The following is a 143,001-nucleotide window of genomic DNA, read 5'->3' as shown; positions in this document are numbered from 1 at the left end:
GAAGAGCCCCTAAACCCTAACCCCCTAACCCTAACACACAAAAGAAAATCAGATCAGACAGGCTTGAAACTTTCTTATAGAGGCCAAGACTTACCCAGGACCTCCTGTTGTACCCAGACGAAGTTCAAGGGGAATTGTGATGCTCATTGCCCAGCTCCTTGCTGGCGGGCACTGAGGCAACCGCGCTCCTCTCAGCCTGGACGCAGCCCCGTTATCCAGGTGCCCAAGCCCTGAGGGCCGTGAGGAGACAAAGCTCCTGCCAGCTGCTCGAGTCTGAAGGCAAAGCGTCCTGCGCCCGCGGGTCAGAGGTCGGGTTGGCGGCCCGCAGGGGACCAGAGAAGAGCAGGCAGCCCGGCGCTCACAGACCCCAGAGGGCTCACGCAGAAGCAGCTCTGCGGTGAGCGCTCAGACTGGAAGCCCAAACTGAAACCGAGCCAAAAACCTCCATGACACTGCTCAACACACGGCCAGGGAACAACTGATTAAAAACCATATGGAATGAAAAGAACATAAACACAAACTTTGCAACTGACACCACATTTCAATTAAAAACTATAAACATTTTAGAAAACAACTAAAGATCTACATGGCCTTGAGTGTGGTGATGAGTTCTAAAACACAACAAAAAAGCCAATATACAAAATTTTTTAAATTAAATTAAAACACGGACTTTTAAAAATGTATACATTCACTCCCTTGCTCAAGAAAACCAAAGGACAAAGTGTTAGGGGAACTACTAACCAAAATCACCCACCCATCCTTGCCAGGCACCAGAGAAACCACTTGCAGGAGTCATCTTACAACAGGAGGTCCTGGGTAAGGAACAAGGAACTAACAAGCTACCACCAACCAGAAGAATTCAGGAAAAGTCAAAGGAGATAGGAGACTCCAATCCGTAGGTCTTACCAAGCTCCCAGGATCCTCCTTGCTAGAATCCACCTTGAATGAGTGATGCATATGCCACCAGGAAGGACCCCAATTCAGAAAGACTGGCCAGAGACCAACCAGAAACTAATCCAATGCCCATAAAACCTGAGACTGTGAGCCATGTGGCAGAGCAGTTCTCTCTGCTTCCCTCACCTTTCTGCCCTCCACCCAGGCAGCCCTTCCCAATAAAATCTCTTGCTCTGACAGCACACGTCTCCTCGGACAATTCATTTCCAAGTGTCAGACAAGAGCCTGCTCTCAGGCCATGGAAGGGGTCCCCCGTTCCTGCATCAAAACCACAAACCAGGAGAAAATATCTTCCAAATGTGTAATCTGTGCAGAAGGAAATGGCACCCACTCCAGTATTCTTGTCTGGGCAATCACATGGACAGAGGAGCCTGGCGGGCTACAGTCCAACAGCAGGGCATTTTTGAAGAGAGGAAACAGTCCCAGGAAAGTTGAGGTGCTCACCAAAGGCCCCAAAGCTTTCGACTGCACAGCCAGAACTGTGGCTGAGCACCCCCAGCTCCCAGGCCTCTTGATACTGGCCTCTCTCACCAGAGAGGGGTATGGCAAACTAGAATCTAAAACATGGCTGAGGGCTTCCCTGGTGGCTGAGTATTAAAGAATCTTCATGTCAATGCAGGAGACGCAGGTTGGATCCCTGTCCATGCTGTGGGGCAGCTAAGCCCACACACTGCAACTACTGAGCCTGTGTTCTAGATCCCGGAAGTTGCAACTACTGAGCCCATGAGCCCCAGAGCCTGTGACCCACAACAGCAGCCACCCGTGAGAAGCCCACACCACAACTAGCGCAGCCCCTGCTCGGCACAACTAGACAAAAGCCACACAACAAGGACCCACAACAACAGGCGCCACCACAGTGAGAAGCCCAAGCACCACAACTAGCATAGTCCCTGCTCACCACAACTAGACAAAAGCCACACAACAAGGACCCACAACAACAGGCGCCACCAGTGAGAAGCCCACACCACAACTAGCGTGGCCCCTGCTCAACACAATTAGACAAAAGCCACACAACAAAGACCCACAACAACAGGCGCCACCAGTGAGAAGCCCAAGCACCACAACTAGCGCAGCCCCTGCTCACAACTAGACAAAAGCCACACAATGAAGACCCAGCACAGCCAAACATTAATAATTTTTATAATAACGCATATCTGATAAAGAATTTGTATTCAAATTATACCAAGGACTCTAGAGCAAACAAACCTGTTAATAGTTAGTAAAGACTGAAACAGACACCTGGCCACAGAGGGTACACTGAGAGTAAACAACCATGAGAAATATACTCAAGATCCTGGTGGGATACGTGCACGGCCACCTTTGGAAGACAGTCTAACAGTTTTTTCCAAAGCTAAACAGACTCATCTAGGATGCAATACTACACTTCTTGTATTTAGACAACAGCTTTGAAAAACTGTGTTCAAACAAAAACTAGCATAAAATAATGCACAGTAGCTTTATTCTGGGTTAAAAATTGGTTAAAAACTGAAAGACATCAGAATGTTCTTCTGTAAATGAATTAATAAGCAAATTATGGCACATATACATCAAGGGGAGCAGAATATGCCACCCCAAGTTGTGTCTTTTTGACATCAGCATAATTCTGGACTGACATTTTTAAAAAAGCAGATCCCGAAGAATGTTTGAAAGTGCCCTTTTAGGAATTAAATTTACATTTACTAGGGAAATCTCCACTTGTAAGGCTGTCTCCACCTGTGTACCAGGAATGGAAGGATAACTAAGTCTTCAGAGGAGCTAGTCCATGGAGATGGCCTGGATGTAATTCCGCATAATATCCAGACCCTTGTTTACTGTGCTTTGCCTCCAAACCTCCCAAATCATTCCACCACCACCCCGCCCCCCCCCACCATATCTTTCTTTTGTTCTTAGCTAAAGATAGCACATAAGTTACAGGCTTGGGCCATTTCAGGTTTTCCTAGGTACCTTACAAGCATATAGGAGGTATGAATGGTAATAAGCTTCTGTTTTCCTCCAGTTCATCTGCCTTTCATTGCAGGGGAAAGTCTCAATGAGGAAAACAGAAATATAAAGGGAACATTGTTTTTCCTCCAATACACATGCAATGGAATAGTATTCAGAAATATAACGGAATGAACCATCAAGCCAAGCAAAAACCATGGATGAATCTTACATGTATATTGCTAAGTGAAAGAATCCAGTCTACACACTAGTGACCCCATTTATACAACATTCTGAAAAAGGCAAAACAGACTTAGAAAAAGATTATGAGGTAGGAGGTTCAATATTCCATCTGATACACTACAGATGAAATGGTTGGATGGCATCACCAACTCGATGGCCGTGAGTTTGAGTAAGCTCCGGCAGTTGGTGATGGACAGGGAAGCTTGGCGGGCTGCAGTCCATGGGGTCACACAGAGTCAGACACAACTGAGCGATTGAACTGACATTACAGATGAATATCTACCACTGTGCATTTGTATAAACCCATAGATCTTTAGACCTCACTTAGTAAATCATAATCTATTCAAATGTAGTTATTTAGGACATGAGAGTGTTACAGAATGAAACACAGAATGCAGCAGAGTCTAAATGACTTAGAAATGCATGGAAAAAAACTCACTCTTTGTTGGTGGCAGGGACGGCATAGGCTGACGAGAGCTGAAGCGCCAGCAGGTCCTGAGGATCTTAGCGCAAAGAAAGCCAGAACTGGGAAGATAAAGGGCGCAGCAGGGTCCCCACCCCGTCCCAGCCCTTTTGCTTCTCAGCCCGCTCTCTGGGCCTGGAGGAGGGTCCTCTCCGACTGGTCTGGTGTGGACACATGGGCAGCATCACTGCACGGTGACAGCCGGGCACACGGGGCCCCTGAGCCACATGCAGCCGCCCGGGACTTCCAGGAGCCTATGTACAAACACCAAGACAAACATCTGACAAACAGACTCACCACCTAAAATGGAAACACCTGGTTTCTGGGAATCTGGAACTTAGCTTTTTAAAGGCCCTTTCCTTGGCCCTCGCCCTTCTGGGCTGCTGTGTCTCCTGACTCCTCCCCCTGAGACGTGTGGCTCACAGGAGCCTCCCCAGGACCTGAGCTGCTCAGCAGCTCCCACTGTGGTCCAGCCTCTCAGAGGGGCTGCTCCACCGCCCGTTGTAAACAGGGGAACTCGCCGTGGAAAGGTCCCCTGCGCGACGGTCAGGAGATAGCTGCGCGGGGACGGCCACGGACTCTGGTCTCCTAGTAAGGGCCTCGGAGATCCCCTCGGTCCTTCTGGAAGTGTTCTGGAACGCGAGTGCAGGAAGCTAGCACACACTTTCCGTATTCCGGTCCTGCAGTGCGGCTCAAGCCTTTACCCTTCACGACCGCACTGTCAATGTCGGGAGTCACTTAGATCGTTTTTCCGTTTAGTTGCTCTGAATAACTCCAAGGACCACATGCCTACACGCATATCTAACTGGAGCCTGCATGGCCCCAGTTCCAGGCATGGGGGACGCAAAACAGAGTGTCTGTGATACAGCTTCCTGGGGCATCATGTTTATTCCGGGTGCTTTAGAAGGACACCCATTCAGCCTGAACTAACCCCACAATGTCCCAAAGCCGAAACACCAATGGGTCCTGAGGAGGTCCATCTCCTGTCAGCCTGAAGTGAACCCCACAACGTCCCAAGGCCAAAACCTGAGCAGGTCCTGAGGAGACCAGACTCCCTGTCTTCCTGAACTGAGTCCCACAACGTCCCAAAGCTGAAGCCCCAACGGGTCCTGAGGAGACCAGACTCCTGTCAGCCTGAACTGAACCTCACAGCGTCCGAGAGCTGAAAACCCAATGGGCCCTGAGGAGACCAGGCTCCCGGCAGCAGCCGCAGGCAGCCAGGCGCTCGGGCGGAGCCGGAATTCCGCTTGGGGTGAGGGGTGGGTCGGGGAGGCGGGCTCTCGCTCCCTGCCAGCCAATGGGAACTGCAGCTCAAGCGTCCCTCACTGGCGCAGGCACAGCTCGGTGGAGACTCCGCCCCTCAGGGCAGTTCTGCTAGGTCCATTAAACTACGGAAATTCAAACTGAAATATCGCCAAAATCCAAAACTTCTTCAAAATAGTTAAGGAATAATTAACTTGAAACTGTATAGAATGAAATGTAGTCACCCAATACACTCAAATTTATTAACAGACATTTAAATTTTGAAACTACCAAAATTGTGGACATAAACATAGGAAATCTACATGACCCTGGGTTTGGCCTGTATATCATGAGCTTTGAGTGTCAGTCCACAAAAGAAAAATGCTGTGGACTTTATATAAAGATGTCTATTCTGAAAGACCTCATTCAGAAAATAAAAATACAAGCCACAAACTGGGAGAAAATATTTGCAAAATTCATATTTGATACAGGATTTGGACACAAAAGTGACAAAGACCACTTGAACAACCCTATAAACAATAAGTAAAGATCTGAACAAACACCCAGCCAAAAAAAGTTACACAGATAATACAAAACAGAAACACGGTCAACATCATATACCATTAGAGAATTACACATTAAAGTCACAAGCTACCACACTACACATGTTAGGGCTGCTAAGCCCTAAATATACGACAATAGCAACTGCTGGAGGCTGAGGAATAGCAGGGACGCTCCCTCACTGCTGGTGGGACACACGCACAGCCACCTTGTAACACAGCTGGGCAGTTTTCTCCAAAGCTAAACACACCTCACCTTGGAATCCAACAATCATACTTCCAGTATTTAGGAAACTGCTTTGAAAAATCCATGCCCAAAGGCAAACAAAGATGAAAGTAGGCACAGCAGCACTATCCACAATAGTTAAAAGCTCGAAGTAATCAGGGTATCCTTCAATGGTAAGTCGCTTCAGTCGTGTCCGACTCTGTGCGACCCCATAGACGGCAGCCCAACAGGCTCCCCCGTCCCTGGATTCTCCAGGCAAGAACACTGGAGTGGGTTGCCATTCCCCTCAATAGATGAATGCATAATCAAATTGGGGTATATCCATGTCAAAGCAAGTAGAACATGCCCCCCCAAAATATGCCTCTCTGCTGTGAGGGTTGCTTAAGTCCACTTCCATGAAAAAAAAAAAAAGGACTCTCAGTAAACTAAGTAGCAATGGCCATTTTGTGATGGACATTTACAACAGAGAGATCTCTGCATTTAAGGGTTGTCCCTGTTTGCACCAGAAATAAAAGGATAATTAAAACTCAAGTAACTTATCAATGGAGAGGTCCCGACTTAAATCTATAAACAATCATACCCTTCTTTACCCTGTTTTGTGTAATTACCTTCCATAATGGGCTTCTCCCATTCTTCAGGGTCTTGCTTTTAGCTGAAGACAGCATTTAAGGTGATGACTTTGGGCATTTCAGGGAGTGACTCAGGTTTCTTTGGTAGCTCCCCTGTATACAGAAGCTGTTTGTTGTTTTAGTCACTAAGTCATGTTCGCCTCTTTGCGATCCCATGGACTGTAGCCAGCCAGGTTCCTCATTCGATGGGATTCCTCAGGCAAGAATACTGGAGTGGGTTGCCATTTCCTTCTCCAGGGGATCTTCCCAACCCAGGGATCCAACCCAAGTCTCCTGTATTACAGGCAGATTCTTTACCACAAAGCCACTAGGGAAGCATAAAGAATTTATGCTTCTGTATTTTCTCCTGGTAATTTGTCTCTTATTATGGAAGAGCAGAGTGAAAATTGTTTTTCCTCCCATACACATGCAATGGAGTTATTACTCATCAGTAGTAAGGAATGAACCACCAAACCTCGAAAAGCATGGTTGAGTCTCACGTGCATATCACTCAGTGAAAGAATACAGTCTGGAGTATGACCTCATCTATGACATTCTAGGAAAAGCAAAGCTACATAGATGATAAGCAGGTCATCTGCTGAAGGGGGCTGAAGCATTCCCTGTGATGCCTCAGGACGGACACCTGTCACTATATTGATGATAAGCAGGTCATCTGCTGAAGGGGGCTGAAGCGTTCCCTGTGATGCCTCAGGATGGACACCTGTCACTATATTGATGATAAGCAGGTCATCTGCTGAAGGGGGTTGAAGTATTCCCTGTGATGCCTCAGGATGGACACCTGTCACTAGGCATTTGTCTACACTCATCGATTTGTACAGCCCAAGGGATCAAACAATCTATTCAAGTATAGTTATCTAGAGTGTAGGAGAGCCGCAGGACGGAATACACAATGCAACAAAACCTAACCACGTCAGAAATGCACTGAAAGGATACCTCACCATAGGAGATGGGGCGAAATGTGTTGACTTTGGAAATGAATGAATAGATACACAAAAGGCAAATGGCCTGCACATAAACACTGGGCTTCATTTTACAGAGATCTTTCCAGAGCACAGTAGCTAGCAATTCTGAGACCGCTGTACACGTAATCTGAAGAGTAGAACAGAGCTGACAGATGCAAACGGTGTGGGCCTGGCTCCTCAATGCAGGAGTGGGAAGTTACAGACAAGCAGAGAACAAGAGGACGGAGCTGGGCCCCTGACCACCACTCCTTACAGCTCTGAGTTGTGTCCAACAGGACCACCATCACCTACATGTAGGTGCTATAACCCACCTGCCCACTTCTGGTCTTTCCCCTTCCTCCCTGCGATGATTCCAGTGACATTTCCAGCCTGCAGCCCTCTCCCAGGCCAGGTGCATCTGTCCATCCATGGCCTCCCCATCTCATCCTGGGGACTAACAGGCCCCTCGAGGACTGCGGTCCTGCTGCTCCCCACGCCCAGGAGGCAGCCCCGACTTCTCCAGCTGCTGAGCCCAGACACCTGGCGTAACCGAGCAGGAGCCTAGGGGGCCCTCCCAGGACAGACCCCACCCCGTATCCCCTGCCGTAGCCCCTCTCTGAAGTATGGAGATGACAGTAGCCGAGGCACACTCAGGGAGGTGTTTTGCTGCTGAAAGCCCCACTGAGTGGAAGAAGTTAACTACTTGATGAGCATGAACACGTCACCCTCAGAGTGCCCAGTGCCTGAGGATTTGTGAGGTTAGCCACCTGTTACCTCACCAACCAGAGAACCGTGCACCAGCGAATCACATACTCTGTGACCGACCCCCTCCCTCATGTGGCCCGTAAAACTGCTTTCCTGAAGCCCTTCAGGGATCTCAGGGTGTAGAGCACAAGCTCCCTGTCTCCACGTACTGGTGCCTTTACAATTAATGCTGCCCTTTCCTTTACTGCACCCGGTGTCAGGCGACTGGCTTTACTGCACTCAGGTGTGTGGACTTGGTTCAGTAACACAGAAGCCTCCCAGGTCCCCAGCTCCTTGTGCCCCAGGGACTGTCCGCTCCTTCTCCAGGGCATATGGCCAACCCCCACACTCACTCCTTCTACACCCTCAGCCCTGGCCCAAGCCTACTCCCTCCATCAGGCCCTGACAAAGCTCCCCGCCCTCACAGTGTGTCTCACATCCCACACAACATGGTCTTTTTGACCATGTCCGGCTCCTCCCTGTGATTCCCCTCACCTGATGAAGCCAGGCCTGATCCGTTCCAGGTGACTCCAGGATCCTCATTCTCCAGACCCCACGTGTGTGGCCGCTGTCTGTGACCGTCCATATAGGCCTGTGGTGATCTCCTAAAATAAAAGTTATTTTATATACAGATAATGGGGTGAATGGTGGCCCCCAAAGATGTGTCTGCCCAGAACACAGGAACAGGGCCGCCCCTGGGAAAAGGGTCTTTGCAGATGGAGTTAGGGTCTCAAGGTCAGAGCATCCGGGGTGGGGGTGACCTTCAGTCCAACTGACAGAGCCTTATAGGAGATGGAAGAGGACGTGGATGAGAAGCCCCGTGGAGATGGAGGCAGAGGTGGGAGGGAGGGGCCCCAAGCCCTGGGACCCTGGAGCCCCAAGGCTGGAGAAGGCAGGAAGGACCCCATCCTGGATGGAGGCAGAGGTGGGAGGGAGGGAGCCCCAAGCCCCAGGACCCCTGGAGCCCAAAAGCTGGAGTCCTTATAAGAGATGGAAGAGGACACGGATGAGAAGCCTCGTGAAGATGGAGGCAGAGGTGGGAGGGAGGGGCCCCAAGCCCCGGGACCCTGGAGCCCCAAGGCTGGAGAAGGCAGGAAGGACCCCATCCTGGAACCTCTGGAGGGACTTCAGCCCTGTGCCACCTTGGTCTTAGGTGTCTGGTCTCCAGGACTGGGGGAGGATGAACTCCTGTTGTTTTAAATCACCCAACATGTGGTAGTTTGTTAGAGAAGCCACAGAGAACTCACACAGGCCCTGCTCTGTAGGGTCCTAGAAGTGTGGGTCTCACTAAAGGAGGATGGAGGCTGGATTACAGAACCCTTAGAGTTAGCACTGGGCCCTCAGAAATGCTAAAGCAGTGGCTGGACCCTTAAATGTTGAGGGGTCAAGTCTGAACCCTGTCCCTAGGGGTACTGGCTACACATGCCTCCCCAGGTTCTTACACCTGTTCACTTGGTGTAGTAAGTATCTAGTCCTGACTGAGGACATTTAATGTCACTGTTCACATTGCTCATTAATAACCCACCAGTTACACAGGTGAAAACCCAATTAGGATGCTTGCTACACCAATGAGCAATTTTGAAGATGGTCGGGGGTGGGGACTTAAGTGCAGACAGCAGTCCTTCCACTTTCCCACGCCTCCTCCACACTTCCAACCCCCTCCTCTACCCTCCTAACCCCCACCCCCACTCCCACAAGGAGGGTCCTCAGTGGGAAGCTGGGGGACCACGCAGAGGCATCTTGAAGTAAATGTTGCCTGATCCCTAGGCTAGCTGCTCCTGAACATTCTCCACCTATCCCAGTTAAAATACTCGAATATGTGTAAAGAATTAGAGATGCCAAGGGAACATTTCACGCAAAGATGGGCTCAATAAAGGAAAGAAATGGTATGGACCTAACGGAAGCACAAGATATTAAGAAGAGGTGGCAAGAATACACAGAACTATACAAAAAAGATCTTAATGACCCAGATAACCATGATGATTTGATCACTCGCCTAGAGCCAGACAGCCTAGAGTGTGAAGTCAACTGGGCCTTAGGAAGCATCTCTATGAACAAAGCTAGTGAAGGTGATGGAATTCCAGTTGAGCTATTGGAAATCCTGAAAGATGATGCTGTTAAAGTGCTGCACTCAATATTCCAGGAAATTTGGAAAACTCAGCAGTGGCCACAGGACTGGAAAAGGTCAGTTTTCATTCCAATCCCAAAAAAGGGCAATGCCAAAGGATGTTCAAACTACCACATAGCTGCACTGATTTCACATGCTAGCAAAGTAATGCTCGAAATTCTCCAAGCGAGGCTTCAACAGTCCATGAACCAAGAACTTCCAGATATTCAAGCTGGATTTAGAAAAGGCAGAGGTACCAGAGATCAAATTGCCAACATCCACTGGATTATAAAAAAGCAAAAGAATTCCAGAAAAACGTCTACTTCTGCTTCATTGACTATGCTAAAGCCTTTGACTGTGTGAATCACAACAAACTGTGGAAAATTCTTAAGCAGATGGGAATATGAGACCATCTTATCTGCCTCCTGCAAAACTTTATCCCGCTCAAGAAGCAACAGTTAGAACCGGACATGCATCACTGGACTGATTCCAAATTTGGAAAGAAGTATATCACGACTGTTTAGTGCCACCCTGCTTATCTACCTTACATTCAGAGTACATTGCAAGAAATGCTGGGCTGGATGAAGCACAAGCTGGAGTCAAGATTGCCAGGAGAAATATCAATAAACAGAGAGGCAGATGACACCACCCTTATAGCAGAAAGTGAAGAGGAACTGAAGAGCCTCTTGATGAAAGTGAAAAAGGAGAGTGAAAAAGTAGGCTTAAAAGTCAACATTCAAAAAACTAAGATCATGGCATCCAGTCCCATCACTTCATGGCAAATAGATGGGGAAACAATGGAAACAGTGAGAGACTTTATTTTCTTGGGCTCCAAAATCACTGCAGATGGTGACTGCAGCCATGAAATTCAAAGACGTTTGTTCCTTGGGAGAAAAGCTATGACCAACATAGACAGTATATTAAAAAGCAGAGACATTACTTTGCCAACAAAGCTCCATGTAGTCAAAGCTATAGTTTTTCCAGTAGTCATATATGGATATGAGAGCTGGGCCTTAAAGAAAGCTGACTGCCAAAGAATTGATGCTTTTGAACTGTGGTGTTGGAGATGACTCTTGAGAGTCCCTTGGACTGCGAGGAGATCCAACCAGTCATTCCTAAAGGAAATCAGTCCTAAATAGTCATTGGAAGGGTTGATGCTGAAGCTGAAGCTCCAAATCTTTGGCATCCTGAAGTGAAGAGCTGACTCATTTGAAAAGACCCTGATGTTGGGAAAGATTGAAGGTGGGAGGATAAGGGGATGACAGAGGATGAGATGGTTGGATGGCATCAGTGATTCGATGGACATGAGTTGAGCATGCTCTGGGAGTTGGTGATGGAAAGGGAAGCCTGGCCTGCTGCAGTGCATGGGGTCACAAAGAGTCAGACATGACTGAGCAACTGAACTGAACTGAACTGAACTAGAGAACATTGAGTGAAAATCATGAAGTATCACACCACACTTCTTAGGACTACTAAACTCTATATACATGACAATATCCACTGCTGGGGGATGAGGAACAAGAAATCTCCCTCACTGCTGGTGGGGTGTATGGACGGCCACTTTATAACACAGCTGGGCAGCGTTTTCCAAAGCCAAAACACCGGACCCAACAATCATGTGTTCAATGTTGTCAACTGCTTTGAAAATTTATCCCAAATTCAAACAAGGATGCAATTATGCACAGCAGCACTATTCATAATAGCTAAAAAATTGAAAAGAAAATCAGGATATCCTTCAATACATGGAAGCATAAGCAAAGTGGGATACACCCATGATAAGATGAGTAGAATATGCCACCCCAAAATATGCCTCTCTGGCATAAGGATTATTTCAGTCTAACTTTTTAAAAAGAAAAAACAGAAATCTCATAAAACTAAGTAGCAATTGCCTTTTTGTGAAGGACATTTACAACAGAGAACTCTGCATATTTAAGGGCTATCCCTCTCTGCACTAGAAGTAGATGATGAGTAACTCTCAAGTAATTCTCATCAGTGGAGAGGTCCTGACTTAAATCTGCAACAATCATACATTTCTTTACTATGTTTGCATGATAACCTGTCACAACAGGCTTCCCCCTTTCCCCAAGGTCTTTCTTTTATTTTTCTCTAAAGATCGTACTTGAGGTGATGGCTTTGGACATTTCAGGGAGTGACTCAGGTTTCCTGGACAGTACCCCTATATACAGGAGGTATGCTGCTGCTGCTGCTGCTGCTGCTGCTGCTGCTGCTGCTGCTGCTGCTGCTGCTAAGGTGCTTCAGTCGTGTCCAACTCTGTGCGACCCCATAGACGGCAGCCCATTAGGCTCCCCCGTCCTTGGGATTCTCCAGGCAAGAACACTGGAGTGGGTTGCCATTTCCTTCTCCAATGCATGAAAGTGAAAAGGGAAAGTGAATTCGCTCAGTCGTGTCCGACTCTGTGCGACCCCGTGGACTGCAGCCTACCAGGCTCCTCCACTCATGGGATTTTCCAGGCAAGAGTGCTGGAGTGGGGTGCCATCGCCTTCTCCATAGAGGAGGTATACAAGTTATTAAATGTCTGCTTTTCTCCTGGTGATGTCTCAAACTCACTGCTTTTATACAGGAACTGGAGAATGAGGCTGGGCTCCTGAAGGCCACCCCTTCTCATCTAAGTTGCTTCTATCAGTGTTGCAGTGAAAAAGAAAAGAGAGAAATGGTTTTCTTTTCTTTCCTGAAAACAAAGAAGATAAAGAGAACAGCGAGCAGGCCGGCTCCCTCCTAGGTTTTCCTTCACTGCCCCTAATCTGTACCCAGTAACTAAGTCTGCTTTTCTGCCCCTAACTCTGTGTGAGCTACATCCTGCACCTATTCTCCGCTAACCCCATGCTACTCACACCCTGGTGTTTGCCTTTCCCACAGACCACCCCTTGCAGTTTTCCTTCTTTTTGCATTTCAGAAAGAAAGCAGCAGTGCAATGAACCAGAGATGAGCAGCCCTAATTACCCGCTACCTGATACCAGCTCTGATTTTTGTGGGGTGTATTGCTGTTGTTATTTTATAATTTTATTTATTTATTTGTTGTCTATTTTTGGCTGCACTGGGTCTTTGCTGCTGCGTGGACTTTCCTTTAGCTGAGGAGAGTGTGGGCTTCTCCTGGTTGCAGTGTGAGGGCTTGTCGGTCAACTATTGAGCCTGTGCTTGAGAGCCTGGGAGCCACCACTGCTGAGCCCATGTGCTGCAACCACAGAAGCCCGTGCACCCTGAGGCCTGTGCTCCACAACAAGAGAAGACACTGCAAGGAGAAGCCCCCCCAGCACAAGGAAGAGTAGCCCCACTCACTGCAACCAGAGGAAACCCACGCACAGCAAGACAGTTCAGCCAAAACCAGATACATAAAATAAACAAGGAAAATCAACATTTTTAAAAATTAGGGTACAGTAGATAATCAACAAGGACCCACTGTATAGCACAGGCAACTACACTCAGCATTCTGTGATGACTTATAAGGGGAAAGATGGCTGAGTAAAAGGACATGCGGTCATCTTCTCCTGCAAGAACTCCAAAATTGCAACTCTCTGTGAAACAACCATCTACAGGAGAATGTGGGATCCCACCAAAAAAAGATACCCCACGTCCAAGGGCAAAGGAGATGCACCAATAAGATGGTAGGAGGGGCAAAATTGCATTTAGAATCAAACCCCATGCCCGCCAGAGACCCTTGGAGGGCTCAAATAAACCTTGTGTGCACCAGGACACAGAGGCCCCACAGAGACTGACCAGACCTGCCTTTAAGTGTTTGAGTGTCTCCTGCGGAGGCAAGGGTCTGCAGTGGGCTGCCACATGGACAAGAGCTCTGGCTGCAGCAGACCTGGGTCACACAGCATGTGGCATAAGCCCTCTTGGAGGAAGTTGCCATTAGACCCATCACAGAGACACCGAGCAGATGATCCACAAACTGCAGAACAATTATACCAAAGAAATTCTCGCACTGCTAAGAAAGTTCTAGCACCCATAATAGATTCCCCAACCTAGGGATCTGACAAAGGGACTGAGAACCTCCAGGAAATTAGATGTTGGAGGCCAGTGGTATTTCATTACAAAACTTCCACAGGACTTGAGAAACAGGCTCTTGGCTGTTGGCTCTTGGCTTTTGTGCACACACAAAACCTGTGTGCACCAGGAGCCAGGAAAAAGGAGCAGTCTCCCTGCAAGTGGCTGAGTTAGACTTCCTGTGAGAGTCCAGGAGTCTCTGGTGAGAGTGTAGGTCAACACTTTGGCCTCAGGCAAAACAACAGGGAGGGAACACAGCCTCCCTCATCAGTAGAAAATTAAAGATTACTGAGCATGGCCCCACCCATCAGAACAAGACCCAGTTTTCCCCACAGTCATTGTCTCCCATCAAGAAGCTTCCATAACTCTCTTATCCTTATTCATAAGAGGGCAGACAGAATGAAAACCACAATCACAGAAAACTAACCAAACTGATCACATGGACCACAGCCTTGTTGAACTCAGTGAAACAATGAGCCATGCTGTGTAGGGCCTCCTAAGATGAATGGCTCATGGTGGAGAATTCTGACAACACATGATCCACTGGAGAAGGGACCACTTCAGTACTGGAAAACCACTTCAGTATTCTTGCCTTGAGAACCCCATGAACAGTATGAAAAGCCAAAAAGATATGACACTGAGAGATGAACTCCCCAGGTCAGTCAGTGACCAATTATGCTACTGGAGAAGAGTGGAGAAATAACTCCAGAAAGAATGAAGAGACGGAGCAAAAGTGAAAATAGTACCCAGTTGTGGATGTGACTGGTGATGGAAGTAAAGTCTGTTGCAATAAAGAATAATATTGCATAGGAACCTGGAATGTTAGGGATATTGGATGTGGTCCAATAGGACATGGCAAGAGTGAACATTGACATTTTAGGAATCAGTGAACTAAAATGGACTGGAGTGGGAGAATTTAATTCAGATGGTCATTACATCTACTGCTATGGGCAAGAATCCCTTAGAAAAAATGGAGTAGCCTTCATAGTCAACAACAGTCCAAAATGCAATGTTTGGGTGCAGTGTCAAAAATGACAGAATGATCTCTCTTTGTCTCCAAAGCAAACCATTCAATATCACAGTAATCCAAGTCTATGCCCCAACCACTAATCCCAAAGAAGCTGAAGTTGAATGGTTCTATGAGGACATACAAGACCTTCTAGAACTAATACCAAAAAAAAAAGATGTGCTTTTCATCATCGGGAACTGAAATGCAAAAGCAGGAAGTCAATCAGACTATACTACAAAGCTACAGGCATCAGGACAGTATGGTACTGGCACAAAGACAAATATAGATCAACAGAACAAAGTAAAAAGCCCAGAAATGAATCCACGCACCTATGGACACCTTATCTTTGGCAAAGGAGGCAAAAATATACAATAGAGAAAAGACAATCTCTTTAACAAGTGGTGCTGGGAAAACTGGTTGACTACCTGTAAAAGAATGAAACTAGAACACTTTCTAAGACCATACAAAAAGTAAACTCAAAATGGATTAAAGATCTAAATTTAAGACCAGAAATTATAAAACTCCTAGAGGAAAACAGGCAGAACACTCTCTGATATAAATCACAGCAAGGTCCTCTATGACCCACCTCCCAGAGTAATGGAAATAAAAGCAAAAATAAACAAACAGGACCTAATTAAACTTAAAAGCTTTTGCACAACAAAGGAAACTATAAGCAAGGTGAAAAGACAGAATGGGAGAAAATAATAGCAAATGAAACAACTGACAAAGAATCAATCTCTAAAATATACAAGCAGCTCATGCAGCTCAATACCAGAAAAATAAATGATCCAGTCAAAAAATGGGCCAAAGAACTAAACAGACATTTTCCCAAAGAAAACATACAGATAGCTAACAAACACATGAAAAGATGCTCAACATGACTCATTATCAGAGAAATGCAAATCAAAACCACCATGACGTACTATCTCATGCCAGTCAGAATGGCTGCCTTCTAAAAGTCTGCAAACAATAAATGCTGGAGATGGTGTGGAGTAAAGGGAACTCTCTTATACTGTTGGTGGGAATGTAAACTAGTACAGCCACTATGGAGAACAGCGTGGAAATTCCTTAAAAAACTGGAAATAGAACTGCCATATGACCCAGCAATCTCACTGCTGGGCATACACACCAAGGAAACCAGAATTGAAAGAGACACCCATACCCCAATGTTCATTACAACACTGTTTACAATACATAGGACATGGAAGCAACCTAGATGTCCATAGGCAGACGAATGGATAAGAAAGTTGTAATACATATACACAATGGAATATTATTCAGCTATGAAAAAGAACACATTTGAGTCAGTTCCAATGAGGTGGATGAAACTGGAGCCTGTCATTCAGAGTGAAGTAAGTCAGAAAGAAAAACACCAATACACATTAACACATATATATGGAATTTAGAAACATAGTAATGACAACCCTATAGACAAGAGCGAAAGAGACACAGATGTAAAGAACAGACTTTTGGACTCTGTGGGAGAAGACGAGGGTGGGATGACATGACAGAATAGCATTGAAACATGTATATTACCATATGTGAAACAGATGAGCAGTCCAAGTTAGACACATGAAACAGGGCACTCAAAGCTGATGTACTGGGACAACCCAGAGGGATGGGATGGGGAGGGAAGTGGGAGGGGGCTTTGGGACAGGGGGACACATGTACACCCATGGCTGACTCATGTCAAAGTATGGCAAAAACCACCACAATATTGTAAAGTAATCCACCTCCATTAAAATAAATTAATTTTTTTTTAAGTAGGAAGTCAAGAGATACCTGGAGTAACTGGCAAGTTTGGCCTTGGAGTACAAAATGAAGCAAGGCAAAGGTTAACAGCATTTTGCAAAGAAAATGCACTAGTCATAGCAAACACACTCTCCCAAAAACCCAAAAGAAAACTCTACACATGGATATCACAAGAAGGTCAATACCAAAATCAGATGATTATGTTCTTTGTAGCCAAAGATGGAGAAGCTGTATACAGTCAGCAGAAACAAGACCAGGAGCTGACTGTGGCTCATATCATGACGTCCTTATTGCAAAATTCAGACTTCAATTGAAGAAAGTATGTCATACCTGCCATTCAGGTATAACATAAATCAAATCCCTTATGATTATACAGTGGAAATGACAAATAGATTCAAGGGATTAGATCTGATAAACAAAGTGCCTGAAGAACTATGGATGGAGGTTCCTAACATTGTACAGGAGGCCGTGATCAAAACCATCCACCAAAATGAAATACAGAAAGGCAAAAGGGTTGTCTGAGGAGGCCTTACAAACAGCTGAGAAAAGAAGAGAAGCTAAATGCAAATGAGAAAAGGAAAAAGATATACCCATCTGAATGCAAGGTTCCAAAAAATAGCAAGGAGATATAAGAAAAACCTCTTAAGTGAACAATGAGAAAAAAAATAGAGGGAAAAAAAGAATGAGAAAGAATAGAGATCTCTTTAAGAAAATTAGAGATACCAATGGAACATTTCATGCAAAGATGGGCAGAGTAAAGGACAGAAAAGGTATGGACCATTTCAGAAGCAATAGATATTAAGAGGTGGCAAGAATACACAGAACTATACAAAAGAGATCTTAATGACCCAGATAACCACGATGGTGTTTTCACTCACCTAGAGCCAGACATCCTGGAATGTGATGTCAAATGGGCCTTAGGAAGCATTACTACGAACAAAGCAAGTGGAGGTGATGGAATTCCAACTGAGCTATTTCAAGTCCTAAAAGATGATGCTCTTAAAATGCTGCACTCAATATGCCAGCAAATTTGGAAAACTCAGCAGTGGCTACAGGACTGGAAAAGGTCAGTTTTCATTCCAATCCCAAAGAAAAGCACTGCCAAAGAATGTTCAAACTATTGCACAATTGTGCTCATCTCACATGCTAGCAAAGTAATGCTCAAAATTCTCCAAGTGAGGTTTCAACATACGTGAACCAAGAACTTCCAGATGTTCAAGCTGGATTTAGAAAAGGCAGAGGAACCAGAGATCAAATTGCCAACATCGACTGGGTCATAGAATAAGCAAGAGAGCACAGAAAAACATCTACTTCTGCTTTATTGACCACGCCAAAGCCTTTGACTGTGTGAATCACAACGAACTGTTGGAAAATTCCCAAAAGATGGGAATAACAGACGACCTAACCTGCCTCCTGAGAAATCTGTATGAAGGTCAAGAAGCAACAGTTATAACTAGACATGGAACAACAGACTGGTTCTAAATTGAGAAAGGAATACATCAAGGCTGTATATTGTCACCGTGTTTACATAACTTATGTGCAGAGTACATCATGGGAAATGCCAGGCTGAATGAAGCACAAGCTGGAATCAAGATTGCCAGGAGAAATATCAATAACCTCAGATATGGAGATGACACCACCCTTATGGCAGAAAGTGAAGCAGATCTAAGAGACTCTCGATGAAAATGAAAGAGGAGAGTTAACAAGCTGACTTAAAGCTCAACATTCAGAAAACAAAGATCATGGCATTCGGTTCCATCACTTCATGGATGGGGAAACAATTGAAACAGTAACAGACTTTATTTTCTTGGGCTCCAAAATCACTGCAGATGGTGACTGCAGCCATGAAATTCAAAGACGCTTGCTCCTTGGGAGGAAAGTTATGACCAACCTAGACAGCATATTTAAAAAGCAGAGACGTTACTTTGCCAACAAAGGTCCATCTAGTCAAAGCTGTGGTTTTTCCAGTAGTCATGTATGGTTGTGAGAGTTGGGCCATGAAAGAAGCTGAGCACTGAAGAACTGATGCATTTGGACTGTGGTGTTGGAGAAGACTCTTGAGAGTCCCTTGGACTGCAAGGAGATCCAACCAGTCAGTCCTAGAGGAAATCAGTCCTGAATATTCATTGGAAGGACTGATTCTGAAGCTGAAGTTCCAATATTTTGGCCACCTGATGTGAAGAACTGACTCATTTGAAAAGACCCTGATGCTGGGAAAGACTGAAGGCGGGAGACGAAGGGGATGACAGAGGATGAGATGGTTGATGGCATCACTGATTCAATGGACATGAGTTGAGCAAGCTCTGGGAGTTAGTGATGGACAGAGAAGGCTGGCATATTGCAGTCCATGGGATCACCGAGTCAGACATGACTGAGCGACTGAACTGAACTGATGAGCGGAAAGAATGTGACCAGCTGGAATGTAAGGGATGCTGATGGTGACTGGTTCTGACTCTAAACACTTCAATCAATGGAAGCTTGGAGTCTGCCACAGCCCAAGACCCTTAATGAACATGCCTGTAAAGTTAATCTGTTAGTCACTCACTCATGTCTGATGTCTGACTCTTTGCAACCCCATGGACCACCAGGCTCCTCTGTCCATGGGATTCTCCAGGCAAGAAAACTGGAGTGGGCTTCCATGCCCTCCTCTGAGGATCTTCCTCACTTAGGGATTGAACCCATGTCTTCTGCTATGGGCAGATTGTTTACCATCTGAGCCTCCATGAGAGCCTGAACATGTCTGCACCCAGAGATTAAAGCTTCCCCAACTTTGTGGTTTAGAGAGCTACTGCTCTGGAAAGCTCCATGGTGTTCTCCATAGTTCTGCAAGTAATACGCTTTTTCTTCCCATGAGCTTTGGCTGGGTTGTATCTTCTGGCTCAACATCCACCAAGAGGTAAACTCGCTTTCCTGGTACCATTTCTCCACCCAGACTCCCAACCACCACTTGATACTAATTCTGCAGTCAGTTGTCTTGCTTCCAGTACATGGAAATCACGTTATTTTTCTGTGAACACATCTAGCTAAGGGCCAGGAACAGTGTCCCTGTTTTATCTTGTGAAGCCAGTAGGTGTCAAGTAAACTCAGCTCTGTGGCTCCTTTGTCCTCCAGTTCGATGCCTCATTTTACAGAAAATAGTTGCAAGGCTTTGAGGTTTCATTCATGCCTCATTTCTGAAGGCTTTTAATCCCTACATTAAATATACAGATGACTCATCAGTGCCATTGCTACTTTGAGGTTTAAAGTCCTCCAAGTTTTTTTTAACATACTTAGTCCATGCCTTGCGTTTAAATCTTTGACCATATGTTGTTTATCCTGTGTCTCATCAGAATTTAATGACACCGTTTTCCCCTGAATAATGCAGTACTCATCATATAGAGTTCTTGCCAAAACTGGATTTGACAAGGTAGGGCACAGGTGGGCCTAGGAGAAAGTTCAGGAGCACGACTAGTCTGGTGGAGCCGAGATTCCAGTTGAGGGCACTGGAAGGAAACATCGAGCCTGAGGACAACCTGCCCACTTGAGGATCCAGGCCTAAGAGGCCATGCCTGAAAACAAGCAAAGAAAACGGCCAAGATGCACCTGCGCGCTGGAGGCTTCCTGACAGACACGCCCCCAGAGCAGCCAATCCCTGAGCAGTGGGGCGGGGCCTCCATCGAGCTCCGCACCCTCCCGGCGCCTATTGGCCAGACTGCCTCGGTCACAACACCGATTGGTCGCTCGTGCCTGACAGGGTACAGGCCGGCTGCTCGCCCTTCACTTCACCTCAGCGCAAGAGGACTGGACGTCGCTGTGGTGCTAGCGGGCCCCAGGCCGGGTTGGGCAGCGCCGCAGGACAGCGGGGAGACTGATGGGAACGCACCCTGCGCAACCCTCATAAACCCTTAGCCTGACGGCTTCAAATTCCAGGGTGGGAGGCCCGAAATCCCGTCAGCCTTGAGGAACCCGAGTCCTAATCTGAAGGAAGCTTGCGTCTCGTCAGCTTCAGGGACTACAAGTCCCTTCAACCGCAGAAACACCGAATCCCCTAGTGCTGCGATCTTCAAATACCTAGAGTAACCCCAGTTCCCCTCAGCCTGAGGCACCCTAAAAATAGCACCCGCAGGGAGACCAAGTTTCCTTAACCTCAGAGACCCTGAATACCTCAGCCTGGGAACTCTTAAAACTCTTCATCCTCAAGACCCCAACTGTCCTGCCTGTCTCAGACCTAAAGCGCCTTAATAAGAAACCCCTAATTTCCTCAGCCTCAAAGATCCCAAGTTCTCTCACCCTGCGCATTCTACATCAGCCAAAAGATCCCCAGTCCCCTTTGTCTGAAGACCCCAGTTCCTTCAGCCCGTGTGACCCAGATCTCCTCAAGCCAAGTGGCCTATCCTTTAGACATAGAACCACGTTATGCCCAGATTTTTCTGAGTCCCCAGGCAGAGATCTTCAAAATCCTTCCTGGAGAAATATTCCCTCTCCTGTGCTGGAACAGAGTCCTGATTTCAGCCTGACCCCAGTCCAGCAGTTAGGGGCTTCCAGGTCTCCTCAGGAATCCCTCCGTCACCCACAGACATGTCCCTCCCAGTGCCTTTCCTCACAGGGGCTGAATTGTAGGGGAACCAAAGAAACCAAATCTAGTTCACATTAGGCTTGTCTGTCATAGCTAGTTTGGATCTGTCCATCCCACCAATACCCTCACCCCGACTTTCCCCTCACCTTCCTGCCCTGGACACTCCACCCAAGGAAGACAGACCAGGCTCTGGACAGTGGTCTGGGCCATCTCAGTACCTTCTTCTTCCACAGGGACCTTGGCCTTGAGCGCTCCAATGGCCATGAGGCCGAACAGGTCTCCAGAGGAGAGCACTGAGGGAGATGCTGGGAGAACAGAGTGGAAGCCCCCGGTGAGAGGCAGAGGCAGCAAAGCTGGGCTCTAAACCAGCTCTATAGGAAGGACATGGCGCTGGTCCCCGAAGGACCACAGATTACTTGCCTGGTTAGCTGAGTGAACTTCTCTGTGACCATACACAGGATGGGAATGCCTGGTCCTGTCTGAGATGGTGGGGTGGAGTGGGACAAAACGGGACACTAGCATTGTCAACTGCTTTGTGTCCAGGGAGAGTTAGGAAAATGCTCAGTGTTTGTTTAGTTAAGCAGGACACAGTCGGGAAGGAAAGTCTTCATCCCTGTCTCACAGAGACCATCCAGTAGCTTCAGGCTACTCCCTGCACAAAAGGTGGAGGAGAAGACCCAGCTCTAAGGTCTGACTTATATTAGTAAATCGCTGATGAAATCTATTATTTTCCTTAGGCGAAAGATGCTTTCAAAGACATCTCTGTATACTTCTCCAAGGAAGAATGGGAAGAGATGGGAGAATGGGAAAAAATTCGATATAGGAATGTGAAAAGGAACTACGAAGCGCTGATTGCTATAGGTAACAGGAAGTGCTGGGTGCCTGTGAGCCTGGGAAACATGAAACAGGTCTTCACCCTCAGTGTTCGCTTAGCCCTCTCATAGGTGGCTTCATTTGCTTACAGTTCCCTTTTGTGTGGAGACTAACCTGGAGGAAATGTTTATTGTTTTGTACCAAAGGGAGGCTGACCCTGCAGTGCAGAGCTCACCTCTTGCCTTGTTTAGATTCTCCCAGCCCATCCTACTGATTTCCCTGACTTTGTGACACTTTCCATTGCTTCTGTGCTTTGTTCCTCCTTCTTAGAACAAATATTTAGCTTCTTTCCAGGTTTCAGAGCCACTCGACCAGCTTTCATGCATCACCGCAGGCAGGTCATCAAACTCCAGGTAGATGACACTGAGGATTCTGATGAAGAATGGACACCAAGGCAGCAAGGTGAGGGGCCAGCAGGATTTAGAGGTGTCTTCCCGAAACCAGTCTGGGCTTAGGTCTCAACTATATCTCAGCCATTAGCAAATAAAACATAATTTTCAGCATTCTAAAGTGGTTGTGGCTGAATATTGACATAAGCCTGAATGAAGATGAATGTATAGGTTTTCCAGTGTAATTCTCAAAAGTTTTATGTTTAAAATTTATCATTCTTTTTAAAAAGAATTATTTTTGCTAAACATTCTTAATGAAAGGCAGTTAAAGAAACCTTAGAAATAAATTCACCAAAGAGATTTAATACTAATCTCATAATTGGTTGTTGGATTAAATCTCTTAGAAGAGGAAATGATTAACATATTATGTCAAGATACATTATTTATGTAGGTATATAAAACAACTATACATGATCTTCTTACCCTAAGGTGAAATTAATTCTTTGTTTTAATTCTGGGAAAGGGTTTGAGAGAACTATTTATTCTCCCTGATCTTTCCCACATTTCACTGACCAGAGACAGCATCAGGTAAATAAAATGAAGTACACTCATTATAAAATAGAAGTGAGCAGCTCACTTCCTCTTCTGCTGCTCAGATAGTTTAGAAGAGTTAATCTTCCTAGACTGGAGCAAACAATTTAGATCGTTCTATGATTCTCCATCTATGGATTTCTGTTCTCTGAGATTTTTTAAAATTATTTATTTAGTTTTGGCTGCACTGGGTCTTCGTGGCTGCGCATGGGTGTTCTCTGGTTGCAGTGAGTGGCTTCTCATTGCAGAGCACATGCGGGCTCAGTAGTTTGTGACACACAGGCTTAGTGGCCCCACAGAAAGTGGGATCTTCCTGGAACAGCGATTGAACCTGTGTCCTCTGCATCAGCAGGCAGATTCTCATCCACTGTGCCACCAGGGAAGTCCCTCTGTTCCCTTAGGTTATTAAAACTAGTGAAAGGGACATGAAAATCAAACATTTGGTTGTCTGGAAAGGTTTTGACAAGAAGAGAGCTTCTTCATAGGGAATACATCCGCCACGGTCCACCATGCCTCTGCGCATCTTTACTTACCTTAAGAATTTCTGAGTGTGTGGAACTCTCTTGCTAACTATGTACACATTAGTGTTAGTGGCCATAGTGTTAATTGCTCCATCGTGTCTGACTCTTGGCCACCCCATGGACTGTAGCCCACCAGGCTCCTCTGTCCAGGGGATTCTCCAGGCAAGAATACTGGAGTGGGTTGCCATTTCCTGCTTCAGGTGATCTTCCCAACCCAGGGATCAAACCTGTGTCTGTTGCATCTCCTGCATTGCAGGCGGAATCTTTACTGCTGAGCCACCAGGGATATATATACACATTGCTGTACAACAAATCTGTAGAGCTTTTCCATCTTGCGTGATTGAAGCCCTAACCCACTGAGGAACGATTCTCCAATCCTTCCTCCTCATAGCCCTTGGCAACCACGATTATATTTTCTGTTTCCATGGGTTTGATTAATTTAGATAACTCATAGAAGTGGAATCAGGCAATCTTCATCTTTTTTGGATTGGTCCATTTCGCTCGGCGTACCATCAAGGCCCATCCCTGGTGTAGCATATGACAGAATTCTCTTTTAAGGCATAGAACATTCCAGTGTGTGCCTGTGTACATAACAGATAGAAGATATTTCTTATATATAATCTTTATCTGTTTATCCACCAATGAACATTTAGATTGCTTCCACATCTCGCCAACTGGGAATAATGCTGCAATGGCCATAGATGTGCACACTATTTATTCAAGATCTTCCTTTCAGTTTTTTATGGAAATAGACTCTTGGGTTGGATTGCTAGATCATACAGCAGTTCTAATTTTCTGAAGAAACCCCATACTGTTTTCTATGAAGGTTGCAACATTTTACATTTCCAACAATCGTGTATAAGGGTTCCAATTTCTCTGTATCCTTACCAAACCTGCCGTTGTCTTCTTATTCATATTGCCCATCACAGAAGGTTTCAGTTTGTATTTCCTTATTGATTAGTAATGTTGAGCATCTTTTCATATATTTGTTGGCCATTTGTGTGTCTTTGGAGAAATGTCTATTGAATTCCTTCTCCCGCTGTGTTAGTCAGCTCAGACTGCCGTAACAAAACAGAGCGCATGCCTTAAACCACAGAAATATGTTTTCTTACAATGCTGAAGCATGGAAGTTTGATAGCAGGGTGCCATCATGGTCAATCAGGTTCTCTTCCTGGCTTATACATAGGCTTCATATTGGTGCATGCTTATTAACCCCTTATCAGATACATATTTTACAAATGTTTTCTACAGTCCCATAGGTGGCCTTTTCACTCCATTCACTGTGTCCTTTGCTGCACAGAGACTTTAAGATTAATGTAATCTCATTTGTGTATTTTCACTTTGTTACTAATACTTGTGCACTTGGTACCAGATCTAAGAAATCATTGCTGATTCAGTGTCATGAAGCTTCACCCTTGTTTTCCTCTAAGAGTCTTGTTAACTCTTGCATTTAGGTCTTGAATCCATTCTGAGTTGGTTTTTCTTCACGATGTAAGATCTTCGTTATTTTGCATATGGATATCTTGTTTCCCCAGCATCATTCGTTATAGGGATTAAACTTTCCCCATTGTCTTGACACCCTTGATGGAGATCATTAGACCGTGTATCCAAGAATGTATTTCTGTTAATTTCTGGTTGTCTGTTCTGTTCCATTGATTGACATGTCTGTCTTTATGCCAATGGGCTTCCTCGGTGGCTCAGCAAGTGAAGAATCTGCCTTCAGTGCAGGAGACACAGGAGATGCAGGTTCAATCCACGGGTTAAGAAGAGCCCCTGGAGAAGAAAATGGCAACCCCATCCAGTATTCTTGCCTGAGAAATCCCCTGGACAGAGGAGCCTAGTGGGCTACAGTCCAAACGGTCACAAAGAGTCGGTACAACTGAGCAACTAAGCGTACACTTTATGCCAAAACTATACTCTTTTGGTTCCTGTACCTTTGTAATATGTTCTGAAATCAGAGGCCTCCAGCTTTGCTGTTCTTTCTAAGATTGTTTTGCCTATTTGGGGTCCTCTGAGATTCAATATTAACTGTAGGATGGATTTTCTATATCAGAAAAAAATTCCATTGGGATTTTAATAGGAATTGCATTGAATCTTTAAATTGCTTTGGGTAGTATGAACAGCTTAATAATATTAAGTCTCCAAATCCATAGACATGAGACACCTTTCTATTTACTTTTATCAGAGTCCTTTCAGCAATACTTTGTAGTTTTCAATGTATAAGTCTTTCATCTCTTTAAGTTTACTCCCAATTATTTCATTCTTTTTGATGCTATTACAAATAACATTATTGGGACTTCTCTGGTGGTCCAGAGGCTAAGCCTCCACACTCCCAATGCAGACAACTTGGGTTCAGTCCCTGGTCAGGGAACTAGATCCCACATGCTGCAACAAAGACCTGGCACAAATAAATAAATAAAAATAAATATTTTTTTAACTTAAATTTAGATCTTGACTATAGTTTTTAAAAAATGAAAAATAAATAGGATTGTTTTCTTATTTTTTTTTTGGAATGGTCATCGTTCATGCATGGAAAGATATGTGAATGTTGATTTTGTACCATGCAACTTTCTGTGTAGGTTTGTGTGTGTGTGTGTGTAATTTTAAAGAGTTTTCTGTACATAAAATAATGTCCTCTGTGAACAGACATAATTTTACTTCTTTCTTTCCAAATAGAAGCCTTATGTTTCCTTTTCTAACCTAATGCCCTGGCTAGGACTTCTAACATGGTGAATAGAAATGTTGAAAATGGGTATCCTTGCCTTTTTTTCTAGATCTTAGAGAAGTTTTCAGCTTTTCACTGATGACTATGATGTTAGAGGTAGACTTTTCATATATGACCTTTATTATATTGCAGTCACTTCCTTCTATTTCTACTTTTTTGAGTATTTTTTCCATGAAAGGCTAGTAAATTTATTAGATACTTTATGGACATCAGATGAGGCACAGATGAAGTTTCATTTTTTTTTTTAATTTTAAGAAAATTATGTAATGCTCCCAGTGGAAGCATAGGAGTTGATGATACAGAAATCATTTTCCATTCCTCCTTTGGTAATCCTTGTCCTTGTCACTCTCTGGCTCAGAATTATGTGTCCTTAATTGGAATGCCCAGAGTTTGGAAACACTTACCAACCAAAACACTGATTCCCATCATTTTTTAGGTAAACCTTCTTTGATGGCCTTCAGAGTGGAGCACAATAAACACCAAAAGGTGAGTATTTCCCAAATCCTGTTGCCAAAATATCCTCCTCGTGGCTCCAGTCACAGGTGAGAATAGGAGAAGACACAGAGGTCCTGGAGACTGCTGCCTGCCTGTCCTGAGTCTGTAGCACAATGTCTGATATCATCACCGTCTTTATACTCAGGAAGAACAGCAACAACAGTAGGCTGTTCTGTTGTTACATTATTTTCACAATATCTCAGACTTTAAGCATTTTGTGTGAATAAACTTACTTAAACCTTAAAACAATCCTACCGTACCTATCAGTAGGTATATAGCTATCACCATTATAGATCACAAAACTGAGGTAAAAAAATGATTAATTATATGCCTGAGATCACAGTATCACTGATAGTGCAATCTAACCCAAAGCACTTTTTCTAAACTCCTTACAAAATGACTAAAATTCCCATAGTTCTATGAAGTTTATTCATACATCTTTATATCATTCATCTGAGAGATGTTTTCAACCTCAGTTCTTTTGTGCTGTGCTAGGGAGGGATATGCTAAGTTATCTGACTAAGGGAAGCTTAAGGACATGCTGGGCAGTTTGTAGAGTGGACAGTCCAGGATGAAGAAGCTTAAGGACATGTTGGACACTTTGTAGAGTGGACGGTCCAGGATGATGAAGGTGACAGGATCCCTGCTTCAGAGCCTCCCAGTCCAATAAGAGGAAGCAACTCGCAACCCTGACAAGCCTCGGGTTTATGACTGAAAAGCAACAAATGAGAAAATAACTGAAGGGCTTCACATAGGTTACCCGCTTTTGAGTAGAAACTCATCTGGGCGTCATTTCAAATGCTCATTCTTGCAGGAGGAAGTGACAAGTCCTTCCCCTGAGCTCTGATTAGGCAACTCTCATGTTTGGAATCATTTGTTTAGCCTGCCCTGTGTTGTGAGCTTTGAGAGCCTAGCCCATACCCATTAATTCTCAGAAGCCCAGGCCCAGCTTAAAGCCCCTGAGGGCCCCCTGAATGTTTTGTGAATGAGTGACTCCACATTTAAACATTCATCTAGGAGTAAGAAGGTCAAAGAATGCTGAAGACAGTATCTGTGAGCTAGACTTCAAATATAGAGACAGTTGAAGAGATGAATTGATGGCAGGGATATATACTCACGTTCATACTGTATTAAATAGCTCACACCACGATTTGTTGAAATGTTATTAAATTTCATGTCCACTGTAACATTAAGAATGAGCATGTATACCAATTTATGGATCAGGAAACTGAGGAGAACCAGCTAGTCATACAGCCTTGTTCAAGCAGAATTGATGAGGCCAGCTACTTTAATTCCAAACATTGTCTCTAAGAGGACATGGCAACCTGCAACTTTCAGCTCATTTTCTTTATCGTCTAAATGTGTTTCTCTGATCATCTTTTCTCTTCTCGATCTCACTGCTTTGTCACCTTATCTTCCAGATGTGTTTTGTCCCCTCTGTAATTTTCCATACTTCCTCATCCATCAAAGGGCCACTAATTAATAGAAAACCTCCCGGATTTTTCTATGAGCCCTTACCCTCTTCTTTCCCTGACCTCCAGCTATTCTTCTTGCCTTGCTCTCCCTTTTATGCAGAAAGTTGAAGGAAAAGAACCTTAAGATATGAATTCTAGTTTTGATTCACTACCCACTTAGGTCCTTATTTTACACTCCAGTGTTCAGACGCCTCCTCCACCAGATGTTTCCGATTGTCAAAGTATTAGCTAAAGTCGTGTATGTGAAAACACTTCATAAAGTCCTAAAGAACTAAAGAAATGCATGTTGTCTTTTACTCGTGTGGAAGGCAATGTCCAGGGCACCATTAAGTAAGGAATCTAGTTTGAAGGAATTGCCAGGAGCAGCAAAATTGCTGAAGACAAGTGGCTCCAAGCAGGCTCAGAAACCGGTGCCCCCTCCCAGAAAAGCAAGGATCCCTGGACAGCACCCCAGACAAAAAGTCGGTAAGAGAAAATTTGGGGAGTTCCTCTAATTAGTTCCTCTAATCCTTGTAGAAAAGCTAGTAAGTATGGACTAGGTGTGTGGCGTGAATTTTGGGTAGGCGTGGGTTTAAGCTGGACCGATCTGAGACATGAAGTTAGCAATGGGGCCTTGGGAAAATCTTACACATTTTCTGAGGTCTTGATTGCTCATCTGTAAAGTGAAGATAAGGATACATAACTCATGCAGTGTTTGAAAGCTTTACATTAAATGCAAAAGTGCTGACACTGTTTTGAGCTAAAAGTAGTTCAGTAAATCCAGCTGTGATGACAGGGACCATGCCTTGTTAGTGTTTATGCCCAGACCTCTGCTCAATGCCTTACATGTCATGTGCCCTCAAAGTATGTTTTCTGAGTACATGTGTCAGCGAACTATTTCCTAAGTAAGAAGGTGGGAAGTTAAACCTACTAACAGGAAGCGCAGGAAGCTAACACTGGACTGGGCATCTGTGGTCAATGAGAAGCCTCAGTCTCCTGAACTAGGAGTTAAGGGGGAAAAAACAAAGAGTAGAAAAGGGACTTCCGGCGGCTGAGTGGTTAAGGCTCCCGCTTCCACTGCGGGGGTGCAGGTTCCATATGTAACATTAAAACATAAAATTACAAAAGTAAAAGTTTAAAAAATACATGTAAACAACTTTTAACAAAGTGTATAAATGAACAGGTAGGAGATCTCACACTTTCCGATAAAACAGGGACTACTAACTCTCCAAACCCCAGCAGCCTTGTTTAGCTTCTGTTCTCCATCTTAGAATGCAAAAGAACGGAGACTGGAGTGAAGAGGTACAGTCTACGAGAAAGAAAGGGCCATGTGTACCAAGAGGTCGGCGAGCCCCAGGATGACGAGTACCTCTGTGAGTGCCCCCGCTGGCCCACTCACGGAGAAGGGGCTACGAGGCCATGGTCCAATAACCTCACCTCACCATTTGGTCCCCCAATCATCCCCTTCCTCTAGGACTTGGGGTGCAGGATCGAGGCCACATGCCGTGAGTGCCCCAGTTCTTTCTGAAGGTCTTTACGACCAGCAGCATCACTATACCTCCCCTCATCCCTGTTGCTCTCACCTCCAGATTGTGAGGAGTGTCAGAACTTCTTCATCGACAGCTGTGCTGCCCACGGGCCCCCAACCTTCGTAAAGGACTGTGCAGTGGAAAAGGGGCATGCCAACCGCTCAGCCCTCACTCTGCCCCCTGGGTTAAGTATCAGACTGTCGGGCATCCCTGAGGCTGGGCTTGGAGTGTGGAATGAGGCGTCTGATCTGCCGCTGGGCCTGCACTTTGGTCCCTATGAGGGCCAGATCACAGACGATGAAGAGGCCGCCAACAGTGGATACTCCTGGCTGGTGAGAAACACCCCTGTTTCCCTGTTCTCTGGCCTCAAATTGCTTGTGTGTGGTGGGGGGTACTTCATGTCTACATGCAAGGATGCAGGTGGTGATGACATGGTCAGCAATGACACAGGCAGCCCTGTGTACTGCGTGAACTGGGCATGAACACAGGACTTCCATCTAAAGGTCAGAGGAGAGGTGGGAGACAGTGGTCCAGGCACACAGGACCTCTCGCTAAAGCTCAGAGGAGAGGTAGGAGACACTGGCCCAGGTATGCAGGACCTCTGTCTAAAGCTCAGAGGAGAGGTGGGACCACAGTGTATACACACACAGGACCTCTGTCTAAAGGTCAGAGGAGAGGTGGGACCACAGTGTACAGACACAGAGGTGACTCCTCCTCTGTGGAGCCCTTGCCTTCAGTGAACCAGGAGACTCAGACTTGGAATGCTGATTAAGCAGCTCACCACTTGGTCCGACTGGCCGTTGACTCCATGCAGGCTGAAGAGCGCCAATGACTGCAGAGGGAAATAGTTCTTCTATTACTTCCTACCAAAAAAAATAAAAGAGAGGAAAGCTTGTATCTCTTTTCTGACACTCAGATCACCAAAGGGAGAAACTGCTACGAGTATGTGGATGGAAAGGACACGTCCTTGGCCAACTGGATGAGGTGCGCGCAGTGAGTCTGCAGTTTGTAGATGCCGCTCTTCCCTCAAGCCCCCACCCCTTTCCTTCTCAACCTGTCTCCCTCAATAGCTTTCACATCTTCTTTCCTCTTTTCCCTCCATATCATGGTCTTTCATTTCAAAAGACATTTGAAGGAAATAAAAATATAGCATATATAGTGCCCTCAAAATACAAGTCTAGATGCTGAACAAAACTGGGGGACTTGAAAACAACTTGAGGAGTCTAGATTCACCAGGGACACTCTAACTCACTTAACTGACACTTGCCAAGCATTTTACCAGTTTAGACAGTGAACTTCATTACTGAAGCAGATCACACATCCCATGTCCTTTTGGAGAACAGCTGCAGACAGACACTAGCCAATTGATTTTAGGAACAGTAACCATAATTTCTCTATCTTTGAGAAACTGCACAGCGCAAGGATAACCTAACACAGGAGACCTTGAGTCCATGTGGGCAACAACCTCCCCAGGCTCGGTTCCAGTGAGAAGTGGGCCCTGAGGCCTCAGAAGGAATAGGGGGCAGGATGGCCGTGAGCAGGGCCGTTCTCTGAGGGCTGCGCCTTTCATCAGGGCAGGAAGAAAGTGAATAAACTATCACTCTTCTGGGTCTTAAGTTATGTCAGAGCACTCTCCAAGTTTCCATGCGAGGGGAAGGGCAAGTGAATATGACCCTGGATACATGTGGGGAGATTGGAGGAAAGCCTCAGGAGAGAAGGCAGGCTGGGGTGAGTGCTGAGGGCTGCATGCTAGCAGAGGAGCACCAAGTCCTGTGGAATGAAAGAGAACTTAATTCAGAGTTTAGAGGAGCTGGAGGTCACCAGCCCCACAGACAGTCCAGGTGGAGACGAGTCTGGAACTGGGCTCTATAAAGTGGCTAATTAGGAAAGCAGAGAAAAGGATTCCAGCCAGGAAGAGGACTGGAAACAGGATCTGGAAATGGGAATTCACATGGTCTGGCCGAAGGTGTGAACAGAAGGTCCCCATGAGGGGCGGTGGAAGCCATGGCGGCCTCAGGGCCTGATGGCAAGGAGCTGGGCGTGGCCCGACAGTGGAGGGGACTCATCGCCTGAGGTTTCTTTCCCTTTCCCGGCCTCGACCCCAGGTATGTGAACTGTGCCCGGGACGACGAGGAGCAGAACCTGGTGGCCTTGCAGTATCAAGGGCAGATCTTCTACCGAACCTGCCGGGTGGTCAGGCCGGGCTGTGAGCTGCTGGTCTGGTACGGGGACGAGTATGGCCAGGACCTCGGCATCAAGCGGGACAGCAGCGGGAAGAGCGAGTTCGCGGCCGGGAGAGGTGAGCGCCACCCCTCTTCCAGCACCCCACCCCATCCTGGGGAGCCTCCCTGGTCCGACTCCGAAGCAGAATACAATCCAGTCCAAAGTCAGTCGGGTCGCAATTAAAATGCCTCAGACTTTGATTCATTTCATATGACTGTTAGGAAAAGTTTTTTATATTAAAAATGTTAGTTCTAATTTTTAATATTTCATGCAAAAAATATGTAACATCACCTTCTGCTGAGAGGCTTAGAAGCAGAAAGCAAGTTTTCTAGTGCCTACCAGCTCTCTCCCCTTACCTGTTTCTTCCTCATTTCCTCCCATTTCTAAGCAATACATGTGCAGCAATTTGCATTCAGTTACTGTTTCAGTTTGTTGTCATGTGAGTTCACACTCTGTGCCAGACAGGGCTCCATGCACCGAAACAGACAGACCCACGGCCCCGGGGCAGCATGGGCTTCACACCAGACGGGGGCTGGTGCTCTGAGGAAAACCAGTGCAGGGAAAGCACCTCCAATCAGCGTGAGCAGAGGGTGCGGTGCGGCGCAGGGTGGTGGGCAGGGTCTCTGCAGAGATAACACCTGTGGGAAAGGATTCCAGGCAGGGAAGCAGCCAGTGCCGCAGTCCCAGGCCTGGGAAGAGAGGTCATGCCCGTGGTCACAGGAGGACGCATAGAGGGAGAGGAAGGAGGCTGGACGGGACAGGGACGCCTCAGGGCCTGTGTCCATGTGCAGGCCCCAGGGCTCTTCCTGGATGACACAACAACCATGCGGCTTTCAGCTGCAAGCGGCATGTTCTCTGTGCTAAGACGATGATTTGGTTCATTTTTGGGAAGAGACAGCAGTGGGGAGTCCCCTCAGAGGTCAGTTCACTGCCAGACATGAGGGGAGAGTGGGCTGGCTGAAGATGCTCGGGAGTGAGGGTGTGAGGAGTCTGGCTGGAGATGTATTTTTAAACAGGGCTTCCTAGTGCATGTTAAATGGACTAAGACTGAGTGAAATAAGTGAGGTATGAATACTGGTGAGGCTTGAGAAAGGACATGCCTCTATTTATGATTCATGGGAAACTGAGAGAGGAGCAATCTGTGAGCCAGTGGGGGCAGCAGGAGCCAGAGGCTGGCAGTCGGTGGGCCCGGGGCCGCCCGGCCTCGTCCAGCCTGAGCCCACCTCCCGCAGAGACCGGCACGGAGCCCGCTCTGTGAGCCGGGAGCCGCAGAGTCAGCTTCACTCACACCTGCTCTAACCACCCCCTGTGCTGCCGCCCACATGCAGAGAGCTCTGGGCCAGGTGCCCCTGACTTAATAGACCCTCTCCCTCCCAGGGAGCCGCTCAGGAGGATTCCCCCTGAGTCATCAAGTCTTATCTCTCAGTAGGGTAAAATTCCTGTGGCCACTGTGACATGACTTTTCAGATGCTTACACACAGGGAAAGGCTCCTGCAGATCCACCTCTATCAGGAGAGATGCTGCCTCTGCGGCTGCTGGAAGGTCCCTAGTCTGGGTGATATGTAGAAAAGGCCCTTGACACAAGCCTCCTGGATTTCTGTAGATGCAGAGAATAAGAATGGAATGGAAAGTGGACTGTAGAGACGCACCTGATGGGAGACAAACCGTGCACTGCCCACACTAAGATGATTAGTGGGGCGGGCCTCACCATGGCAAACCAGCCACCTGACCAAAAGCTTCCTCTCTCAGCAGAACCGAAGCCCGAGATCCACCCATGTGCCTCCTGCTCTCTGGCCTTCTCCAGTCAGAAATTCCTCAGCCAACACGTCCAACGCAATCACCCCTCTCAGACCCTCCTGAGACCATCTGCAAGAGACCACCTCCAACCAGAGGATCCCTGCCCAGGCAATCAAAATCAGCAGCAGCGATATTCCGATCCACACAGCCCAAGTGACAAACCTGAGGGTCGCGAGGCCAAGGACAGGCCCCAACCTTTGCTGAAAAGCATAAGGCTGAAGAGGATTTCAAGGGCCTCCTCCTACTCACCCAGAGGACAAATGAGGGCTTCTCGGGTGCATGAGAGAATCACAGAAGAGCCCAGCACAAGCCAGAAACTGAATCCAGAGGACACGGGCAAATTACTCATGGGGGCAGGGGTCTCAGGGATTATAAAATTCAAGTACGGAGAGTGTGGGCAAGGATCCAAGGATAGGTCAAGTCTCATCACAAACCAGAGGACACACACAGGGGAGAAGCCCTATGTTTGCAGGGAGTGTGGGCAAAGCTTCAGTCAGAAGTCCCATCTCATCACACACCAGAGGACACACACAGGGGAGAAGCCCTATGTTTGCAGGGAGTGTGGGCGAAGCTTCAGTCGGAAGTCAGTCCTCATCACACACCAGAGGACACACACAGGGGAGAAGCCCTATGTTTGCAGGGAGTGTGGGCGAAGCTTCAGTCGGAAGTCAGTCCTCATCACACACCAGAGGACACACACAGGGGAGAAGCCCTATGTTTGCAGGGAGTGTGGGCAAAGCTTCAGTCAGAAGTCAGTCCTCATCACACACCAGAGGACACACACAGGGGAGAAGCCCTATGTTTGCAGGGAGTGTGGGCAAAGCTTCAGTCAGAAGTCCCATCTCATCACACACCAGAGGACACACACAGGGGAGAAGCCCTATGTTTGCAGGGAGTGTGGGCAAAGCTTCAGTCAGAAGTCAGTCCTCATCACACACCAGAGGACACACACAGGGGAGAAGCCCTATGTTTGCAGGGAGTGTGGGCGAAGCTTCAGTCAGAAGTCAGTCCTCATCACACACCAGAGGACACACACAGGGGAGAAGCCCTATGTTTGCAGGGAGTGTGGGCGAAGCTTCAGTCAGAAGTCAGTCCTCATCAGACACCAGAGGACACACACAGGGGAGAAGCCCTATGTTTGCAGGGAGTGTGGGCGAAGCTTCAGTCAGAAGTCAGTCCTCATCACACACCAGAGGACACACACAGGGGAGAAGCCCTATGTTTGCAGGGAGTGTGGGCAAAGCTTCAGTCAGAAGTCAGTCCTCATCACACACCAGAGGACACACACAGGGGAGAAGCCCTATGTTTGCAGGGAGTGTGGGCGAAGCTTCAGTGTCAAGTCACATCTCATCAGACACCAGAGGACACACACGGGAGAAGCCCTATGTGTGCAGGGAGTGTGAGTGAATCATGATCAACAAACCACATTTTAGCCACAGAAGGATTACTGCAGCCACCCCATGCCTCAGCTCTAAGGGGGCCTCAGAGGAGGCCTGTGACCCGTTACAGTCCCCAAGAGTATGAGGAGAGACTTCCCAGGTGGTCCAGGGGCCAAGACTCAAATGCAGAGTCCCATGTTCAATACCTGATTGGGGAACTAGCTCCCACATGCTGCAACTAAGACACAGTGCAGCTGAATAAATAAATACATAAATAAATATTTTAAAGAAAGAGTGTTATCAGCACAGAATTACTTGATTAGATAGACCTTCTACTTTCATGATAGGAGAGGAGGTAGGAAAACAGCAGAGGGTTTCTTAAGTGTTCTGGAGATATTCTTGCCAACTGCCCTCGTGGTTTTTTGTACTCCTAAGAAACTTTGTCTCCAAACAAATCTGAAGCCCAAACTATGTACTCATTTCCCCCTTATTACTGACAGCAGTGGGGTCCAGTGGTAGCTGAAGCCCTGGGAAGGCATAATTCTGGAGCCAACTCAGTTAGGTCACTGGACAGTCTGTTCCTGGGTCCAGGGAGAGGAATCTAGGGTTTGAGACAGACTCACCAGGGAAGAGAATCCCCCGGCCTCCTGGAAAGTGTGGCCTCTCCTCCTCATAGACCTTGACTCTCCTTTGGCCTCTCCTGGCTGCCCTCTGTCTTCCTCTGACTTCTGTAGCCTCAGAGTGAAGGCCTCGTGCACATGAGTGTGTGTGCGAGTGTGTGCCTGGCTCAGCGTGGGCCATCTGGTCTTTGCCCCTCCCTCAGGGTCATCACAGCATCTGGACTCCAGATTCGACCACAGGGGTCCAGTTCTCAGCCCTGCACTCAGCAGCTGTGTGACCTGGGGCAAGATGCTCAACCTGTCTGTGTCTCAACTCTCATCTGTGATACAGGGTGGGAGCACCAGCATCTTGGTCTGACGCGTAAGCACAGGCAGAATTCGGCAGAGGCTGGCTGAGAATGCAAGCCCCGCCTTTGCTGGTCTCTGTGTTTTTTTCTTCGATCTTTTATTTTTTAATAGAAGGATAATTGCTTTACAGAATTTTGTTTCCTGTGTGTCCTTCAGCCCCCACACCGTCCAGGTCTTCAGAGCTAGACAGGGAAGGGGCCGTTTAGGCACTCGGCTGCCCTGATGAGGGGGTGTGAGGTCAGGGGTGCTAAGGGAGGGCGACCTCCTTTCCCACCACTGCCGTTCCTGCTGAGCTGGGCAGCCCCAGAGCCCCTCCACAGACAGACAGGGTCGACAGTCGTCCACCCTGCTGAGAATAGAGCCTGGAGCCGTGTGTGCAGGAAATCCTTGTCCGGCCCCCATCCCACCCCCACACGGAGGGTCCTCGAAGCCCACGCCACAGCTTCTCTATGCACGGGCCTCATACCTGTGCCCACGTGCTCTGCTCAATGCTGCTGTGACCTTGAAATTCTTAACTAGGGAATACTTCATCCATACACTTCCCTTTTATGAGTGAAGTCTGATGGACCACGGGGTGCACTGTGAGCAGAGCAGATGCGCACAGCACGGGTCCCGGGGTGACCAGGCTGCACGTGGGGACAAGGTGGACACAAAGTCCTCCCCTGGTGAGTGAAGGTGGGGACCACACCAGGAAGCCACGCTTGCTTAGACCCAGAACTGAGCTCCGACCCAGCGGAGGCAGCGGCGTTCGTAAGAGCCGGCCACACCCTCCCCTCTGTGGATGCCCTCTGCCCTATCCTGATCCTTCCAGAAGGGGTTCAGGAGGCTGAAGTCCGCCCACTCACCAGAAGACACCAAGGGGAGAGTGGGCCATGGGATGGGGGGGGCGGAGGGTGCCAGCTCCAGGGCTGGGGGCAACGGCCCTCAGTTCCCTCCTGTGCCAGGCTTCCGAAGCATCTCTACATGAACCGTGTCAGTAATGACCACCCACTGTTATTTTCTCCTTTCTTTCACGCTTTCTTAAAGGAACACGTTTGTCTGTGGCTTGGTTTCCCTACAGGAAGGGAAGCCACATAAACTCCCCATCTTCTGTGGCTTGAGGCAGGGGCCACGGGAGGGAGAGTTAGGGGTGGTGCAGGCAGAGGGGCTTCACCTGAAAAACGGTGGGGACCCAGAAACTTGCAGGGGCTCCTCACCTGTACCTCCCACCAGAGCTGGGCCTGGAATCCCCTGGAAGGCTGAGCAGGTCAAAGCTTCTCCCTCCCCTCTCTCCCCTCAAAAAGCTGACTCATGGGCCAGCCCACAACACCCCCAAATTCCCCATCACCCGCAGCCCCACACAGGCCCTCCCTCACAGAAGTGGGATGACCTACACGGCGGCAGAGATGGTGTGTGACCCCAGAGCTGGGGGTCTCAGCTGACCTTGAGCAAGGGGGCTGGTGCTTTACACAGCCTCCCAGCCCAGGGAGCTGCCAGCAGCCACAAGCAACGATCTGAAGCAGAGCTGGGGGATGGGGAGTGGGGATGTGAGCTGTCTGAGGTCCCATCCTGTCGCCACGATGGTGGCCAGGCCTCACCTGACACCGTGACCACCCTGCACGGGCACATAGGAGTGCAGCAGTCGCAGGGATGGACAGCCAGCTGCCTCACCTCACGCTCCACCCTGACCGAAGCGGCCCCACGGCTGTACCAGCCCCACCGGCGTGCGGCTCTGCTTGGCTGCCAGGGCTCTGGACCCTGGGTGAGTCGGTGAGGGCAGAGCTCCAGAGGCCAAGCCTGTCTTCAGCCGTCAGACCCGCCAGACTCACGAGCCCAAGCAGTATCTGAAGCCAAGATGCCTTTGGGAGAATGACACCACAGACGCTGACGCAGAGCTCAGACTCCTGAAAACGTACTAAATGTTATGCTCCGAGCCCGTATCTCCAAACCGACCGAGAGAGCAAGTCCACCACAGTATTGCAAACGCAAGAAGGGAGTTTGTTTATTCCTAGCGCACTAGGGCCCAAGTCTCATCCCACACAAGGGAATCTGACAAGAGCCGAGAACAAAGGAGTATGGCGGCTTATATACAGGCGGTTCTTTGTCTCAGTTACAGGAGTAGCTGGCGTTACATGATTGGCCAGGCAGGATGAGCGCATATCCTGTCTCTTTCTGGTAAACATGACTCAGGTCCTAGAGACCGTCGTTTGGTCCCTAACATTTCCCCCTGTCCTTAGATCACATAGAGGAATCTTCCTCTCGGTCCTGAGACACAGTTTGATATTGTTGTCGAAGCACAAACAGCTGTACTGTATTTATGTGTTCCTCTACAAAGGCTACAAGTCTACTGATAATACATGGGCCAAAGGTAAGCATTAGTAAAAGTACTAGCAGGGGTCCTAGCAAGGTGGAGATTAAGGTAGTCAGCCAAGGGGATTGTTGAAACCAAGATTCAAACCATCCCTGTTGAGCCTCACGTTCTCGTTTACGTTGGGCTAGTCCTGATCCTGTTGGCGCCTTCGAAGCTTTAGCCTCAAGGGGTTGGACGGGTGCAGAGATGCTTCTCATTCTTTCTTAGCGTCTTCTTGCTCTGCTGAAGCAGCTGGGCATACGTGGTTGCAATGCACCCAAGGCCCGATACCGTCGACCTTTAGGGCAGTTGGGGTGGTAAGAAGAACAACATAAGGACCCTTCCATTTGGGTTCTAGTGCCTTGGTTTGGTGCCTTTTGACCCATACCCAATCTCCTGGGCCAATGTCATGTGAGGGAATAGTTCCCTTATTTTGACCCACATGTATTTCCCAGAGCAGTTTCCAGACACGAGAGTGCACCTTGCTTAAGGCCATCAAGGCCTCTTGGAGTTGCCCCAACGTGGGAGGCGGTAGTTTCTTCCCTTCAAATATTGGACATACAGGGGGAGGTCTCCCATACAGAATTTCAAACGGAGTCAGATTAAGTTGATAAGGGGTATTACGCGCACGGAAGAGGGCAAAGGGAAGGAGGGTCACCCAGTCCCCGCCAGTCTCTATAGCCAATTTAGTTAAAGTTTCTTTTAGAGTCCGATTCATTCTTTCTACTTGCCCTGAGCTCTGTGGACTGTATTCACAATGTAACTTCCATTTAGTCCCCAGGGCTAGGGCAAGGCTCTGGACTATTTGACTCACAAAGGCAGGTCCATTATCAGAGCCGATAGTCACCGGCAGGCCAAACCTGGGAACTATTTCTTCTAAAATCTTTTTTGCCACTATCATCGCGGTTTCTCCCTTTGTAGGAAAAGCCTCCACCCACCCTGAGAAGGTATCCACCAACACTAACAAGTACCAGTAACCATACTTGCCTGGCCTTATCTCGGTGAAATCTATTTCCCAGTGTTGCCCTGGTCCTTCTCCCCGACACCTCAGTCCTGCATGTTGTCCTTTTCCTGGCCTCATCTGTTGACACGCCTTACAAGCATGCACTATGTTCTTTACAGTTGTCTGGTGCCGGGGAAATCGCAGGCGCGCAGTTTGAAAGAGCATCCGAGTCTTCTTTTCTCCCAGATGAGTAGACAAGTGCAAATGCTCACATAGTTGCTGTCCCAACTGAGCAGGGAGTATCAAGTAGCCGTCTGAGTCTCGGTACCATCCATCTTTATCTTTTTGAAGGTTGGTGTGTTTTTGGATCCAAGTAAAGTCTGTGGATGAATACTCAGGGGTTGGGGGCAGAGTTCCCATACCTGGCGGTGGAAGTCCGATCGCCAACACAGGGGTGATGAAATCTTTATCAGCTACTTTTCGAGCTGCCAGGTCTGCGGCATGATTCCCTCGTGCCGTGGGGCTGTCACCCTTCTGATGTCCAGGTACGTGTACTATTGACACAGCCAGAGGCATCTGTACAGCCTCTAAAAGTCTACGGATTTCAGGCAAGTTTTTAATTTCTTTTCCTTCAGCTGTCAAAAACCCCCGTTCCCGATATATCGGGCCCTGGATGTGTACCGCGCCAAAAGCATAACGACTGTCAGTGAAAATAGTTATTCTTTTTCCTTTGGCTCTCTCTCATGCTTGAATCAGGGCAATCAACTCTGCCTTTTGTGCTGAGGTATCTGGGGGAAGGGCCTCTGCCCATATCGTCTGTCCAGAGTCATCTACTACTGCGGCTCCCGCCCGTCTCTGTCCATCTTTTACATAACTGCTGCCATCTGTGAACCATTTTAGCTCACTGTTATCCAGTGGAGTATCGGTTAAGTCCTTTCGTATTGCTGTTACCCTGGCCAGTATCTCATCACAATCATGGAGGGGGCTATTTTCCCACGGATTGGGCAAAAGAGTGGCCGGATTCAGAGTGCAGGGTGTTTGGAAATGAATCCGTGGGGTGTCAAGTAGCAAGGCCTGGTAGTGCGTCAAGCGGGCATTAGAAATCCATTTACCTGGGGGTTGCTTTAAAACTCTCTCTATGGCATGAGGAGTGTAGACCAAGAGTCTCTGTCCATAAGTCAGTTTATCAGCATCGTGGACTAAGAGCGCGGTGGCCGCGATGATACGGAGGCAAGGTGGCCATCTGGCTGCCACTGGGTCCAGTCTCTTGGAAAGGTAAGCTACAGGTCACTTCCATGGTCCCCATCTCTGTATTAGTACCCCTTTTCCTATCCCCCGCTTTTCATCTACAAATAATTGGAAAGGCTTAGATGGATCAGGGAGGGCAAGGGCAGGAGCTTCTAGCAAGGCTCGCCTGAGCTCTTGGAAGGCCTCTTTCATTGGCTCAGTCCATTTCCAGTCCTTGTTTTCTTTGGTCCCTTCATGTAGGGGCCTGGCCCTTTCTGCAAACCCCAAGATCCATAACCGGCAATATCCCACCATTCCCAGAAATTCTCTCACTTGTCTAGGGTTAGCCGGCTCAGGGATCTGGAGGATGGTTTCTTTCATAGCCTGTGTTAGCCACCTCTGGCCCTGTTTTATCTTATAACCGAGGTATGTAACCTCTTGCTTGGCAATCTGGGCCTTTTTGGCACTGGCCCTGTAACCTAAAGTCCCCAAGGTTTGGAGAAGGTCACCTGTTGCCTCTTGGCACTCTTTCTCTGTAGCAGCTGCCAGCATAAGGTCATCAACATATTGTAATAAAACAATGGTAGGGTGTTCAACCTGATACTCATGGAGGTCTTCGTCCAGGACCTCATTAAATAACGTGGGCGAGTTTTTGAAACCCTGTGGTAAGCGAGTCCATGTCAGCTGCACAGTGGTCTGACCACCATCTTCCTGCCATTCGAAGGCAAAGATCTCTTGGCTTGCAGGGGCAAGAGGCAAACTGAAAAAGGCATCTTTTAAATCTAAAACAGTATACCAAATGTAGTTTGGAGGCAAGTTGCTTAGCAATGTATAAGGGTTAGGAACCATAGGATGAATATCATTCACCCGTTTGTTGACTTCTCGTAGATCTTGAACTGGTCTAAAATCAGTTCCCCCAGGCTTTTTCACAGGCAACAGGGGAGTGTTCCATGGGGACCGGCACTTTCTCAAGACCCCAGCGTCTATGAGGCGTTGTATGTGAGGAGCAATTCCTTGTCGAGCCTCTTGACTCATGGGATACTGCCGTACCCTCACCGGGGAAGCACTGGCTTTCAGTTCCACAATGATAGGGGGCCTCTGTTTGGCTAGTCCCATTCCTCTGTATCAGCCCAGGCCTGAGGGTATCTTTGAACCCATGGTTGTACTTTGGGGCTTATTGTCGCTGGGGCCTCTGGCAAGTAGAGTCTGTATTCATCTTTTAATGCCAGAGACAAGACCTGAAGAGGATCCCCGGTCCCATCTAGAACCGACACTTGTCCGTGGTTGAAATGAATTTGGACATTCACTTTAGACAGTAAATCCCTTCCCAACAAGGGTGCTGGACACTCAGGTATCACCAGAAAAGAATGGGTCACCTGGTGGGCCCCCAAGTTCATATGCCGTTTTGTAGTCCATCCATATCATTTAGTCCCGGTTGCTCCCTGCACCCAGTTACTTTTCTTAGACATGGGTCCATCTTTTTGGTTTAAGACTGAGTATTGGGCTCCCATGTCCACCATGAAGCCAACCGGTTTCCCCTCCACATTTATAGTTACCCAGGATTTGGGGAGGGGCTTCGAGCCCTGACCCCCTCCCCCAGTCGCTATCCTCACCTGCGTAGAGGATATGACTGTCTGGAGAGGAGTCTCATTCTTGGGGTTCTTGGGCCCCTCTTTTAGATTTTTCTTGGGGCATTTATCTTTCCAATGTCCAAACTCTTTACAAAACGCACATTGGTTTTTCTCAAGCTTACGCCTTGTCGTTTTTTCTTCAGTTTTTGAGTCCAATTTTTTCCCTTTCTGGAACCTGTTTTTGTTTTCAACCCCAGCAAAAAATATCTGGGCCAGCTCTCTTTGGTTTTTACGGTTTTCTTCAGCTCTAAATTCTCTTTCTTCTCTTCTAATGTGGTCCTCTCTCTCTTCTGGAGTCTCTCTATGATTACAAACTCTCTCGGCTGCCCTCACTAGCTCTTGCAAGGATTGTTCATTTAACCTCTCTATCTTTTGTAACTTTTTTCTAATATCGGGGGCTGCTTAATTTACAAATGCTAACATAACTGCCGCTTGTGACTCATCTGCCTGTGGGTCCATAGGGGTATACTGTCTAAAAGCTTCCATTATCCTTTCAAGGAAGGCTGCTGGGCTCTCATTCGGTTCCTGCCTCACTGAATTTATTTTGGCCAAATTAGTTGGCTTCCTGGCGGCTGCTCTAAGGCCGGCCATAAGAGTCTGACTGTACACTTGGAGACGCTCCCTACCTTCAGCGCATTCGAATTCCCAGTTGGGTCGCACCAAGGGGAACCCCTCCTCAATGAGGTTAGGCTGTATTGTGGGCCTCCCATCCACCCCTGGCACATTCTTCCGAGCTTCTGACAGGATCCACTCGTGTTCCTCTGTAGTGAAAAGCACCTGTAACAGTTGCTGACAATCATCCCAAGTGGGATTGTGAGTAAAAAGGATAGACTCTAAAAGATCAATAAGACCCTGCGGTTTTTCAGAGAAGGAGGGAGTCTGGGTTTTCCAATTGTACAAATCACTAGTGGAGAAGGGCCAATACTGATATGTCCGCTCTCCACCCTCTCTGGCTGGCCCCGCCCAGACCGGAAACGTGTGAACGGTGGAGGAGGGGACTTCTGGGTCTTCTTCCGCTACGCTGGCCATTTCCCTTGTTCTTCCCCGAGTTCCCTGGGCAGGGCCCCCTTCTCTGGGATGAGCTGAAGGCTCGGTTCTCCTCCTGGCTTCTCCCGATGAAACCTGTGGAACCTGTGGAAGCAAGGGCGGATGTGGATCCACATACGGGGGTGGGAACAATTCGGTCTCCAGATCTATCAGATTAGGATACAGAGAAGATTCCTGGAAGACCGGCTTTGGTCGATTCTCATCCTTTTTTCCTTGTTTTTCTTCAGAAGCCTTCATGACTAGCACCTGTGGGCTTGGCGAGGTTGGAGTTGGGGAAGAGGGATGGGGAGGTTTAGGAGGAGCAAGAAAAAAGGGTTTAAGCCATTCCGGCGGGTTTCACACTAGATCCTGCCAGACCAGAATGTAGGGAGTCTGATCTGGGTGCCCGGCAGGACTAGGAGTAAGCACCCTCTCTTTAACTGCCTGGATAATTTGGGGATTGAAGGTTCCCTCTTGTGGCCATCCGACGTCAAAGGTGGGCCACTCGGTGGAACAGAAAGTCACCAGTTTGCTCTTCTTCACCAGTAACGAAAGATTCTGAGCTCTAGACTTGAAATCAGAGAAGTGGTTAATCATGAGATAAAGGAGTAGAAGTTGTTTGTCCCATGATCACAGAAAAGTACACTGGGAGCCAACAGAGCACACAAAGAGCAACGCAGACACCACGAATAGACAAACAGATAACAAACGCAAGGTGGCCACCGACAATGCACTCACTCTTACCTACAGGATGTTCACAGAGCCAGCTGCCTCCCCGGCACAATACCGGGCCCCGGCCTTACGCTGGACTTGCCTCTGCACTTTACACCCAGATGCCTCCCCAGTACGATACTGGGCCTCGGACTTAATCTGGGCTTCTGCAACGTTAGCACTGGTGCTCAGAGCTCTTATCTCCTAACGAGGTTACTCCCTTCTACCAGGAGAGTTGTCCTCCCCAGCGGGACAGAGATCCTGGACGAGCCCCCAAATGTTATGCACCAAGCCCGTATCTCCGAACCGACCGAGAGAGCAAGTCCACCACAGTAATGCAAAGGCAAGAAGGGAGTTTATTTCTAGCGCGCTAGGGCCCAAGTCTCATCCGGCACAGCGGAATCTGACAAGAGCCCCGAACAAAGGAGTATGGCAGCTTATACACAGGCAGTTCTTTGTCTCAGTTACAGGAGTAGCTGGCGTTACATGATTGGCCAGGCAGGATGAGCGCGTGTCCTGTCTCTTTCTGGTAATCATGACTCAGGTCCTAGAGCCCGTCGTTTGGTCCCTAACATAGAGATGTAACTTTAATGCTTTAAGGAGATGCAGATTAAAGAAAAACACTTCGGGGAAATGAAATTAACATTCATTGAGAGCCAAAAAAGTGTTAACAAGCCTCCTGGCCAGAAGATAATGTAAATCACCTGAGACCTTTTGTATACAAAAAATATACAGAAAGAGTCTGAGCTACATAATTTTGTATTACCCATTGATCTCTATGTATAATCAAAAGTATAAAAGACCTTAAAGGAAAATAGAAGGAGAGCCAGTCGCTGGACTGGTTTCCCCCGTGTCTCCTCTTTACTCTAATTTCAAGCTGATCCCTTGGAACGTGGAGGCTCACTATGTCTATTTACTTGTCCCGGCTTTTAAGATCTGTAAGAGAGAGAGCCCAAGGCGGGGCACTCTCCGATATTCAAATGGGCGCTGCGGCCTAACGTAGATGGTGCAAGCTCCTTGTCTGGAACTTTATTGGTTTTCTGCGTAATCCAAGCTATTCAGCCCTCTTCCTCCACTTAATTCTCCTACTACACTATTGTTTCTTAATCTAATCTTATATTAATAAATAAACAAGTCTTTCCAGGCCAACGCCGTCCACCCTTCTAATTCCCTGGATCCACTGGGGCTGGACCCCAGCAAGGAGGCAAGTCCCAAGGAGGAGTAGGACTATTTCCACTACAGTTTTGAATTCTCCTAGATAAGAAGTAAGTAAGTAAAGTCGCTCAGTCGTGTCCAACTCTTTGTGACCCCATGGACTGTAGCCTACCAGGCTCCTCCCTCCATGGGATTCTCCAGGCAAGAGTACTGGAGTGGGTTGCCATTTCCTTCTCCAGGGGATCTTCTCAACCCAGGGATCGAACCCAGGCAGATGCTTTAACCTCTGAGCCACCAGGGAAGCAAACCATCCCCCAAATAGCTCTCTGGGATTCCATCCCTTCCAAGTCTGGACTGGGACATGAGCTATGTTAGTCATCTTTCTGGTTATTTCTTCTATAACCTTGCCATTATTATCTATCTGTAGGCAATGGTTGCTAAGATTGAACTTTCCTCAGATGCCCCCTTCTACAGCCAGTAAGTAATCCAGGGCCAGGCAGTTTTGATAAATAGCATCACACATTCTGGTTTGTTGTTCTGCCAATAAATTAAGATCCCTAGCCATTTCATTAGTAATGATTTCAATCACTGCCTGGAGCTGGATAATTCTGTTGAGCATGTAAATTTGGGTTTGTTAGCCCCAAGACCTATCTTCTGCACATGTAGCTAGCCTGTCGTATTGGATTATGCATTCAGGAGACCACTCATCACCTTTCCAGCCTCCAGTCTGTAGAGACCTGCGCTTTTTGGTAGGGCCTCTGTCTTTATAAACTGGGACTCCCAATGATTCACCTTAGGCTAGGGAGAGTAGGAAAAAGGAAGGACAGATAGTCCCCAATACACATACTCCTGACCTGTTGGCTGGCAAAATTGAATATGCGTTAGTCCCACAAATCCAATATGATACTTCTGGAGCAGGCCAATGGCCTTCAGTGGACACGTCATCCCGTCGTAAATGAAGGACGCTTGCTAGAGGGTGAGGATTAGGTTCTGCATAGTTTGAGCTTCCCCACCAACCAGAAGTATGAATATTATAATATTATAATATTTTTGGCCAAGACAAGTGAGTTTTCCTACTGAAACATTGAATAATGGGCCCCACCATGCCAGACAGTTTTTGTAGATTAAAGAAGTCTCTAAATGCCAAATTCTGACCCTGGTCTTCTTGAATTCCCCTGAGCTGTTGAAGGGTCTCTAGTGATCTAATTCTTTAGCTTCTCAGGGCCAGTGGTCTCCCGTGTTAGTTCCCCCACACACATAGCAAGAAGTAGCTATGGTCTCTGCCAGGGTGAAAGACAGTTTTAGTTTTGGCTGGAACAGGAGGAGGACCACTTCAGTCTTTCCCTAAAAAGAATGGAAGAGCCTGTGTGTGGAAACCCAGAGAGGAACAGAAATGCTCTGGAATATCAATACAGTCCCCGAGTCAGGACCCCTCCCATTAATACAGATGCTGATGTGGTGACTCTTTTCCCATCTTGAGTCCCCAGGGTTGAAGACAGTGAAATTGACTGGGTTACACATCCCCAGTCTACATTTGGGATCAACAGTTCCCTTTTGGAGGAGTGTTTCTTTGTCCTTATTCTCCCAGGTCACCTCTATATTTTCCCAGGTTGCTCATCTGACACAGGCCCAGGTCAATCTGTGAAGAAAGGGGCCTTCATGACACCCGATATTATGGGGTACTGGGTCACACATGTATTTGTCATTGAACGTTTATTCCTGTTCCCATGACAAGCCTCCACAGTTCAGAGTACTGGGGTTACTGGGGTTTTCATGAGGAGCACTCTCATCAAGGTGCACCAGCACTGGGCTTTCTAAATCCATAATCTGTGTCAGGCTCACCCAGAGCCTCCGTCTGAGTGGTGAACCTCTAACCATGGGCTTTCTAAATTTGTAATTTGTGCCTGGTTCATCCGGAGCCCTCCTTCTAAGTGGTGAACCTCTAACCAGTCTTTACTGGGAGGGGAACTGGGGTCAAAACTGATGTACTGGCATTATTGTTGACAAATAGAATAGGTTGTTTTGTTATGTACACACGTTTCGACCTCTCCTTGGCAAGAGTAGTGAGTATGGTAAAGCAAGGTCCAAGCGACCCTCTGACCTGATCTAGCCATGCGAATGCATGAAATACATGTGGGGTCTGTTTTACTTTCTAATACACCTCAGCTCAGCAGGACATAAACCACTATTGCCCAAAACATCTGATTCTACTGAAAAATCCCAGTGCGTTTAGGTAGGCTGTAGCCAGGATGCTCTTGTGTCTGACCCACAGAAAGCATCAAGGCCGGTTGAGTAATCAGTCCCCATTCAGCAGGGCGTGGCCATAACTTAACTCTCTGATGTCTCTAGTCGAAAAAAGGGGAGTGTCTGACTGGGGAGTGATTACAAGAGGTCCCTAATAAGGATGATGAGATAGCAGACAGCTGATAGCAGCTGCGGAGCCAAATTCCAGTCCTGGGGAGTGGCTGAAGATAGCCCTATAGCAAAGAGCACGGCAGTAATGCTAATCAGGGAAAGGGGCCGGGGTGACAACGGAAGCCCATTTATGTCCCAGTAACTGGATTCTCAAGCTTCCACCATGTGTCGACCGACCAGCTGCCGGGATGTGGCTGGAGCAGGGCTGAAGAATCCTCCAGCTTCTCCCATGCTTTGACTGGTCAGCTCCCAGAGTGACTAGAGCAGGCCTCGGTGTCCTTCGTGGGTGAGGGCTGTCACTTTTGGATCTGGACCTTGAGTGGGTTCTTAGGGTTTCGAACTGCTTTCCAGATGTCCTTGTCGAGGGGAGCCACTGCTATCTTGACTCTGGTGTGGTGAATCCAGGGGGTGACACCTGTAACTTTAACAGCGGTAGGGGTTGCAAGGATGACCGTATGGGGGCCTGTCCAAACTGGCTGAAGTGGCTCCTTTTTCCAGTCTTTAACCCATACTTCATCTCCTGGCTGATAGGGATGAACCCAGTTGCCCGAAGGAATGAGAGTCCTTTTGAAGGTTTCTTGGGTTATACTTCTCCCAGGGCCTGGAGGCATTGGGGCATCTCCAGGTCAGCTAGTTGTTGGTGAAGCTTGGTCTCCCGTATAAGATCTCAAAGGGAGAATAGCCTGAGACCTCGGGGTGCATCAGACTTGGAGAAAGGCTAGGAGTAGCATGCCAACCCCAGGTCTCCTGACAGAGCTTAGCTAATGTAGTCTTGAGGATCCGATTCATGTGCTCAACTTGCCAAGAGCTTTGTGGCCTGTAAGCAGTGTGGAGCTTCCATTTGACTCCCAGTGTCTTGGACAAAGTCTGGATTATTTCTGATGCAATGCCTGGCCCTTGTCAGACCCTATGGAGACAGGCAGGCCATATCTCAGGATCGTGTCTCTTAGCAGGGCCTTGGCCACCTCTCGTTCAGTGCGCGTGGGGCAGGCTTCAGCCCCTCCTGAGCAGGTGCAGACTACCACAAGGAAATGCTTATGGCCCCTGTAGGGCTTGGCTTCAGTGAAGTCCACTCCCAGACCTTCACAGGCAGTGTCCCAGCTGTCTGCACCCCTCGGCTGGGTCTTCCAGATCTTCACAGGGCAGTGTCCCAGCTGTCTGCACCTCTCGGCTGGGTCTTGCTCCTTGGCTGGCGTTGTTTTGTGCACAAGTCACTCACCTAGCATTGATCTGGGCACAGGGTTGGGAGCTTAGGAACAAAATAGTAACGGCTTGGTAAGCTTTCCAGCGCAGTTTTCCCTAAGTGAGTTGTCTCATGGTGCTGTTCACCAGTTGGACTGCTGTGTTGCTGGGGACAAAGAGTCTTTGGTCTGGAAGCTTCCACCAGCCCTTTTTTCCTTTTGTTCCTCCCTCATCTAAAGCCCATTGATCTTCTTCCTTGGTACATCTCCGGGATGGAGGCAATTCTGATGCCAAGAGGACCTTAGAGATTGGCTCAGGGCCCACTGTGGGATTCAGTTGGGTTGCCACCCCCTTCGCTACCTGGTTGGCAAACTGATTGCGTCTGCTGACTGGATCGGCTTCTCTTTGATGGCCTTTGCGGTGGATGACTGCCATTTTGGAAGGCTTCCAGACTGGCACTAGCAGCTGAAGGATTTCTGCTTTGTTTTTGCTCTCCTTTCCCCCTGCTCTCAGTAGTCCCCTATCTTTATAAATGGCTCCGTGATCATGTAAAGTAGCAAAGGCGTACCTTGAGTCAGTGTAGATGTTAATTCACTTTCCTTTGGCGTCCCTTAGCGCCTGTTTGAGTGCCCACAGCTTAGCCTGTTGTGCTGACCACCTTTGTGTAACCATCTCATCTGTTGCCGTTATTGCATAGCCTGCCTTGCATTGTACATCCTGGATGAAACTGCTCCAGTTCTGGGCTCTGGAAGGGAGTGTGCATCAGGTCTGGCCTGCTTGAATAACTTTCATTTATGACCTAGAATCTGGGCATCGTTCATGGCTGGTGGCAGCAACCTTTCATCTTCGGAGCCTGTCCAGCACTTTTCAGGACAAGGTAAGGACACCTGGAGCTCTAGTTCTTTGCTCTCTTGGCAAACATGTTTCCTGCTGTGCTTCACTGACTCTGCTATGTGCCTGTGGTTGTGACTGATTCTAAGAGGTGCACGTGTGAAACGAGAGCTGTGTCCTAATCTGCAGTTCCGTGGTGACCTCATAGGGCTTATGGAAGAAACCTACAGTGAGTGGGGGCTTATACTGACCCGCTAATGTCGAGAGGCACCCAGAGTCTCCTCTGGGGGAGTGGCCAGAGGTGGACAGAGCGTGCAGTCTGAACTCTCCTTTCTCTGTCAAAACTCTCTGGTCTCTTTGACCATTTCATTACTTCCTGGAAATTAGGACTACGAACCTAATCTGTTGGATCATAGACTTTCAAGAGACTTGTGTTCTATGCTGTTACTGTGTACTGTTACTTGGATCCCAAACTTGGATTGGTACTCAGGAAGTGCCTAACCTTTCTAGGAGTCAAAAGTTACAACAGAAGCATATTCAGAAGCTAGGTGGAGCTCTAGTTTCAAGAGCATCTCTCAGGTTAAATGTTACTCAGATAGGAAGTACAGCTGGCTTCTTCCTTTGGTAATGCTAGGTCTTAATGGACCAGAGTAGGCTCCCCAGTGGCTTTTGTCCAAACTCCTTAGATATTCTTTCTGCGGAATCTGTGGGAATGAACTGGAAGAACTGGCCCTAATAACTCGAGGAAAAAAATAACTTTTTGCTCACTGGCCAGCCCTGCACCATCTCTTGCTGTCACTCGTACTGGTGTGGTGATGCTTGGAAGGACCGTCTTGGTTTATGTTTGTCCCTTCATGAGTTACCAGTCTTATTGTGGTCAGGAATATACTCAGGGTTGTGCACAGGTACCCAGGAGACAGATGTTTCCCCTAGTGGTCTTAACTTGGGAGGCACTCTGGAGGATTATTCTGATGGCACTTCAGGTGGCATCAGAGGCAGGCAGAGGTTTTCATGCTGAGGAACGGGACATCAGTTTGGGATGCCATTAGGTCTGCCCCTGATGCATCTCCACCCCACGCTGATGGTAGGATGAGGAGGGGCGGAAGTGGGATGCCTGTGTCGGTAAGAGGCAGGTTAACTCCTGCCAGGGAAGGAGGCTTAGGTAGAAGCTAGATGTCTCCACCCCTATCTGGAACAGGGAAGGATGCCTCAGTAGAAAAATGGCACTGGTTGCTGCTTTTCTCTCTTACAGATGGGAGCTAACAATTCCAGCCTCACTCCTTTGAACTGTATCCTGAAAAGCTGGGATAGATCTGATCCCCAGAGCTGAAAGCAGACACGCCTGATCTTCCTATGTGGTCCTGCATGGCCACGGTATCCCCTGGAGGACAGCAAGCAGTGCTGGTTAGAGGGTCACTTAAGTGCAATCTGTTTCACAATTAGACAGGTTCTGTAGAGAACGAGGGAAATAGGCAGAAGTAGCAAATTGCCTTTTCTTTTTCTCTGTGAGACATGACATAGGTTTCTAAGGGTGTAGATTTGGGTATGAAACCTTCCGCTGCCTCCTGTCCTCCTACTTTACCTCCATACCTGGGGCTCCAAACTAAACAAACTGAAAGTCAGGGAACCCCTCCAGAAAGGGTTGCCTTGGTCTCAGTAGAAACTCAAACCAAACTTTAAGTTGCCTTGGTCTCAATAAAAATCCAAATTGAGATTCAAGCTGCCCAAACGACCCCTGTCTCAATATGACCTCAGACTACTCTGGTTTCAATAGAAACTCAGACAATCGAAGTAAGAGACACTTAGTTAGACAGCTAAAACTAAGGGTGAAATACAGGATGAGACGGAGGACAGGAGACAAAGAGACAAAGGAAAACAGGCTTCTCCAATCTCTCCCTGGGATCATATGTGAAGGGCATCCAGAGAGGCTGAGGACCAGCCACACAAGCTGTTGCCTCTTCATGAAGGCCCACGGGGAGAAACGATCAATTTATGAGAGTTAGTGAGCCCTTTTCTTATCAAGAAATGCAAAGAATCAAGGAGGACCTGAGAGACTATTTGGAGGAACCAGAAAAATATATTAGAGCCTTTAAGGGTGTTACTCTGCTTTATGACCTTACTTGGAAGAATGTGATGTATATCCTGGGGTAGACACTAACCCCTGAATCAAAACCTTGAGTTTTGGGGGAAACTGTTGCCTATGGAGATGAATGGCTTGGTGATGAATCAGTAGGGAAGAGGGAGGAGGAGAGAGCAGCCCTCCCCACTGGGAATCAGGTGGTGCCAACTATAGAACCAGACTGGGACTATAACACAGCTAAAGGAAGATGGGATCAGAGTCATTTTGTCAGATGTGTTCTGGAAGGACCTGGGCGAGTGCCTGCTAAGACTTTAAACTATGCCAAACTGGCGAACACAGAACAGGAGGAGAAGGAAGCTCCTGGTAAATTCCTAGATAGACTGAGGGAAGCCCTTTGCAGATTCACTGAGATTGGTCCTACAACTGAAGATGGGAGAGTGATCTTAAAAGATCAATTTCTCACTCAGTTGGCTCCAGATAGCTACTAAAACAGGTGTATGGACCAAGTCAGTCTTTAGATAATCTGTTGCAGCTGTCTCAGACAGTCTATTATAGCAGGGGATATGAGAAGAAAGAAAGGGAGAGGAAGACTGAGGAACAGGCAGAAGCCCTTGTGATGGCTGCCAGAACTGTTCTTAAACAGCCAGAGGAAAATGCCCAGAGGGACCCAGGGGAAAGGGGTGGGCTTGCCGTTACTGTGGACAGGAGGGGCACCTCAAGCGAAATAGCCCTCAGGCATCTAGGCCTCCCGGCTCCATGTCCCGTCTGCATGGGACCACATGAGAGGAGAGACTGTCCCCAGAGGCGTAGGTCCCAGGGGTCTGACTCTCAAGACAATCAGGACTGAAGGTGCCCGGGGGTCCCCACACAAGCTCCCGTCCTAATTATACCTGAGGAACCTCGGGTATTAATAACTGTGGGGGGCCAACCCACCGGTTTCCTTTTGGACACTGGGGCAACTTAATTTTTGCTTCCTGAAGCCCCTGGCCCACGCTCTCCCCAGTCCTCTTCCATGATGGGACTGTGTGGACAACCCAAACCGCATTATTTCAGTCACCCTCTAAGCTGCAACTGCGACTCTGTGCTTTTTCACACGAGTTTCTGGTCCTGCCAGAGTCTCCCTCACCCCTTTTGGGGAGGGATATGCTGAGAAAGGCCCATGCCTCTGTTTTCATGAACATGGAGCCCTTCATTTCTCCCCCATTAATTTAACAAAATATAAATCCTAGCGTGTGGCCTGATGGAAAAACTGTGGGTTGAGCACAAAATACTATTCCTGTAGTTATCAAGCTCAAAGACTCGCACCTATTTCCACGTCAAAAGCAGTATCCACTGAAACTCGAGGTTGAGGAAAGGTTAAAATCCATCAATGAGAATTTAAAGGAGCAGGGGCTATTAATTCCCTGTAACAGTCCAGGCAACACTCCTATTTAGGTTGTAAAGAAGTCAAATGATAAATTAAGACTAGTTCAAGATTTATGAATAATAAATGAGGCTGTAATTCATTTACACCCAGTGTTGCCTAACTCTATTGTCTGAAATTCCTGAATAAGCCAAATATTTTTCATTAATTGATTTAAAGGAAGTGAAAGTGAAAGTCACTCAGTGGTGTCCGAATCTTTGCAACCTATACAGTCCATGGAATTCTGCAGGCCAGAATACTGGAGTGGGTAGCCTTTCCCTTCTCCAGGGGATCTTCCCAACCCAGGGATCGAACCCAGGTCTCCCGCATTGAAGGGAGATTCTTTACCAGCTGAGCTACAAGAGAAGCCCAAGAATACAAGAGTGGGTAGCCTATCCCTTCTCCAGGGGATCTTCCTGACCCAGGAACTGAACTGGGAGCTCCTGAATTGCAGGTGGATTCTTTACCAACCGAGCTATGAAGGAAGTCCAATTAATTTAAAAGATACCCTCTGGCTCAGAGGTTAAAGCATCTGCCTCCAATGTGGGAGACCTGGGTTTGATCCCTAGGTAGGAAAGATCCCCTAGAGAAGGAAATGGTAAATCACTCCAGTATTCTTGCCTGGAGAATCCTATGGACAGAGAAGCCTGGTGGGCTGTAGTCCACGGGGTCGCAAAGAGTCGGACATGACTGAGTGACTTCCCTTTCACTTTCTATTCTATACTGTTGGAGGAGGAAAGCCTATTTTTATTTGCCTTTGAAGACCCCACCCAGCCAGCTTTGCCCCAGGGATTTTGTAACAACCCCCACCTATTTGGGCAAAGTTTGTCATGGGATCTACAAAAATATCTGAGGTTGTTGAGATTTCTCCCGGCAATCTTGATTTCAGCTTGTGTTTCTTCCAGTCCAGTGTTTCTCATGATGTACTCTGCATAGAAGTTAAATAAGCAGGGTGACAATATACAGCCTTGATGTACTCCTTTTCCTATTTGGAAACAGTCTGTTGTTCCATGTCCAGTTCTAACTGTTGCTTCCTGACCTGCATATAGGTTTCTCAAGAGGCAGGTCAGGTGGTCTGGTATTCCCATCTCTTTCAGAATTTTCCACAGTTTATTGAGATCCACACAGTCAAAGGCTTTGGCATAGTCAATAAAGCAAAAATAGATTTTTTTCTGGACCTCTCTTGCTTTTTCCATGATCCAGCAGATATTGGCAATTTAATCTCTGGTTTCTCTGCCTTTTCTAAAACAAGCTTGAACATCTGAAAGTTCACGGTTCAGGTATTGCTGAAGCCTGACTTGGAGAATTTTGAGCATTACTTTACTAGAATGTGAGATGAGTGCAATTTTGCAGTAGTTTGAGCATTCTTTTGCATTGCCTTTCTTTGGGATTGGAATGAAAACTGACCTTTTCCAGTCTTGTGGCCACTGCTGAGTTTTCCAAATTTGCTGGCATATTGAGTGCAGCACTTTCACAGCATCATCTTTCAGGATTTGAAATAGTTCAACTAGAATGTCATCAGCTCCACTAGTTTTGTCTGTAGTGATGCTTTCTAAGGCCCACTTGACTTCACATTCCAGGATGTCTGGCTCTAGATGAGTGATCACACCATCATGATTATCTGGGTTGTGAAGATCTTTTTTGTACAGTTCTTCTGTGTATTCTTGCCACCTCTTCTTAATATCTTCTGCTTCCTTTAGGTCCATACCATTTCTGTACTTGATCGAGCCCATCTTTGCATGAAATGTTCCCTTGGTATCTCTAATTTTCTTGAAGAGATCTCTAGTCTTTCCCATTCTGTTGTTTCCCTCTATTTCTTTGCATTGATCGCTGAAGAAGGCTTTCTTGTCTCTTCTTGCTATTTTTTGGAACTCTGCATTCGGATGCTTATATCTTTCCTTTTTTCCTTTGCTTTTCGCCTCTCTTCTTTTCACAGCTATTTGTAAGGCCTCCCCAGATAGCCATTTTGCTTTTTTGCATTTCTTTTCCATGGGGATGGTCTTGATCCCTGTCTCCTGTACAGTGTCACGAACCTCATTCCATAGTTCATCAGGCACTCTGTCTATCAGATCTAGGCCCTTAAATCTATTTCTCACTTCCACTGTATAATCATAAGGGATTTGATTTAAGTTGTATCTGAATGGTCTAGAGGTTTTCCCTACTTTCTTCAGTTTAAGTATGAATCTGGTAATAAGGAGTTCATGATCTGAGCCACAGTCAGCTCCAGGTCTCGTTTTTGTTGACTGTATAGAGCTTTCCATCTTTGGCTGCAAAGAATATAATCAATCTGATTTCGGTGTTGACCATCTGGTGATATCCATGTGTAGAGTCTTCTCTTGTGTTGTTGGAAGAGGGTGTTTGCTATGACCAGTGTGTTCTCTTGGCAAAACTCTATTAGCCTTTCCCTTGCATCATTCCGTATTCCAAGGCCAAATTTGTCTGTTACTCCAGGTGTTTCTTGACTTCCTACTTTAGCATTCCAGTCCCCTATAATGAAAAGGCCATCTTTTTTGGGTGTTAGTTCTAAAACGTCTTGTAGGTCTTCATAAAATTGTTCAACTTCAGCTTCTACAGCATTACTGGTTGAGGTATAGACTTGATTACTGTGATATTGAATGGTTTGCCTTGGAGACGAACAGAGATCATTCTGTCATTTTTGAGATTGCTTCCAAGTACTGCATTTTGGACTCTTTTGTTGACCATGATGGCTACTCCATTTCTCCTAAGGGATTTCTGCCCGCAGTAGTAGATATAATGGTCATCTGAGTTAAATTCACCCATTCCAGTCCATTTTAATTCGCTGATTTGTAGAATGTCGGCGTTCACTCTTTCCATCTCCTGTTTGACGACTTTCAATTTGCCTTGATTCATGGACCTGACATTCCAGGTTCCTATGCAATATTGCTCTTTACAGCGTTGGACCTTGCTTCTATCACCAATCACATCCATAACTGGGTATTGTTTTTGCTCTGGCTCCATCCCTTCATTCTTTCTGGAGTTATTTCTCCATTGATCTCCAGAAGCATATTGGGCACCTACCAACCTGGGGAGTTTCTCTTTCAGTGTCCTGTCTTTTTGCCTTTTCACATTGTTCATGGGTTTCTCAAGGCAAGAATACTGAAGTGGTTTGCCATTCTCTTCTCCAGTGGACCACATTCTGTCTGACCTCTCCACCATGACCCACCCATCTTGGGTGGCCCCACAGGGCATGGCTTAGTTTCACTGAGTTAGACAAGGCGATGGTCAGTGTGATTAGATTGACTAGTTATCTGGGATTATGGTTTCAGTGTGGCTGCCCTCTGATGCCCTCGTGCAACACCTACCATCTCACTTGGATTTCTCTTACCTTGGACGTGGGGTATCTCTTCATGATTGCCCCAGCAAAGCGCAACCACTGCTCCTTACCCTGGATGAAGGGTATCTCCTCACCGCCGCCCCTCCTGACCTTGAACGTGGAGTAGCTCCTCTCAGCCTAATCATGTGTTACCCTTTGCCTGTATTAATCACACCAAAAAGCTTAAACCACTTTTAATACCAGATACCAGTTTGCCGTGAATATTTTTCAGCTAACATGAGGCTGAAATTCATTCTGGCCTAATTATTTTATATTTTTGAGTATTTATATGAGTATTTAATCTCCTTTAAGTCAAATAGAGCTCTTTTATGAATTATTTTTGGCAATATCATACATATATAACACACATATAGACACATACGAGCACACACACACACAGGCCTCAGTTCCTGTTCCTGAATTTCAGCCATGATCTTGGGAACCCAAACCATTTTCCTAAAATAATTCCTAAATCTGGAAGAGGTTCATTATCATTTTGTATATACTGAGGTAAACTGAAAGGTGGGGTTATCTTTTTAATCACATTATTTGTTACTCCTAACACCTTTCCTTTCCAAATGGGGAAAGTCTTCACCCATCCAGTGAATGTGTCTTCCTTTACCAATAAATATTTGTATCCTCTAGTCTTGGGCATCTGAGTAAAACCGATTGGCCAGTTCTCCATGTCATTTCCTCAGCACTGAATGGGTCTGAATCATGGAGGAGGGGGTGGCATTGTTCTAGGATCATTTTGTAAACATGTGGCACATGACTTAGTAATCTGGGCCACCACCACTTCCACTCCTTTACCCACAATCTTTATAGTAATTTCCAAAGAGCTTCACATCCATAGTGGGTAGTCTCATATAAACCCTTGATTACTTTCCATTGCTGAGCTTGTGGAGTCATAATCTTTGCATCTAACATATACCATCCACTTTGGTCACCACTGAAATCAGATTGATTATATTCTTTGCAGCCAAAGATGGAGAAGCTCTATACAGTCAACAAAAACAAGACCAGGAGCTGACTGTGGCTCAGATCATGAACTCCTTATTGCCAAATTCAGACTTAAATTGAAGAAAGTAGGGAAAACCTCATTCAGGTATGATCTAAATCAAATCCCTTATGATTATACAGTGGAGGTGAGAAATAGATTTAAGGGCCTAGATCTGATAGATAGAGTGCCTGATGAACTATGGAATGAGGTTCGTGACACTGTACAGGAGACAGGGATCAAGACCATCCCCATGGAAAAGAAATGCAAAAAAGCAAAATGGCTATCTGGGGAGGCCTTACAAATAGCTGTGAAAAGAAGAGAGGCGAAAAGCAAAGGAAAAAAGGAAAGATAAGCATCTGAATGCAGAGTTCCAAAGAATAGCAAGCAGAGATAAGAAAGTCTTCTTCAGCGATCAGTGCAAAGAAATAGAGGAAAACAACAGAATGGGAAAGACTAGAGATCTCTTCAAGAAAATTAGAGATACCAAGGGAACATTTCATGCAAAGATGGGCTCGATCAAGTACAGAAATGGTATGGATCTAACAGAAGCAGAAGATATTAAGAAGAGGTGGCAAGAATACACAGAAGAACTGTACAAAAAAGATCTTCACAACCCAGATAATCATGATGGTGTGATCACTCATCTAGAGCCAGACATCCTGGAATGTGAAGTCAAGTGGGCCTTGGAAAGCATCACTATGAACAAAGCTAGTGGAGGTGATGGAATTCCAGTTGAGCTGTTTCAAATCCTGAAAGATGATGCTGTGAAAGTGCTGCACTCAATATGCCAGCAAATTTGGAAAACTCAGCAGTGGTCACAGGACTGGAAAAGGTCAGTTTTCATTCCAATCCTAAAGAAAGGCAATGCAAAAGAGTGCTCAAACTACCGCACAGTTGCACTCATCTCACATTCTAGTAAAGTAATGCTCAAAATTCTCCAAGCCAGACTTCAACAGTACATGAACCATGAACTCCCTGATGTTCAATCTGGTTTTAGAAAAGGCAGAGGAACCAGAGATCCAATTGCCAATATCTGCTGGATCATGGAAAAAGCAAGAGAGTTCCAGAAAAACATCTATTTCTGCTTTATTGACTATGCCAAAGCCTTTGACTATGTGGATCACAATAAGCTATGGAAAATTCTTGAAGAGATGGGAATACCAGACCACCTGACCTGCCTCTTGAGAAATCTGTATGCAGGTCAGGAAGCAACAGTTAGAACTAGACATGGAACAACAGACTGTTTCCAAATAGGAAAAGGAGTACATCAAGGCTGTATATTGTCACCCTGCTTATTTAACTTCTATGCAGAGTACATCATGAGAAACGCTGGACTGGAAGAAGCACAAGCTGGAATCAAGATTGCCGGGAGAAATATCAATAACCTCAGATATGCAGATGACACCACCCTTATGGTAGAAAGTGAAGAGGAGCTAAAAAGCCTCTTGATGAAAGTGAAAGAGGAGAGCGAAAAAGTTGGCTCAACCTTCAGAAAACAAAGATCATGGCATCCGGTCCCATCACTTTATGGGAAATAGATGGGGAAACAGTGGAAACAGTGTCAGACTATATTTTTGGGGGGCTCCAAAATGACTGCAGATGGTGACTGCAGCCATGAAATTAAAAGACGCTTACTCCTTGGAAGAAAAGTTATGACCAACCTAGATAGCATATTCAAAAGCAGAGACATTACTTTGCCGACTAAGGTCCATCTAGTCAAGGCTATAGTTTTTCCTGTGGTCATGTATGGGTGTGAGAGTTGTACTGTGAAAAAGGCTGAGCGCCGAAGAATTGATGCTTTTGAACTGTGGTGTTGGAGAAGACTCTTGAGAGTCCCTTGGGCTGCAAGGAGATCCAACCAGTCCATTCTGAAGGAGATTCTCCCTGGAATCTTTGGAAGGAATGATGCTAAAGCTGAAACTCCAGTATTTTTGCCACCTCATGGGAAGAGTTGACTCACTGGAAAAGACTTTGATGCTGGGAGGGATTGGGGGCAGGAGGAGAAGGGGACGACCGAGGATGAGATGGCTGGATGGCATCACGGACTCGATGGACGTGAGTCTGAGTGAACTCTGGGGGATGGTGATGGACAGGGAGGCCTGGCGTGCTGTGATTCATGGGGTCACAAAGAGTCAGACACGACTGAGCGACTGAACTGAACTGAACTGAACAATGTGGGAGACCTGGGTTCGATCCCTGGGTCGGGAAGATCCCCTGGAGAAGGAAATGGCTACCCACTCCAGTACTCTTGCTTGGAAAATCCCATGGACGGAGGAACCTGGTAGGCTTCAGTCCACGGGGTCTCAAAGAGTAGGACGCGTCTGAGCAACTTCACTTCACTTCAGTAAGCTGTGGTGGTTAAGTTGTAGTTACAGGAAACGTCCACAGGCGGCAGCACTTTTTCATGCCCACCTTTGGTTCCTGGGGTCAACCAGAGCCTTAGGGTAAGTTGAGCAAACAGGGAAGGGCTTGCGTTTCACTGTGGTTTTCCATACTTTCTTCATTTTTAGTCTGTCTTGCAATAAGGAGTTCGTGAGCTGAGCCACAGTCAGCTTCCTGTCATGTTTTTGCTGACTGTATAGAGCTTCTCCAATTTTGGCTGCAAAAATTATAATCAATCTGATTTTGGTCTTGACCATCTGGTGATGTCCATGTGTACAGGAGCAACCAGATCCATACGGAAAGTCCTGTTCCTGGATTGTCAACTACAGTAGAAAGTGCCAGAAGAAACGCCCAGGGTTTGTGTCCCATTCCTTACTCCTTCCTTACCCCTATGCCCTGGACAAATCTCAGTTCTTGCAAAAGCACTCTGCAGAGGCTGGTGTCATCTGTAGGTGTGGTGACCCAAAGAAGGAGGCTGGAGGTGGGAACCCAGCCCAGAGCACATGGAGACCAGTGGACTTTTCAAATCTCTTAGCTTGTCCTTTGGGTGCAATAGGCTTGCACTTTTTTACTTCAGAAGGACCCACTTGCATCTGGAGGCTGTGGGTCCGTGCAGAGGGGAATGGGCATTTAAGGTCCCAAAGGAGGTTTTGTTGGCTGGTGCATCCTCCCCAGCTCCATCAGGCCAAGACAAGACCATCTGTGGGACCCAGGCTTGCCCAGCCTCCAGGTCACAACGGCCTGAGGGAAGTAGAGTCAGGATTTCCTTTTTAAGAAATTTTTATTTTATATTGGTGTAGAGATGACTTGGATTTCCCTGGTAGCTCAGCTGGTAAAGAATCTGCCTGCAATGCGGGAGATATGCGTTCAATCCCTGGGTTGGGAACATCCCCTGGAGGAGGGCATGGCAGCCCACTCCAGTATTTTTGCCTGGAGAACCCCATGGACAGAGGGGCCTCGGGGCCTACAGTCCCTGGGTCACAAAGAGTCGGACACGACTGAGCAACTAAGCACAGCACAGCACAGAGGTGACTTACAGCGTGGTCTGGCACGTGTGTTTGTTTTTCTGTTTAGGAGTGTACAGCAACGTGATTCACTTATGCATAAACGTATGTTGTTCAGTCACCCGGTTGTGTCTGACTCTTTGCAACCCCAGTGACTGAAGCACGCCAGGCCTCCCTGTCCCTCACCATCTCCCAAAGTTTGCTCAAGTTCATGTCCATTGCACCAGCATATGTGCTCTTTTCCAGGTTATCTTCTCATATAGTTTATTATACAGCATTGAGTAGGGGTCCTCATCCTACAGTGGGTTCTTGATTATTTCCTAAAGAGTAGTGTAGTGTGTATATGTTCATATCCACCTGCTTATTTCTCGCCGCCTATGATCTTTCCCTTTTAGTGACCATAAAGTGCTTTTCCTGTGAAGCCATTTCTGTTTGCTAAAGAGGTTTGCCTGTATCCTTTTTCAGAATCTACCTCTAAGTGATATCCTATGATATTTGTCTTTCCTTGTCTCACTTAACTTCACTCAGTATGATCACCTCTACTCCCTTCTTGTTGCTGGGCGTGACGTGTGTCGTCCTCTCGTGGCTGAGTGATATCCTCTGTGTGTATGTGCCCCGCCTTGGTTACCCGTTCATCTGTCCTCGTCCACTTAGCCTGCTTCCACGCCTCGGCTACTGTACAGCGTGTTGCCCTGAACTTTGGGGTGCAGCTGTCTTTTATTAATATTTTTTAATTTATTTTTAATTGAAGCTTCAAAAATAAATAAAATTTACTGTTAACAGCAACAACAATAATTAAATAATTAAGCTGGTGAGCATCTTTTCATGTCCTTCATGCCCATCTCTATGTCTTCTTTGGGGAAACGTTCCTTTAAACGTTTCGCCCCTATGTGATTGGGTTGTTTGTTTGTTTCAAGGTGTATGGGCTGTTTGTATGTTTCAGAAATGAATTCCTCAGGGGTGTTTCTGTTCACAAATATTAGTTTCATTCTGGGGTTTCTCTTTTTATTATTTTTATGGTTTCCTCTGCTGTGCCAATGCTTTTAAGCTGAGTTAGGTCCCATTTGTTTATTTTTATTTGTCATTATTCTAAGAGGTGGATCCAAAAGGTCTTCCTATGATTTATGTCAGAGCATGTCCTTCCTATATTTTACGCAAGCATTTCATAGTGTCCACCCTTATATGTAGATATTTACATTATTTGGGCTTTATTTTTGTGCATGATGTTAGGGAGTATTCTAGTCTCATTCTCATTTTCATTGTTTAAGGAGCCCCCACACTGTCGTCCATAGAGGCTGTTACCACTTTACATTCCCACCAACAGCGCAGGAGAGCTCCTTTCCACCACACCCTCTCCTGGATTTATTGTTTGCTGACTTTTGGACAACGACCGTACTTAATGGTGTGAGGGAATATTCCATTGTAGTTCGCTTTGTATTTCTCTAACATTTAGCAATGTTGACATATTTTCATGTTGTTTTTTTTTTAACAGAGTAAGCAAAACTTAGCTCTTGAGATTTGCTTCTTGAACGTCTGTCTGTTTTGAATTCATTTTTGATAACATACCCCAGGACATATCTTGAAAGCAGCTGCTTTTTCTTGACTGCCCTGCAGGCCTGGTAAATATTAATCGGCCATAAGCACAGGTTTTACATTTTCTTTTAGCGAATAGAGCCACAAGGCGGCAGCATTTATCATGGCACCTTTTTTATCTTTAAATACGATTTTTATTTTCTATTAAAGTCGAATTAATTTTATTTTATATTCAAGTAGAATTGATTTGCAGTGTTGTGTTTGTTTTAGATGTACAAGACATCGATTCAGCTGTTCAGAAATGAACAACTCTCCGGGTTCTTTTCTGAACAGAACATTAGGGTGTGTCGGAGTGTAGTCTGTAGTGTTCCCTGTGCTGTTCAGCAGGTCTTTCCTTTTTGATAATATATTTGACATATATTAGTTTGTATATGTTAACCCTAACCTTGTAATATATCCCTCCCGACCAAGTTTCCTTTTTAATATTCATACCTTTGTTTTCTAAATCTGTTAGACCCTTTAAAAAATAGTTCATTGGTATGAATTAATAGATTCCACCTGTAAGTAATCTCTTATGGTGCTTGTCTTTCTCTGTCTTCACTTGCTGTGATAATCTCTCCATCTGTCCATGTTACTGAATATGGCATTAGTTATTTTTTCCAGCTGAAGCATATCCCTTGGTATGTTTATACCTTATAGTCTGCATTTTTCTGCTGGTGGACATTTTGGTGGAGTCTCTGTCTTGGCTATTGTGAACAGTGCTGCCGTGAAAGTCAGAGTGGGCAAGCTTCACATTTTAATGCTCATCAGATCCAGCTCTAGGGCTGGCATTGTCTGATCACAGCGTAGCTCTCTGCTTAGATTTTAAAAAACCTCTGTGCTGCTCTCCATGGTGGCTGCACCACAGTGAGGAGGATTCCCTTTCTTCCACACACTTATTCTTTGTAGAATGATTCCAGCACTTATGCTTGGTAGGTTTTTGTTGACAATGGGCATTCTGCTCAGTGGAAGGGATACTTCATTGTAATTTTTATCAGCATTTTAAAGTAATTAGTGAAGTCATTAAGTCATGTCCAACTCTTTGCGACCTCATGGACTGTAGCCTACCAGGCTCCTCCATCCATGGAATTTCCCAGGCAAGAATATTGGCATGGGTTGCCATTTCTTTCTCCATGGAATCTTCCTGACCCAGGGATCGAACCTGGGTCTCCTGCATTGCAGCAGACACTTTACTGTCTGAGCTGCCAGGGAAGCCTTATAAAAAATAATTAGTGATGTTGAGTATTTTTCCATGTGGTTATATTTTAGTCAGTGTGAGTACAATTCACCTCTTGAATCTGGCTTCTTGAAAGTCAGTCCTGTTTAGAAACCTTGTCCGGGATTTTACCCCAGGGCACTTCTTCAGGGCTAGTATCATTTAGAGCCCTACAGACCTTGTGAATATTAAGAGCCCTTTGGCACTGGTTTTAAGGTGTATATATTAATCTGAAGCAGCTAAGTACTCCCTGCTCCCTACCTTTCTTTTGGTAATCCTAAATTTCTTTTCCAAGTCTGTGAGGCCATTTCTCTTCTGTAAAGAAGTTCATTTGTACCAACTTTCAGCTTTAGCCAGAAGTGATAGCATATGATGCTCCTCTCCCTTGGCTCCCTTCGCTTGCTGTGCTCATCTCCACTTTCCCCCTTGCGGCTGGACGTGCATTCTTTCACTCTTCTTTATGACTGAGTGATACTGCCTTGTGCATGTGTTCCCCTTCCTCTTTATCCATTCATCTGGGCTTCTACACTCAGGTTGCTACCATGTCTTAGCTATTGTACGCATGGAACTGATTGGTGTCATTTCAGGGGAGCTCTGAAGAGCTCTGGTACCATAGTCCTTTATATTAGCCTGGAGAATAATTCAGCAAGAGCAAAGTGGCAGATAGGAAGTAATTTATTAAACTAGGATGTTTGTGAGGTTTACAAGCAGGCAGGTGAGAACTACTGCCCCCTGAGAACTTAACTAGGCTACAGTTTATAATCAAAGGAAAAGTGGGCAGGGGAGGAAGACCTTCTTTGTTTTTCCTGAGAAGATGGCACATTTCCATCTCAGTTCCTTCACCAAATAGGGCGGGAAGTTTACTTGTCCCTCCGTATATGGTCAAGAAGGCTGAGCACTGAAGAGTTGAGGCTCTTGAACTGTGGTGTTGGAGAAGACTCTTGAAAGTCCCTTGGACTGCAAGGAGATCCAACCAGTCCATCTTAAAGGAAATCAGTCCTGAACATTCATTGGAAAGACTGATGCTGAAGCTGAAACTCCAATACTTTGGCCACGTGATGCCAAATACTCACTCATTGGAAAAGACCCTGATGCTGGTGAGAGGGTAACAGGCAGGAAGGCCAGGGGTCTCCAAACGGAGGAAATAGGCTGCAAGTGTCTGACATTTTTATCTCTCTTAAGTGGCAGGAGGAAACAAACTATTTTTTTTCCCTTCTCTATACGCTCAGAGGTTAAAGCCTCTGCCTCTAATACGGGAGACCTGGGCTCGATCCCTGGGTCAGGAAGATCCCCTGGAGAAGGAAATGGCAACCCACTCCAGTATTCTTGCCTGGAGAATCTCATGGACAGAGGAGCCTGGTAGGCTATAGTCCATGGGGTCGCAAAGAGTCCGACACGACTGAGTGAATTAACTTAACTTAACTTATACAAAGTTAAAAGGTTTCTCTTAAAATACCGTGTTGCCATAATGACACCTGGTTTCACCTGAAGTCAACTATTCTCAAACCTTAAGTTATAACCAATGCATTTTTCTTGTGGAAATGTTAGTCTTAAGCTATGTTTATGTTCTATGCGTTTACCCCAGACTCTGTCTTCAAGTCAGTTCTGCCTAATGGCTCAGAACCTACTTGACAAACCAGTATGTTATACTCAGATATTGTTCCCCTAATCTATGTAAATGAAACTATTTGTATGGTAATCTGCCCTTCTACAAGATTCAAGTCAATCTTTTTATGGCCCGGGATGAATCGCCTGGTGCCAAGATTATCCCAAAATGCATCTTATGGGGGAGGGGCCTGGTGCCATTCTGAGTTTTAAGACATTCCTTTCTTTCATTAACAGACTGCTGGTGGCTACATAACATCCAGCTGAAGACTAGCACTCTTTCTGCCCCCTTCTGATTCCTATATCAGAAGCTTTCTCTATCTCCTTTATCCTTTAATAAAACTTTATTACACAAAAGCTCTGAGCGATCAAGCCTCGTCTCTGGCCCTGGATTGAATTCTTCTCCTCCAGAGGCCAAGAATCCTGGCGTCTTTTTGTTCAGCAGCAACCTTTCACTGGGGAAGATTGAAGGCGGGAGAAGAAGGGGACGACCGAGGATGAGATGGTTGGATGGCATCACCAACTCATGCTGGGAAAGATTGAGGGCGGGAGAAGGGGACGACAGAGGATGAGATGAAAACATATTTTCAGGTCTCAGTATAAGGAGGGTTTTCATTTTGAAAATCCACCTTCCCATAAGTGATTTTTGTGTGTGTGAGTGCACAGCGCCTCTTTTGGGGGTCATTAATTTATTGAGCTCACTGGGAAGGATGTGGGTCTCATGCTACATTATTTTATTGTTTGGGGGGCATCTCCCATGCTTCTGTTGCAAGGTTTTGTTGCTCAGCAAGCCTGGTTTCTTGAGTAACCATTAACTTAAAGGAGTTTCCCATTTTTTTTTCACTGATAATCCTTCAGTGGGATTAACTATTTAACCGACTCTTTTGTCCATTCTGCCCCTCAGCGCTGTCATGGCTACTGGGGAGCAGCTGTCTTTTAAAATCTGCTTACCTCCCGATCTGCACCCAGGTGTGGGGTTGCAGGGTCATTTGATGCTTCTATGTTTAGTTTTTAAAAGAACCTCCCTACTGTTCCCCATAGCAAATGTACCAATTTACATTCCCACCACAGTGGGAGGGTTCACTTCTTCCAACACCCCCTGCAGCATTTATTGCTTTAAGTTTTTTGAGGTGGCCATTCTGACTGGGGTCAGGTGATACCTCGTTCAGCTTTTGATTTGCCTTTCTCTAAGAGAGGCACTTTCTTTTCCACTTCCCATGTGGCTCAGTGGTAAAGAACACACCAGCCAATGCAGGAGAGGCTGGTTCAGCACTGGGTCAGGAGATTCCCTCAAGGAAATGGCAACTCACTCCAGTATTCTTGCCTGGAAAATCCCATGGAGGGAGGAGCCTGGCGGGCTACAGTCCATGAGGTGGTAAAGAGTTGTGAAAGCTTTGGGCAGTGAGCTGTGAACAGATCCGGTATTTGTGACCTTCTGAGGAGAGGATTTCGATTTGGGGCCAGAGATGAGGTTGATCACTCAGAGCTTTTGTGTAGCAAAGTTTTATTAAAGTGTAAAAGGGATAGAGAAAGCTTCTGATATAGACATCAGAAGGGGACAGTCTCCTTGCTGATTTTTTAGCAACCCATGTCATACTTGTTAGCAAGCTGCTAATCATAGATTAAAGAAACACCTCAAGGCTGAGGGCTGCACAAGGCTCCTCTCCTAATAAGCGTTTTGATATAGCATCAGCACAAAACAATTGACACGAGTCTTGAAGAAAGGCAGATTCCCAAGCAAGTACATGGTGTCATTGATGTAGCTTAGGAAAAGTGTTTCCCTGAGTAGGATGTATTGTTTTTCTGAACCGTTAGCAGCACAAAGTTAGTTTCAGGCAGAACCAAATGTCATGGCGACACAGGATTGAAGGAGCCTCCTGTAATCTTGTAAAGAGAAAAAAAAATGCCTGCCACTTGCAGTTCATTTCCTTTTGGGGACCCTGACCTCCCTGAGGCCTACCTAACCCTTTCAGTGGGAAAAGAGTTGGTGACCAAGGAACCAACAACAAAGAATTAGTGATGCTGAGCACTTTCTCATATGCTTATGGCACCTGTATGCCTTCTTTGGAGAAATGTCCATTTAGACCTTTGGCCCATTTTAAAAACTGGGTTCTTTGTTTATTGAGCTATATGAGCTGTTTGTAAGTTTTGCAGACCAATTCCCTATGGGTATCTTCATTTGCAAAAATTTTTTCCTATTCTGAGAGTTGTCATTTTCTTTCATTTATAATTTCCTTTGCTGCGAAAATACTTTTAAAGTTTGTTAGGTTCCATTTGTTTATTTTTTATGATTGTGAGAGGTGGGTCAAAAAAGAACTTGCTACAATTTATGTCAGGCATGTTCTGCCTATATTTTCCTCCTTTCCCAGTATCTGTCCTTCCATTTTGACCTTTAATGTATCCAGGGTTTGCTTTTGCACACGGTGTTAGGAAGCATCGTAATCTCACCCTCGTATCCATAGTTTAAGGAGCCTTCACATTGTCTTCCAGAGCGGCTCTTCCTGGTTTACATTCTCAGCATCGGTGGGGGAGGGCTCCCTTCTCAGCAGCTGAGTAGTTTTCTATTCTAAACTTGTACCACTTAGTCTTCATTTTTCAATGAATGGACATTTTGATGATTCTACATCTTGTCTGTTGCAAATAGGGCTGCCCTGAAAATAGGGTTGCACGTGACATTTCCAGTTACGATTTCTCCAGAACTAATGAAGGGGTATGATTGCCGGATCATATGGTAATTCTCTGTTTAGTTTTTAAAGAACCTTCATATACTTATCAATAGTGGCTACACATTTACATCCCAACCAGTGGTGTTGGAGGGTTCCCATTAACCCATGACTGCTGCAGTGTTTCTTGTTAGTAGATTTTTTTGATGATGCCATTCTGACTGGTATGAGGTGATAACTCGCTGTAGTTTTGATTTGCATTTCTTTTATAAATAGTGATGTGGAGAATATTTTCATGTGTTTTGTATTTTACACACTGTGAGTACCATTCACCTCTTCAAATTGGCTTCTTGAAAGTTGGCTCTGGCTTGAATTTTTCCTGATGTTTTATCCCAGGAGGTTTCATGACAATAGTCATGTGACTGTCGAGAGCCCGTCAGCATCATTTTAAAGTTGCTGTTATGAGAAATGGCCACGAGACTGAAACATTTCTTCAGGCAGATCACTTTCTTTTTTTGTGTGATTTAATTTATATTTTATACTGTAGTAGAGTTGATTCCTTGGAGAAGGGAATGGCAAACCAGTCCAGTATTCTTGCCTTGAGAACCCCATGAACAGAATGAAAAGGCAAAAAGATAAGACACTAACAGAGGAACTCCCCAGATTGGTAGGTGCCCAATATGCTGCTGGAAATCAGTGGAGAAATAGCTCCAGAAAGAATGAAGGGATGGAGCCAAAGCGAAAGCAGCACCCAGCTGTGGATGTGACTGGTGATGGAAGCAAGGTCCGAAGCTGTAAAGAGCAATATCGCACGGGAACCTGGAATGTCAGGTCCATGAATCAAGGCAAATTGGAAGTGATCAAAGAGGAGACGGCAAGAGTGAACGTCAACAGTTTAGGAATCAGCGAACTAAAATGGACTTTAACTCAGATGACCATTATATCTACTACTGTGGGCAAGAATCCCTTAGAAGAAATGGAGTAGCCATCATGGTCAACAAAGAAGTCCGAAATGCAGTACTTGGATGCAGTCTTAAAAATAACAGAATGATCTCTGTTCGTCTCCAAGGCAAACCATTCAATATCATGGTAATCCAAGTCTATGCCCCAGCCAGTAATGCTGAAAAAGCTGAAGTTGAACAGTTCTATGATGACTTACAAGACCTTCTAGAATTAACACCCCCCAAAGATGTCCTTTTCGTTATAGGGGACTGGAATGCAAAAGTAGGAAGTCAAGAAACACCTGGAGTAACAGGCAAATTTGGCCTTGGAGTACAGAATGAAGCAGGGCAAAGACTAACAGAGTTTTGCCAAGAGAACTCACTAGTCATAGCAAACACCCTCTTCCAACAACACAAGAGAAGACTCTACACATGGACGTCACCAGATGGTTGACACCGAAATCAGATGGATTATACTCTGATGAACAGTGGAGACTGTGGCAGACTTTATTTTTTGGGGCTCCAAGGGCTTCCCTGGCGGCGCAGAGGGTAAAGCGTCTGCCTGGAATGCAGGAGACCCGGGTTCGATCCCTGGGTTGGGAAGATCCCCTGGAGAAGGAAATGGCAACCCCCTCCAGTACTCTTGCCTGGAGAATCCCATGGACTGAGGAGCCTGGTGGGCTGCAGTCCATAGGGTCACAAAGAGTTGGACACGACTGAGTGACTTTAGTTACTAAAATCACTACAGATGGTAACTGTAGCCATGAGATAAAAAGACTCTTATTCCTTGGAAGGAAAGTTATGACCAACCTAGACAGCATATTAAAAAGCAGAGACATTACTTTGCCAACAAAGGTCCGTCTAGTCAAAGCTATGGTTTTTCCAGTGGTCATGTACGGATGTGAGAGTTGGATGATAAAGAAAGCTGAGCACCGAAAAATTGATGCTTTTGAACTGTGATCTTGGAGAAGACTCTTGAGAGTCCCTTGGACAGAAAGGAGATCCAACCAGTCCATCCTAAAGGAAATCAGTCCTGAATGTTCATTGGAAGGACTGATATTGAAGCTGAAATTCCAATACTTTTGTCATCTGATGCAAAGAGCTAACTCATTTGAAAAGACCCTGATGCTGGGAAATACTGAGGGCAGGAGGAAAAGGGGACAACAGAGGATGAAATGGTTGGATGCCATCACCGATTCAATCGACATGAGTTTGAGTAAACTCCAGGAGTTGGTGATGGACAGGGAGACCTGGTGTGCTGCAGTCCATGGGGTCACAAAGAGTCGGACACAGCTAGCAACTGAACAGAAACATGGGGACAGGACCTTAAACAAGCACACTGCCACCATGAGGGACAATTAAATAAATCGCACTCCCACACACTGGCAGCTGTGCAGCTGAGTGCAGAGAGGGAGCCTGTTGGTGTGTGAGGTGAGCGGTGAGTACCAGTTGGTAACCAGGGGAAGCGGCAGTATAACTTTGTGGTTTGAATCTGCAGCAGCTTTCAATCCATTACAAGGGTTTGCTCACCTCATCACCAGCACAGGCTCAAGGGGTGGCTGTCAGAGTCCCAATGTCCCAGGGGCCGAAGCTGAGGTGCAGAGGGGCTGTGTGCTGGAACACCTTCTGGTGTGGGACACAGAGGAGTGATGCCAGGACCACGTCTGGGCCGAGCAGTGTCGACTGATCATTTTCACTCTGCAAGCTTCCCTTCTGCGCTTCCCTGGTCACTCAGCTGGTAAAAGAATCCACCTGCAATGCAGGAGACCCTGGTTCGATCCCTGGGTCGGGAAGATCCCCTGGAGAAGAGATAGGCTACCCACTCCAGGATTCTTGGGCTTCCCTGGTGGCTCAGACAGTAAAGACTCTGCCTGCAATGCAGGAGACCTGGGTTCAACGCCTTGGTTGGGAAGATGCCCTGGAGGAGGACATGGCAACCCACTCCAGTATTACAATCTCAAATGTCAGAAGCAAGCTACCAAAAACAAGAATCAAACCTTTTTGGTGGCTGCCTGTCACCCTCTCTGTCTAGAGCCCTGACGCCTTCTCTGCCCCAGAGGGAACCTAGTCCTGGGAGAGCACAGGGCAGGGCAGGACAGGGCATCACCACAGGTGCTTCTGTGGCCTCACCAGGGCCCCTGCCTGTCCTGTGGGCTTCACCTGGAACCTGCGAGGGCAGTGGGCTGACTAAGAGCAGGCAGGGGGTCCAGCCTAATAGTGCCAGGGCCAGCCTTGCCATGCTCACCATGTGACCCCCTAATGGTAGCTGGCATACAGCACCTTCAGGCTCTTGGGAGCAAAGTGCAGCTCTGCTGGTGGGCCTGCCCTCCTCCTCCCACTCCCTTCTGACTGTGTGATGTGATGCTGGAGGCACAGCAGCCCCTGGGTACCAGGAGGGCACGACTCACGCCAAGGAAGACACGAGGCGCTGAGCAGGAGACAAGCAGCTCCCTTCCGGGTGTTGTCCCTGGGCCTCCTGGCAGGTGGGGGGCCTTTTGTCTCTAGATTGTGTCACCTCGAGTGACCTTAAACTATTCCTGTGGGTTCTTCCAAGCGTGTAGCCGGAAGCGTTCCGCTGAGGGAGCTGAGGCCACACAGGCGAAGCATGAGGCAGCGCACAGGGAGCTCAGGGGCGTGGAGCTGACAGTCCTTCCTGGGCAGCCTCGGCCCTGAGCTGCGACGAGAGCCTTGCCCCTCGTGGGCCCAGGGAGAAGGAAGCTGGTCTGCTTGCCGTCTGGTCCGAGTCGATACTGGGAGGTGCCTGCCTACCCTGACCCCTGAGTGGCCCAGGTGGGCCCATCCTCTCGGGCTCCACTGAGCCCCTGCTCCGCCCCTGTCTGAAGAGTCTTCCAGGCCGCCGTGACGGGCGTCTGTGGTGAGAACTCGGCAGAAAGGGTGTGAGGGCAGCTGGGACCTTCCTTCACTGAGGACGCGACGTGGCCAGGCACGCGGAGGCGAGGCAGCGGGCGAGCCCGCTTCAGACGGCGGTGCGCGCTGAGGAGGACACAGGGCGCGGGGCGGGGCAGGGCGGAGGCTGGCGGCGCGAGCCCGGAGGAGCGGGAGGCGCCAGCGGAGCCGGCCGGTGGCTGAGCAGGACTCGGCCGGGGCTCGGCCGCGGGAGGGGTGCGTCTGGCCTCTGGCAGAGTTTCTGCTCCCCCAGGACTGGGGTTATTGTCTGTCTCCGCACGGCTATCCTGAGCCTGGAACACGGCCCGGCCAGAGGTGGGTGCTAAGCAAATATCTGCGAATGAGCGGGCGGTCTGAGTGCGGAGATGCGCAGGACAGGCGGCGGCAGGCTGCAGAGTCGGGGTTAAGTAGATTAGGAGGCAGAGACGGGAGAGAGGCATACAGGGTTTCTAGGTCTGGACTCCCAGCCGCACTGGGCTCAGCTCCACCCAAGCCCGTCTGTTCCCCGGACACTCTGTTTTTTAAGGTCAATTCCCGCTGGCCTCCGCTCGCCTGCGTGTCCTGTCCTGCGCGACTTAAAGCGCAGCTCAGAGTCTGCTCCCACCACCTGTGCCTGAAGCCTCTTTACGCTCGAGCCGGGGGATCCCGAGGGCGCCCCTGAGACAGGGCCCCTTCCGTGCGCGGGGACGGCTGCGCCTTGTCTGTGCTGTGGACTCTGCTCTCTGCAGGTGTCCAGGGCTGGAGTGTGTATGGGTCGGTGTGTCCCCGCTGATTCCAGCGATCCGCCAGGCTGAGTCCTGCTGGCCTGCATCGTGACACTGCCATTTACTGTTGACACCGGGGCTACCCTAGCGCACAGCTCACAACCCGTCCGCTGGTCTCTGCTGGACCTCGCAGTTGGGCCAGGAGCCAGGTGGTTGGTGCTGTTGGTGCCTGTGGGCATGGATGCCATCACAAGCCTTCACCTTGGGGCTCAGCAGCTGAGCCACCAGGATGTGTGCAGGATGCGCTGCAGACCGCACAGGGGGTCAGCGCTGGGCCTCAGCCAGAGAGTAGAGGCACCGAACGTGGAGGCCTGCCCTCCATTAGAACACTGCCCGGCCTCCTGGGCTCTGTTTTGTCTGACCTTCGAGGAATGGGCTGAGCTGCTGTGCTCGTCCTGGCCCACCGTGCTCCAGAGCTGCCCTCACAGACCTCCCTGCATTGGGATCTGACCAGTACATTCCTGGTCCCAGCACCAAGCCAGGGCGTCCCGGGGCACCTTCAGTTAAGGGGTCAGGGGAAGCAGAGCCACTTCGTCTTGAGCTGGAGGAGGAGTCGTCTGGGTCGAGTTCTCATTTCCTCCAGCGACACGCGTGGCTTACACCCCCAGGGCTCGCAGCCAGCCTGCGGGCCGCTGTGGGACCCCGTCTCCTGTTGGCCCCTCTTCTGACTGGTTGGTCCGTGTTCTGACTGCTCAGGACTCTGTGCTCCTGGGTTGAGTATCTGTTGTAATTGGGTAGGGTCTGTTCTTTTTTTTTCTAATCAGTATTTTTGTTTTTTTAAGTATAGTTGGTTTACAATGTGTTAATTTCTGCTGCATAGCTCAGGGATACACTTATATGTGTATATACATTCTTTTTTAAAAATACTCTTTTATAGTTTATCATTGGATACTGAATATTGTTCTCTGCTATGCAGCAGGACCTTATTTATCCAGTCTACTTATAAAAGCTACCTCTGCTGACCCGAGCCTCCCACTCCACCCCTCCAACACCCCCTCCTCCTCGGAGAGCCCCAGGCTGTCCTCTCCGCCCCGGGTCTGTTTCTGTTTCATGTGTGCGTGCTCAGGTGCTCAGTCGTGTCTGACTCTTTGTGACCCCATGGACTGTAGCCCATCAGGCTCTTCTGTCCATGGGATTCTCCAGGCAAGAATTCACTGCTGGGTGAGTGCAGGCTGGTGGTCACTCTGGCCTGTCACAGACCTCTCAGAGGCTGAGGCTGTGTGAGTGCAGGCTTGTGGTTGGTTTGGTGTGTCGCAGGCCTCTCAGAGGCTGTCTGCTGGGTGAATGTGGGCTTGTGGGCACTCTGCTACACAGTCTCCATGGGGCTGTCAAGAGGCACTGTGTGGCTGCACCAGCTGGGGGCCACTTACTCCACTCTTGCTGTCCCCAGGCTAGGTCTGGGGAAGGCTAACCCCAGTGCGAGGCTACTTTCAGACTTCCACTCATGTCCCAGGAACTAGTCTTCCAGCCTAAGCAGGTCACTCCTGTGTTAGTGCTCACAGCTCACACCCTACAGAGAGTGGGCCGGATCTGGGACACATGTCCTCTGCTGCTAAAGTGACATCAGACTGTGCTCCCAGGGATGGACCACAAGGGGTGATGGGAGAACGTCTGCCCTACCTGCTTGGAGGCACTGTGCCCCCAGCCCCTGCCTTCTCCCCACTCAGGGATGGAATGTGGCAGAGAGCAGGAGGGGGAATCTGGGTCCCCAGTGAGGCCCACTCAGTGATGCTGGGCCTGATTTGGGCTTGGAGGATGTGACCGAGAGTTTGCTGGACAGTGTAGGTTTCAGGGCTACATAGCGACTAAGTGCAGAGCATGGTGGCTGAGCTGATGGCTGTGGATCCTGCAGGCTGAACGCTGAACCCTGAACTGGAAGACTGAATTGGAAGACTGTCTGCAGTCACAGGACGTGCTTGCTCTCTCTGCTGAGATGATTTCAGTGAGGACCCAGGTTCCCCCTCCTACTCTCCAAAAGCCATCAGACTGAAGCCACTTCTCATGGTGAACCCTGAGGAAACTCAGGAAGGAAAAGGATACCTGCTTTCCAGCAGCCATCAGATTGCAGCCACTCCCCACTGTGAGCCCTGAGGAAACTCTACCTTCCCTCTAGAAGCCATCAGGCTGCAGCCACTTCTCCTGGTGAGCCCTGAAGAAACTTGGGAAGGAGAATACCTGCTCTTTAGCAGCCATCAGACTGCAGCCACTCCCCACGATGATCCCTGAGGAAACTTGGGAAGGAGGACAGGATACTGGCTCCAGATGGTGAGGTGTGTATCAAAGGGGATGATAACAGTGAGATGGTTGGTGCATCTTCCCACACACAGGAAAGTGCTAAATTCCTTAACTTTGGATGCTGCCTCTTGGTTTTGAAATCCTAAAAGATTCTTACTGAATAAGACATAACTCTCAACACCTAGATTGTAAATATTTTTATGTCTACACATATGAAGTAGAGACTTTCCAAAGAGCAACAAAAGATAAATCTCACATTCAGAACACTGGCACCAGTGGTGGGCTCTCCCCAAAAGAGGCAGCTGGTGGAGCAGTTAGAACAATCAGGCCCCCCTTTTCCATAAGACTGTGGAATGGACGCTGAGAGTGCAGAACTGTTACAGGGAAGAGCAGAATCGGACTCCGTGTTGAATGCTTCACTTTAACCTTTGCTTCCTGTTGGTTTCTTTGCTTCAGGGATACTGTCCATGCATAGAGGCCTGCCTCAGGAAACCCTGCCCCTCTGCCTTTGTCCAGGACCTGTCCACCTGCGGGTGGCTACAGGAAGGGAGCAAGTAACACGTCTCTTCCTGAGGCTGGCCATTCCAGGAGATATTTGCCAGATTAATGGCTTTTTCACTTTATTTCCTCATCTCCCAGCTCGGTGTTCTATAAAAGACACCGGCATCCAGACCCTGGCAAGACGGTCTCTTCGAGTTACTAGTCTGCTGTCTTCTCAGTCTGCCAGCTTTCCTAGTGAAGCCGTATCCCTCGCCTCGGCACCTCGCCTCTGAGTTATTGGCCTGTTGTGAGGCAAGCAGAGTGAGCTTGGACTTGGTAACAATCCCACGTGCCTTGCAGCCAAAAAATCACAACATGAAATGGAAGCTATATTGTGACCAATTCAATGAAGACTCTGAAAACGGACCATATCAGAAAGATCGGAAACCAAAACCAAAAGGAAGTCAGCGGTTGTCTGAAACATTTGAAAAGGAGTTAGTGCCCCTCTTGCCCGTACCCCTGAAGCCACACTGGGCAGTTAGGCCCTGTCCACTCAGGACACCCTCTCCGGACCCCAGGAGGAGGTGCTCTGCCCCCAGTGCCCACCTGGGTCTCAGGAGGTAGAAGAGACACAACCTAGGGGGTCTCTTCTCTAGTCCAGGGGAGCGTCACGCCAGCCACCCTGTCTCCCTGCCCATAATAAATAAGGAGGGTAGTTGGCACCTGGGAGAGTGATGTTTGGGCACCTGGACAGCCTCGTCCTTATGAGAGTTGATGGTAGTTGGCACCTGGGTGAGTGATGTTTGGGGACCTGGACAGCCTCGTCCTTGTGAGAGTTGATGGTAGTTGGCACCTGGGTGAGTGATGTTTGGGCACCTGGACAGCCTCGTCCCTGTGATTTGATGTGAAGACAGCACAGAAGGAGAACCAGCCAAGAAGGATCCAGTCAGAATAAAGGCCTCTTCACAGGGACCCTGTGAGACCCAAGCATGCACTCTGCCCACCCTGCTCCAACTTTTGGGAACTGGCCTTTGTCATTCTCTGGGCAAGAGGTGGAAAGGACAACCTGGGCCTCTCTTCAACCTCCTGAGACCCAGGTGGGCACTGGGGGCAGCAGCACCTCCACCTGGAGTCCAGAGAGGTTCTCCTGGATGCACAGGGCCTAACCGTTCAGTGCAGCCGGTCCTTGTCCACAGTGCACTGATCTGCTGCAGGGTCTCAGGTCCCTGGCATCCAGCTCACCCATCGCCAACCCCAGCTTGGTGTCCTGGGAGCCCCTCACTGGCAGGCACCCAGGAGGTGAAAGCTGCATGCCCAGCGAGAGGGAGGAGAAGCCGGTGGGGCAGGGGTCCAGCATGGAGGGTCCAAGGCCCCTCTGCTCCCCAAGAACACCCAGCCCCGCCTGCCATGGCCTTTCTCCTCTTCAGTATGTGTCTTTGTGGCTGATGTTGCCAAACACCTTCCTCTGGAAGAGAAAGCTCCATGGCCGTGGAAGGGGTGGAGGTGAGGAGGTGCTGTAACCCTAATCCCAGGAAGCTTCAGGACTAACTTCCCTGAGCCCTGAACATACTGCCTGTTACATCTGTACCAACGGAGGCCAAGACCTGGACAGATTCTCTGTGGAAACACTTTCCATGTCCAAGAAGAGGACCAACTGAGGCCAAGATCTGGGCAGGTTCTCTGTGGAAACACGTTTCGTTTCCAACAAGAGCACCAGCTGAGGCTGAGATCCAGGCAGATTCTCTGTGGAAACACTTTTCTGTCCAACAAGTGAGGGTTATGTTAACCTACAGTCGAGCCCCGAGATGTGGGAAATGCTGTAACTGTGGAAGCTGCAGGGAAGGCGTTTGAGAGGCTTCTTCCTGGGCGGCTCTCCTGAGGCCTCTGGAGTTACTGGACCCAGAGGGGGAGCACTCTCTCCTCACTGCAGGCCAGACGGTGCCCCCAACCTCACAGCCCCGCTCCCCCACCTCCCTAAGCTCAACAGAAACCCCAGGTCACGAGGCCAAAGCGCAGTCTTCTTGGTGAGCAGAGCAGAGGCCGGTGGGAAGGGGGGTGGAGGCTGAAAGTTTTCGTAGAAGAAAAACACACGTTTGTTCCCGTGTGTGGTGGCCAGATGCTGCAGTAATTGGTGTTCCCTACACATTTATGGGTGGGTTTTAGTTTCTGTATTTTCTAAATTCCTTTCTTTTTTTCTTAAACAGCTGCATATTACGAGAAAATTTTTGCAATCAACCACGAGAACTAGCAAAAAAAGATCTTTGGTTATTTTTTTCTTTCGCTAAAATGTTGCCGTTTTCTATGGTGACAGAATATCCATTTAATTGGCTGCGCTGGGTCTTAGCTGTGGCAGGCAGGGTCTTCAGTTGCGGCATGTGGGATCTAGTGCCCTGACCAGGGATTGAACCTGACCCCCCTGTGTTGGGAGCTCAGAGTCAGCCTCTGGACCAGCAGGGAATGCTGCAACCTCCTACTTAAAAAAGCTTATTTATTTACTTTTGGCTGTGCTGGGTCTTCCTGCTGTGCGGGCTTTTCTCTGGCTGTAGGGCGTGGGGGCTGCTCTCTCGCTTCTGTGCGGAACTTCTCACCATGCTGGCTGCTCCGGCTGGAAGCACAGGCTCCAGGCACTTTTCTCTGGTTGCAGGGCGTTTCTGTGCGGAACTTCCCGCTGTGCTGGCTGCTCCGGCTGGAAGCACAGGCTCAGGCACTTGGGCTGCAGTAGCTGTGCACGGGCTTAGTTGCTCCACGGCACGTGGGGTCTTCCCAGATCAGGGATTGAACCCGTGTCTCCTGCATTGGCAGGTGGATTCCTAACCGTAGCACCAAGGAAGTCATTCCCCTTCCCCCTTCCTGCCAACATCCCACTTTAAAAAAAGACTAAAAATAATCTGTTTAGTGTTAGGGACCAAACGACGGTCTCTAGGACCTGAGTCATGTACACCAGAAAGAGACAAGATATGTGCTCATCCTGCCTGGCCAATCATGTAACGCCAGCTACTCCTGTAACTGAGACAAAGAACTGCCTGTATATAAGCCGCCATACTCCTTTGTTCGCGGCTCTTGTCAGATTCCCTTGTGTGGGATGAGACTTGGGCCCTAGCGCGCTAGGAATAAACAAACTCCCTTCTTGCATTTGCAATACTGTGGTAGACTTGCTCTCTCGGTCGGTTCGGAGATACGGGCTCGGAGCATAACATCTGGGGGCTCATCCGGGATCTCCGTCCCGCCGGGGAGGACAACTCTCCTGGTAGAAGGGAGTAACCTCGTTAGGAGATAAGAGCTCTGAGCACCGGTGCTAACATTGCAGAAACCCAGATTAAGTCTGGGGCCTAGTATCTTACTGGGGAGGCATCTGGCTGTAAAGTGCAGAGGCAAGTCAGCGTAAGGCCAGGGCCTGGTTTCGTGCTGGGGAGGCAGCTGGCTCTGATACTGGATTAAGTCAGCGTAAGGCTGGGGCCTGGTTTCGTGCTGGGGAGGCAGCTGGCTCTGATACTGGATTAAGTCAGCGCAAGGCTGGGGCCTAGCTTTGTGCTGGGGAGGCAGCTGGCTCTGATACTGGATTAAGTCAGCGTAAGGCCGGGGCCCGGTATTGTGCCGGGGAGGCAGCTGGCTCTGTGAACATCCTGCAGGTAGGACTGAGTGCATTGCCAGTGGCCACCTTGCATTTGTTATCTGTTTGTCTATTCATGGTGTCTGCGTTGCTCTTTGTGTGCTCTGTTGGCTCCCAGTGTACTTTTCTGTGATCATGGGACAAACAACTTCTACTCCTTTATCTCTTATGATTAACCACTTCTCTGATTTCAAGTCTAGAGCTCAGAATCTTTCGTTACTGGTAAAGAAGAGCAAACTGGTGACTTTCTGTTCTGTCGAGTGGCCCACCTTTGACGTCGGATGGCCACAAGAGGGAACCTTCAATCCCAAAATTATCCAGGCAGTTAAAGAGAGGGTGCTTACTCCTAGTCCTGCTGGGCACCCAGATCAGACTCCCTACATTCTGGTCTGGCAGGATCTAGTGAGGAACCCACCGGAATGGCTTAAACCCTTTGTTCTCGCTCCTCCTAAACCTCCCCATCCCTCTTCCCCAGCTCCAACCTCACCAAGCCCACAGGTGTTAGTAATGAAGGCTTCCGAAAAAAAAGAAGAAAAAAAGGACGAGAATCGACCAAAGCCGGTATTCCAGGAATCTTCTCTGTATCCTAATCTGATAGATCTGGAGACCGAATTGTTCCCACCCCCGTATGCGGATCCACATCCGCCCTTGCTTTCACAGGTTTCACTCTTTTGCGCAATCCGGAGGAAAATAGCCCCCTCCATGATTGTGATGAGATACTGGCTGGGGTAACAGCAATGCGAAAGGACTTAACCGATACTCCACTGGATAACAGTGAGCTAAAATGGTTCACAGACGGTAGCAGTTATGTAAAAGATGGACAGAGACGGGCGGGAGCTGCAGTAGTAGATGACTCTGGACAGACGATATGGGCAGAGGCCCTTCCCCTGGATACGTCAGCACAAAAAGCAGAGTTAATTGCCCTGATTCAAGCATGAGAGAGAGCCAAAGGAAAAAGAATAACTATTTTCACTGACGGTCGCTATGCTTTTGGCACAGTACACATCCAGGGCCCGATATATTGGGAACGGGGGTTTTTGACAGCTGAAGGAAAAGAAATTAAAAATTTGCCTGAAATCCGTAGACCTTTAGAGGCTGTACAGATGCCTCGGGCTATGTCAATAGTTCACGTACCTGGACATCAGAAGGGTGACAGCCCCACGGCACGAGGGAATCGTGCCACAGACCTGGCAGCTCGAAAAGTAGCTGATGAAGATTTCATCACCCCTGTGTTGGTGATCGGACTTCCACCTCCAGGTATGGGAACTCTGCCCCCAACCCCTGAGTATTCATCCACAGACTTTACTTGGATCCAAAAACACACAAACCTTCAAAAAGGTGAAGATGGATGGTACCGAGACTCAGACGGCTACTTGATACTCCCTGCTCAGTTGGGACGGCAACTATGTGAGCATTTGCACTTGTCTACTCATCTGGGAGAAAAGAAGACTCGGATGCTCTTTCAAACTGCGCGCCTGCGATTTCCCTGGCACCAGACAACTGTAAAGAACATAGTGCATGCTTGTAAGGCGTGTCAACAGATGAGGCCAGGAAAAGGGCAACATGCAGGACTGAGGTGTCGGGGAGAAGGACCAGGGCAACACTGGGAAATAGATTTCACCGAGATAAGGCCAGGCAAGTATGGTTACTGGTACTTGTTAGTGTTGGTGGATACCTTCTCAGGGTGGGTGGAGGCTTTTCCTACAAAGGGAGAAACCGTGATGATAGTGGCAAAAAAGATTTTAGAAGAAATAGTTCCCAGGTTTGGCCTGCCGGTGACTATCGGCTCTGATAATGGACCTGCCTTTGTGAGTCAAATAGTCCAGAGCCTTGCCCTAGCCCTGGGGACTAAATGGAAGTTACATTGTGAATACAGTCCACAGAGCTCAGGGCAAGTAGAAAGAATGAATCGGACTCTAAAAGAAACTTTAACTAAATTGGCTATAGAGACTGGCGGGGACTGGGTGACCCTCCTTCCCTTCGCCCTCTTCCGTGCGCGTAATACTCCTTATCAACTTAATCTGACCCCATTTGAGATTCTGTATGGGAGACCTCCCCCTGTATGTCCAATATTTGAAGGGAAGAAACTACCACCTCCCACGTTGGGGCAACTCCAAGAGGCCTTGATGGCCTTAAGCAAGGGGCACTCTCGTGTCTGGAAACTGCTCCGGGAAATATATGTGGGTCAAAATAAGGGAACTATTCCCTCACATGACATTGGCCCAGGAGATTGGGTATGGGTCAAAAGGCACCAAACCAAGGCACTAGACCCCAATGGAAGGGTCCTTATGTTGTTCTTCTTACCACCCCAACTGCCCTAAAGGTCGACGGTATCGGGCCTTGGCTGCATTGCAACCACGTACACCCAGCTACTTCAGCAGAGCAGGAAGACGCTAGAAAAAAGGGGGAAGCGTCTCTGCACCCGTGCAACCCCCTGAGGCTGAAGCTCCAGCGTCGTCGACAGGACCAAGGCAACTCGTCTGGACCATCTTATGGATGACCATGTTACTCTGCTCTGAAGCTGCCAGCGTGAACCCGCACCAACCCGTCAGAATCACCTGGAAACTGCAAAATGGGCTAACACGTGAGATGCTTAACTCCACCACCGCAATACATCTACCAAATACTTGGTGGCCAGACTTATACTTTGACCTTAAGCCGGTGGTGAATGTACCCTGGAAGAGGGGCAAGCTCCGCAATCATGCATTCTGGGCACGTCCAGGTGCACCCAGGCATAACTGGAAGAGCTGCGGGGGGGTACAGGACTCTTATTGTAAATCTTGGGACTGCGTAACTTCCAATGATGGGTCGGAGACTCCAGGGTATAGACGGTGGGATGTAGGAAATCAGGACTTGCTTAACTTCTCATCTGTAGGACCCGTACCTCCGTACTCCAATTGGGAAAAGGATCATAACTTTGCCCAGGTAAAAATAAGGTTTAACATTGACAAAGCAAAAAAAGAAAAGGCCTGGGTCAAGGGGATATCATGGGGGCTTCAGACCAGAACTGACAGGTTCCCATACCGGGAGTATTATAATGGGATCATTGTTGTGAGTCAAGTTTTAGAACCGGTACAAATGTATAGTATCGGTCCAAACCCCGTTGAACAGGTCCATGCAACTCTCTACCTGACAACCTCCCTACCTACATCCCAGGGACCAACAAAAGACCCAGAGGTGGGCCCCCTTGCTAAACTCGGACAAACAGATCCACTATGGAAATTAGTAAAGGCAGCTTATGCTACCTTAAATCAAACCCATCCTAAGGCAACTAAATCCTGTTGGTTATGTTACAACTTAATTCCCCCTTATTATGAGGCAGTAGGCCTCAACGCCTCTTACGACCTGGCCAACGGCACCGATCCTCCCCAATGTCGATGGGGAGACCGAAAAGTAGGCCTTACAATGAGAGAGGTATGGGGAAAAGGGTTATGTATGGGCAAGGTATCATCAGGGAGGTCTCCACTGTGTGCACATGTCATTGAGCCTACGGACTTGCCCATAGCCAGGTGGCTAATACCACGGATGGGAGGATGGTGGGTCTGTTCACACACGGGGCTGATTCCATGCTTACACAGCTCAATCTTTGATCCCAAAGAAGAATTCTGTGTTATGGTAGCAGTTGTGCCAAAAATTCTGTACCGACCAGAGGAAACAATATATGATTACTGGGCCCAAAAATTGACCCTAAATCCTCAAGAAAGAACTTACAAAGTCAAGAGGGAACCTCTTACTGCCATAACCATAGCAACTATGTTCGGTCTTGGAATAGCCGGGGCCGGAACAGGAATACCAGCTTTGTCCCTGCAAAGCCAAGGATTTAACTCCCTGAGAGTGGCCATAGATGAGGACATCACCCGTATAGATCAATCTATTAGTCATTTAGAATCGTCTTTAACTTCCCTATCTGAAGTAGTTCTGCAAAACAGAAGAGGATTAGATCTGCTCTTTTTGCAACAGAGGGGACTCTGTGCTGCCCTAGGAGAAGAGTGTTGTTTTTATGCTGATCACACAGGAATAGTTAGAGAATCTATGGCCAAAGTAAGAGAGGGACTAGTCCAACGTAAACGAGAACGTGAGGCTCAACAAGGATGGTTTGAGTCTTGGTTTCAACAATCCCCTTGGTTGCCCACCCTAATCTCCACCTTGCTGGGACCCCTGCTAATACTTCTACTGATGCTTACCTTTGGCCCATGTATTATCAATAGACTTGTAGCCTTTGTAAAGGAACGCATAAATACAGTACAGCTGTTTGTGCTTTGGCAACAATATCAAACTGTGTCTCAGGACCAAGGGGAAGATTCCGCTATATGATCTAAGGACGGGGGGAATGTTAGGGACCCAACGACGGGCTCTAGGACCTGAGTCATGTTTACCAGAAAGAGACAGGACATGCGCTCATCCTGCCTGGCCAATCATGTAACGCCAGCTACTCCTGTAACTGAGACAAAGAACTGCCTGTATATAAGCCGCCATACTCCTTTGTTCGGGGCTCTTGTCGGATTCCGCTGTGCCGGATGAGACTTGGGCCCTAGCGCGCTAGAAATAAACTCCCTTCTTGCCTTTGCATTACTGTGGTGGACTTGCTGTCTAGGTAGGTTCGGAGATACGGGCTCAGCGCATAACACTCTATAGAACAAAGGTGCAGTGGGTTATAACAAAGAAGGTACTTAACTCAAAGATCTAATGTTGCTAATACCAGGTCTACTATTTGTTTTTCTACATACCAACTATATCTAAAAATAAAGGATATGAAAACTTAGCAGCAAGTATTGGCTCAACAAATGAAACCTTTAATCAGTCCTATTCTAATGATTTTGACTCTTCGGAAGCCCCTACATTCCTGGGATGTTTTAAGCTTCCTGTGCCTCCTGCGGTCAGGAGGCCTCAAACAATCACACCCGCAGCTGTACGAGTCCTGCAGGCAGGCTAGAAAGCCATCAGAGGGGTTTTTGGATTGAAACACTCTTTCAAATGCCGAAGACTAAAGCCCTGAATTGACTTTTTCCAAAGAATGTCAGAAGAGTGGAAAAGCAGGCAGATTCTTATTTTTTGAGGGAGTGGATGCTCAGGAAATTCCAGGGGGAAAACCCGAGGTCTGATTAGCCTTGCCATCAGAGCTCTTGCCGCATGACCTTGTCACAGGTGGAATTCCTCATGCTGGCTCCAGGCACCTCCTCTTACTTTGCCTCTTGCCATTATTTGTGAGGACAATTTCCAGCCTAGCTGAGGCCATCGCAGACAGAAGGGCCACCACACACCTCCTAGCCCTGAAAGGTTATCAGTCCCTGAGACAAGAAGATCAAGAGGTTGATGCCTTATAGGATTTGAGGGACATCAAGAGGGGGGATTGTAGAGGAAAATTTAAAACTTAAACCCGGGTAGAAATAACTTCATGCTGGGTCTGCTTCTGTAAGTCAGCTTGCTCCTTGCAAAGTTACATAAATTACATAGTTTGGGGGGAGGGGACAGGAAATGGAAACTTGCAACAATGCTAGGAGCTGAAACTTAGCTCACTCACCCTTGTCAATTACCCAGCCCCTGTAATCCTGCTTAACCAAATTTGTATAAAGGTCAGGCATCCCCCCTGCGGTGTCCTATGTTGGAAACCCCTAGTTTAAACTAGCCTATTCATAGTCAGCACTGCCCACTAAAGTCTGGTGTCATGCACTGCCCATAAAAACTTTGTAACCCCGTTGTTGCGGGCTCAGAGCTGGAAGTGTTAACTCCTGTGGACCCACTAGCATAATAAACCTGAGTTCTCCAGCTCTGAGTGTGGTGCTTGGTTTCTCGATGGTCCAAATTCTGCAACACTTGCAGCAGGCACCAGAGAAATGAATTCCAAACACAGTTGACTTATAGAAAGCCAACTGCCATAGGTAAATGGTCCTCACATGCTTTAAAGGAAAAAAAAAAAGAATAAACATACCCAAACCTCCACCACAAAACAATATGCTCAGAATCTCTTAATTACTGCATGAACACCAATCAAAAGGACAGTGGGAAATCAAACCACAACACTCACATTTGTCAACATCACCAGTCTAAAGCAATGAATGTGGGAGAGAATCTGGAGGGAAAAGATTCCCCCTAGGCTGTCAGTGGGAACACACATTGGAAGGACAGTCTCCAAATGCCTGAAAACAATTGTCAAATCAGGCTAAGCCTAGGGCCCGACATTCCTGCCCATTGGCCTATATCCTGAGAACACCATCAATCAAAAGGCACACGCACCCCAGCAGACCTCCAGCACTTTTCCTTCTAGGAGCCAAGACACACAGCCTGCAAAGACCCCAACAAGGGATTAAAGCTTAAACAAGGTGCGGCACATATATCGGGCAGACTATTTCTCATTCACAGAAACAGACACCGAAGTTAGGGAACTACCACACTAGGAGACCCTGGGATGTACCTTGAAGGCTGATAGGTGAAGTGAAGTCAGTCAGGCAGAGGAAAATCCTGATATATGAGGTCTCATCCATGAGGGCCTCCCTCATAGCTCAGTTGGTAAAGAATCTGCCTGCAGTGCAGGAGACCCCAGTTCGATTCCTGGGTCAGGAAGATCTGCTGGAGAAGGGATAAGCTGCCCACTCCACTATTCTTGGACTTCCCTAGTGGCTCAGCTGGTAAAGAATCTGCCTGTAATGCAGGAGACCTGGGTTCAATTCCTGGGTTGGGAAGATCCCCTGGAGAAGGGAAAGGCTACCCACTCCAGTATTCTGGCCTGGAGAATTCCATGGACTGTGTAGTCCATGGGTTGCAAAGAATTGGACATGACTGAGTGACTTTCACTTTTTTTTCACTAGGTCAAATGAGCACAGATGTAAAAATCAACAAATTCACATCCCAGAGACTCTGAGAATCCAAAGTCAAACCATTTCAGAATAAATAAATAAGGTGAAAGGCCTGGAAAAATTAAGGGGGAAGTACCTAAAGCAACAACAAATCTGTACCTGTAAAAAACCATGCACATGCATTATCTTCCTCTCTCCTTCCTTTCATCCAAACAGACTTAGAAATCTGTAGCTCTAAGAGATAATCCACAATAATTATCTCCTATCTTCCTGCTTTCTATTCACAGAAAAGTGTTTCTGAGGTAGAAAATGCACAACGACTTGATGCTCACCACTCTGCTCGACCTCCTGAGGCAAAAAGTCCCAAAAAACCTATGAAATACTCCATAGATGACTTAATACCTGAGTCAGGTGGTTGTTCTACGGTTCTATGGTTCTATGGTTATACAATAACCATAGTATAGCAAATGGGATTCTGTGCTGCAGGGAGTATTGGCAAGATATTAAAGAAAAGCAGGGTCGACTGCATTAGGTCCGACCTCCCTGACTTGGGATGCTATCCTATCCGTGGAGGGTGAACAGGCTGGGATCCCACTGTTGAACGGGGGTGGGGTTGACACAGCCTGGCAGGGTGACCTACGTTGAACACTTTGTAAAGGTCTAGTGAGTGCTACGTCTGGCTGGGACAAGAGTTTCCCATGGCATCAAGGGCCTGAGAAATTTCAAGGCAAAATTCAGCTAGCCTCAACCTCTCCTGGTGCTTGGAATCCCAGCACACGCCTCCTTCCTGAGAGCGCAGCCTCCGAGCACCTTAGCGCCCTCTGCAGTGTACTGTGGACCCTGAAGGGATTAGTCTGGACCGGCTGTTCGTGAGATGTGGCTCAGCTGGTAAAGAATCTGCCCGCAATGTGGGAGACTTGGGTTCGATCCCTGGGTTGGGAAGATCACCTGGAGAAGGGAAAGGCCACCCACTCCAGTGTTCTGGCCTGGAGAATTCCATGGACCGTATAGTCCATGGGGTCACAAAGAGTCGGACACAACTGGGCGACTTTCACTTTCGCTTATATGGTGGGTAAAACTAGCGAGATTGAGCCCTCTGCTGTCTCCTCAGGATATCCCACTCTTTTTAAGCTCAGGAAGCCAGCTGCCCCTAAGGCTCCGGTTGCCCCCAGGAACCAAAAGTGTGCATGAAGAGTGCTGCCGCCTTGAGGACATTCTCTGTAACTACAACATGATCACCCTTGCTAACAGGCAATTCACAAGGTCTGGGGTTCCCTTAATGACAGTTGCCCTCAGGAAATGTCCTGCGGCTGATTCCAGAGAAATAAATTCCAAACACAGCCGATTTTCAGGAAGCCGACTGCCAAAGGTAAATTGTCCTCCCACCATTTAAGGGAAAAAAAAGAAGGTATAATCACACCAAAGCTGCCCCACCAAACAAGATGCTCGGCGTCCCTAATTGCCGCTGGAATGCCAATGAAACGGAGAACAGGAAATCAAATCCCGACACTCACAATGCCGGCGTCACAAGTCTACAGGCAATAAATGCAGAAGGTCTAGAGGAAAGAGTCCCCTAGACTGCCAGTGGGAATATACATCAGTAGCAGGCACGAGAATGGACAGTCTGTGAATGCTTGGGAAAAGCCATCACGTCGGGCTAAGCCTAGGGTCTGACATCCCCTCACCTTGCCTATATCCTGAGAACGCTACCGACCAAAAGGCATGGGCACCCCATCATACACCTCCAGCACTGCTTCCTTCCAGTAGCCGAGACACACATCTGCAAAGTCCCCAGTGAGAGATTAAAGCTTAAACAAGATGTGGTACGTGTATCTGGCAGACTGTCTTTTTACTCATAAAAAAACAGACCCTGAAATTAGGGAATCATAACACTGCGAGACACAAGTATGGACCCTGAGGGGTCGCAGGCACAGGGAAGTCATCAGGCAGAGGAAGATCCCGGTATACAAGGTCTCACCTAGGTAAATGAGAGCAGACAGACAAGTCAACAAATCGACCACCCAAGAGAGACTCTCAGAATTCAGAACCAAACAAATGGTATCGGGAAAAAAATAAATCAAGTGAAAGCGCACAAGTACCTGAAGCAACAGCGAATCTGTGCCTTTAATAATAATCCACATGGACTATCCTCCTCCTCCTCCTCCTCCTTCCTTCCTTCCTCCACAAATGCACAGAAATCTCACATGGACTATCCTCCTCCTCCTCCTTCCTTCCTTCCTTCCATCACAAATCCCAGCCCCCCCTCCCCCCTCCCTCCCTCCTCCTCCTCCTCCTTCCTTCCTTCCATCCACAAATGCACAGAAATCTCACATGGACTATCCTCCTCCTCCTCCTTCCTTCCTTCCTTCCACAAATGCACAGAAATCTGTAGTCCTAAGAAATGATCCTTAAAAATTTTCTCCTCTCATCCTGCTTTCTAGCACAGAAAAGTGTGTCTGAGGTAGAAAAGGCATGAGGATCTGATGCTCAACACTCTGCTCCACCTTCAAAGGCAAAAAGCACCCACGCCAAAACCATAGGGCGCCCCACCGACGACTTAATGCCTGGATTCGGCAGTGGTCTGGTGACAATAGCATCAGTCTGGCAAATGGACTGTGCTGCAGGGAGTATCGGCGAGATGCTAAGCAAGAGGGAAGGAAAGCAGGGCCTACTGTTCTATGTCCAACCTCCCTGACTCAGGGTGCGGCCCCATCCCTAGAGGCTGAGCAGGCTTGGGTCCCACTGTCGAACTGGGGTGGCGTCGAGACAGCCTAGCAGGGTGTCCCTCGTTGAACGCTATTTAAAGGCCTACTGTGTGCTACTTCTGGCTGGGACAAGTGTCCCGCGTAGCACCAAGGCCCTGAGGAATTTCAAGTCAAAATTCAGCTAGCCTCAACCTCTCCTGGAGCTGGGGACCCCAGCTCAAGCCTCCTTCCTGAGAGCGCAGCCTCCGAGCACCTAAGCACCCTTAGCAGTGTGCCGTCAACCCTGAAGGGATTAGTTTGGACAGGCTGTTAGTGAGATGCTTTAGGGGGGAGCAGTGGTGAGACTCGAGCCCTTTCCTGCCTATTCAGGCACATTCCACTCTATTTCATAGCCCAGGAAGCCGACTTGTCCTAAGGCTCCGCTTGCTCCCAGGGACCTAAGGTGGGCATGAAAAACTGCTGCTGCCTGTGGACAATTTCTGCAATCACAACATGGGCACCGTTGCTAACAGGCGCCTCAGTTCACGTGGCCTGGGGTTCCATTCATGCCAGCTGCCCTCAGAAAATGACATGTGGCCAGCACGGGAGGAAATTGCTCCAAAAAATCAACAATCAGGAAGTCAACAGTCTCCAAATGTTTGAAAAAAATCTCTCAAGGGAGGCTAAGCCTAGAAACGGACATTCCCACAGCTGAGTTTATATCCCAAAAGCATTATCAATAAAAGGTACATGAACCCAGATGAGTACTGCAGCACTAGTCTCAACAGCTAAGACAGAGAACCAGCAAAAATTCTGACAGATGAATTGCAAAACAGGTTGTGGGGCATATACATGACAGAGAGTTACACAGCCACGAAAAACCGACACCAAAAGTAAGAACCTATGACGCTGGGAGCCACAGGGATGGACTTCAAACAATCAGGCACTAAGGGGGTTCAGTCAGACAGAGGGAGCAATGATATATCAGGGCCTTTCCAGGCAATATTTTAAAAAAAGAGAGAGAGAGATGCGAAAGAATGCAACTCAACAAGAGACTCAGAATTCAAAGTCAAACAAAAGGATCCATGAAAAGAAAATTAAACACAGTGACCAGCTGGGAATAAATTAGGAGTTTGGGACTAACATAGACAGAGAAACCTGTATCTGTAGTTTATCGTCAATAAGTCATGTCCGACTCTTGCGACCCCATGGACCTGCCAGGCCCCTCTGTCCACGGGATCCGTCAGGCAAGAATACTGGAGTAGGTTGCCATTTACAAGGATTACACACTTGGGCCCCTCCTCCCTCCCTGCTTGCCTGCCTTTCTCATATACACAGATACCTGTATCTCTAAGAAATTAAGCACAAGGGTTATCCCCCCCTTCTTTCCTCGCTTCCTTGTACACACAGAAAACTGTGTCTGAGATTAGATAATCCAAAAGGGCCTGATGCACAACACTCTGGCTCCACCTTCTACGGGAAACCACCCCCCTCCCCCCGAAAAACAAAAGCCTGGAGATGCCTCATGGACATGTGGCACCTGAGCTGGGTGGCCACACAGCGAGGACAAGAGCAGCGGTACTCCAACACAGCCCCGGCCTGGCGCGGAAGGGGAGGACAGGAAGGCAGCTCCGACTTGACTCCCTCTGGCCTCCCTGACTGGGGCTGCGATCCCATCCCTGGAGCCCAAACAGGCTTGGGGCCCACTGCCGGCCTGGGGTGGGGTCCAGACTGCCTGGCAGGGTGCCCTTCATTGAGCCCTTTTGAAACCTCTGCTGTCTGCTTGGTACTTCTGGGACCAGAGTCCAGAGGTGGATCACGTCCTCAAGGACATGCAGGCAGTGGTTGCCAAGCTTCCATCTTTCCTGGTGCTGGCATCCGCAGCTCAAGCCCCCTCACTCACAAGGTAACATCCTAGGCACCTTAGCCCCCTCAGCTGGGAGCCGTGGTCCCCACAGGATTAATCTGGGGGTTAAGGGTGTGAAGCTTTAGAGGGAAGAAGTGCTGGGACAGAAGCCTTTCACGTTTGCCCAGGCACATTCCACGCTATTTCACAGTCCAGGAAGCCAGCTTTTCCTCAGGCTCCTTTTGCTGCAGGAACCAAAGGCAGGTGTGGAGACATGCAGCTCTTTGTGGACACTTCCTGTGACTGCAGCGTGACCACTGGTGCTTCCTGGCACCTCTAACTCCCAAGGCCTGGGGCACAGCTGTGACCGCTGCCCTCGGCAAATGTCCTGCGGCAGGGATTGCCGAAATAAATTCCAAACATGCCTGACTGTCTAAAAGTCACTTGCCGCTGGCGTCAGGGACATTCGACTCTAAGGGATCCAGTATGTTCTTCTTTTGTGTGCTGTTTTTCAAGGACACTCGATCCCTTATCAGTTCTTGCAAAACAGGAGCCAGCAGAGCTGCACGCAGTCTCAGGACTGAGATCATGAGAAGGGGCGCCTGCTTGGATTCCTTTCAGTGACCCTTCAGTGACCCTTCGGTGACTCCCTTCACTGACCTTACTTAAATGTAATCTATTCAGTTATGCCCCTCTTACTCAAGATATTGAATGCTTTCTGGCCCTTTGAAGATTGTTATTTGCTTGGTTTTCTTTTTGCTCAATTTTTTTTTTTACTGCCTAAAGCTGTCTTGTATGAAGATATATAAACATGCATTTCTGCAAATAAACCACCCTTGTTTCACTCAAGACTTGGGTCCTCTGTGTCCCTCTTCTCATCAACTCCAGTCTCCAGGTCCCGGTCTGCAAAGACTGACACACTGGTGATTTTTCTCATACTCTTTAAGAAGAAATTTAAGTAAAATACCACACAGCCTCATGGGACATGATGGTCAACATTCCTAATTGCTGCAGGAATGCCAAACAAAATGACAACTAGAAATCAAATCCCACCATTCAGAATGGGTATCCTCACAAGTTCACAAACAATAAAGGCTGGAAAGAGCCTGGGGGAAAGGGAACACACGTACACTGTCAGTGGGAATGTACATTGGTAACAGCCTCTATCAGGGACGGAATCTGCAGGGGAGAAAAAAACTATCAAGAGAGCTAAACTAAAATCTGAACTCCTATTTTCATAAAGGAAATATAGAAAATAAGATTTCCACATACGGAAATACACACCCATATTTCACACAAAAAAATACAAAAATCTGATTTTCTTAAATGGAAATATACACCCATATTTTCATATAGGAAACATAGAAAATTTGATTTTCATATATGGAAATAGTCCAGTTAATCAGTCGTGTCCGACTCTTTGTGACCCCATGGACTGCAGCACCCCAGTCGTTCCTGGCCATCACCATCTCCCAGAGCTTGCTCAAAGTCATGTCCATTGAGTCAGTGATGCCATCCAACCATCTCATCCTCTATCATCCCCTTCTCCTCCCACCTTCAATCTTTCCCAGTATCGGGGTCTTTTCAAATGAGTCAGCTCTTCACATCAGGTGGCCAAAGTACTGGAGTTTCAGCTTCAGCATCAGTCCTTCCAATGAATATTTCATGACTGATTTCCTTTAGGATTGGTTGGATCTCTTTGCAGTCCAAGGGACTCTCAAGAGTCTTCACCAACACCACGATTCAAAAGCATCAATTCTTTGGCGCTCAGCTTTCTTTATAGTTCAACACTCATATCCATACATGACCACTGGAAAAACCATAGCCTTGATTAGACGAACCTTTGTTGGCAAAGTAACGTCTCTTCTTTTTAACATGCTGTCTAGGTTGGTCATAAACTATCTTCCAAGGAGTAAGTGTCTTTTTATTTCATGGCTGCAGTCACCATCTGCTGTGATTCTGGAACCCACAGAAATAAAGTCTGCCACTGTTTCCACTGTTTCTCCATCTATGTGCCATGAAGTATTGGGACCAGATGCCATGATCTGCGTTTTCTGAATGTTGAGCTTTAAGCCAACTTTTTCACTCTCCTCTTTCACTTTCATCAAGAGGTTCTATAGTTCTTCCTCACTTTCTGCCATAAGGGTGGTATCACCTGCATATCTGAGGTTATTGATATTTCTCCCGGCAATCTTGATTCCAGCTTGTGTTTCTTCCAGTGCAGCATTTCTCATGATGTACTCTGCATAGAAGTTAAATAAGCAGGGTGACAATATACAGCCTTGACGTACTCCTTTTCCTATTTGGCAACAGTCTGTTGTTCCATGTCCAGTTCTAACTGTTGCTTCCTGACCTGCATACAGGTTTCTCAAGAGGCAGGTCAGGTGGTCTGGTATTCCCATCTCTTTCAGAATTTTCCACAGTTGATTGTGATCCACACAGTCAAAGGCTTTGGCATATTCAATAAAGCAGAAATAGATGTTTTTCTGGAACTCTCTTGCTTTTTTGATGATCCAGTGGATGTTGGCAATTTGCTTTCTGGCTCCTCTGCCTTTTCTAAAACCAGCTTGAACATCTGGAAGTTCATGGTTCATGTATTGTTGAAGCCTGCCTTAGAGAATTTTGAGCATTACTTTGCTAGCATGTGAGATGAGTGCAATTGTGCAGTAGTTTGAGCATTCTTTGGCATTGCCTTTCTTTGGGATTGGAATGGAAACTGACCTTTTCCAGTCCTGCGGCCACTGCTGAGTTTTCCAAATTTGCTGGCATATTGAGTGCAGCATTTTCACAGCATCATCTTTCAGGATTTGAAACAGCTCAACTGGAATTCCATCACCTCCACTAGCTTTGTTCATAGTGATGCTTCCTAAGGCCCACTTGACTTCACATCCAGGATGTCTGGCTCTAGATGAGTGATCACACCGTCATGATTATCTGGGTCATGAAGCTCTTTTTTTGTACAGTTCTTCTGTATATTCTTGCCACCTTTTCTTAATATCTTCTGCTTCTGTTAGGTCCACACCATTTCTGTTCTTTATTGTGCCTACCTTTGCATGAAATGTTTCCTTGGTATCTCTAATTTTCTTGCAGAGATCTATAATCTTTCCCATTCTGTTGTTTTCCTCTATTTCTTTGCATTGATCACTGAGGAAGGCTTTCTTATCTCTCCTTGCTATTCTTTGGAACTCTGCATTTAAATGGGTATATCTTTCCTTCGCCTTTTGCTTCTCTTCTTTTCACAGCTATTTGTAAGGCCTCCTCATATAACCATTTCACCTTTTTGCATTTCTTTTTCTTGGGGATGTTCTTGATCCCTGCCTCCTGTACAAAGTCACAAACCTCCATCCACAGTTCTTCAGGCACTTACTCTATCAGATCTAATCCCTAGAATTTATTTGTCACTTCCACTGTATAATTGTAAGGGATTTGATTTAGGTCATACCTGAATGGTCTAGTGGTTTTCCCTACTTTCTTCAATTTGAGTCTGAATCTTGCAATAAGGAGCCATGATCTGAGCCGCAGGCAGCTCCCGGTCTTTCCCGTTCTATTCTGCCCAATCTCTCTCACCCAATACGAAATCCCACTGCACTGGTTCCTTTACCAGTGTTGACACAGCCCACCCCAGAATAAAATCTTCTTTACTGTGCTTTGTTGAGGAAAATTCAATTAAGAATTAAGAAGAAAAGAGGGAATTTTTATTGGAGTCATACTGAAGATTATAAATGGGGAAGCAGATTCTCAGAAAGCTCTGAGCCTGTTCTTCCTGTTAGAAATTGAGGGCATGGTCATATATATTTTTGAGACAAAGGATCATGCCTCAAAATGATACACTGATGTTTTACAGAAAGTTCACCAAAATGCATAGCCAGGTGAACTCAAACATAGCAAGCGGAAGTCACCATCGCCCCTACAGAGCCAGAAAAGAGCACTATTCTTTTAACAAGTTAAATCACCCCTAAATATTCGCTGGAAGGACTGATGCTGGACTGGAGCTGAAGCTCCAATACTTTGGCCATCTGATTCCAAGAGCCGAGTCCTTGGAGATGACCCTGATGCTGGGAAACATTGAGGGCAGAAGGAGAAGCAAGCATCACAGGACTAGATGGTCAGATGGCACCACTGACTCAATGAACATGAGTTTGAGCAAACTCAGGGAGATAGTGAAGGACAAGTGCCGGGAGCAAGCAGGGGAGATCCCACCCATGACAAGGTCATGCAGGACAAGGTCATGCAGAAAAGTCCTGATAAGCAAGGCCTCAGGACTCAACAGACCCCCTGGACCTGCTCGAGCATCTACCCCCAAACCAGAATCTGTCTGTCTTACTATTTTATGTCTTTCACCAGCTCTTCTGACATTAGCAGGGAGCTGTCCCCTGACCACCTTTCTCTGGTAAGTTAATAAATCTCCTGGGCATGAATGGAGTGTTTCAAACCCTCTGTTAGCATTCTAGCTTACTTGGCAGGTTTATCCAGACTCTTGCAACATTGTTGAGCCTATGCTTGCTGCCAAGTTCTCACATCCCTTATCCATTGTGTTCCTGGGAGTGCATATAGTTAAGATATAGAAATAACAAGCAGTAGCTTTAGCATTAGCAACATTAGACGTTGAGTTAATAAGTTCTTTCTTTGCTGTAACCCACTGAATCTTTGCCCATAAAAATATAACTCTGTACTTTAAGGGTGACACAGGCTAAGAATTTAAGAAGAAACACTTTAAGGGAAGATTATTATTCTGGCTGGCCAACATTTATCAAAAAGAGGTCATGAAATATCAACAGGCCTCTGGGACAGAAGATAATGTACAAAAAATAAGACTCTTACAAGAAGGAACCTGATATCGATAAAAGTTATTACTGATGGAATGTTGAGTTGACTCTGCATTTTTCACCTTGCTGTATGTACAACTCAGGGTATAAAAGCCCCCAGGAAAATAAAGTAAAACGGGCCTCGCCCACTGAAGCTTGGTCACCCCGTGTCATTCTTTCCTTATCTTTATCTTTCTTCATTCACCGACGTCGTCCATCCTGAGGATATCCCTGGACTCTGCTGAGGCTGGACCTCGGCAGACAAGGAAGTCTGGGGTGCTGCAGTCCATGGGGTCACAAACAGTTGGACATAACTTAGTGACTGAAAGTGAAAGTGGAGTCACTCAGTCGTGTCCGACTCTTTGCGAACCCAAGGACTGTAGCCTACCAGTTTCCTCCATCCATGGGATTTTCCAGGCAAGAATACTGGAGTGGGTTGCCATTTCCTTCTCAGGGGATCTTCCTGACCCAGGGATTGAACTTGGGTCTCCCGCATTGTAGGCAGACCCTTTACTGTCTGAGCCACCAGGAAACTCCAACTTAGTGACTTAATAACAGCAATTGCTAGCTTCAGAAGAAAAGGAAAAAAAGCAATATTGTGGTTGAGCAGGCAGTCCCATCTTTGAGGAGCTCTGGCTAATGTGCACGCGAATTCACAGGCACATTATGGAGGGAGAAGGCCCAAACAAACACAGATAATTTTATGTTTACAAATTTTATTTTATCAGCTTTAACAAATGTCACTGATGTTTCTTCTTTAACACTAACATTATTTCCTGACAACATTTTCTGACAAGATTATTTTCCAATGTTTCCAACAAAGGTCCGTCTAGCCACAGCTATGGTTTAATCCAGTAGTCATGTATGGATGTGAGAGTTGGACCATAAAGAAAGCTGAGTGCCAAAGAATTGATATTTTTGAACTGTGGTGTTGGAGAAGACTCTTGAAAGTCCCTTGGACAGCAAGGAGATCCAACAAATCCTAAAGGAAATCAGTCCTGAATATTCATTGGAAGGACTGATGTTGAAGCTGACGCTCCAATACTTTGGTCACCTGATGCAAGAACTGACTCACTGGAAAAGACCCTGATGCTGGGAAAGATTGAAGGCAGGAGGAGAAGGGGACGACAGAGGATGAGATGGTTGGATGGCATCACCGACTCAATGGACAACAGTTTGAGAAATCTCCCGGAGTTGGTGATGGACAGGGAAGCCTGGCATGCTGCAGTCCATGGGGTCACAAAGAGTCAGACACAACTGAGCGAATGAACTGAACATTATTTCAGATAGCCGTGGGAATATAGATAAGGTCAATGTGAAAATATATCTATAAATCAATGACTTGAATTAGGAGACTGTCCACACTGTCATGGACATGACATGAAGTCCCCGGCAGTGAGCTCAGGGCTCGAGCTGCCTCCCTGGTGAATGGGGACAGAAAGGGAAACCCTGTTCTTTTTGGTTTCCATCACCAGTGCAGACCATTTCCAGCACAGGGAGGGCAGGAACCGCAGGGCCCAGCTGGGCCCAGCCAGGTCCCCGCCAGAGGCTGAATTCTGACAGGAGTCTCCAGGAGCGAGAGGTGATTTCAACTTAACCTGTTTTCCACATGGTAACAGGAAAACAGAGATAAGAAAGCTTTCTTCAGCAATCAATGCAAAGAAATAGAGGAAAAGAACAGAATGGGAAAGACTAGAGATCTCTTCAAGAAAAGTAGAGATACCAAGGGAACATTTCATGCAAAGATGGGCTCGATAAAGGACAGAAATGATATGGACTTAACAGAAGCAGAAGATATTAAGAATAGCTGGCAAGAATACACAGAAGGACTGTACAAAAAAGATCTTCACGACCAAGATAATCACGATGGTGTGATCACTCATCTAGAGCCAGACATCCTGGAATGTGAAGTCAAGTGGGTCTTAAGAAGCATCACTACGAACAACGCTAGTGGAGGTGATGGCATTCCAGTGGAGCTGTTTCAAATCCTGAAAGATGATGCTGTGAAAGTGCTGCACTCAGATGCCAGCAAATTTGGAAACCTCAGCAGTGGCCACAGGACTGGAAAAGGTCAGTTTTCATTCCAATCCCAAAGAAAGGCAATGCCAAAGAATGCTCAAACTACCGCACAATTGCACTCATCTCACATGCTAGGAAAGTAATGCTCAAAATTCTCTAAGGCAGGCTTCAGCAATACATGAACCGTGAACTCCCTGATGTTCAGGCTGGTTTTAGAAAAGGCAGAAGAACCAGAGATCAAATTGCCAACATCTGCTGGATCATGGAAAAAGCAGGAGAGTTCCAGAAAAACATCTATTTCTGCTTTATTGAATATGCCAAAGCCTTTGACTGTGCGGATCACAATAAACTGTGGGAAATTCTGAAAGAGAAGGGAATATCAGACCACCTCACCTGCCTCTTGAGAAATCTGTATGCAGGCCAGGAAGCAACACTTAAACTGGACATGGAACAACAGACTGGTTACAAATAGGAAAAGGAGTGCGTCAAGGCTGGATATTGTCACCCTGCTTATTTAACGTCTATGCAGAGTACATCATGAGAAACGCTGGACTAGAAGAAACACAAGCTGGAATCAAGATTGCCAGGAGAAATATCAATCACCTCAGATATGCAGATGACACCACCCTTATGGCAGAAAGTGAAGAGGAGCTAAAAAGCCTCTTGATGGAAGTGAAAGAGGAGAGTGAAAAAGTTGGCTTAAAGCTCAACATTCAGTAAACGAAGATCATGGCATCTGGTCCCATCACTTCATGGGAAATAGATGGGGAAACAGTAGAAACAGTGTCATACTTTCTTTTTGGGGGCTCCAAAATCACTGCAGATGGTGATTGCAGCCATGAAATTAAAAGACGCTTACTCCTTGGAAGAAAAGTTATGACCAACCTAGACGGTATATTCAAAAGCAGAGACATTACTTTGCCGACTAAGGTCCGTCTAGTCAAGGCTATGGTTTTTCCTGTGGTCATATATGGATGTGAGAGTTGGACTGTGAAGAAGGCAGAGCGCTGAAGAAGTGATGCTTTTGAACTGTGGTGTTGGAGAAGACTTTTGAGAGTCCTTTGGACTGCAAGGAGATCCAACCTGTCCATTCTGAAGGAGATCAACCCTGGGATTTCTTTGGAAGGAATGATACTAAAGCTGAAGCTCCAGTACTTTGGCCACCTCATGCGAAGAGTTGACTCACTGGAAAGGACTTTGATGCTGGGAGGGATTGGGGGCAGGAGAAGGGGACGATCGAGGATGAGATGGCTGGATGGCATCACGGACTCGATGGACGCGAGTCTGAGTGAACTCTGGGAGTTGGTGATGGACAGGGAGTCCTGGCGTGCTGCGATTCATGGGGTTGCAAAGAGTCGGACACGACTGAGCGACTGAACTGAACTGAACTGAACAGGGAAACATTCCAGAATTCACTAGGAAAGGCCTCACAACTGTCAGCTCCGACCTGGAGTTGCTCGGAACTCTTATCCCGAAACTAGGAGGAAGCAGCTCCAGCGCCCACACAGCCAAAGGCTGAGACTGAGATGTGTGACCCGGCACCGGCCGAGCGGGAATCGGCGGAGGGCAGGGGGGGAGCTCCGGCCGCGCCCACAGTGTCCACCGGGAGGACACGCCCCACGCCGCTCCAGCGCTCCAGCCGCCCTCCGCGCTCAGGACACGCCCACCCTGGGCGAGGCTTTCCGAGGCTCCGCCCCACCCCGGCCCCACCTCCCCCTGCGGCCCCGCTCCCCTTACGTAAGTGCCCGCGGACCCGGAAGCGGGTGTCGGGAGCGCCCGGCCCCCGGGTGAGGGCGGTCCCGGGCATTTCTCGCGCGCCTCGGCTCCGCCCTACCCCTTCCTTCTCGCCGGGGCCCGAGTCCTTGCCGACGTCACAGACCCGCTCTCGCGCCGCTGGCCCGGGGCGCCCTGAGACTCGCGATGCCCGGAGCTCCGCTGCCGGGTTCGAGTCGCATCCGTTTCCGGATCCGAGGCCATCCCGATCCGACCTTCCGGCCTGCGGTCTCTTCACGGGGTCCCGCCCCGACCCACGCTGTGTCAGGTCCCCACTCGCAACGTGCGCTCTCGCCCTCTGTGCCTCTCGGAGCCGCCCGGGACTCCGCGCCCTCCCGCGGCTCCGGGAATCCGCAGACCCGCGTCTTCTCCAGAAGCGGCCCGGCCCCGCCGCTGGCTCCCCTCCGCGGTCACCGCCTCAGTAAGGCCCCTGAGCCCCCTGGGGGAGGGCATTGGCCCTGTCCAGTGACGCCGCGTGACCTTCTGTCCCAAGCCCTATCCTCTGCCGGCGCGGGTACCGCTCCCTCATGGGACAGTGTCCTCCTGGGCAGAGCACCTTTGCTCCGTTCCGTGGGTGTCGAGTGAGGCGGGCAGGCCGAGACTGAACCGGGAGACGGAAGGAGTAAAGGAGAGTGAGGACTTGAAAAGTGAGGTAGAGGAGGGAGGGAGGTGGGTGCGGTGGGACTGGAGAGACAAAATACCGGTAAAAAAAGGAAAGTGACTGAATAAGAAGCATTGTGTGTGAGGTGTGAAAGTCGCTCAGTCGTGTCCGACTCTTTGCGACCCCATGGACTACAATCCATGGGATTCTCCAGGCCAGAGTACTGGAGTGGGTAACCTTTCCCTTCTCCAGGGGGTCTTCCCAACCCAGGGATCGAACCCAGGTCTCCCGCATTGCAAGCAGATTCTTTACCAGCTAAGCCACCAGGGAAGCCGTAAGAGCTTCTGTACATGAAAACAGACAAAAAGGAGATTAACACGGAGATGGCCAAGGACAGAATGGAGGAGGGGACTTTCACCAGCAGTAGCAGTTGGGGAGAGAAGGATAGATTCCAAATTCATTCAGTTCAGTTCAGTTGCTAAGTCGTCTCCGACTCTTTGCGACCCCATGAATCGCAGCACGCCAGGCCTCCCTGTCCACCACCAACTCCCCGAGTTTACACAAACTCATGTCCATTGAGTCGGTGATGCCATCCGACCATCTCATCCTCTAAAATTTTCCAAATTAAGTGTATTGTGTCAGATTCAGATCATGAGACCTCGGTCCTTTTCTTGTCATTATTGTGTACTAAAAGTATTCTCTGGTGCTTAGTAAGTAATTTGTACACTATTTCGGTGTGCAGTTGGTAGGGATATTACTGATTTTTGTCTTAAAAGTCAGTACCAGGTAGTTTAAACAAGTGGCCCAGTGTTCAGCAGCATTCTTTCTTCTGTATGTGAGTTTTTAATGTATTGGTCTGTGAGCTACAGTTTTCAACTAAGTATATGCTCCCTTCAAATTTCCTTTATTTTTTTGTTTGTTTTGCAAATATTGAACAATAGGCTGGATGATTCTAGAACTTGTTCTCACAGATCTCATTTGTTCATGATGAGTACTTTACTCAGAGCTATTTCCATACCTGAATGTTTGTGTTTCCCAATGCCATTATTTAAAAGTGTTCTTAATGTTATACTTTTTATATATTCATAGAATTGTATATTTTGATATCTATTGTGGAAAATAGAAATTAAATGGTTTTAATCAAGATGATTACAACCATGAAAGACAACTTGCACTTGCTCAGGAAAATGAAGTGAGATCTGGAATCTTTAGGGGCAGGAGTGAGAATGATCCTGGACCACCCCATGCCTGTGAGGCCAGTAATGGTTCCTCTTTCCTGTTCATGTGTCTTTCCACGTGCCCCAGGACACATTCTTGCATAGTCAAAAGGCAACTGGTAGGGAAAGATCAAGATTTTTTAAATTAAGCACAGAACAGAGGTATTTCTCCAAGGAGGAGGTGGCACTTGGTTCAGGAAAGGGAACTTGGAGGAGAAAGGATGATGTACTTTGGATGCTGGAGTGAAAAAGAGCCTAGGAAGCTCAGCAACAGGAGAGGAGGAGACCTCTTCCCATCCTTACCTGGTGATGCTGTGCTCAGCAGGTGCTGGAAGACACAAGGATTGGCTTGAAAAGGAGGGTTGTACCAACTTGCCTTCCCATATCTGCTGTGTGATGTGTGGGCTTTACAGTATAGAGGGGCAGAGAAACTTAGCTGTTGATGCCCATGTAGGAGTTTATTGGCCCTGTTCCCTAATAGTTCAGCAGACGTAGAGGACCATTTTTTCCAAATGTTGAATTTCTCCCCTACATGTGTGGTTGTGGCCAGAAAGGGGAGAAGTTATTTGAAGACATGAATGGCACATTCCCAACACTAAGGAGTGACTTCTGGCCTGAGCAAGACACTCAGAGTAGGGAAAAGATGAGGAGTCAGGAGTAAATCTTTATCTGGGAAAGCTCATATTATCTGTTGATTGATCTGCCCTCTCTTTCCTGTAATGCTGTTCTTAGGACATGCTAAAATCTGAGTCTCAGATGTCCTGCCTAAGACGTTTCCTCACTCATCTATGGCCTCTCCTATCCCCAGACCAATTCCATCTCACTGTCAGCCAGTGACATGGGACTTGGGACATGGTTCCATTTGGGGGTCGTCATGAGCGATGCTGCACGCCCAGACATTGACTAGAGACAGGACCTGGACACCATGCGGTCAATAAGATCTCCAGTGGGGACTGCATAGGCACAGGAGGCGATGTAGACCGAGACGAAAGAAAATTGCGGAGAGAGGAAAAGTGTTCTGCCTGGTTGTACAATGTAGCTGAAGCTTAACAACGTAAATCTTTTTATTTGGCCTGTAATTAGAGACTTAGCCATGACAAATCCAGGTGGCATTCCATCCACGCCATGCAGTATATTTTTTTCTGTAATTGTTTAAAAACAGAGCCAGCCCAAAATGTCTGATAGTAAGAGGATTTTAATATTGTTCACAGCACACCTGTCCCGGGGAGATGTTGGTGCTCATGGATTTGTAAAGAATTTGCTTGTCTGCAGATGCCGAGTGTTTCTCCTCTTTGGGTAAGTTGGAGTTGCGTTGCTGAGCCAAGAGATGGCTGGCTCATTACATTTCATTTTGTAATAGGCTTTGTCACCATGCTCCCTACACACAGTACACAGTGGCCAAGAAACCCTCATCTGTTTGTCCCCTCATACGGTAACCAGGATTCATTTTAAATATGTGTATATGATTGTAGATTTGGATAAAATGACAACTCTTTGTTCCTAACTTCCATTTTACTAATCATTTAAGGGACTGAGTAAAGGTTATTCTTTATACACATGTATATATAGAATGAATTTCCCTACTTATTTTTCTGATTTATGGTTTAGTTACTTACACACAGACACTTTGATAATGTTGATGCAGTGAAACCAAATCATGGCCTTTGCTTTCTTCCCTTTGTAAGGTGTCACCTGTTTCATAGTATAAAATATTATGTTCATTTAGTCCTAATATATTGTTTAATATTGTTCAAGTATTTAATTGAGCTATTTTAAAGTTTCAAATAATATAGGTTCAGATGTAATTTGACTGATCTCCAGGGTTTTTTTTTTTCTTTTCACAGTTATTTTGGCTATATCCTCATCCCAAATCAAAACTGAGACAAAAATCAACTGTTTGGATATTCCTCATTTTTTATGTGAAATATTGCATATGATTTTTGGGGGGTATACTTGATTTACAGTTTTGTTTTAGATGTACAGCAAATTGGTGCAGTTGTACACACATACTCACGTCATGTTTCAGATTCTGCAAAGACTTTTAAATTTGAGTTGCACCACATTTCTGCAGTCACAGATTGTTTGTCACCATGTCCTCTAGTCTAAGAATTTGGTTTGGCAGACTTTGTTCATGTCACATTTATGTCCTTAAAAAGTTTTAAAATTTCTTTGCATGGGTTTGCAAATTTATCTGAAGTTAGAGTCATAGTATTTTGCTGTTATACATAGAGACTGGCTTTCATGTGTTTACTTAGATTTTAAACTATGTTACTAAATAGGAAACATTGATTTCAGTACATTAAGGTTGGATTTGTCTACTTTAAAAAGTATTATTAGGTATGATAGTTAAAATGGATTCTTATATATATATTTTTTTGTTCGAAATCATATCTTCCAAAAATCATTACAGTTTCAGCTCTTTGATACCATTTTTGAATTTCATCTTTTTTTCTCTCTTTTCTGGGTTCTGACCCAAGCACCTGCACTGATTTCTAGGATACTTCTTCTATTTTGGCACAGCCAAAAAAAACAAAGTCCTATTTAGAGACAGAAAGTAGAATGGTGGTTTCCAGGCATTGGGAGGAGAAGGGAATGGGAAGTGGTTGTTTAGTGGGTGCAGAGTTTCAGTTTTACAAGATGAAGAGTGTTGAAGATGGTTGCACAACACTATGAATGTATTTCACACCACTGAACTATACACTTAAAAATGGCTAAGATGATAAATGTTATGTATATGTTTTATTTTACAATTTAAAAAGTTAAACAAATTCTGTGTACAATAAAAATCAGTCCTAAAACTAATCATTTATTCTGGAAATCCTTAAATTTTGTGGATTGCAGAGTTTTTCAGTTATTAGGATAACAACTAGATCTGACTTAAAGAGATGTACACTGGATGAGCTTTTTCTTGCTTGGTAGTGAAAACAAAAGATATTCTCTTTGGCTAGATATTTACTCAGCATAAATATTTACACTTATGTAGAGTCACCACTCTTCTGTCCACAGTCTGTGAATATTGTTGTTAGATTACAGATCCTCTTACAAATAAAACTAAAGAGGAGGAAGGATTCATTGGCTGCAGATTCTCAGTGCTGCCCAGAACAACCAAAATCATAAAACACTGAAGTCTGAGAAAAGGCATGAAGTTTGCTTTTGAGACTTTTAGAGGACGCAAGAACTAAAGAATACAATTTGTTGTCCTTAATTTCATCTACAGGGTCTGCCTAATTTCCTGATTTTATCTTGATTGGGGCCCACTTAATCAGATACTGTCCTTTGGATTAAAACACTGATAAGATTATCAACAGCATTAAAAGAGAAGTCATCAAAATGATGCATTTTATGGAAAGAGAAAGATGCTCTGAACTCTGGAATGTTGTGGCAGTGTCCTCAGTGAGTATTTGGCTTTACTGGGTTTTCCGTCTATTTGGTTCTGGTGAGTACTGGAGACCATGTTCTCCAAAAGTGAAGTATTCATTTTGGTAGGAATTCAATGAAGGGATCTCTGAGGACCTGACACTCAAACAGATTGAAGGAAATAAGTATGGGGTAGCAAGTTGTGTTTATGTATTTGAGTGGAAATGAAGGATGCTAGTGAACAGTGTAGAAGTAATAGCAATGCTGAACTGTATTTGAGATGTTCTGAGAGAGCATCTAAAATGTTAACCCTTGGATGTCTGGTGGAGACATTGAAAAGGTTAGAGACTAGGTAAAGAGTAATATTTGGGGAGAGTGGGAGATGATGTACTGAGATGTGTTTCATTTCTAGTATATGTTAGTTTGGGGGGAAAAAAAGAGGCAAGCTCAGAAATGGAATTCAAACGTGAGTTTTGTCACTTTCAATTTAGAAAAAGTAATGGAAGAAATCAAAGCAACTGTGTAAATACGTGGGCATACACTGGCAACGCACATAAATAGAAAAAGGTGAAAGAGGTAGGGTAGAGTCTTGAGATCTTCCAGCAGTATCGTTTGAGAAGTCCTTGGTAAGTGATATGGCGTTAGAGTGACAAGATTACTTTGAAGACTGTAGACTAAGATGTTAGAGAAAGTTAGGGAAAGTATGTTCCCCAAAAGAGCTTGACTTCCCACGCGGCGCAGCAGTAAAGAACCGCGTGCCAAGGCAGAAGACACAACAGATTTGGGTTCAATCCCTGGGTCAGGGAGGTCCCCTGGATAAGGAAGTGGTAACCCACTCCAATATTCTTGCCTGGAGAATCCCATGGACAGAGGAGCCTGGCAGGCTTCAGATCATGGAGTCACAAAGAGCTGGACGTGACTGAGCGTGCATACACATTGCAAGTAGGTGCCATTGATTCCTCCAAATGAAATCAGTACCTAAAATAATTAACCCTGTCAAAATATATTCTTAATTCTCTTAGTTCACAACTAAGTGCAGAAGAAATCTAAAACTTAGTGTTGCTGGAAATTCCTGGAAGAGACAGAGTGATTCCAGATGAGTGTATGAGGGGCTGAGAAAAGCAGGGATGTTTCAAGGTACTAGAGGGCTGGAATGGAGCTGGAGAAACTGCTAGTGCACAGAGTAAGAATAATTAAACCTGAGAAGTTCATGGTTGTTACTCAAGGTGGAGACACACGTGGCATGAGTCATTGATCCCTGTGATTTGGAATTAGGAGGGAACTGGACACTTCACACACTTCGTGAGTGAATTAGCATACCAAACTCAGTGGTGTCCACATTCTACTCTAAACTGAAGGTGTTTATACCTTCTTTGGGCTTCCCTGATAGCTCAATTGGTAAAGAATCCACCTGGTATGCAGGAGACTCTGGTTTGATTCCTGGGTCAGGGAGATCTGCTGGAGAAGGGCTAGGGTACCCACTCCAGTATTCTAGCCTGGAGAATTCCGTGGACTGTATAGTCCATGGAGTCGCAAAGAGTCGGACACGACTGAGTGACGTTCACTTTTATGCCTTCTTTACTAAGAACAATAGCCATGCCTTCTTACTTTTGATCCTAGGAGAGCTCTACCCATATTTCTCGTGGAGGACACTGCATGTTTCTTTTGGTTGTCCTGGGAGCTACTTCCAGGTGAAGGGTTGGGGCTTCATGACAAGTGAATATGGAGATTGCAGACAGCTAAGAGTCTCATGACTTTTTTCTTCTTCCTCAGCTCTGCTTCCTGTTGCTTGGACTGTGTGTAAGTGAAAACCCAGAAGACAGTTGGCAGCTGAACTAGTTACAATGGAATCTCAGGTGGGTAGGAAATTACTCTTTCTGCTGAAATTAGCAGTAGAAATTGCTTTCTAATCTCTATTGCCAGTGCTGGTGGTGGGATATATGCTCAGTTTTGTCCAGCTCTTTGGAACCCCATGGGCTGTAGCCCACCAAGCTCCTCTGTCCATGGGATTTCCCAGGCAAGAATTCTGGAGTGGGTTGCCATTTCCTTCTCCAGGGGATCCTCCTGACTCGGGTCCAACCCGAGTCTCCCACGTTAGCAAATGGATTCTTCACCACTGAGCCTTCTGGGAAGCCCTATTGCCAGTGTATGGACACAATTCTCCTACCGGCACACATGTTCTAAGTGCACTTGAGAGGTTGTTCAAGGATCTGAGCTTCGTTAAGTTCCCCAGAATTCTGGAATGGTCATGTTGGGTCAAGGACTCATCAAATGGTCATTTCTTCCCAACATTATAGTAAGATATTCCAGTCTTTATTAATGCCATGTATTCAAGAAGAGATGAGAGGTTTTCTTTTCTTTACGCAGCCCATGGCCCAGTTCAGTTCAGTTCAGTTCAGTTCAGTTGCTCAGTCGTGTCCGATTCTTTGCGACCCCATGAAACGCAGCACGCCAGACCTCCCTGTTCCTCACCATCTCCCGGCCCACTTGGCAAAAAAAAAGATTGTTATTATAACCATTTTATTAACTGTGATGGGCTTAAGATTGAGGTGAATACAGGCAGTGGAGATGAGTAAGGAGGAAAACATTGCAACACACCCACTGGAGAGGCAGATGTTTCCACAGATGACATTGGTAAGTCCAGTGTTATAGGTACTAAGGGAGTGCTGGCTAGTGCTGAGAGAAAACAAAGGATTATGCAGGAGAAGGCAATGAGGAGTCATTAACTTACATTTTTTTCAAATTTAAACTTCTTAAAATTTTGATAAAATATATTTGTGCTTTTCAAAATCTTCTAAAAAAGAAGACTAAATTTTCATTATTACCAATGTCCCAAGTCATAAATTTTTCCCTCTTTGTAATTTCTGCTTTTTCACCTTTCATAACTGGAAACAGTATATAAGGAGCAGTGTTTTCTTAATTTGAGCTGTGATTCAGAAGAAAGAATATAGGAAGTAGAGTACTACTTTAAACCCTGAGGAAGTTTTCCATGAATGGAAGAGGCCAGAGCAATCAGGTGGCTTCGGATGTACTTGAGTAGAAAGACAAGACAAAGAAACAAAAGGGACAATAATAACTGATATTTGGAGGTCCCGGGATAATTGAGAAAGGGAGACCTCAGATATAGGAGGGGTCAGGATAAGACTGTCCTTCTGTGCAGAAGTCTCAGACCTGTGGTGTGAGCTGCTGACTCATTTACCCTTAATAGCAAACACCTCAGCTTTGTAAGATGAAAGGTTGTACCTGCTGATCCCAAGACCTGTATGAATGCTAGTCAGTTAGGCAGAATTCTGGATGTTGCTTCAGTATTCTCTGCCATTTCCTGAATAATAAACCTAAAAGTTATATTTAAGAAATGGCTGCTAGATAGTTAGCACTTCACACATTAAGTCATTAGATCTTTCAGAACTGATGACAGGTTATTAAAAACCATTTCACTGATGAAGAAACTGAGGCCATGTAGAGGAATAATCTAACCACGGTCGTGTTTTAAAAGGGGCATATCGTGGATATGTCATCCCTTGTGATGAGTCTTAGATTTACTTGAAATTGAATGGAAGACTGTTCCGTTTTCAAGTGGAAATTTTATAACCATGATTTGGAAGCTGTAACTACAAATCTATTGGGAAGTCTCCACAGTTTGTTACACCATACCTTGCATTGTCTTTTTATGAAGTTTTCTGTATTCAGAGTGTGTGGTCTTCATAGGTTTGTCTGAAAGTCAGAGGTTCATGTCAACAATGAGAATGATTTGATTGGACCCAAAATACTGTTTGAGATTCTGTACACTCAGCTGCCATTTCCTTAGTGCCTTATACCTGTACTGTCCTCCCCTGGCAGAGATGGCTGTGTCTAAAACGATGTCTGTGATGTTTTAGGAATCAGTGACCTTCGAAGATGTAGCTGTGGACTTCACCCAGGAAGAGTGGGCCCTCCTGGACACCTCCCAGAGAAAGCTGTTCAGAGATGTGATGCTGGAGAACATCAGTCATCTGGCCTCAGTTGGTTAGTCAGTTACTCTTTAATGATGTGTGTATGTGCTCATTCAACAAGGATGGAGGAAAACTTTCCCATTTCTCACTCCAGATTCTGCTTTGACTCTTCATCATAACTCTCACAACTACCTTATCAAAATTTTCTTTAGTTCTTATGTTTTGGGGGGCTTCCCCGGTGGCTCCCCTGGTAAAGAATCCACCTGCAATGCAGGAGACCTGGGTTTGATCCCTGAGTTGGGAAGATCCCTGGAGAAGGGAAAGGCTACCCACTCCAGTATTAGCCTGGAGAATTCCATGGACTGTATAGTCCATGGGGTCACAAAGAGTCAGACATGACTGAGTGCTGCTGCTGCTGCTGCTAAGTCGCTTCAGTCGTGTCTGACTGCATGCAGCCCCATAGACTGCAGCCCACCAGGCTCCCCCATCCCTGGGATTCTCCATGCAAGAACACTGGAGTGGGTTGCCATTTCCTTTTCCAATGCATGAAAGTGAAAAAGTGAAGTCGCTCAGTCGTGTCCGACTCTTAGCAAACCCATGAACTGCAGCCTACCAAGCTTCTCCATCCATGGGATTTTCCAGGCAAGAGTACTGGCGTGGGGTGCCAGTGCCTTCTCCGCATGACTGAGTGACTTTCACTCATGTCACTACTTAGATGTAGTTTGTCGATCCCACTACACTGTAACCTTCCTTACACAACTTTGGGTCTTTGTTGCTACTCAGTCTGATGCTCAGGCAGTGGTGGGAACTCACTATTTTTGTATGGGTAAACAAATGTGTTGATTTCTTAAAATTTATTTTACAGCAAGGACTGTGGTTTGATCAGATCACAGTGTTAAAAATAATAGATATATTGTTTTCCACATAGAACTTAGATTTTTCTGGTGGAAGTTGTATGTATTGGATTCTTTGGGGATATAGTATTAAAGCACTGTGAAATGAAAATATTGAAGATTCCATAATCTGTCTTTGAACTTGGGCGTGGGCATTAGCAGTGATAGGTCCTTAATGTCTTTGGGAACAAGTTGAAGAGTCATCATTTTGCTAGTCAAAGCCTGTACATGTTGTTTTCAACATACTCTTCTCCGTTCTGACCTTTAGAGGTTATTGTGTTCTTCCTCACTAGTCTGCTCTGTGATCATGCACTGTTATGAGCATGGAACTCAAAATCCGCATATCTTTCTCCTACCAACAGGTAATCAGCTTTACAAATCAGATGTGATTTCCCATTTGGAGCAAGGAGAGCAACTTTCAAAAGAAGGGTTAGGCTTCCTACAAAGTCAGAGTCCAGGTGAGCTCCAAGAACCTGTACTTCGATAGGAGGAGCAGCCTGGTCAGTGAGTGAATAGGCCCTAAGGAATCAAGTGAAAGTTGCTCAGTCATGTGTGACTCTGGGTGGCCCCATGGATTGTAGCCTGCCAAGCTCCTCTGTCCATGGAATTCTCCAGGCAAGAATACTGAAGTGGGTAGCCGATCCCTTCTCCAGGGAATCTTCCCAACCCAGGGATCGAACCCAAGTCTTCCACGTTGCAGGTGAATTCTTTACTGTCTGAGCCACCAGGGAAGCCCAAGAAAACTGTTGGGTAGCCTATCCCTTCTTCAGGGGATCTTTCTGACCCAGGGATCGAACTGGGGTCTCCTGCATTGTAGGCTGTTTTTAAAATTTAGACAGTGTCATGGGGAAACATTTTTCAGATGTTATCATATGTTGAAGGCATCAATCTTCTATTCACAAGGCTTTCTGCCATTGTCCTTGGCTTTACACAAGGTGAAATATGTGTACCCACTGGAATTAATAAACATTCACAAAACATCCCTTTTCATGGTCCTGTTCTATGAATAGGATCTTCTCTTTTCTTCCTCAACTTGCCGTATTCATTTTATCTTCCTCATAATTCAGTCCTGAGAATGACAGTTGTTATCTGTTTCTTCTCTGTTTAGAGTATTCCCTAATTTGACATTCTTTCCCGTCTGTGTGTCAGTATTTGAAACAGACACAAATGAGCATTGAGTCACTTCAACATTTTACTTCCACTGATACCATTATTACCATTATAGTAATTTATTTTTTCTAGTCATTTCAGATAGAGAAGACGATCTGAAAAAACAGAAAATGTCATCTATGCAGCATACCTGCAAGAAGGACGCCCCTCTACGTCGTGCAGTGGTAAGCTTCACACGCATAAACATGTTCCTCCAGATGAAGACCTGGGACTTGAATAAGTTGGAAATTTGGCATACGTACCTGATTTAACTAAAGTTGGGATCATGGACTTCCATAGGAGAAAGTTTTAGTTAGTCTGGTTTTAAGGAAGAAAAGATTAACCGATAGTCAGAACTATAAACAGTTTATAGTCTTATAAACAGATAGTTATGTAATTATGGGTTATATTCCTAAACACTGAAACATAATAATGTCTTTAAAATTAAATAGGTATCTCTGCAGTTGGGATATTACAAAAGGTAAATCTATGCTTGCAAGAGAGTAATACTTCATGTTTATTAAATATTAAAAATATAGAAGCAATTTTAACTGGAGTCCATCACTGAATGATTACCCTAGAATTTATATGTAGAGAAAGGACGGAATGAATAACTTTGGCAAACTTGTAACAATCTCTCATTTCATTTCAAAAAGCAGAGGTCTCACACTCAAGAGGATCCTTTGGAATGCAACAATTTCAGAGAAAAATTTACTGAAATCTTACCATTGACTCAGTATGTAATACCTCAAGTGGGAAAGAAACCCTTTATTAGCCAAGATGTTGGAAAAGCCATCAGTTACTTGCCATCCTTTAATATACAGAAGCAGATTTGTTCTAGAAGTAAATCATATGAATGTCATCAAAGACGGATTACCTTTATTCAAGGTTCTGCCCATAGACAACACAATAATACTCAGACTGGAGAGAAAACATTTGAATGTCATGTATGTAGGAAAGCCTTCGGTAAAAGTTCTAACCTTAGACGACATGAGATGATTCACACTGGAGTGAAACCACATAGATGTCATCTTTGTGGAAAATCCTTCACTCATTGTTCTGACCTTAGAAAACATGAAAGAATTCACACTGGAGAGAAATTATATGGATGTCATCTGTGTGGCAAAGCCTTCAGTAAAAGTTATAATCTTAGGCGACATGAGGTGATTCACACCAGAGAGAAACCAAATGAATGTCATCTGTGTGGGAAAGCCTTTGTTCATTGTTCTGACCTTAAACAACACGAGAGAACTCACTTTGGGGAGAAACCATATGGATGCCACCTGTGTGGGAAGACTTTCAGTAAAGCTTCTTACCTTAGACAGCATGAGAGGACTCACAACGGAGAGAAGCCATATGGGTGTCACCTGTGTGGGAAGGCCTTCACTCACTGTTCTCACCTTAGAAAACATGAGAGGACTCACACTGGAGAGAAGCCGTATGAGTGCCATCTGTGTGGAAAAGCCTTCACTGAGTCTTCTGTCCTTAGACGACATGAGAGGACTCACACTGGAGAGAAGCCATACGAATGTCACCTGTGTTGGAAAGCCTTCACTGATTCTTCTGTCCTTAAGCGGCATGAAAGAACTCACACTGGAGAGAAGCCATATGAATGTCACCTATGTGGGAAAACCTTCAATCACTCCTCTGTCCTTAGACGACATGAAAGAACTCACACGGGTGAGAAACCGTATGAATGCAATATATGTGGTAAAGCCTTCAATAGGAGTTATAACTTTAGATTGCATAAGAGAATTCACACTGGAGAGAAACCATATAAATGTTACCTATGTGGAAAAGCCTTCAGTAAATATTTTAACCTCAGACAACACGAGAGAACTCATGCTGTAAAGGTAATAAATGAAGATTCACCACCCATACCTTCAAAGTATAAACACTCTTGAGGACTCACACAATGAAGAAATACTGTGTTTATTTTCAATGTATAAGAGTCATTATGCATCCTTATTAATTGACTAAAGTTAATTCACAGTAGACAGAATCCATGTGCATGTCACCTGTGTAACAAAGCCTTTAGCAGTGGACTCATGGGAGAACAAACTGAATGGAATGAATGTGGAGGGAGCTTCATCCTCAGCTGTGACTGTGAAACAGATGAATCATATTTCAGAGAAATTCCAATAGTATACCTGTAATTAGCGTAGAAATACCTTCGGTTATAAGTTATCCTTCAAATAAGTAAACCACAGAGGGGAGAAACTAGACCTGTAACCACTGTGCACTTGTTTACCGTAGCACCACTCTTGGCACGCATCTGAAGATTCACTGTCAGGTAACTGCTAGTGGAAACAAACTAGGACATGAAAAAGAGGGGAAGGCATTTGGAGTGTCCCCTTCTGGAATGCCTGACACACACTAATTCATGTGATGACAAAAGGGCTGCCCTCCTAGTGATGCATGAAACACCCAGAAAGCAGGGAGAGCAGAAGCAGCCGTGGTCCCCGATCTTGCCCATACTGCCCTGTCAACAGCCATGAATCCACAGAGCCCCAGCTGGGAGTGGGACCCAGGAGTCCCAGCCCCTCCCATACACAAACAGAAGGCTCAGAGAGGGGAAGGTGGAGCTTCCTTCTGCCAGGGTAACAAGAAGGCCTGGGCCTTGGTGCCCGTTTGAACATGTTAGTGCCTGTGTTTCACAGGTGGCAAAACAACACAGATGTTTGTAATTAATTTATCCCATGTTTTTCTGGGGCACAGATACGGACTCAAAGGGATGGAAAACATACTCCGCATAAATGGAAATCATAAGAACAGAGGTAGCCATGTTTACATCAGACAGGGACTAATTCAAAACTGAGTTCATCAAGAGGATATTTTATTTTATTGTATAAAAACTATAAGATGAATCAGTGCATGTGTTCATGTATGTATGTGTGTGTACACAATAAAACTACAGAATATAAAACAGTATGTGAAGTTACATGAAAATTGGTCAAGTAGGAAAGTTAGTTTACATGTCAAATAAAATGGATTAATAACTTTTATTCAGTCAACAGTGACATGGAAACAGGAAAACCATATTCATCTTTTCACATGCATAAAAGGGAATGTAAAGTCCTGTTTAAAGCTGAGTGAAAAGCCCACCTCCTGGTTGTGGATGAGAATAGCTTTAGGCAGGGGGTAGCTAACCGATTCAATGGACGTGAACTTGGGCCAACTCCAGGAGATGGTGAGGGGACAGGGAAACCTGGCATGCTGCAGTCCATGGGATCCCAAAGAGTCTTGACGCAACTTGGCAACTAACAACAAAGCTTGCCAAACTGTATCAAAATATGAATACACCCTAGTTTGAATCAGCAAACGAACTCCAGCTTGCCCAAAGCAGAGGAAAACTTGGACATCTGCAGAGAAATCATTCTGCTCGTTAATGGCCACTAAGAATTCCTTATGAAAAGAGTGTACCTTGAGATGGAAGAGGGCTCAGGGGAGGCCATGAGTGACTGAGCAGAGATGTGAGGCATCTCACACAGGAGAGAGATTAGCAGGCCTTGGGGGAAAAGGACACTTTAGGGAGAGAACACACCAACCAAAAGAGAAGATGCTTCCTAAGAAGCCCTCCTTACTCCTGCTTTTCTTATCTGAGCTCTCTAAGGCAAGATCAGTCTTAACTGGTCACTTTTGGGAATTGAAAATACAGCTTTCAACATACCTCCTTCCTGTGACACAACCATATACATAAGGACAAATTCACCATGTGGATGTGATGGTCATCTGCTGTCCAGTGAAACACTGGGAACTCAAGGTCTCTAAGCATGGAACCCATAGACTGGTTTTTCTGTCCTTCAGAGTTTTCCTTTGCTAATGAAACCCACATGTTGCTTGGCAGCAGTGGGTATAAGGGAGGAACTGACCTACCCATGAAGTAGAGGCACTGAAGATGCTTCTAGTCCCTGATGAACAGCATATCCAGGAAAGGATGGTCAAAAATTTTCATTTGCCCTAATTCTCCCACCCAGTCCTAGCTCCTTAATTCTCTACAGTGTTCTCTTCATTCTCCAAGCCCAGTTCACATAGCCATGTGGCCCCTCCAAATGGGAAAGGTAGTTTTGTTCTATGCTTAGTTTTAAAAGTCTTGGTCCAGATGACACCCACACTGAGCACGTGCCTTGAAGCAGCTGAGGCATATTCTAGATAAAAGCAATTCATCCTCAAGCAGCACCCTTTAATAACCAAATGGTGTCTACCTTTGCAGGCACGCTGTAAGTGAGGGTGCTCGTTCACAAGTGAGGAGGAGGATAAGGGAGAACCCAGACCCCGAGGTCAGAACCCAGATCCACACCCTGGGCATCTCTCTCACAGAGTGAAATTTTGCTAATTTGGACTCTTCCTCTGAGGTCACATTTGCAGGACAGGGAAACGTCGGTACTTCACAGGAGGTTGTCGTGGGGAATTATAGTTACTGTGCCACCAGGCAATTGTTTGTTTCGTAAATAAAGACCTTCCCTTCTGGACAGGCCAAGCTCTGCCTTCACCTCTGCAGTGGTGATGTCACCAAGCCTCCGCTGGGAGTGAGCTCCTGCCGTGGATGCTCTGCCCACTCTCGCTCTGACTGTCCTGGCCCCACTCTCCTCGGGCACACCGACCTCCCAGCTCCTCATTAGCTGTCTCCCTGACTTACTGGGCTCCTATTGTTGCCACATAATTAAACTATGATTTCTCTTTCCGCTTTCATCTCTTCAAACTTGCTCCCCCACATCTCTGAGCTGTGGGTCAGAGCGAGCTTGGACTGGGAAACAGGGCTACTGGTTTAGTTCAAAGAGAACTAAATTCTTCGCCTGATTAGGCTTCGGGCCAGCGTAGCGGAACCTGTCTGGGGATGTGTTACCTGGAGCGCGTCAGTGCCTGGTCAGAGCAGTGCTGTGTGGCGGGGGTGACCCGGGGGGTTGGGTGGGCTCAGAGGCCTGATCCAGGCTCCAAGCCTGTAAGTGGCTTCTGGCCACCTCTTTGTGCTCAGGTACTGTGCTCTATCTCCTCTCATCACGCAGAGATGGGCACCTGGGGGTGTCCCAGCTCCACACATTCTGAGGTGCTGGGTGGGAGAGAAAGGGCCTTGGCCTTCAACCGCTGCCAAGGGGTTTCCTTGGACAGCAGGGGGCCCTACAGCCAGAGGAGGCTGTTAACTGAAGACTGAATGGGTGCAGTGGAGAAGGGGCTGTCTGTGCTCCTGTGGCTGGCGAGGTGAAGGGGGTGGTCCTGACACTGTTAAAGAGCAGGCATCCTGGTTCTGTTTACACTGTGTTTCCTGGGGATGGGACACAACCAGGCTGCAGGCCCCTCCCAACCCGCCTCGTGGGGTCAGTACAAGGCTCTCTGGCCACTTCTCTGAGGGGCAGGGAAGACTGAGGAAGACAGCGGGGTGTGGGGATGCTTGAACTCTAAGCAGTCCCCAACCCCCAAACCCTAGAGAACTAAAGGCAGACAGAACAACTTCTAGAAGGATTGGCGGGAGTGGGGAGGACTGCGTCTGGGGGGTGGGGGAGAGGGGGGTGGGGGAGGAGGGGGATGGGGCAGGAGATTGAGGGCTGCAGCCAGGGTGGGAACTTGATGGGCCCTGTGTGTGATTGATCTCCTGAGTGGACACAGGCCACGAGATCAGCAAGAGGACCCGACCCCCTGGTCCTCCACCCAGTGGCCTCAGCAGTCACCAGGGTCAGGGCAGCAGCCCTGGTGCAGAACCCCTCCCCTGGGGAGGAGGCTCCCCCACTCCCACCCCTCCGGGCCGCCCCCGCCACACAGCACTGCTCTGACCAGGCACTGACGCGCTCCAGGTAACACATCCCCAGACAGGTTCCGCTACGCTGGCCCGAAGCCTAACCAGGCGAAGAATTTAGTTCTCTTTGAAAATATACTTTAGGCTAACACATTAAGGTAATTTGTAGTTTAATAGCAGTTTGTTTAGATTTTAAATACATCAAAAGTTAAAAACCACAACTTTTCCACCACTTTATACCCAGCACCCACAGCAACGCTTAGCACTGTCTCATTCACGGTCGGTAACATCAGGAAAAAAAAATCACTTTGTCGGTTCTACTTTCCTCTTTCTCATCCATCCATTGCCTCCCTAATATTGTCTGTCATATGTTTCTTAAAATACAACACTACTCTGTTGAATTAATTCACAATTAATTACACTCATCTCACAAACCAGCAAAGTAATGCTCAAAATTCTCCAAGCGAGGCTTCAACAATACGTGAACAAAGAACTTCCAGATTTAGCTGGATTTAGAATTGAAGCTGGATTTAGAAAAAGCAGAGGAACCAAATGTCAAATTGCCAACATCTGTTGGATCATCAAAAGAGCAAGAGAGTTCCAGAAAAACGTCTACTTCTGCTTTATTGACTACACCAAAGCCTTTGGTGTAATCAAAGGCTGTATGGATCACAACAAACTGTGGAAAGTTCTTCAAGAGATGGGAATACCAGGCCACCTGAGCTGCCTCCTGAGAAACCTGTATGCAGGTCAGGAAGCAACAGTTAGAACTGGACATGTAACAACAGACTGGTTCCAAATTGGGAAAGGAGTATGTCAAGGCTGTATATTGTCACCCTGCTTATTTAACTTCTATGCAGAGTACATCATGCAAAATGCTGGGCTGGATGAAGCACAAGCTGGAATCAAGATTGCCAGGAGAAATATCAATAATCTCAGATATGCAGATGACACCACCCTTATGGAAGAAAGTGAAGAACTGAAGAGCCTCTTGATGAAAATGAAAGGGAGTGAAAAAGCTGGCTTAAAACTCAACATTCAGAAAATGAAGATCATGGCATCTGGTCCCATCACTTCATGGCAAATAGATGGGGAAACAGTGGCTGAGTTTATTTTTCTGGGCTCCAAAATCACTGCAGATGGTGACTGCAGCCATGAAATTAAAAGACGCTTACTCCTTTGAAGAAAAGCTATGACCAACCTAGACAGCATAGTAAAAAGCAGAGACATTACTCTTCCAACAAAGGTTATATAGTCAAAGCTATGGTTTTTCCAGTGGTCATGTATGGATGTGAGATTTGGACTATAAAGAAAGCTGAGCACCAAAGAATTGATGTTTTTGAACTGTGGTGTTGGAAAAAAACTCTTGAGAGTCCCTTGGACTGCAAGGAGATCAATCCCAAAGGAAATCAGTCCTGAATATTCATTGGGAGAACCGATGCTGAAGCTGAAACTCCAGTATTTGGCCACCTGCTGTGAAGAGCTGACTCATTTGAAAAGACCCTGATGCTGGGAAAGATTGAAGGCGGGAGGAGAAGCGGGCGACAGGGGATGAGATGGTTGGCTGGCATCACCGACTCAATGGATATGAGTTTGAGCAAGCTCAGGGAGTTGGTGATGGAAAGGGAAGCCTGGTGTGCTGCAGTCCATGAGGTTGCAAAGAGTCGGACACGACTGAGTGACTGAACTGAACTGAACTGAAATAATTCACTCCATTCCAAAGGGACAATCTCATTCACAAAACCAAATGCAGCTATATCATTAATTCACCCAGTGGTTTCCACGTGCCTTTGACAGAGACCCTTTGGACCCATTGTGACTCTGGGGCCCAGAATCGGGCCCTGCTGCCCTCCCTAGGCCAGCACCCCCACCTCTGCCCCGCAGCCCCGCCCCCAGCCTGCCCTCAGCTCCCAGGCACAGCGGTTCTGTTCACCGCTGCCACTTTACCCAAGTTCTGACACCATGGAGGGGCGGGGGGGGGGGGGGGGGGGGGGCACTGTAAAACTTTAGTCCTTTTTCCAACTGCTGAAATAAAATTTTACTAATTTTACTACTATGTGTTTATTATGTTATTTCCCCAGCTCCACAAATGTTTTCCTTCAGAATCATGTCTAGAGGGTATTTTTGTTTCCTTAAATTTTCTCTTTTAAACTAGCCTTTAAACTACAAAGTAATTGAAAATCTATCCTTCCTATATTTCAGGCTAATTCTGCTTAAATGGCACGGGCCTTGTTCAGAGTCTTCTGGCTTATATATTAATTTCTGGAAAAAAACATCATTTGCCTCATGAATGCTACAGCTTAAGTCAGGCTGTAAAGACACAGGAACGTAAAAGCAAACCATGTTTGTTGAGCACAGATGACATGAAATGGTTGCTATGAATACAATACACCCTACAGGGTTTTATAAAATGATCTGCCTGGAATCAAATACCTGTATCTAAAATGAAAAGTGCTAGCAAGCTAGCAAACGCGGGCGCCCATGACGGCACACAAGTGCGGCCGAGAAGAGGTACCCCACGTCCAAGGTAAGGAGCAGCGGCTGCACTTTGCTGGAGCAGCCATGAAGAGATACCCCACATCCAAGGTAAGAGAAATCCAAGTAAGATGGTAGGTGTTTCACGAGGGCATCAGAGGGCAGACACACTGAAACCACAGTCACAGACAACTAGCCAATCTGATCACATGGACCACAGCCTTGTCTAACTCAATGAAGCTAAGCCATGCCATGTAGGGCCACCCTAGAGGGACAGGTCTTGGTGGAAAGGTCTGACAGAATGTGGTCCACTGGAGAAGGGAATGGCAAACCACTTCAGTATTCTTGCCTTGAGAACCCATGAACAGTATGAAAAGGCAAAAAGATAGGACACTGAAAGATGAACTCCCCAGGTCAGTAGGTGCCCAATATGCTACTGGATATCAGCGGAGAAATAATTCCAGAAAAAATGAAGGGATGGAGACAAAACAAAAACAATACCCGGTTGTGGAGGATGTGACTGGTGACAGAAGCAAGGTTCCATGCTGCAAATAGCAATATTGCATAGGAACCTGGAATGTCAGGTCCATGAATCAAGGCAAATTGGAAGTGGTCAAACAAGAGATGGCAAGGGTGAACGTTGACATTCTAGGAATCAGCGAACTAAAATAGACTGGAATGGGTGAATTTAACTCAGATGACCATTATATCTACTACTGCGGGCAGGAATCCCTCAGAAGAAATGGAGTAGCCATCATGGTCAACCAAAGAGTCTGAAATGCAGCACTTGGATGCAATCTCAAAAACCACAAAATGATCTCTGTTCATTTCCAAGGCAAACCATTCAATATCACAGTAATCCAAGTCTATGCCCCTACCAGTAATGCTGAAGAACCTGAAGTTGAACAGATCTATGAAGACCTACAAGACCTTCTAGAACTAACACCCCAAAAGATGTCCTTTTCATTATAGGGGACTGGAATGCAAAAGTAGGAAGTCAAGAAACACCTGGAGTAACAGGCAAATTTGGCCTTGGAGTACAGAATAAAGCAGGGCAAGAGAAAGAGAACACATTGGTCATAGCAAACAGCCTCTTCCAACAACACAAGAGAAGACTCTACACATGGACATCACCAGATGGTCAACACCAAAATCAGATTGATTATATTCTTTGCAGCAAAAGATGGAGAAGCTCTAGTCAGCAAAAACAAGACCAGGAGCTGACTGGCACAGATCATGAACTCCTTATTGCCAAATTCAGACTTAAATTGAAGAAAGTAGGGAAAACCACTAGCCCATTCAGGTATGACCTATATCAAATCCCTTATGACTATACAGTGGAAGTGAGAAATAGATTTAAGGGCCGAGATCTGATAGATAGAGTGCCTGATGAACTATGGACAGAGGTTCGTGACATTGTAGAGGAGACAGGGATCAAGACCATCCCCATGGAAAAGAAATGCAAAAAAGGAAAATGGTTGTCTGAGGAGGCCTTACAAATAGCTGTGAAAAGAAGGGAAGCGAAAAGCAAAGGAGAAAAGGAAAGATATAAGCATCTGAATGCAGAGTTCCAAAGAATAGCAAGGAGAGATATAAGAAAGCCTTCTTCAGCGATCAATGCAAAGAAATCGAGGAAAACAATTGAATGGGAAAAACTAAAGATCTCTTCAAGAAAATTAGAGATACCAAGGAAACATTTCATGCAAAGATGGGCTCAATAAAGGACAGAAATGGTATGAACCTAACAGAAGCAGAAGATATTAAGAAGAGGTGGCAAGAATACACAGAAGAACTATACAATAAAAGAGCTTCATGACCCAGATAATCATGATGGTGTGATCACTCACCTAGAGCCAGACATCCTGGAATGTGAAGTCAAGTGGGTCTTAGGAAGCATCACTATGAACAACGCTAGTGGAGGTGATGGCATTCCAGTGGAGCTATTTCAAATCCTGAAAGATGATGCTATGAAAGTGCTGCACTCAATATGCCAGCAAATTTGGAAAACTCAGCAGTGGTCACAGGACTGGAAAAGGTCAGTTTTCATTCCACTCGCAAAGAAAGGCAATGCCAAAGAATCCTCAAACTACCGCACAGTTGCACTCATCTCACAGGCTAGTAAATTAATGCTTCAAATTCTCCAAGCCAGGCTTCAGCAATATGTGAACCATGAACTTCCAGATGTTCAAGCTGGTTTTAGAAAAGGCAGAGGAACCAGAGATCAAATTGCCAACATCTGCTGGATCACCAAAAAAGCGGGAGAATTCCGGAGAAAACATCTATTTCTGCTTTATTGACTATGCCAAAGCCTTTGACTATGTGGATCACAATAATTTGTGGAAAATTCTGAAAGAGATGGGAATACCAGACCACCTGACCTGCCTCTTGAGAAACCTATATGCAGGTCAGGAAGAATCAGTTAGAATTGGATATGGAACAACAGACTGGTTCCAAATAGGAAAAGGAGTACATCAAGGCTGTATAGTGTCACCCTGCTTATTTAACTTCTATGCAGAGTACATCATGAGAAACACTGGGCTGGAAGAAGCACAAGCTGAAATCAAGATTACCGGGAGAAATATCAATAACTTCAGATATGCAGATGACACCACCCTTATGGCAGAAAGTGAAGAGGAACTAAAGAGCCTTTTGATGAAAGTGAAAGAGGAAAGTGAAAAAGTTGGCTTAAAGCTCAACATTCAGAAAACGAAGATCATGGCATCTGGTCCCATCACTTCATGGGAAATAGATGGGGAAACAGTGGAAATAGTGTCAGACTTTATTTTTCTGGGCTGCAAAATCACTGCAGATGGTGACTGCAGCCATGAAATTAAAAGACGCTTACTCCTTGGAAAGAAAGTTATGACCAACCTAGACAGCATGTTAAAAAGCAGACACATTACTTTGCCAACAAAGGTCCATCTAGTTAAGGCTATGGTCATGTATGGATGTGAGAGCTGGACTGTGAAGAAGGCTGAGCACTGAAGAATTGATGCGTTTGAACTGTGGTGTTGGAGAAGACTCTTGAGAGTCCCTTGGACTGCAAGGAGATCCAATTGGAAGGACAGATGTTGAAGCTGAAACTCCAATACTTTGGCCACCTGATGCGAAGAGCTGACTCATTGGAAAAGACCCTGATGCTGGGAAAGATTGAGGGCAGGAGAAGAAGGGGACGACAGAGGATGAGATGGTTGGATGGCATCACCGACTCAATGGACATGGGTTTGGGTGGACTCCGGGAGTTGGTGATGGACAGGGAAACCTGGCGTGCTTCGGTTCATGGGGTCGCAAAGAGTGAGGTCGGACACGACTGAGCAACTGAACTGAACTGAACATGAAAAGATCTAGCTTGATTTTTCTTCAAAGGTAATTTGATTTATTATTTAACCTGTGTCCTATGATTGCCAAATTTTTTAATATTATTGGAAAGTAAATGAGTTGAAAAATGACATTACAGGTAGATCAGTTATACAACTAGATAATTTATTCCAGGATTCTGCAGCGTTTTGAAGCTTGGAAAATATTCTGGTCCTTAGGGACAGCAGCTAAGTGTGTCCTGAAGAGACCCACCCCTGATGGTTTTCTCAGACTCAGAGTACGACATGGGGGGCTCCAGAGCCAGAGGATGCTGGTAGCTTAGCTGTTGTCTTGGGAATGAGGAGTCGGACGGTTCTGCTGCTAAGAACTAGTAACAGTCTCTAGCTGCATCAGGACAACGCAACTTCACAAAGCAGTTAGGCCACTCTGTCTGGCAGGCTGAAGGAGCAGAATTCCAGGAAACGCCAATTTCTCGTAATTGTATCATTGCCATGTTCCGTGCCTGGGGGAAATACGTTATTAAAGAGGTGGGGTCGATTAGATTTGTTCTGACTGATATCCAGGTGGGTACTCAGGTGGCTGCCCTGGATTACCTGCGTGATGAGATTACCTGATGAGGTTACATCAATGATGGGGTTAAACTGCATATAAGGAGAGCTCACCATGTGAAAGGGGCTTAGTTTCTAGAGAGATACTCCGTGGTGACCGTGACCCCCAGCAGAGAACTGGCTTTGTCGTCTTCTCTATAGATTTGGATCCTGGTGAGCACTCAAGACTCCCTGGTGGCTCAGACGGTAAAGAATCCGCCTGCAATGCGGGAGACCGCGGTTCAATCCCTGGGTGGGAAGATCCCCTGGAGGAGGGACAGGCTACCCGCTCCAGTATTCACGGGCTTTCCTGGTGGCTCAGATGGTAAAGAATCTGCCTGCAATGCGGGAAACCTGGTTTGATCCCTGGGTGGGAAAGATCCCCTGGAAGAGGGCATGGCAGCCCACTCCAGTATTCTTGCCGGGAGAATTCCAAGGACAGAGGAGCCTGGGGGTTAAAGTTCATGGGGTTGCAAGGAGTCGGAAGACAGCCACTAAAACAGCAACAGAATGGAGCTGATAGCTCGTCAGTCTAGCTAGAGTCCAGACGACAGTTCTCTCCCTGTCAGTTTAGAGACACCGGTAGGAGAAACCGAAGTAACTTGAGTCCTTCTTCTCCAGACCTGGGAACCAGGAGGTGTCCTGCAGAGCCGGCTGTCAGCAGCGGACAGGGACCTCACCCCCAGGCCTGAAAGATGGGGAACTGCATCACCTCCAGCGCCCGGGACGACCGCCTGGTCCCTCGGTTTCCGGCCCCCTTCGGCGAGCGGAGAGGCGGAGACGGCCCGGGGGGACCGCGGGGTCCCGAGCGGCGCCGGGCGGGGGCGGCCCGGCCGGGAGCGCCGCTGACCTTCCGTCGGAGGATCCGCCTCATCCAGAGCCTGCCTCGAGACGTGTACAGAAGCGAAGGATGCGAAACGAAGGCCGCCGAGTGCGCGGTCTGTCTGACGGACTTGGTGCCCGGGGACCCCATCCGGCCTCTGCCCTGCAAGCACGTCTATCACCTGGACTGCATCAACGAGTGGCTGGGCCGGTCCCTCACCTGCCCGCTCTGCCGGGGGCCCGCGGAGGCCGCGAAGCCTTTGTTCCAGGGCGCTCTTGAGCCCGGACCCCTGGTGTGATTGCAAGGGACCCATCATGTTTACTGATTTCCATGTTTTGTACTGTGCCCAGATAGCACAAAGGTTTATTAAAAGTTCCTGGAATGTTGCAGATGTCCGGGAACAGTTTCTAGCGTTTCAGAAAGATAGGGAGAAAGCGCAGGTAAACCCTGACCAAGTGCTGAGAGGTGTAATGATGTCTTAGCGTTGTTCTCTTGCTGCGCACCCTGTTTCAGCAGCTCTACATGTTGTACTGCATCTGTTGAACAACAGGGAAAGATAATGGTTACTCTTCCTAAATGAAATCAGACTCTTCTCCCCCATCCAACTTTAAAGTTGGTGGCATTTAGGCCACAGTTTTATGAAAAGTTACAATTTATACAACTGAACTAAAATAAAATCAAAGTATGTATGAGTGAATCCATGAAGAATGTTATTCTCAAATGAGCCTTCTAAATGGTTTTATCTGTTTGTTCTCCATCATTTTGAGACACTTAACCCTTTCCTCTTATAAATCCAATCCAGTTGAACAAAGTGTTCCAGTGAAGAACAGTCTTGAGCAGGTTTATTATCTGTGTAATCAGGGCGTGTCCAGGCACTTTAGCTGTGTTTGAAAGTGAAAGTGAAGTCACTCAGTTGTGACTCTTTGCGACCCCATGGACTGTAGCCTATCAGGTTCCTCTGTCCATGGGATTTTCCAGGCAAGAGTGCTGGAGTGGATTGCCGTTTCCTTCTCCAGGAATCGAATCCGGGTCTCCCACATTGCAGGCAGACACTATACTGTCTGAGCTGCCAGGTGAGCCCAAGGGAAGATAGTTTCCTGGAAGTCAGCCAGCTTCACTCTGGTTCCTCTTTACAAGCCTTACCAACTTATGTTTTCCTACCAAAGCAAGTGCTTACAATTTGAACTTTTGTCATTTTCTACTTTTATTTGTCTTTAACTTTATCTCCTATGGTTGTGAAGAGCTGATTCATTGGAGAAAACCCTGATGCTGGGGAAAATTGAGAGCAAGAGGAGAAGGGGGTGACAGAGGATGAGATGGTTAGATGGCATCACTGACTCAATGGACATGAATTTGAGCAAACTCCAGGAGTTGGTGAAGGAGAGGGAGGCCTGGTGTGCTGCAGTCCATGGGGTCGCAAAGAGTCAGACATGACTTAGGGACTAAACAACTCACGGTTGTAGCATCCTCACTCACACCCATGTTACATTTTTGTGCAGGGGATTTTTTCTTTTCTTTTTCGCTGAGCTGGGTCTTTGTTGCTGCTGAAGGGCTCTCTCTAGTTGTGGCAAGCGGGGGCTGCTCTCTTGTTCTGCTGCACAAGCTTCTCTGTGTGGTGGCTTCTCTTGTTGCTGCTGGCTCATGGACTTAGTTGCCCCAAGGTATGTGGGATCTTAGTTCCCAGACCAGGGATCAAACCCATGTTCCCTGCATTGGCAGGCGGGTTCTTAACCACTGGATAACCAGGGAAATCTCTGACGCAGTGGATTTTAAGAGGTAAATTTGCAGGTGGGTGCTGTTGTTCCCACTTAAGTCACTGAACATTGAATAAGTCATTGAAATAATTATATGTAATAGATTCTGGTGACATTTGGTTGCTAAGAGAATCTACAAAAAAAAAAAAAAAAAAAAACAAGCTAAAAGAGATCAGAGAGTGATACCACTGGAGACCCCAGAGTGCAGGAGGGAGTCAAGACTATTCAAAATGACCCCTGCAGAGGTTAGACTTGGATTTGCAGTGATGATTTGGAACCATGGAGCAAACTGGAGCTTCTGATCGCCGTGAGCTAGCGAGCGCAAATACCTCCATATTTTCCTCATTTTTATCTCACATGAAGGTGTTCCTAAATCATTCATCAGCAGTAATAGTCTTGTTGAACAGTTTGCCCTGGAAACGAACAGAGATCATTGTGTTGTTTTTGAGACTGACCCAAGTACTGCATTTCAGACTCTTGTTGACTGAGGGTTACTCCATTTTTCCTAAGGGAGTCTTGCCCACAGTAGTAGATATAATGGTCATCTGAGTTAAATTCACTCATTCCAGTCCGTCTTAGTTCACTGATTCCTAAAATGTCAGTGTTCACTCTTGCCATCTCCTGTTTAAGCACTTCCAACTTACTTTGATTCAGGGACGTATCATTCCAGGTTCCTGTGCAACACTGGTCTTTACAGCATTGGATTCTACTTCCATCACCAGACACACCCACAGCTGTTACTTTTCCTCACTAGGGTCTAACTCCTCTAGCCCTCACTGGGCCCTGATATAGGTCCTCACTACAGCCTGACTGTTGTCTTTCTATGTCCTGACACTCCTCTTCTCACTAAGACCTGATTCTCATCCTCACTAGGGCCAAACACTCGTCTTCTCTACATCCTGACACTCGTCTTCTCTAGATGCTGACTCTGGTCCTGTCTGTGCCTTGAGCCCTCTCCTCACTGGGCCCTGACTCTGGTCCTCACTGGGGCCAGACCCTCATCCTCACTAGGGCCAGACTCTCATCATTGCAGACTGACTCTGATCCTCTCTGTGGCCTCACTGATTCTCACTACAGTCTCACCCTGGTTCTCAGTAAGCCTGTCCCTGGCACTCACTACAGCCTGGCCCTCGTCCTCTCTATGGTCTAACTTTGGTCTGCTCTTTGAACTGACCTTTTCTGATCAATGGCCTGACTCTTTGCCTCACAATTGCCTGAATCTTTGCCTCACTTTGGTCTATTTACCTCACTGGGTCCTGACTCTTTCTTCACTGGGGACTGACAGAGATCCTCACAGGGCCCTGATTCTGGTCCCCAAAGGCCTGACTTTGGTCCTCACTGTGTTATGAGTCCTCACAAGCACCTGACCCTTGTGCTCACTATGGATCACTCTGTGCTCAATTTGGATCACATTGTTCTCACTGTGGATCACTTTGTGCTCACTGTGGATCACTCTGCCCTCACTGCGGATCACTCTGTGCTCACTGTGGATCACTCTGCCCTCACTGCGGATCACTCTGTCCTCACTGTGGATCACTCTGCCCTCACTGTGGATCACTCTGTGCTCACTGTGGATCACTCTGTGCTCACTGTGGATCACTCTGGCCCTGGTCACTTGTCACTGGATCACTCTGTGCTCACTGTGGATCACTCTGCCCTCACTATGGATCACTCTGCCCTCACTGTGGATCACTGTGCTCACTATGGATCACTCTGCCCTCACTGTGGATCACTCTGCCCTCACTGTGGATCACTCTGTGCTCACTGCGGATCACTCTGTGCTCACTATGGATCACTCTGCCCTCACTGCGGATCACTCTGCCCTCACTGTGGATCACTCTGTGCTCACTGTGGATCACTCTGCCCTCACTGTGGATCACTCTGTGCTCACTACAGCCTCACTCCTTTGCTGTCTGTTTCCTGACCCTGCTTCTCGATGTGCTCTCAGGGGCTTCTCACTGCGCACTGTCTGGTCTTCCCTGGGCCCTGAGTCTGGTCTGCACTGAGCTCTCATGCTGGCTCTCTCCACGGCAACAGCGGTCGCCTCCTAGCGACTCTGCTCGTCACTGGGCCTGGCTGCCTCACTGGGTCCCGATTCCGGTCCTCACTGTGTCCTGACTCTAGTCCTCTCTATGACCTGACCATGGTCCTCTCTATGACGTGACTCTGGACCCACTACGGCTTGACTCTTTGCCTCACTAGGCCCTGACCCTGGCCCTCACTGGGTCTCAAGCCTGGTCCTAAGTGGGTCCTGATTCTAATTCTTTCTATGGCTGACTCAGGTCCACACTGTGCCCTGACGCTGGTCCTCACTGTGCCCTGACACTGGTCCTCACTGTGTCTGACACTGGTCCTCATTGTGTCTGACTCTGGTCCTCACTGTGTCTGACTCTGGTCCTCACTGTGTCTGACGGTGGTCCTCACTGGGCCCTGATGCTGGTCCTCTGTGTCTGACACTGGTCCTCACTGTGCCCTGACTCTGGTCCTCACTGGGCCCTGACTCTGGTCCTCACTGTGTTGACGCTGGTCCTGAATGTGCCCTGACGCTGGTCCTCACTGTGTCTGACTCTGGTCCTCACTGTGCCCTGACTCTGGTCCTCACTGTGTCTGACTCTGGTCCTCACTGTGCCCTGACTCTGGTCCTCACTGTGCCGACTCTGGTCCTCACTGTGCCCTGACCCCAGTCCTCACTGTGCCCTGACTCTGGTCCTCACTGGCCCTGACTCTGGTCCTCACTGTGTTGACGCTGGTCCTGAATGTGCCCTGACGCTGGTCCTCACTGTGTCTGACTCTGGTCCTCACTGTGCCCTGACCCTTGTCCTCACTGTGTCTGACTCTGGTCCTCACTGGGCCCTGACTCTGGTCCCCCCTGTGTCTGACACTGGTCCTCACTGTGTCTGACACTGGTCCTCACTGTGCCCTGACCCCGGTCCTCACTATGCCCTGACCCCCGTCCTCACTGTGCCCTGACCCCGGTCCTCAATGGGCCCTGATGCTGGTCCTCACTGTGCCCTGACTCTGGTCCTCACTGTGCCAACTCTGGTCCTCACTGTGCCCTGACCCCCGTCCTCACTGTGCCCTGACCCCAGTCCTCAATGGGCCCTGATGCTGGTCCTCACTGTGGCCCTGATGCCAGGCCTTGCTGTGCCCTAAGACTGCCTCTAATGTTCCCTGATGCCTTTCCTTTGTGTTCGGACACTGCCACTCGCTACATCAAGACGTCATTCCGTCTCTATGCCCTGACAATGCCTCTCACTCAGCCCTTACGCCTTACCTCTCTCTATGCTCAGACACTTCTCACTATTCACTGAGGCTTTAACTCTCTTTGGTCCCCAACATTCAGGTTTCTGAATCCAGCATTCAAAGAACTAAGATCATGGCATCCAGTCCCATCACTTCCTGAGAAAGAGGTGTGCTTCAGACGCAGGGCAGATGGTGACTGCAGCTGTCAGGTCAAACGACATTTGCTCCTTTGCCAGTTGTTTCATTTGCTATTCTTTTCTCCCATCCTGAGGCTGTCTTTTCGCCTTGTTTATAGTTTCCTTTGCTGTGCAAAAGCTTTTAAGGTTAATTGGGTCCCACTTGTTTATTTTATTTTCGTTACTCTAGGAGGCGGACCGTAGAGGATCTTGTAATTTATGCCATAGAGTGTTCTGCCTATGTTCTCTAAGAGTTTCATAGTTTCTGGTCTTACGCTGAAGTCTTTAACCCATTTTGAGTTTATCTTTGTGTATGGTGTTATGAAGTGTTCTAATTTCATTCCTTACACATAGCTGTCCAGTTTTCCCATCAGCACTTGTTGAAGAGCCTATCTTTGCCCCATTGTATACGCTTGCCTCCTTTGTCAAGAATAAGGTGCCCACGGGTGTGTGGGTTAATCTCTGGGCTTTCAAGCTTGTCCCATTGGTCTCTATTTCTATTTTTGTGCCAGTACCATACTATATTGATGACTGTGGCTTTGTAGTATATTCTGAAATCAGGAGAGTTGATTCCTCCAGTTCCATTCTTCTTTCTTAAGACTGCTTTGGCCATTTGGGGTTTTTTGGGTTTCCATACAAATTGTGAAAATTTTTGTTCTAGTTCTGTGAAAAATGCCTTTGGTAATTTGATAGGGATTGTCTTGAATCTCTCGATTGCATTTGATAGTATATTCATTTTCACAATATTGATTCTTCCAACCCAGGAACATGGAATATCTCTCCATCTGTTTATGTTGTCTTTGATTTCTTTCATTGATGTCTTCTAGTTTCTGTACACAGCTTTTTCATCTCCTCATTGTTTAAAGATATAATGTGAATTGTAATATCTATATGATTTGAGGGCCACCCTGGTGGCTCAGTGGTAAAGAATCTGTTTGCAAAGCCAGGAGGTGTGGGTTTGAACCCAAGATAGGAAGACCCCATAAAGAAGGAAATGGGCACCCACTCCAGTATTCTTGCCTGGGAAATCCCATGGACAGAGGAACCTGGTGGGCTACATTCCATGGGGTCACAGAGTCAGACATTGCTTAGTGAGTAAACCACCACCACATGTTGTGGGGGTTTTCCCCTGCTATACAGCAACTACGGGGTTTCCCAGGCTGTGATAGTGGTAAAGAACCCACCTGCCAATGCAGGAAACATAAGAGATGCAGGTTCGATCCCTGGGTTGGGAAGATCCCCTGGAAAAGGGCATGGCAACCCCCTCCAGCATTCTTGTCTAGAGAATCCCATGGACAGAGGAGCCTAGTGGGCTATAGTCCGTGGGGTCATAGTCAGAAACAGTCGAAGCGACTTGGCCAGCTAGATATACAGCAATTATACTCGCTTATACATTGACGTTTATGTTTTTGGGGTTCTTTTCCTGTATAGGTTACACAGAGTTTTGAGTAAGGTGTCTCGTGCCACACAGCGGGTCCTTGTGGATTGTTTTATAAATAGTGGTGTATGCATGCTAACCTGAGCCAGCTTATTTCTCCCTGCTCCCCAGCTTCTTTTCTTGGTAACCATAAGTTTTTTCCCTAAATCTGTGAGGCTGTTTCTCACTGGAAAAGAAGTTGGTCTGTATCCATTTTCAGGTCCTTCCTAGAGGTGATGTCATGTGACCTCAGTCTTTCCTTGTCCTTCTTCTTCACTCAGCACGATCACCTCTGCTGTGCTCTCTGTGGCTGCCAACGGCGTCGTTACGCCCTTCTCGATGGCTGAGCAATGTCTCACTGTGCATGTGAACCCCTTGCTTTCACCCATTCATCCGTCCTTCTACATTTAGGCTGCTTCCGTGTCTTCGCTATTGTGTCTAGTGTGGCTGTGACTGTAGGGGTGCAAGTGTCTTTTAAAATTTGGGTATTCTTCAGATCTACACCCAGGCATGAGATTGCAGAGTTCCATGATTCTTGTGCTTGTGGACTGTGGTGTTGGGGAAGAATTTGAGAGTCCCTTGGACTGCAAGGAGATCAAACCAATCAATCCTAAAGGAAATCAACCCTGAATATTCATCAGAAGCACTGAATCTGAAGCTGAAACTCCAATACTTTGGCCACCTGATATGAAGAACTGACTCATTGGAAAAGGCCTTGATGCTGGGAAAGATTGAAGGCAGGAGGAGAAGAGGATGACAGAGGATGAGATGGTTGGACAGAATCAACTCAATGGACATGAGTTTGTGCAAACTCTGGGAGACGGTGAAGATCAGCAAAGCCTGGTGTGCTGCGGTCCACGGGGCGGCAGAGAGCAGGACGCTGAGCAGCTGAGCAGCAGCACGGTGCTAGTTTGCTTGGTTCTGTAAGGGACCTTCATGCAGTTCCCAGCAGCAATGGAGGAGAGTCCCCTTCTCTGCACAGCTGCTCCAGCATTCACCATTGGAGACTTTTTGAATGGCCCTCCGACTGGTGTGAGGCAACATTTTGTTGGCGGTTTTGCTTGTCTTTCTCTAATAACTGGTGGTGTTGAGCCTCTTCTCACGTTTAACGGCCTTTCTTGTTGTTGTATGTGCTCAGTCGTATCCGACTCTTTGCGACCCTGTGGACTTTAGCCTACCAGTTTCCTCTGTCCTTGGAATTTTCCAGGCAAGAATACTGGAGTGGCTTGCCATTCCCTACTCCAGGAGATCTTCCCAACCCAGGGATTGAACCTGTGTCCCTTGCATCTCCTGCATTGGCAGGCAGACTCTTTAACAACTGAGCCACCTGGGAATTAACCTTAACAGCCACGTGTATGCCTTATTTAGAAAAACGTCCATCTAGGTCTTTGGTTCATTTTTTCAATTGAGTTGTTTGTGTTGTTTTATTATTTTGATATTGAGCTATTCGAGCTCTTTGTATGTTTTGGAGATGAAATCTTGATCTCCAAATGAAGATCCTTGTATTGAAGAGGAATACTTAAAACGGATAGCTAGGAGTAGCTTCATACTCATTCTGCTTCTGTGAGATATGCTTGCTGTGCCGAGAAAGGAACAAGCTGACATGGCGATCAGTTAGAACTGTAAACTGTTCTGAGAAGTCTGGAATGTTCTCTTTCTGCTTCTATAAGTTTCTGTTTAGAACCCCCCTGCATGTGAGCCATAGCAGCTCCCATGCTCTGCGACTGCCCGCAGCCCACAGTAACCGGGTAAACAATCAACCTGTGTGGAGAGCAACTGTGTCCACTGACCCTATGAGAGTGAAGCTCGCCCTGAGCTCGGGCCCCAGAACTTCGGAGTGTTAGCTCATCTGGGACAGCCAGCTTACTAAACCTGAGTTCTCCATCCCTCCAAGTGTGGTGCTTGATTTCTCGACAGTCTGACTTCTGCAACAGTATCTTCATTTGCAAATAATTTTTCGCATTCTGGGGGTTGCCTTTTTCTTTTATTTAGGTTTTCCTTTGCTGTGCAAATGCTGTTAAGGTTAATTAGGTCTAATTTCATTTCTTTTTTTCATTACTGTAAATGGTGGATGAAAAACACCTTGCTACGATTTATGTCAAAGCATGTTCAGCCTTAGGAATTTTATAGTATCTGTCCTTTAGTTCACATGTTTAAACTGGAGTTTATTTTTGTGTATGGAGTTAGGGATTATTCTAATTTCATAGTCATTTTCATCATTTAAGGAAGCTCCACACTGTCCTTGTTAGGGAAATTAAAGAAATGGCCCTGCTTAGGCTTCAGAGACAAAGCAGAGCAGGCCTCTGGCCTTACTTGCAACTGCCAGGACTCTGCCCTGACTGTGTGTGCCCTGACCGCCTGCTGTGCAGCACCACAGATCAGTTCAGTTCAGTTCAGTCGCTCAGTCGTGTCCGACTCTTTTCGATCCCATGAATCGCAGCATGCCAGGCCTCCCTGTCCATCACCAACTCCCGGAGCTTACTCAAACTCATGTCCACTGAGTCGGTGATGCCATCCAACCATCTCATCCTCTGTCACCCCCTTCTCTTCCCGCCCTCAATCTTTCCCAGCAACAGGGTCTTTTCCAATGAGTCAGTTCTTCGCATCAGATGGCCAAAGGATTGGTGTTTCAGCTACAGCACCAGTCCTTTCAATGAACATTCAGGACTGATTTCCTTGAGGTTTGACTGGTTTGATCTTGCAGTCCAAGGGACTCTTAAGACTCTTCTAAAACACCACAGTTCAAAAGCATCAATTCTTCTGCACTCAGCTTTCTTTATAGTCCAACTCTCACATCCATACATGACTACTGGAAAAAACCATAGCTTTGACTAGATGGACCTTTGTCAGCAAAGTAATGTCTCTGATTTTTAATATACTATCTAGGTTGATCATAGCTTTTCTTCCAAGGAGCAAGCATCTTTTAAAATAGATAAAATAGGGAACAAATCTTGAGATTGTTGAGTCCTTGGAGGAGGGCTGGCTGACTAAGCCCCAGGCTTAACAACATTCCAAGTTTTACAAGACAAAACAAACAGCATTAGCATGAAGCCAGAGCTGAAATTTGCTCACAGATTGATGAAGATGTCCCAGTTTGTATCCCAGGATTAATAGCAGGAACCCTGAACTTTGGCCTTTGAACTCCCAACCAGAGAGTGGCCCTCCTGCCTGAGATCTTCTCCCAGCTGGGACTCCAGGTACGCTGTGACCGGGGGCTCCCCTGCACTGTGTGAGTCTGGATGTTGGTCAAAATCCAGTTTGGTGATGTGTCCTCTGCTGTTTTTATTTCTCTTTTCCTTTAGTGTTGGTTTATTGAAAGTCAGCTAGATAATTATCTAATAAATACTGGTATTGTTTATTTGTATAGAACAGGTGGCTTATTTAGTTAACAAATTCTTTGAACCTAAAACGAAAGTGAAAACTTTCAGCAGAACAATAGCTCTTCACCTTCCTGCACCCACCCGCCCCCACCCCCACCTTGGGGAGGTTGTTTCTATTTTTGATGGAGCCAGGAGCTGTTTGTGTGTACTGCAGACCAATTCATTGTGGGTATCTCTGCCAATATTCTTATTCTGGGGATTGTCTTTGTTTTTCCTTTAGGGTTTCCTTTGCTGTGAAAATGCTGTTGAGATTAATTAGGTCCTGTTTTCTCATTTCTGGTTTATTTTCTATTATTCTAAGAAGTGCTTGCAAAAAGTACTTGATGCCATTGATGGCAAAGTGAGTCCATCTGAAATATTCCTCCGAATTTCCTAGGATCTGTGCTTACACAGCCGCTGCTAAGTCGCTTCAGTCGTGTCCAACTCTGTGCGACCCCATAGACAGCAGCCCACCAGGCTCCCCCGTCCCTGGGATTCTCCAGGCAAGAGTACTGGAGTGGGCTGCCATTTCCTTCTCCAATGCCTGAAAGTGAAAAGTGAAAGTGAAGTCGCTCAGTCGTGTCCAACCCTCAGCAACCCCATGGACTGCAGCCCACCAGGCTCCTCCCATGGACTGCAGCCCTCCAGGCTCCTCCCATGGACTGCAGCCCTCCAGGCTCCTCCCATGGACTGCAGACCCCCAGGATCCTCCGTCTAGGAACTGTATATCCCTTGGAGTCTCTTTCGGTGAATGCTGTTAGCAAGTCTCGCGTCTCATCCCAGCTTCCAGGCTGGAGGAGCCTCCGCACTGTCGTCCGTCCTGGCTCTTCCCAAGTTCCATCCTCAGCCTCGGTGGGGCCGGCTCCCTTTTGTCCACACCTCCTCCACAATTCACTGTCTGTGCGGTTTTTGACAACGGCCTTTCTGGCTGGTGTGAGGTGACACCTCGTGGTGCCTTGGATTTCCATTTCTCAGACACTTAGTGATGCTGACAGCTTTTCATGGGACTTGTTTAGAACGGTGTGATCGAAACTTGCCTGTTGAAACTGGCCTCTTGGAGGTCTGCCCCCGTTGCCTTCCTTTCCCGCTGGACCGCTGTGAGGGGAGGCGTTTCTTAGGGCTGTCCTGCCAGCCTTGTGAACGCGGAGTGCACATCTCGCACCTTTGCAAGCGGTTCCAGGGCAGGAAACCAGAAGGCGCCCGCGTGTCCTCAGGCCTCAGGCTGATGTTTTTCTGCCGCAGCGTCGCTGCTGCCGTGTTTTGGCCTCAGTTCCACCTACACGCTCACCTGGTCTCTTTGGGGTCCTCTTCTCCTGTGAGGTGGTCACAGTGTGCTCTCTAGCCTTTCCTGCGGCATTCAGTAGGTCCTTTTGGCTTCTCCATTTGATATCTATTAAAGTGAAGAGGTTCGTTCCAACCTCTTAATTGCTCCCTCTGCCCCAACGTTTTCTTTTTGAGAAAAAGTTGGTTTCATAAGTTTGTAAGACTGTTCCTCTTGTGTACATGAATTTGCTCGTATGATTTTTTAGATTCCACCGGTCAGGGTCACCTTATTTTAGCATAAACCTGATGGTTTATGCTTTTTTTCTCTCTGACACGCTCCCCTTAGTATTCCAGTCTCTGGGTCCATCCGTGCTGCGGCCGCTGGCACCGTTCTGTGCAGCTTTGTGACTGGTGGAGAGGGGTGCCTCTTAGACTTCAGTTTCTGTTTGTAGACAATTGGTTTGATTCCGATGGCTTGGCTCTGGTAAGTCATGCTGCCCTGAAAACAAAACAGGAGTTGCCTGTCATCTCAAATTCCGACTTTCTCTGGATCTAAGCCCAAGAGCGGGAGAGTAGGATAGCCTGATGAGAAGTGTCGACTAAAATTTACAGTCACAACCTGGAAGGAGAGATTATTTTATTTGGTGGGAATGTTTCGGACTCCAAGCCCAGGAGACAGCATCAGGAGCTCTGAGAAAACTGCTGCAAGGAGGCAGGAGGGAAAGTCAGGCTACTTGCAAATCTGCAACGAAGGCAGCAGGCAGTCTGAATATCAAAGATCAGGCATCAAATTAAGGAGCTCCTGTGTATGGAAAGATGCAAGCCTCTGGGCTCACCTACTGCATATGCACCTCAGCTATCTGGGGTGAATCCTGTTTCCTTGCTCACCTTGCTTCTTGCATTCCTCAGCTCCTCAGCAATCACCCTGAGGGGTGCAGCAGTTTGGGGAGCCCTCATTCACAGTTGAAGGCTGGAAATTGCTGATGGCTGTGACATTTCTTTATTAATATGGCCAGAGGTATTTTCATTTCACAGGAGGTTCTCCTATGCTTAGGTTTTTTGTTTGTTTTTAAAGAAATTCCTTTGCTGCTTTGCATATTCCCTGTACCCAGTTACATCCCAGCAAAGAGGGAAGGAGGATTCCCTTTTTCTCTAAGCCTTCTATGGGACTTGGTTTCAGTAGATCTTTTTGATACTGGTGTTTCTGAGTAGTATGAGGCGATCCCTCATGGTGGGTTTGATTGGCCTCGTTTTAGGAGGCAGTCATGTGGGCACAATGTACCTCTAGAAACTGGGCCCTGCTTTGACTACTTCTTTGATGGTTTTCCCAGGGACGCTACTTGGAGGGCAGGTGCCATTTACAGCCTCTCAGGCCTTTGGATCAAAGTCAGCCTTCCCTGGTGGCTTCGTCAGTAAAGAATCCGTCTGCGGTGCAGGAGACCTGGGTTCTACCCCTGGGTCGGGAAGATCCCCTGGGGAAGGAGATGACAACCCCCTCCAGGATTCTTGCCTGGAGAATCCCATGGACAGAGGAGCCTGGCGGGCTACAGTCCACGGGGTCACGGAGAGTCTGACAGGACTGAGCTGCAGAACCACCGCAGGCTTCCGAGTAGAGAGACTCCTTGAGACCTGGCTTCAAAGTTGTTTTACTGGATGTAGCCACACGGTGGCAGCAGCCCCTAATGCGCAACTCTGGTTCCTTGGACAAGCAGAGTCTCAGGCAGAATCCTGCGCCGACTGTCAGTTAGAGCTGAACATTTGGCCACCTGAAGCGAAGAGCTGACTCATTGGGAAAGACCCTGATGCTGGAAAAGACTGAAGGTGGGAGGAGAAGGGGACAACAGAGGATGAAATGGTTGGATGGCATCAGCGACTCGATGGACATGGATCTGGGTGGACTCCGGGAGTTGGTGATGAACAGGGAGGCCTGGCGTGCTGCAATCCATGGGGTCGCAAAGAATCGGACACGACTGAGCAACTGAACTGAACTGGGCCAGGAGAAACACCAAACGCCCAAAGGTTTGTATTTCATTACTTCTTCCCCCTTACCCTTGATCCACAGAACACGTGCTAAGTCCTGTTCCCTGAGTTGGGAAGATCCCCTGGAAGAGGAAACGGCAACCCACTCCAGCATTCTTGCCTGGAAATCCCACTGACAGAGCAGCCTGTCGGACCACAGTCCATGGGGGTCACAGAGAGGCAAACGTGAGCACACATGCGCTATGGGGAACGCAAACCTGCTTTGGTATCACATATTACTCAGAATCAAAAGTCGCAAAATCTGTGAATTCCTAATACCCAGCCTGCTGTGTGTTAAATGCAGAGAAAATACTCCTATTTCTCACTTAACTCGAGGAGCTCACTGAAAGGGTTTGCTGCCCACACCTAGGGGCCATTCAGATGCTCACCTTGGGGTGTAAATAAATAAAGCTCAGATGAATCCATGGTAAATGTTACAGTGTAGAGGGAATACGTTTTATTATTTACTTTGTGGTTCCAGTAACTATTTGCTCCAGGAAAAACATAAACAATTCTGAATAATGAACGTTGGGTTTCTGATCAGCTTATATCTTCTGAAATTCAGTTTCTCTGATGGCTCCACGTGGCTTCCGAAGGGAGTAAATTGTGAGCACACAAAGAACAACTCCGACCCGCATCCTAGTAAATAGGCGAAGCCAGTGAGAGTGTAAAGGAGAAAACAGACCACTGCAGGTCCTGGAGATGGGCCGGTCCTTCTCCCGTCCCCAGCAGCATGTTAAAGGGCACAATTCAAGGGTGAGGTTAAGGGTTCCATCTCCCGTCTGTCTTCTTGGAAGCAGGAAATCAATCTCTCCTGTGAAAGGTACACTCTTGGAGCAGAAGCCTGAGGGTGGAGAGCTGCAGGCCCAAACATCAAAGTGATTAATCTAACCAAGTTAATGATTTTCAGCACTTGAGTTGGGTATTTCAAGTATGTCATCTATCTCCTATGCGGTATAAAGCTGATTGTTCTCTGTTAACGTCTCTATTTGATCATGGTCAACTTTGACAGGTCTCCCCGAATGAAGAGCATCTTACAGCGAGGAATCCCCAGCATAAAACTTCACAAACCACTTTGGACACATTGAAACAGTGTTGGCTCCTGGGATGCCTGGAGCCGAAAAAACTGGAAGACGCAGGAAGGACCCTTGGCTGGAGCCTCTGGAGAGAGCTCGGTGCTGGGACACCCTGACCTCAGATGTCTAGTCTCCAAGACTGAGAGAGGACAGGCTTCTGTTGTTCAGAGCGTCCGTGTGGCCGTTTGTCGCTGCTGCCCAGGAAGCTCATGCAGCTGGTGGGCAGCTCCCTGCCCTGATCTAAAGCCTCCCGCCCATTATGGGCAGCCCCCTGCACCTATGCCGTCTGCACCAACCATGAGGTTCATGCTGAGCGCTGGCTCTCCTGCTCGGCACAGGCATTTTGGAGGGTGCGGGCAGACAGCACCACGAGACCACCCCCCAGCCAGGTGCCAAGTCTCTAGTGCGCTCCGTGGGGGGACGGGTAAGGGCTCTGCCCTTGGTTGCTGGGGGAAGAGACCACCCCAGACACCCTCGAGGGAGGAGGGGCAGGAAGGTGGTGAGTGACCGGCTCAGGGCCCCGCCCACCCGGGCAGCCCCACTGCGCCCTGAGGCACGTCTCGGCAGTGAGCACCCAGCCTGTGGGAGCCCAGGACCCTCCCAGCAGGTCCCGAGGTGGCCTCTTCCTCCGGGTCTACTAGGGGCCACCCCTTCCGCCTGTCACTCCAGGAGCCCTGAGGCCCCGCCCCTTCCTCCAGGGCTGGTAGGCACTTCCGGAGCCGACCTGGGCGTGGGCTGGAGGTCGCAGGCGGAGCTCTGTCGCTGTGCTCCTCTGCGCACACGAGCATCCAGAGCTACCGGCCCTGCTGCCTGAGTAACGCCCCCGCCCCCGCATTCTCAGGACACGATCAGAGCATCTGTAGCAATATCTGAAACCTCCTTTAGTAGGGATGTCCTTGTTTACAACTCTCCAGTCCCCACCTGTAGCAGGAGTTACCAGAGATCAAACTGCCAACATCCGCTGGATCATGGAAAAAGCAAGAGAGTTCCAGAAAAACATCTATTTCTGCTTTATTGACTATGCCAAAGCCTTTGACTGTGTGGATCACAATCAACTGTGGAAAAGTCTGAGAGAGATGGGAATACCAGACCACCTGACCTGCCTCTTGAGGAATCTGTATGCAGGTCAGGAAGCAACAGTTAGAACTGGACATGGAACAACAGACTGGTTCCAAATAGGAAAAGGAGTACATCAAGGCTGGATATTGTCACCCTGCTTATTTAACTTCTATGCAGAGTACATCATGAGAAATGCTGGACTGGAAGAAACACAAGCTGGAATCAAGATTGCCGGGAGAAATATCAATAACTTCAGATACGCAGATGATACCACCCTTATGGCAGAAAGTGAAGAGGAACTAAAAAGCCTCTTGATGAAAGTGAAAGAGGAGAGTGAAAAAGTTGGCTTAAAGCTCAACATTCAGAAAACGAAGATCATGGCATCTGGTCCCATCACTTCATGGGAAATAGATGGGGAAACAGTGGAAACAGTGTCAGACTTTATTTTTGGGGGCTCCAAAATCACTGCAGATGGTGACTGCAGCCATGAAATTAAAAGACACTTACTCCTTGGAAGAAAAGTTATGACCAACCTAGATAGTATATTCAAAAGCAGAGACATTATTTTGCTGACTAAGGTCCGTCTAGTCAAGGCTATGGCTTTTCCTATGGTCATGTATGGATGTGAGAGTTGGACTGTGAAGAAGGCTGAGCGCCGAAGAATTGATGCGTTTGAACTGTGGTGTTGGAGAAGACTCTTGAGAGTCCCCTGGACTGCAAGGAGATCCAACCAGTCCATTCTGAAGGAGATCAACCCTGGATTCCTTTGGAAGGAATGATGCTAAAGCTGAAGCTCCAGTACTTTGGCCACCTCATGCAAAGAGCTGACTCATTGGAAAAGACTCTGATGCTGGGAAGGATTGGGGGCAGGAGCAGAAGGGGACGACAGAGGAGGAGATGGCTGGATGGCATCACGGACTCGATGGATGTGAGTCTGAGTGAACTCCAGGAGATGGTGATGGACAGGGAGTCCTGGCGTGCTGCGATTCATGGGGTCGCAAAGAGTCGGACATGACTGAGCGACTGAACTGGAACTGGAACAGAAGTCTTTAAGTTACAGGGTCCAGAGAGAAGACAGGAAGCTACAAACAAAACCAGATGGAACCAATTAGTGAAACGAGAATCAGGGTTCAGGCTGCGATGTCAACGAATGGTCTTCCATGGACATGAAGAGACACATAGGGGCAGAGTTTCAGCTCAGAGAATAGAAGTACAGGGCGCCCAGCAGACACTGGAGGGGAAAGAGCTCCCTAGAATGGTGAGAATCAAAACAGTTTATATCTTTGCCAGTACTGACCCACCTAATCGTTTTTGGGTGGCTTAGGGTCCTGATGTACGCAATCCCTGGCCAATCAGGTTAAGACTCATCATGTCGGTCTGTCAACTTTACGGCCCGTTTTCCCAGTTCTTGAATTTTCTTATGATATTGAGTCTGCGTCCCCTGATCTAAATCTCTTGTGACTGCAGGCCATTATCTCAGGACCAGGTGTTTGTTCTGAACTTAATGACCACCTGGTGGTTTTCTCCTTGGTCAGTTTCCGCTTGTCTTGTTATGGGTTTGGGTGTTTGATGGCCTTCACACCAAGGGGACATGGAGGCATTCTCTTTGAATGTCAAGAAACTATAACAGCCAGTATGGTTATAGATTACTGGAACGAAATGCTTATGTGAAACATAAGTGGATAATGGAAATAGATTTTTAGAAGAAATTGAGGCTTTTTTTTTTTCTTTTGACCCTATACTACACTGACTACCTAATATTTTTCTACCTCACTAGGACCAAGATGAATCTGACCTCCAGCAGACACCGAGTCTCACTGTGTGTTCATTTTAGTGTATTATTGATGTAGGAGACAGATGGGCTCCAGGCTAGACATTTATAACTGGCCTCCTGTTTGCATTTCATGGTGCATGAAAAAGTGGGCTTCAAGCTGGATGTTTACAACTGTTAGCGTTTCTGAGAGAAGGGAGAGGTGGGCTTCAGTCTCGGTATTTACTGTCAGCCTCCTCTTTGCCCTCTGAAATGGAAATAACAACAGAGAGTAAATAGCCAGTGCTCGTCTCTTGTCAACACCTAAGCTAATGGTCACAGCAAGGACAAAGAGAAGACAGGCGCCTGTGTGAGTAAAGGGCTCCGGGATCTCCGCCCCAGACTTTTGGGACAAGGGAGGCACTGCGCATGCACAGACCGGCTTCTCGGGTCGGAACTCGAGGGAGAATGCCAGGCCATGTGAGTCTTGCTCCTCCCAGAAGCCTTCACTTCGAGACCCATCTTTCTCAGGGGCAAGTGTGCACCCAGGGGAGGCCCCCAGGGTAGGTCAGGTGTGGGAAAAGAAACCAGGTAACTGGCCTGAAGGAAGACAAACACCCAGAAGAGCTGCCCTAGGTGACTGCGCCTCGTCACTGCACTCCCCCTCACTGGGGAGAATGCCCACAGCCTTTCCCTGCCTTGCTTCTGTCTTGACACACTATTTCTCCATGTGCTCTCCCACCTGTTGCTGTCTTGTGTCTCTAATGATGGATCTCACACCTGCATTTACAGTTTCTGCCTCCATGGAAAACCACTTTTCACTGGGGGCGAAGACCCTGGGAAGAGCAGCTTCTAGCCTCTAGCCCTCGCTGGTCTGGTGGCTAGGATCCCTGGCTCTCATCCAGGCTCCCAGGTTCAGCTCCTGGGCAGGGAACTAACATCTCACTTCACACCACCACTCACTGCTTACACAATCATTATATTAAAAGTGACATGCCTGCCTGTGGCCATGACCCAACAAGAAGAACCAAAAAAAGGTAAAAAGGAAGTTCGGTGGAGTTCAGTCACTCAGTCATGTCTGACTCTTTGCATCCCCGTGGACTGCAGCACGCCAGGCCTCCCTGTCTATCACCAACTCCCGGAGCCAACTCAAACTCATGTCCATCGAGTCGGTGATGCCTTCCAGCCAACTCATCCTGTTGTCCCCTCTCCTGCCGCCTTCAATCTTTCCCAGCATCGGGGTCTTTTCCAATGAGGCAGTTCTTCGCATCAGGTGGCCAAAGGATTGGAGTTTCAGCTTCAGCACTATGCCTTCCAGTGAGTATTCAGGACTGATTTCTTTTAGGATGGACTGGTTGGATCTCCTTGCAGTCCAAGGGACTCTCCAGAGTCTTCTCCAACACCACAGTTCAAAAGCATCAATTCTTCAGCACTCAGCTTTCTTCACAGTTCAACTCTCACATCCATACATGACCACAGGAAAAGCCATAGCCTTGACTAGATGGACCTTTGTTGGCAAAGTAATGTCCCTGCTTTTTAATATGCTGTCTAGGTTGGTCATAACTTTTCTTCCAAGGAGTAAGCATCTTTTAATTTCATGGCTGCAGTCAACATCTGCAGTGATTTTGGAGCCCAAGAAAATAAAGTCTGACACTGTTTCCACTGCTTCCCCGTCTATTTCCCATGAAGTGATGGGACCAGATGCCATGATCTTTGTTTTCTGTATGTTGAGCTTTAAGCCAACTTTTTCACTCTCCTCTTTCACTTTCATCAAGAGGCTTTTTAGTTCCTCTTCACTTTCTGCCATAAGGGTGGTATCATCTGCATATCTGAGGTTATTGATATTTCTCCCGGCAATCTTGATTCCAGCTTGTGCTTCTTCCAGCCCAGCGTTTCTCATGATGTACTCTGCATAGAAGTTAAATAAGCAGGGTGACAATATCCAGCCTTGACGTACCCCTTTTCCTGTTTGGAACCAGTCTATTGTTCCATCTCCAGTTCTAACTGTTGCTTCTTGACCTGAATACAGATCAAGGAGGTGGCACCCCACTAACTTGGAAAAACCCTGCCCTTCCCCTAAACGTGCCTGCCTCCCCAGCATTAGCCTCACGCCTCCTCCCTTTGTCTTTACTTTTAAAATCACGCCACGCTCTCCAGGTGGGTGAGAAGCAGAGCTGTGAGCTTTGTTCCCACTTCACCTCTCTTTGGCCTCTGAACAAAGCCTGTGCTGTGTTGGTCTCAGCTTTGGTTTCATAATCGCCTACTTGAGCCCTAATGGAAGAAGTAAACCTTCCCTGTTGAGGCAGAAAGCTCCGGCCAGGCTAGGGCCCAAGCAGGGTCCACAGGACTGACCTGGAGACAGTCTGTAGGGGGCGGTGGTCTCCGCCTGGGGGGCGGGTGGAGGGCGCACCTACAGCCGCAGCACCAGCGTGGTCAGCGCAGCCCCCCACCCCTGGGCCTGGACTGCGCTCTCGTCCCCGCCCCGACGCCACCCAACGGCCTGACTCAGTGATGCGGCTGCTGGGCACATGGTCAGAAGCAGCACCTGGAGCCCAGCCGGCCGGGCCTCCTCACGGGCGGCGGATGGACTGGGTGTCAGGACTTGGCGTGTAGGAAACAGAGCTGCTAGAAGCTCGTGTCTGCTGTGGGCTTGAAACCCACATGCAGGGCAAGCGCTCCGCCGGACCCTGGCTTGGAAGCGTCTGCACAGGTGAGGGCCACACCGGTGCTTCCTCACCAAGTCCTCCAGGCCTCCCTGGTGGGCACAGCGGGACCCACACCCCACAGGCTCCCCAACCCGGAGCCTGAAGGGCCACTGCGGGCAGGGCCTGGGGACAGCAGTGGTCACTGCACCCACGCTGCTCCGTGCCTCCTCCCCAGGGGCCAGGAGACGCAAGGCCAGGGGCACAGGCCAAGCTCGGCGCGCTTCTCCACGGGACCCCCAGGCCCTGCCTCGCTTACACAGGCCCACCACTGCCCCAGCTGGTGCCCGCGTCCCA

The 143,001-nt window shown here is 47.2% G+C and overlaps 2 protein-coding genes across 6 annotated transcripts; both read left to right on the top strand.

Moving 5' to 3' along the window:
* Window positions 21,616-112,064, top strand: LOC102184668 (histone-lysine N-methyltransferase PRDM9). 5 transcript variants are annotated; one of them, XM_018053251.1, is made up of 11 exons: window positions 21,616-21,684; window positions 22,091-22,214; window positions 22,521-22,628; window positions 26,829-26,878; window positions 28,671-28,827; window positions 29,613-29,714; window positions 29,931-30,202; window positions 30,787-30,854; window positions 31,976-32,169; window positions 33,846-35,269; window positions 111,386-112,064. In XM_018053251.1, exons 1-11 carry the CDS (start codon window positions 21,616-21,618, stop codon window positions 111,854-111,856), a joined length of 3,039 nt encoding a protein of 1,012 aa, XP_017908740.1. In that variant the 3' UTR covers window positions 111,857-112,064. The 5 variants fall into 5 exon arrangements, with proteins under 5 accessions (XP_017908740.1, XP_005675794.1, XP_017908746.1 ...); XM_005675737.3 differs by lacking the exons at window positions 21,616-21,684; window positions 22,091-22,214; window positions 22,521-22,628; ... (5 more) ...; window positions 31,976-32,169; window positions 33,846-35,269 and adding exons at window positions 98,756-99,224; window positions 101,833-101,917; window positions 103,839-104,014; ... (2 more) ...; window positions 109,166-109,261; window positions 110,046-110,137 and having other exon boundaries at window positions 110,612-112,064; XM_018053257.1 differs by lacking the exons at window positions 21,616-21,684; window positions 22,091-22,214; window positions 22,521-22,628; ... (5 more) ...; window positions 31,976-32,169; window positions 33,846-35,269 and adding exons at window positions 98,756-99,224; window positions 101,833-101,917; window positions 103,839-104,014; ... (2 more) ...; window positions 109,166-109,261; window positions 110,046-110,137 and having other exon boundaries at window positions 110,609-112,064.
* LOC108636388 (RING finger protein 11-like) lies at window positions 122,759-123,184 on the top strand. The gene has a single exon (XM_018050767.1). It carries the CDS (start codon window positions 122,759-122,761, stop codon window positions 123,182-123,184), a length of 426 nt encoding a protein of 141 aa, XP_017906256.1.

Source organism: Capra hircus, chromosome 1 (genome assembly GCF_001704415.2).
Source record: "Capra hircus breed San Clemente chromosome 1, ASM170441v1, whole genome shotgun sequence".
In the NCBI taxonomy this organism is placed as follows: Eukaryota; Metazoa; Chordata; class Mammalia; order Artiodactyla; family Bovidae; genus Capra; species Capra hircus.
Note: the sequence above shows the minus strand (reverse complement) of the source record. Positions and strands in the feature narration are given on the sequence as shown.

Excerpts from the sequence above, each read along its gene's own strand:
- LOC102184668 (XM_018053251.1), top strand. The coding sequence starts at position 21,616 with ATGAGGCCGAACAGGTCTCCAGAGGAGAGCACTGAGGGAGATGCTGGG. Across the intron at positions 26,879-28,670 it reads AGCACAATAAACACCAAAAG|GCAATGTCCAGGGCACCATT; the intron begins GTGAGTATTTCC and ends CTCGTGTGGAAG. Across the intron at positions 30,203-30,786 it reads ACAGTGGATACTCCTGGCTG|ATCACCAAAGGGAGAAACTG; the intron begins GTGAGAAACACC and ends TCTGACACTCAG.
- LOC108636388 (XM_018050767.1), top strand. The coding sequence starts at position 122,759 with ATGGGGAACTGCATCACCTCCAGCGCCCGGGACGACCGCCTGGTCCCT.